The sequence below is a fragment of the Nyctereutes procyonoides genome, unplaced genomic scaffold (genome assembly GCF_905146905.1).
Source record: "Nyctereutes procyonoides isolate TBG_1078 unplaced genomic scaffold, NYPRO_anot_genome, whole genome shotgun sequence".
Classification (NCBI taxonomy): Eukaryota; Metazoa; Chordata; class Mammalia; order Carnivora; family Canidae; genus Nyctereutes; species Nyctereutes procyonoides.
In genome coordinates, this window is record NW_026575049.1 from 21,492,420 (window position 1) to 21,614,100 (window position 121,681).

Here is a 121,681-nt window from a genome sequence, read left to right on the forward strand (position 1 = left end):
GGATGTTTGTGTCATTTGCACCTTTTGACTGTTGTAAATAATGCTGCTCTGAACATTTGTGTACAAAGTTTTGTGGGGACATGTTTTTAATTCTCTTGGGTATATAACCAGGAATGGAATTGCTGGGTCATACAGTCACTCTGCTCCACAGATTCCTGCTGCCTCACTTCTCTGCCTCTGAGCTCTTCCTCAGCTCAGTGAGATTAGTGTACTACTCTGATTGGGGTCCCCCTTTCTGCCAATGATAGTGATGCCCTCAGGAAGAAGTGCTGGGCATTGGACAGCTCACCTTGTTCCCCTTCTCCCAGAGATCACAGTCCTGCCCTGTCTGTCGTCAATGTCTAAAAACGGTTGTTCTGTTTATTCTGTCCAGTTTTCTGTTATTTATAGCAGGAGGGATAGTCCAGTCCTAGTTACTTCATCAAGGCTGGATGTAAAAGACCAATAGACTTTAAAAATACCTATATCCTATAACTTCATTATCTAAAGTTCTAGGGAGATCAAATCTGAATGGTGGTTTCTACTGATGTCTACCTGTGGCAGCTTGTTTGCTTGCATGTTTTGTATGTTTGTGTGAGCTTGTCTTTGGTTGAATTTAATCTGAGAGAATCCTAAAGAGTCTAAGTTGGGACTGCTTTTGCCCAGCGATTATGTTAGCCTCTAGTAGGTTCTGTGGAGGCAAAATTAATCTGAGAACACTGAGATTTAATTTTTCTGCTGGGGATTTCTCTCACCTCTTTGGAAAACATGGAAACTCTGGGGCCATGTAAAAGTGAGCAACTGGGTGTGGATTCTCAAGGACCAGTATCATCAACATCACCACTGTCATGTCATCATCCTCATCCCCATCATCATCAGCATCACCATCAATCACCATCACCACCAGCAACATCACCATCGCCATCATCATCACTATCCCAGAGCCATGGCGGAGACTCATTGATTTCTAACAGTTTCTGCCTATCTCTCTAATTTAGAGCGTAATCCAAAGTCCCAGATTAATGCATAGGTCTCAGTTTTTGATAACCCCCTTTTATGAGGGCCTCTTATTATTTTTCTCCTAATTTTTAATCCCCCAAACTCTGGATTCCTATTATCAGCCTTGGCCACCAGCACCGCCCCAGCCTCTATTTCTTATTAATGTTCCTGTTCTGGTTTCTGTTCACTGTTCTTATGTGTGTGTATAACTTCCACGGTTTCATTTACTACCTTGTGAGCTCAGCAATGCATATAAAGTGCTTGTTATGATTAATCCGGGACCCAGTTGAGTGGTAGAGGACAAATATTTTAGGATATTCATTCTGCTGTATAGATCATTCCCCTTGGAAGTAGAAATCCCTCACTTCAGTGACTTCATCTGTGGAAAATGGGGACGACAATCTTGGTTTGTAAGGATTCTTGCAAAGAACCAAGACGTGTGGAAGGAATGCACTTAGCATAGTGCTTGGCACCAGTAGAGCATGCGTGCAGCATCCTTCATGATACAGGAGGTGAGGAAAAAGTACTAACTGCAACACAATGCACCATTGACTCCTTTAACAAACATATTGCTCACGCAGGCCGTAGCTGTATATTGTATGGGTTTGGACAAATGAATGATGACCTGTTTAAATGCCCTAAAAATCCTCTATGTCACATAGAGGATATGTCACATATCCTTCATTCCTTCCTCCCCCCAACTCCTGGCAACCACTGATCGTTTTACTGTCTCCATAGTTTTATTTTATCCAGCAGGTCATAGAATTAGAATCGCTCATTATGTAGGCTTTTCAGATTGGCTTCTATCACCTAGTAATATGCATTTAAATTTCCTCCAAGTCTTTTTGAGGCTTGATAGCTCATTTCTGTTTATCACTGATAATATCCATTGTCTGGATTCCATTGTCTGGACATCTTGGCTATGTGCAAGTTTTTGCGAGTATGAAGAAAGCTGCTATAAACATTGGTGGGCAGATTTGTGTGTGAACATCAGTTTTCACTTTTTTGGTGTTAAGTTCAAATAACTTTGGAATCCTCTTATTTTTTTCTATGCTGTTTTAACGTGTCTTTCTACCTTAAAGATTTATTTACTTATTTTAGAGAGTGAGCATGAGCAGGGGTAGATACAGAGGGAGAAAGAGAGAGAGAGAATCCTCAGGCCACCTCCCCACTCATTGTGGACCTGATATGGGGCTCAATCTCACCACCCTGAGATCACAACCTGAGTTGAAACCAAGAGTCACCCAGGTGCCCCTTAGTGTGTCTTTTGTAAGCGGCATATAAGTAGAATTTTGAAAGCCTATCTATGAAGAGATAAGGAAGCAGATATAGCAAAATATTAATTGGAGAATCTAGGTAGAGGTGTATGCATCATACCCTACAATTCTACCCATTTTTCTGTGTTTGAAAATTTGTATAGTAAAATCTTGAGACAAAATTAAACAAAACAAACCCAGCTACTCTGGAGAGTGTGCGTGTGCAGGTAAGATTGCAAGGGGCCATTCAGAGGAGAGTCAGAGAGACCCCACGCCTGGACCCTGACTCTGCCTTCCAGCCAGCGCTAAGGTGTAAGCTCCCTTCTATTTTCTCTTGGCTGGAGGGTGATCACGACAACCAGCTGTATAAGGGCTGTGGCACCAGCCTGCCCAATGCCTGGCCTGGGTGGATCCTTCAGTGGCTGGGTTCCTTTACCCATGCCTGAGAACCACCTGGAATGTGTTGTGCTTCTGGTCACCAGCAGAGGGCTCCCGTAAAGCAAGCCGGTGCCCAAAGTTTCCAAGCCTGTCCTTCCTCCTAGAACATTTGTTATAATGATGCAAAATTCAGAGTTAAAGCATGCCTTTCACGCTGTAGATATCATTGGTTAAGGTCACTGGGGTAGGCCTTAATCCAATATGGCTGGTATCCTTATAAAAAGGGGGAAATTTGGACACAGAAGCATGCATATGGATAATGTCATGCAGAGATGGAGGCATAGGTCAGGGTGATGCATCTACAAGCCAAGGAACCCTAAAGGTCCCCAGCAAACCCTTGGAAGCTGCAGAGCCCTCAGAAGAAGCCCACCAACACCTTGATCTCTGTCCTCCAGACTGTGAAGAAGTATAAATGTCTGTGGCTTAAGCCCACCAGTCTGTAGTCCTTTGTTATGGCAGCTCCGGGAAACTAATGCGCCCCTAACCTGCCCCCCAAAGGGAGTATACTGTCCCTGTTGATCACTTAGGGGTACCCACTCCATTGGGATGGTCAGCAGCAGTGGCAAGGGGGTGAATCACAGGACACGCACTTGATTTGGATGGATGTGGATGTCTCCTCCCCCTGCAGAGGACCAGAAGTCAAAATGAGTCTGCCCAGCTGCCTAACGGGGCCAGAAAGTCCAGAACATGCTCATCTGCACCAGGCACTAGTGAGATCCAGCATCCATTAGGTGCTAATAAATGGGCTTGCATGCTCCCCACTCCCCAGCATAAGATCACAATTGGTATCTCAGCTGCAGCACCTGCAGGAGCCCCCACCCCCCAACCCGCCCCACTTCACCCTGTGGGTGGCACCATTACTAGGCTAACTCTGGGTTTGAACTAGGTCCCAGTTTACCATTCATTCAGATGCTTTGCCATTCTGGGAGGCTGCGTGAGGCTGGATTGGCCGGGAGACGGTGATATGCACCTTCAAAGTCAGCCTGTCCTCTGGCAGCCCCGCTGCTGCTGAAGCCACCTTTCAGAAACATGCACACTGGACCCTGTTACTTGCTGGCCCACAGCTCCTCGGGAGCTTTCCTGGCTAGAGCCCACAGGATCCTCCCCTTCCACTTCAGCCCATGTGGTCCCCCAGGCCATCTGCACACTGTGCTCCAACAAATAATGTTCAACTGGACGGTCCAGCCCCAAGTGACCCAGCCAGGAAACCCTGCCAACCCTCAGGCTCTGTTAACATCAGCCGGTGAAGGGTTTGGAGCCTAAGCAGAATGAGAGTCGCCTTTAGACCAAGAGGGGGATGAGCCAACCAGCTTATGTTGGCATACCTAGTTCTCTCTTGGCTAATTGGTAAAGGGCCACCAAGAGCTGCCATATGTCACTGGTTCTGTGCACATGGTCCCCCAAGAAACCTACATGGAGAAGGAAGAGTCAACTGGGTAGGATGCACTCATCCTGGGCCTGGGAGCTAGAGACCCCATTCCTGCCAGACACAGTATTCCTGCCCAGTATAAAGTGCCTCCTTCCACCTCCCCTCTGGCAAATTCCAAGTCCACTCTTCAAATCTGCTGGAGGTCCCCCAACAACTATTCTTCTACTCTTTACACCATTCTGGAATCACTGCCCGGTCACATGGTTGGCCAGCTCAGTTTCCCAGCCTCCTGTGTCGCAGGATGTGGTTACGTGACCCATCTCTGGCCAACAGGATGTGAACGGAGGTGAAACGTACACTTTCTATGGCTCGTCCTGGAGGGTAAGGAGCATGCCATGGTCCCCTCTGTCCCCCTTTCCCCTCCTACCTGCTGGCCTAGTGACATGGTGGTGGCACCTGGAAGCAGCATCCCTGGACCACAAGATGGGAGATGCCAGAGTAGGGAGGGAGCAGCACTTGGCTTGGTCTTCTGAGAGCAAGAGGGAAGCGGCTTTGCTGAGGCCACACTTGCTTTGGGTCTCTGTCACTGGAGCCAGGAGAGTGAGGCCTGCGTTTGAGAGCTGGACTGCCTGGGCTCAACCCCAGGCCCATCACCGCCATCAGCATGACCTTGGGCGAGTCACTTAACATCCCTAAATCTCAGGCTCCTCTCCAGGAGCACGTGAGTAATAACGATACCCACCACCGGCTGCCGCGAGGGTGAAATTGTTCTAAATGCCTTGCACATAGTGAGCACCCATGTTAGCTTTGACAGCAGCTGGAACTAGGGTCTCAATGAGATGCGAGCCCCCTCAAATGCCCCTCTCTGGGATGGTCCTTTGCAGGGTCACATCTGCTCCATCCCTGTGGCCACAGCACCCACAGCTGCTCCGGGAACATTCTCTGAGCAGGAACTGCACAGAAACTAACGCTCCTTGCACACATACAAGCATGGGGTTCCGTACCTGTTGACCCAAGGGAGAAAAGCAAGAGGGTTTCTCTGAAACAAGGAATGTATTTCTCTCTCTTTTTTTTTAATAAATGAGACTCTTCACGGCCATTGCATTTTATGCATAAACAATTCAGAAGAGAAGGACGCTGTCTCTTTCGTTACCGACTTCTTGTATTAAATTGCGCGAAATAGTCTTCAGTGGGTTCATTTGTACAAATTTCCTCCATATATTTTTTCCTGAAAATAAAACGAGGGAAAAAAATCCGCAAATACCTTGTTTCCTAAATATCCTACCTTTTGTTTTGTTTTGTTTTAAGATTGTATTTATTTATTTGAGAGAGAGGGAGACAGAGCACGAGCAGGGGAGAAGGACAGAGGGAGAGGGAGAAGCAGACTCCTTGCTGAGCAGGACGCCTGCAAGAGCGCTCCATCCCGGGACCTTGAGATCATGACCTGAGCCGCAGGCAAACACTTAACCCACTGAGCCACCCAAGTGCCTCCTAAATATCCTACTTTTTGTTTTTATTTTACTTTTTAAAAAGATTTTATTTATTTATTCATGAGAGACACAGAGAGAGAGGCAGAGAGACAGGTAGAGGGAAAAGCAGGCTCCCTGTGGGAAGCCCGATGTGGGACTCGATCCCAGAACTCCAGGATGACACCCTGACCTGAAGGCAAACACTCCACCACTGAGCCACCTGGGTGCCCCAATATCCTCCCACTTAGAAAAAAATTATATATATATATGTATATATGTATACATATATACATACATGAGTATGGCTGTAAAGACATTTGTTCATCCCATCTGACTCCCCTCAGGTCATCTCTACTGCTCCCTTGGGGCCCCCAACAGAAGGGACCCAGTAACGGTGGACCCACTGGCAAACATACGAGTGGTTCTCTGCCAAGTTCAAGCACAGAGCTCGACGAACAGATTAATGAGTAATGTTTTTTGACGAACAAGTTCACATATGGCTCTGCATTTGACGTTTTCTGTAGCGGGAACTCTGAACTACTCTTGGGGTCCGACCATGACGGAGAGACTCCAGCTTGCCCCTGGCAGCCCGGGAGGTCCCTCCCTGCACCAGGCAGCTGGCACCATCCTCCCACTCCCCCAGGCCCACCCAGGGGCCTCCCCTGGGGCTCCCAGTGCCCTGTGTACTCCATCACCAGCACCCAAGTCTGAGCTGCTGGGGTGGGGGGAGGGTGCTAGTGCCCGCATGAGCACCTCCCAGGGAACTGGTTTCCAACCACTTAACCCCTGGCCTGTGGCTCTCAGGCCTCTCCCCTTCCTGTTTGAATCCTATAGCAGGAGGCTGTGCTGGGCCCAAGCCGCTGCTGCTGGGGGGCCTCCAGGGGGATCCACAACTCAGGTCTGGAGCCTCAGGGTGGGCCTGCACAGCCTGCCTCGACCCTCCCCACCACTCAGTCAGATCTCCATTCGGACAACCCTCCATCCCACCTGCTCCCCCGACCCGGCCACCCCTCCCCATGGCCCTTGGCCCAGGCCCTCACTGCAAACGCTGCTCCTTGGCCAGGCTGAGGTTGTTGTAGTCCAGGGCCCTGCGGAGGTCACGCTGCTGGCGCCGCTGCTGCCGCTCCAGGAGGAGGGCGGCTCGAGCCATCTGCACCCACCGGTGGTCCCAGTCCATGTTTCGCTGCCGCTCTTCTTCTTGAAGCCTCTGGAGGGAGGACAGGTGACTTGCCACCCCCCATCCCCAGACCCGGAAGAGAGCCTGCGACCATCCAGGAGAATCGGCCTCTTATTTTACAGCTGGGGAAACTAAGGCTCGGAGTTGGGGGGCGGGCAGGCAGGTGAGCATTGTCATGCAGGAAATCAGCAGAGACCGCCCCTGCCTGCCACCAGTCCAGGTGGCCCAGGGGCTTCCCACACTTGTAGGGGCCAGCCGGCCCTCTGAGGTGTGCAGGGACAGCAGCTGCCAGCCCAGGCCTCCATAGGAGGGCCTCCCACCCAGGATGTTGCCGGCGGGCCATGCTGCCGAACGCTGGGATCACCTGGTCGCTTCTAGAAGGCACGGAAGTGGCACCCCCACCTGACAATGGACTCATGAGCTTGGGGGGAATTTCTGCATCTCAGCTCATTCCTCATCACCTTCCAGATCCCTCTATAAAAACCACTGAGCCTTAGAAGAGGAAACTGGAGTAAGGCAGAGGGAAGGGGCCACTCTCCCAAATGTGAGTAGTTTTATCAGCCATCCTGCCTATGGATCACTGCTTCTACAGGAAAAGGAAGCAAAAGCGGGTGCTGCCGGGTCTGAAGACAAGCACACCTCCTTCCCTTCCACAGGCTTCCACCCACCAGATGAGCAGGGCTTGAGTGTCCAGTGGCCCCGTAGACCTGGGGCCGCCAGCCACCATGTGCAGACAGGCAGAGGCCCTGGCCCCCCTCCCAGGGATGGAGACGAGGCTGGCACCTGGTCTTGCCACCTACTGGGCCAGTCATTTTGCCTGTCCAAACCTCAGTTTCCTTACCTGTAAAATGAGGCTGCTCACAGCCGCCTCCAGTCATGACACAAGATGCTTCAGTCAAGAATACAGAATGGCGGGGGGGCATGCTCGCCCTGGACTCAGAGATGGATGGCCTAACTAGTCTGCATGACCTCAGCTCTCCAAACCGTCTACACAGGTGATAAAGGTGGCAAGAGGGACGGGCACCAGGGAGCACGCAAGGGTGCGGGGAGGGGGAGTATTTGCGAATGGTGAGACCTAATGTAGGCGTTTTTTCCCTTTGTGTTTTTCTGTCTTGATTTTCTGCAAAGATCGAAAATCAGATAAAAATGCCACTTTGGGGACAGATGGTTGACCTTCCTTGCCAGACATTTGGGCTGACTTGCAGGAGAGAAGGGCAAAGCAGGGCCCTGCAAGGGTGACCAACATTCCCTGCATCTGAAACCTACCTCAGGGCTCTTCTTGGGCTGCTCCCCGACCTTACCCCCTGGCGGCCCCCCATCCTGGCTCCCAGGCCCCCCGCTGCCTCTCACCCAGGTGCCATCTTCCCTCCCGCACAGGTGACCCTCTGGGCCTGGAGCAGAGCGGGCAGGAGAGCCGTCCCATCCGCTCCTCACTTCCTGAGCTGGGCTGCTGCCCCTCGCCCTGGACTTGCCAGTCTGGAAGCTCACACTGGCCACAGCACCTGCCACCGCACCCCAGGTCCTCTTCTGCTGACCCTGGGGCAGTGCCCCCCATCCCATAGGCCTGAGAACTTTCCTTTTCCTGGCTTGTCAGTGATTCCCCTTCCTCTCCAAGGACCTAGGGCCAACCTGTCAGCTATCACCCTCTGGGCACAGCCTACTGGTGACCCTCAAACTCCAATGGGCATTGAACCCCCAGGGAGCTTTCCCAGCCACAGACTATGGGCCCTACTCCAGGGTTTCTGATTCAGGGGGCCTGGGGTGGAGCCTGAGAATCTGCATGTCTCCCAAGTTCCAAGGCAATGCCAATGTTGCTGGTCCAGAGACCCCACTTTGAGAACTCTTGCCCCCACTTTGTCACTACCAAGAAGGCCAGGCTCCCTGGTATCACCTTCAAGTGCCCCAACCCCCACCACCTTTCTGACCTGCCTCTTCCACTGGGTCCCCACACAGGGCCCTCCCATCCACTGACCACACACTTTCTACTCTCCTGGCGCTCCTGCGTCTTCGTCCACCCCCCACCCCCGCCCCAGTTCAGCCCAGCATCCATGGCTGACACCTGGCCCAGCAGACACCCTAAGCACCCTTGAAACTCTCACTTGGACAGACTTGCCAGGGGCCCAGGGGCCCCTCACAGCTGAGCGTGGCCGGGACAGCCCCTGACAGTGCTCACTAGGGAGACTTTAAGGTCGTGCCCTTCCATCTCTAGGGCCCCCCACCCCTAACTCTGCCAGGCCATCCTGCCCTCTTCCCCAGGCCATCCCATTCCAGCTCTCCGAGGTGACCATCGGCACCTGGTTCTCTGTCCTAAAATCCCTAACCAGACCCCCCACCCTCAGCTGCTATCTTCCTAGTTCCCCAGGAAATTGGGTCTCCGGAAGAGAAGCCCCGCAGGCTGCTCCCACGGCCAAGGACAGTCAGCCTGACTCCCACCCACCCCAAGCCTCACTAATGCCCCGGTGCCTCATGCTCCTGCCAACCAGGACACAGCTCCAGCAAGTCCTCACTGGCATCAGTTTCCCCGTCTCTGCTGTCATCCTCATGGAATGACAAGTATGCTGTTATTTCTACAGTCAGAGAAACCAAATGACTTGACTCCGGGTCCCCAGCAGCTACCACCCCGTTTCCCTGCACCCATTACAACAAAACCTAGATAGTGTTACCTGCCTGCCTGTGACCCCTCTGTCGCCCCCACCCCTCCTCCAAGGATGCTCCAGGTTGAGTCCCCAGGACCACCACCTGGACCCAGCATTCAGGCAGCAGCAGAGCGGCAGGGTCTGACTCGGGGGCTCCCTGGCTGGGCCCCTCCTCCCTCACTGGCTGCCCTTTCGCTCTTCACAGACCATGGCAGGGGTGGGGGCTGTCCCAGGACTCAGTCCTTGGATCCCTTTGCTAGTCCATCTTGACTCGCTCCCTGCATGACCTCAGCCAGTTTCACTGCTTTAAACGCTGCCTGCGTGGTCGTGTCCCTATGCCTGTGTCTCCTGCCTACACCTTGTTCTGAACTCCAGCTGCTGGCTCTACTTGGGGGTTGTGGCAGAAAATATTATGTCCCTCCCAGTAGCCATTTTTCTTTCTTCCTTAATGAAACAATTGCCAACACCTTTCCACCCCTGGAATAAACCCTGCATTTCCCAATCTTTACAGTTTGGGGCAACTCTGTGACTGAATGTTCTCTAACAGAATTTAAGTGGGAGTGTCCTGTGAAACTTCTGAGAAGTGTCCTTGGAGTGTCCTTCCTCATTCCTTCTTCCTGCTAGATGAAATATGCATGTGAGGGCTGGAGCTCAAGCAGCCGTCTTGCACTAGGAGGTGGGAGCCAGTTACCAAGATGTTCAGGTACAAAATCCTAACAGACATAGATGCCTAATGGACATTGCATTACACATACCATATCCAAAGTTGCACTTGTGACTTCCACTCCACCTACCAACCTGTGCTTTCCACTATCTTCCTATCTCAGTAAATGCCAACTTCATCCTTCTCAATGCTCAGGCCACAAGGCCTGGAGTAATCCTTAACTCCTCTGGGTCTCATATGCCACACCCAACCCTTCAGCCTGCCTGAATCCCGTTCACCCTGCCTGGTGGTCCTTCCCCAGGCATCTGCATGGCTCGTTCCCTCCTCCTCTTCAGGTCTTTGAAACCATGTCACTTCCCAGTCCCCTGGTGACTCCCCTCAAACCCTGTACCCTCCATTTCCCTGGCCCGGCCTTACTTCTACCCAAGCACTGTCACACATGTGTGGGATTATTTGGCTTTTACCCCCCAGCCCCACCCAGAACATAAATTCCTTGAGGGCTTCTTCTAGGGACAAGGGCAGCGCAGCTATAACTAGATGCTGGAGGAAGACAGCAGGTGGCACAGGGCTATGTCTGGGGGCTCTGTGAGGGGGGATGAGGGGCAAGTACCAGCTTCTCCTGGATTTGCTGCTTCTGAACCAGGCGGATCTGCTCCAGTTGCTCCTGGGTCATGCCCTTCCAGCGGTCTGGCACCACGCGGTGGGGCCCGAAGGAGCTGTCTGCCTGCTGTGGGTTCTCTGAGAGCAGGTCCCCGTGCAGCAGGTTGGAGATCTCAGCCACGTTGTCTTCTTGTTCCTGTTTTTTCTCTTGAATTTTCCTTTCCAGTGATTCGGTGGCCTGCACAGGGGGAGACATTAAGGAAGATGCCCCAAGTGACCCCATGGGGATCGAGGCACAGATGGGCGAATCTCACTGGGGGCCCTTGAAGGAGGAGTTTGCTAAAGTACACCTGGGACAGGTAGGAGGGGGAAGTATACTCATCAGACATGGATGTGCGGAGGCCCTTGGATCCTGGCTGCCTGGATGACAACAGGCACATGGGCTGGGCCGAGGGATTCCCTACCTGTTGCTTGTGTAAGAGCTGCAGCTGTTTGCACTGATTTGCCGAAGCAGGGAGCTGTCTCCCCGGGTTAGGACGCCATCTCTCCCTGGTGTGGCTTCCCTCACCTCAGGGCAGGGCTCCGGGCCCCTCCTGGTGGCCCTGGTCACCCTTGGACGGCTGCAGGCCACAGAGTGCACCCAACAGAGTGATTGACAACAGTGGTGACTTCTTTCTTTCTTTCTTTCTTTTTTAAGATTTATTTATTTGAGAGAGGGGGAGGCAGAGGGAGAGAGAGAATCTCAAATGGACTTGCCACCTGCCCTGAGCATAAAGCCTGATGTAAGGTTTGATCCCAGGACCCTGAGATCATGACCTGAGCCGAAATCGAGAGTCCGACGCTCAACTGGCTGAACCCCCAGGTGCCCCAACGGTGGGGACTGAGATTTGGGAGGTGTTTCCCACCCACCCCAGCATGCATTAACTCACTCTGACTGGCGCAGGTGAGTGTCCTCATTATCCCCACTCTACAGATGACAGAACTGAGGCATGTGGCTGGCTTTCCCAAGGAGGCAGACAAGGGCCTGGTCTTGTCCCTGCAGAGGTGGGCTCCGGGGCCTGCCACCGACCCTGACTCCACCATACACGTCTAACAAAAAGAGCAGCCCCCCCACCGCCCCCCGCCTCGAGGAAGACTCTCCTGTGTGCGTCTCCTCTGCCGAACTGGACTGACCTGCTGGGAATTTGTCCTTGAGGACAGCTGTCTAGACTTTTGTCTAATTAACAAAAGGGATGGAAAACAGGGAATGGCCAGGCGAGGAGGAGTCTGGGAGGAGTTCCTACAGAGTTTAGAGGGGGTATCAGGAGCCACCAGGAGTCTGCTCTAATCATCCCCATAGTAATTGCTCCCATTAATGAGCCCCTGTGGACCTGTTCTTGGTAAGGACCAGCGCTCTGAGAGGTGACAGAGAGGAAGGGAAACCGAGACAAGGTGTCAGAGCAGTGCTGGGTGGCATCCTTTTAGGTAGATGTCATGGTCCTCAGTATTTGAGAAGAGCCTGGGGTTTAGAGGGTCTATTGAGACCCTCACCCCCACCAAGGCTCACATGACTAGTTTTGTTGAATTCACTCCCTGATTCAGAGCTCTGGAGCAGGGACTGGGTGTCATTCATCCCTGTACCCGGGCAGCCCTGGCAGGGCTCTGTGCAGGTGTGGCGTGAGCAGGTGAGGGGCTGAATGTGGGCAGGGGAGGCTGGGGTGCCCGGGGGAGCGGCCATGGCTGTAGCCATGGGTGTGTCCTCCCCCATAGAGCCTGGGACACACCTGGCTCTTGTTGAATTCTTTCACAGCTACACAAACCGCCTTTCTGGTGGCGCTCTCCAGATTCTGTAGATGCTTGGCTGTTTCATCAAACTGCAGCCTTGTCTTCAAGTACAGGTCCTCTGAAAAGGAAGCAAAATGCAGTGAAATCTTGCAGGCTCCCCACTCCAGCTCCTTCCCAGGGGAGCAGAGCACCCTGTGGCATGTCCATTCATACAGACAAAACCTGCAGGCCCTACCCCAGCTCCTTCCCAGGCATGCAGAGCACCTCTTCTTATCCTGCCCTCTTCCACAGAGCAGGGCTGCTCATGGCTGCGGGGACACTCAGTGAAGGGATTCAGGTAAAGCTCTGGGGTGCAGGTACTGGCTGTTAGCTCCACTACCTGGGGATTGGTGATGTGGGCTGTGGTCCTGGGCTGGGGCGCTGGCAGTGGAGGGGCTCTGAGCAATCATCCTCACAATGGGCAAGGGAGCTCTGCAAGGGGGACCAGAGGGGGCTCCCTAGAGGACGGGTGTCAGAGTGGGGGGAGATATTCATGCAGTCACAGTAGGACTATGGAGGAGGAGCATCCAAACAGCAAAAGCTAAAGATTTAGCGTCAGACAAGAGCAGACCCCTGTCCCCACCCAGACATTTTCTTTTATTTTTTTTTATTTTTTTATTTATGATAGTCAGAGAGAGAGAGAGAGAGAGAGAGAGGCAGAGACACAGGCAGAGGAAGAAGCAGGCTCCATGGGAGCCCAAAGTGGGACTCGATCCCAGGTCCCCAGGATCACAACCTGGGCCAAAGGCGGCGCTAAACCGCTGAGCCACCCAGGCTGCCCTACCCGACCTCTCTGAGCCTACAGCCCTCTTCTGGGAGGCAGAACAGCTCCTACGTCGCAGGGTTGTTACACTTTTTTTTAAAGTCACCAATCACAAGGTTCTCCTTATGGTCTTATGCCCCGTGATGTCCTTGTTATCTCCAAACACAAGGATCAAGGGGTGAGTTCATGGCCTTTGCTGCTTTCAGCTCCATCTCCCCCACCTCCTATGTTTATACCTTCCAGGTGACACAGTGCCACAAGGAGAACCACACGGACTGCGCCCTTTGTGGGCACGGTGTGTGCAGCGGTGGCGAAGACATCACGGCTTTTCTTGACTTCGTGGAACTTACTGTCTGGAGATGAGCAACATCATAAACAAGTGAACCCCGAAATACATCTATGAATGCATGTGGAGATAGTGCTCGAGAGGGGAAGGGTCCCAGGGGAGGAAGTGCTGGGAGTACCCACCTCCAGTGGAGGTGGGTGGGGGAGTCAGACGCTTCTCCAGGAGGAAGTGACCTTGAAGCTGAGGCAGAAGGACAAGAAGTTGGGTGGGGAGCAGGTGCAAAGGCTCTGATGGGATCTGCCAGGATCCAGAAGTGAAAGGAAGCCAAATGGCTGGAAGGTAGTGAGTGAGTGGGGTAGGGGACAGAGCTGGCCCGGAGTAGGGGGCTGCTGAGCAGCGGCCCAGCACGCAGGGCCCCACAGGCTACAGAGGATTTTGCACTTAATTCCATACAGAATGGGAAGCCACTGGAGGGCTTTAAGCTGGGATGGGGTGAGGGTGACATTGTCCAACTTGACGTTGATTAAAAAGTAGCATTCTGGAGGCGCCTGGGTGGCTCAGTGGCTGAGCATCTGCCTTTGGCTCAGTCGTGATCCTGGGGTCATGGGATCGAGTCCCACATCGGGCTCCCCATAGGGAGCCTGCTTCTCCCTCTGCCTGTGTCTCTGCTTCTCTCTCTGTGTCTTTCATGAATAAATAAAATCTTAAAAAAAAAAGTACTCTGACTGCTATGTTGGGAATAGAGTGGAGAGGACAAGAAAGAAAATGAAGGACAATGAGAAAGCCCTTGGCGTGGTCCCTCAGGTGGCTTGGATCACTGTGGTGATGGCAGAAATGGACAATTCAAAATATACACAGGCGGTGGAAGGACAGGGGTTGAAGACGGCCTGGAGACAAGGGTGGCTCAAGGAGGACTCCTGGGTCTGTGGCCTGACAAGGGACGGAGGCGTCATTCACTGAGGGGAGGAGGGTGGAGGGAGGAGCAGAGCTGGAGAGAAATTCAGGGTTACTTTCTAGAATGTTCTGAGGTGCCTGGGGAGATGTCCAGGGGGCGGTTCAAGGACCAAGTTCAAGGCTGAGACAAAGGCTCTCATCCAGAGATGGAAATGTGGAGCACCTGGGAAGTGGGTGCAATGTTTTTAAAGGCCTATGAATTCATTCTTCAACAGCTACCTATGTGCCAAGAACTAAAGATAGAGCAGTGAATAAAACAGACAAATCTCCTGCTTTCACTGAGCTTGGTATAGGATATTGGGGACAGGAATGACAAATACATGATCGTATAGTATGTCAGTGATCACTGCTATGGAGACGTGGATAAGAGAGTGTGGGGATGTGGGAGGGTACAGGGTGCAATTTAAAAGAGTGGTCAGGAGAGACCTCTCTGATAAGATGACATTTCAGCTAAGGCCTGAAGAAGGATCAGGGGCAGGCTTTGCCAATGTAGAGGGAAATGTTTTCAGGCAGAGGAAACAATAGGTGCAAAGGCCCTGAGGCAGAAGTGAGCTGGACACTCTTAACTTTCTGAGGAAGCCAGGGTGGCAAGGGTGGAATGAATGAAAGGAAGTGTGGTAGGAGATCAGTGCAGGCTGTGAAAACCTTATGGGTCCTAAAAATGAATCTGGCTTTTATTCTGAGTGAAAAGAGAAGCTATTGGAAGATTTTGAGCAAAAGACCTAGTTTCATTTTTAGCAGGATCATCCTGGTCGCTGGGTCAAGAGGAGATTTCAGAGGGGCAAGGCCTGAAGCAGGGAGACCCCTTAGAGGCTGTTGCAATAATCCCACTGAGATGTGTTGATAGTTTATTTCAGAACGGTTGTGGTGGGTGTGGAGGGAGGTAGTTGCAATTCGAGATGATTTGCTGCTGGGCCAGATGTGGCATTTGAGAGAAAGGAAGGAATCAAGATGCCTTGGGGTTGGGACTTGCACAACTAGAACAGTGGAGTTCCTATTGACAGAGGTGGAAGGTCAGCTTTGGGGGAAGGTCAGTCAGTGTGTCTGGTATTGACTTTGATACATTTACTAGACATCCAAGAGCACAGAGATGTCCGGAAGTGACTGGATGGATGAGTCCGGATTCAGGGAATGGTCCAGGCTGGAGATGTAAATCTGGGGAAGGATGGTCTGTGGGTGGTATTTAAATCCATAAGACTAGCTGAGATCGCCAAGGGAATGAGTGTAGTTGAGAGAGGAGAGGGGCAGAGGGCCCTGGTCAGCAACAACATCCAGAGGTTTGGCAAGTAGGAGAAACCAGGAAATGGCCTGGGGAGGAGCACTGGGATGACGATGTATCCAGGAAACCAGTTGGGGGAAGTAGTCCCAGGAAGAGGAGGAGGTGATCCACGATGGCACAGGCTGCAGGTGAAGGAGAGGTCTGAAAATGGAGCTTGGTTGGGGCAGCATGGAGGACCTGGTGATGGTGGCCAGGCAGGTTCAGGGCAGGGTGAGGGCAGATGTCTGGTGGGGGTGGGCTCAAAAGCGACAGGAGATAGCCATCTGGGGAGACCTCACCCCCAGAGAGCAGAGTGAGAAGAGAAGAGGGGAGGGGAGGCTGGGAGGAGGGTGGTGAGCTGCCTCTGAGGGGGCCAGCTGAATCCTGAGCACCGAGCACAAGCTCAGAGCAGGGTTCCTGGGTGACTGCTTTGTGGCTGAAGACATTTATACCCTGGGATGCAGACCCCTGCTCCTCATGGCCAACGCAGCACATCTATAGGACTTAAAAGACAAAATGAAGCTGGGGAGAAGACCAGGGGGCCAATTCCTCCTCCTTGCTTCATTACCTGCACATCTCTGGTGGGCACGGGCATCCTCCCATTCCCTTTGCTGTTGCAAGGACCACTCTCGGTTTTGTTCCTCCTGGAATTTCTTCCTCTCCCGGAAATTTAAATCCTCTCCCATGAATTTCTGCATTCCCGATATGGTATTCCGAATATCATTATCTGACTGTCTTGCTGGAAGATCTTTCTTAAGGGCTAGGGGGTCAGATAGGTCAAATTCACGGCGCGTTTCTGGCCTCTGGAAGCTCTGCTGGAAGTCATTGATGGCTTTACAGAGGCTTCTCTTATCTCTCCTTTCCCGGCCTTCCAATATGCATGTGATTTTGTCATTATGCCTCATTTCAGCAGCTAGAAGAAATATAGCATACCCGTAAGATTAGGTTCAGAGAAAAAATAAATTTGAATCCACTTTAAAAAATAATTTTTGGTGATTCTAAAAATCACATAAGCCTCTATAGAGGTAACACAATCATCAAATAATTAGTATTCTGAATATATAAAGAGTACCTACAAATTGGTGTTAAGAACCAAACAGGGGAGCTTGGGAGCTGGGGCTGATCTCAGGAGCCTGAGATCTTGACCTGAGCCAAAATCAAGAGTCAGTCGCTTAACAACTGAGCCACCCAGGCACCCCATCACTGATTAATTTTAAAAATATGTTGAATAATGGGAATCCCTGGGTGGCTCAGCAGTTTAGCGCCTGCCTTTGGCCCAGGGCATGATCCTGGAGACCTAGACGGAGTCCCACTTCGGGCTCCCTGCATGGAGCCTGCTTCTCCCTCTACCTGTGTCTTTGCCTCTCTCTCTCTCTCTCTCTCTCTCTCTCTCTCTCTCTGTCTTCCATGAATGAATAAATAAATTTAAAAAATGTTGAATAAAAAAAGTTGCAAAAATATTCATTCAATACATTTACGTAAAATTTAGGTGAAGTTTTAAAATACACACACAAAATTTTATATCATCATGAATATATACATAAACTGTATAGTATTATAAGAAACACGTATGGAAATGATACACCTGTCAAGGAGGAAGAGGGAAGATGAGGTGGGCGAGAGCTCTATCTATAGCTATATATACGCACACATACATATGTAGTGCTTATCTATATTTATGTATGCATATAGAGCATTTATATGTTTTTATATATACATTATAGCATTTATATATCTATAGCTATAGATATACATACATATATAGCATTTAATTCTCAAAAAGAATACTTAAAATAAGATCTCTAAAGCCTATTTGGAAAAATATTAACATCTAATCTGCAAGTAGTTATGTATGTGCCTGTCATATTGTTCTTGTCAGTTTGAATAATTTTTAAATTAACATAAAAAAAGCTGAACTGTTCAGAAACTAGAGAAGAAAATAAAAGTTCACTTGTATTCTATCATTTCAACATCACCACTGCTTACATTTTGATAGATTTTCTGTCTGTGTTTTTCTAAGCTTATTTTTTAAAGTATATTTTAACATTTAGGGGTGCCTGGGTGACTCAGTGGTTAAGTGTCTGCCTCTTAATTTCAGCTCCGGTCATGATCTCTGGGTCATGAGATCAAGCCCCCAGTAGGGCTCCATACTGGGTGCAGAGTCGGATTGAGAGTTCCCCCCTCTGCTCCTCCCCCCACACTCACTCTTGCTCTCTCCTCTTCTCTCTCAAATGAATAAATCTTTTTTAAAAATATCCTTATGGTACTTAAAAAAAAATAAGCTAGACTTGTTGTACCTGCTGTGGGAAAATGAATTCTATTTGAGATTTTTATCTCAGAGCTACCACACTACCATATCTAGCTCTGAATGCATGCAGGAGTGTGAGCTGAGAGTGTGCACATGTCATCTAGTGCAAGCAGCTGTCCCCAGGAGAAGGTCTGGAACCTTGGGGCACAGAATGATGTGTGGGTAGGGTTTCTCATAATCAGTTTTTAAAGAAAACTGATGCAAATGTACATTTACCCTTAAAATATATTTCCTGCCATCTACATAGAATTCAATAGCTGTTTTCCTTTGAAGAGAGAAAGAATCAGCACGTTAATTGAATACAATCAACGGTGAAATTTTAAAAGGAGGAGGAGTGTGAAAATGATGAGTTTTACATCTTTGAAGACATGAGAACTGGAGTCTAGAGGTACCCGGCCCTAAACTGCTAGATATTCTCACCAAAAGTTTCATGTCTAGCTTTCTCTGTTGCTTCTTTTATCTTCTGGTCTCGAACCTGAATATCCCAGGCTTCTGTGTCTCCCTGGAAATGGAAAACAAGGGGAGACCAGTTACAGCCAGATAATTTTAGTCAGTTGATAACAATCCCACTTACCTTTTTAAAAGCCTTGTTCCACTGTTAACTAGTTGTCTTAGGTGCACATCAGGTCTTTTCATACCTGGATGCTTTTGCTTATAGTTGGTTCTTCCTCCTGTCCCCAGAGCTTCCTTCTCCCCTTCTCTTCGTTAATAGGTGTCCTCAGAACAGGCTTAGGCAACACCTCCTCTGGGAAGCCCTCTCTGATTTCCTCCCCCAGACCCAGTCTGTTCTTCCCTGCCTCACAGCATTGATTCCATTGCATAGTAATGTGACCGTTTTAATGCCTGCCTCTCTTCTCCTTCCTGGGCCATGAACTCTGCAAGGTCAGGCAGGAATTGCCATGTTCCTCATTTTGTGCCCCCCCCCCCAAAAGCCTGCCACAAAACAAATAAATAGACTGGAAGGAGCCCCTGGCAAGTGTAGAAAATCTGGCTCAGGGAAAGGAGATGTGCTCAGGTCTCCGTTGAGCCAGTGGGTGCAGGTGAGCCCCCTCCCTGCTGCAGGACTCCATTTTCCTGCTGAGCAGGTGAGGGGATGCAGTATCTGGTGTGCCCTGCAGGTGAGAGGGTGCAGTGTCTGGTGTGCCCTGCAGGTGAAGGGGTGCAGCGTCTGGTGTGCCCTGCAGGTGAGGGGGTGCAGTGTCTGGTGTGCCCTGCAGGTGAGGGGGTGCAGTGTCTGCTGTGCCCTGCAGGTGAGAGGGTGCAGCGTCTGGTGTACTGAGGTGAGGGGATGCAGTATCTGGTGTGCCTTGCAGGTGAGAGGGTGCAGTGTCTGGTGTGCTGAGGTGAGGGAATGCAGTATCTGGTGTGCCCTGCAGGTCAGAGGGTGCAGTGTCTGGTGTGCTGAGGTGAGGGAATGCAGTATCTGGTGTGCCCTGCAGGTCAGAGGGTGCAGTGTCTGGTGTGCTGAGGTGAGGGGATGCAGTATCTGGTGTGCCTTGCAGGTGAGAGGGTGCAGTGTCTGGTGTGCTGAGGTGAGGGGATGCAGTATCTGGTGTGCCTTGCAGGTGAGAGGGTGCAGTGTCTGGTGTGCTGAGGTGAGGGGATGCAGTATCTGGTGTGCCCTGCAGGTCAGAGGGTGCAGTGTCTGGTGTGCCCTGCAGGTGAGGGGGTGCAGCATCTGGTGTGCCCTGCAGGTCAGAGGGTGCAGTGTCTGGTGTACCCCACAGGTGAGGAGGCGCAGCGTCTGGTGTGCCCTGCAGGTGAAGGGGTGCAGTCTGGTGTGCCCTGCAGGTGAGAGAGTGCAGTCCCTGGTGTGCCCTGCAGGTGAAGGGGCTCCCGCCCCCTCTCCCCCCACCACGAGGTCAGCAGCCCATTCAAGGAACCCGTCTTCCCCGGGAGAGCCGTCAGCCTTTGCAGCTGTGCCTGCATCCGCGGTTTCCCCGCCCGCGCGGTTCGCCTCCGCTCCCGCCGCTCGCCGCCCGCCGCCCGCCGCCCTCGCCACCCCCCGCCCCGCACATGCCCTCCCGGCCCGCGGGCCTCACCCCCCCGATCCGGTTCCTGGCGTTGAAGACCCGTTTCTGCCTGCACAGCTCGTTGTGCCTCCTTTTACCCAGAGCCAAGTCCTGCCCCAGGTCCCTGGGCTGCGCTAGCTCCATGACTGGAATCGCGAAGAAATTCTACGGGTTTTTCAAGGCCTGCGAGGTGAAAAGGGAAAAAGACAACGAAAATAAAAGTAGCTGTAGCCTGGGAGAGGCTGGCTCCGCTGCAACACGCGCCCCCTTCGCGAGCTTTTCAGTTCGGCTCTCCGCCACCTCGCGCCGGGCGCGGAGGCCGGTTTCCTGGGAGACGTAAACAACCTGGTTGCTTAGGAACGGCGCGGCGCCCGCTGGGGGTGGGGGTGTCGCGCTCTCTCCTCTCGCGAGACGCCGCGAGGCCCTTCCCGCGCTTTTCCTGCGGGCGTGCGGGGAGGACGCTTGAGGCGCGGAAGGCGCAGCCATGGGCCATCTGGAGGTGCTGCTTGTGGAGAACTTTAAGTCGTGGCGGGGCCACCAGGTCATCGGCCCCTTCAGGAGGTTCACCTGCATCATCGGCCCCAATGGCTCCGGTAACTGGGACCCTGAAGCCTCTGCCCGCCCCGCTCGTCCAGGCCGCATTTGGCCCAAGGGGACGGAGGGCGGCCTCGGGTGCGGGACTCGGGCGTTGGCCACCCGCGGACCTCCGCCACCGCGCCGCCCCGGGACCCCGGACCGCGACCCCGACCCTGGACCTCGGACCGCGACCCTGACCCCGGACCCCGACCAAGTGCCCCACCCCAGCGCCTGGGCCCGACTCCGGACCCGACCCTCTCCTCAGAACCCCGACCCCGACCCTCTCCTCAGGACCCGGGACCCTCTCCTCAGGACCCTGGACCCCGACCCTCTCCTCAGGACCCGGGACCCTCTCCTCAGGACCCTGGACCCCGACCCTCTCCTCAGGACCCGGGACCCTCTCCTCAGGACCCCGACCCTCTCCTCAGGACCCGGGACCCTCTCCTCAGGACCCCGACCCCGACCCTCTCCTCAGGACCCCGACCCTCTCCTCAGAACCCGGGATCCTCTCCTCAGAACCCGGGCCCCTCTCCTCAGGACCCCGACCCCGACCCTCTCCTCAGGACCCGGGCCCCTCTCCTCAGGACCCCGACCCCGACCCTCTCCTCAGGACCCCGACCCTCTCCTCAGAACCCGGGATCCTCTCCTCAGAACCCGGGCCCCTCTCCTCAGGACCCCGACCCCGACCCTCTCCTCAGGACCCGGGATCCTCTCCTCAGGACCCCGGACCCCGACTCTCTCCTCAGGACCCGGGATCCTCTCCTCAGAACCCGGGCCCCTCTCCTCAGGACCCCGACCCCGACCCTCTCCTCAGGACCCGGGATCCTCTCCTCAGGACCCCGGACCCCGACTCTCTCCTCAGGACCCGGGACCCTCTCCTCAGGACCCCGACCCCGACCCTCTCCTCAGGACCCCGACCCTCTCCTCAGAACCCGGGATCCTCTCCTCAGGACCCCGGACCCCGACCCTCTCCTCAGAACCCGGGCCCCTCTCCTCAGGACCCCGACCCCGACCCTCTCCTCAGGACCCGGGACCCTCTCCTCAGGACCCCGGACCCCGACCCTCTCCTCAGGACCCCGACCCTCTCCTCAGGACCCCAGACCCCGACCCTCTCCTCAGGACCCGGGACCCTCTCCTCAGGACCCCGGACCCCGACCCTCTCCTCAGGACCCGGGACCCTCTCCTCAGGACCCCGACCCCGACCCTCTCCTCAGGACCCTGACCCTCTCCTCAGAACCCGGGATCCTCTCCTCAGGACCCCGGACCCCGACCCTCTCCTCAGAACCCGGGCCCCTCTCCTCAGGACCCCGACCCCGACCCTCTCCTCAGGACCCGGGATCCTCTCCTCAGGACCCCGGACCCCGACTCTCTCCTCAGAACCCGGGCCCCTCTCCTCAGGACCCCGACCCTCTCCTCAGGACCCCAGACCCCGACCCTCTCCTCAGGACCCCAGACCCCGACCCTCTCCTCAGGACCTGGGACCCTCTCCTCAGGACCCCGACCCTCTCCTCAGGACCCCGGACCCCGACCCTCTCCTCAGAACCCGGGACCCTCTCCTCAGGACCCCGACCCCGACCCTCTCCTCAGGACCCCGACCCTCTCCTCAGGACCCGGGATCCTCTCCTCAGGACCCCGGACCCCGACCCTCTCCTCAGAACCCGGGACCCTCTCCTCAGGACCCCGACCCCGACCCTCTCCTCAGAACCCGGGACCCTCTCCTCAGGACCCCGACCCTCTCCTCAGGACCCTGACCCTCTCCTCAGGACCCCAGACCCGGACCCTCTCCTCAGGACCCAGGACCTTCTCCTCGGGTCCCTGGACCCCGACCGCGTGCCCCACCCCCAGCTCCCAGCCCTCTGCCGCCGGGACCCTGGACCCTGGACCCGGACCCTCTCCTCAGGACCCCGACCCCGACCCTCTCCTCAGAACCCGTGACCCTCTCCTCAGGACCCCAGACCCTCTCCTCAGGACCCCAGACCCGGACCCTCTCCTCAGGACCACATGCCTCACCCCCAGCTCCCTGCCCTCTGCTGTCCAGGACTCAGACCCCAATTCTCTCCTCGGGACCCTGACCCTCATGCTCTGCCCTCACCTCCCATCCTATGCGCCACCCGGACCACCGACCCCAGCCTTCTCCTCAGGACCCCAACCCTGTCCTCAGACCCCCGCCTTCCAGTGCCCAGACCCCAGACCCTCCAGTGCTTAGACCCCAGACTCCAACTCTCTCCTCAGGACTCTGGCCCTCCAGTGCTCGGACCCCAAACCCTGACCCTTGTGCTCCCTCCCAGCTCCCCGTCCTCTGCCGCTGGGACCCCAACCCTCTGCCTCCTACCCCTGGCCTTCTGCAGCCCTTACCCTAGGACCCCGACCCTCACCCTCGACCCTCTAGCACCTGGAGCCTGACTCTCCACTCTGCCTCCACTGCCAGGTGCCCATCCTTGTCCTCCACCGCCCGGATCAAGAGCCCAGCCCTCACCCTCAGGCACTGCTGGTCCGGTGTCCTTGCCGCCAGGTGCCCACCCCTGCCCTCTGCCCAGCCCCGAAGCCCCCACCTTTACCATCTGGCCACCTTCACCTGACCCTTCACCTCCACCATCTGGCCCCTAGCCCTCCAGCACCAGGGCCCAGACCAGACCCTTTTTTTTTTTTTTCCAGACCAGACCCTTGCTGTCAGTCCCCAGCCCTCCAGGGACCAGTGCTCCCAGCCTGGTGTCCACCATGGCCTCTGCAGCTGGGCGGTGACCCCTCTCCTCCACACTCATCCCCAGGCTTGCCCGGGACCCTCCTCTCCTTTGCCCTAACTCCCAGTGCTTTGCAGGTTTCTTCTCCAGCCCTGAGCTCTAGTCACCTCTTGTCCTGAGCACAGTTGACATCATTATACAGCAGGTTCAGGATTCCAGATTCAGTGACATTTCACCACATGTTTAGCTTGGCTTCTCACACAGCACAAAGTGAAGCACAAGGCAAGTCACAAAAAAACAAGATAGAGAAGGAGGTAGGAAGTTAACCAACCCATCCTGAAGTCAGTCTGTGGGTGCCAGGCAGGGTGAGTGCTGGGCACTTACTGCTTCTTATGTTCAAACAGTGAAGGATCTCATGAGATCAGGCTGCAGAGCCTTCCTCCACTGCCTTTTTGAAGTGGTCAGGCCTGGAGGGGCCAATGTCTGAGGAATCTGACACTTTGCTGCAAAAGATCTCTTTTTAAAGGGATTTAATTAGTCTTGGGCCTTTGCAAACCCTTCTCCTCTGTTTCTTCTGGTCTTCAGTTCTGAGTGTGTCGTCAGCTGGGTGCTGGTCCAGGTGACATCTGTCTTAGCTGCAGTGCCCTTACCCACTACCTCATTGCTTGACACAGGCCCCTGCTTGACATGAGTGACTGTCTTGCTTGAGATACCTCTCCTTTCCACCCCCTTCCTTTTCTCCTCCAAAGATTAAGTTAGAGAGAGCTGAAGGAAATAATTGGTTTTAAGGAGGCTGAACAACTGTTTGGATTTAAGGAACCTTTTACACGGGAATATTGTAATAAAAACAGTGTTCATGGAGCTTTTACCAAGTTCCTGGCATCCCTGTTCCAATGCTCATAAATGGGTATTATCCCACTTTATGGTTTAGGAAACTGAGGTTCAGAGGGACCAGATGACTCTCCAAGGTTGCCCAGAAAGTGGCAGGACCTGGACTTGAGTTTGGGCCTGGCCAGGCTCCCCACTGCACTGCAGTAAGAATCTGTAGATGTAATAACCCCAGCAGGTGGAAGGCCTAAAACGATAATTTGAGAATTTTCCTGACTTGAGTCTTCCTTTTGGCTCTCTCTGGCCAGATGTCCTTGATTCTGTTATCAAAAAGACATTGAGAAGGTAAGGGTAAGAATACAAGAGTATTTATAATAATCTCCACTCATTTATCAGGTTACTAGGCCCACCATCAGTTGATTTTTACCTTTTAACGTGATTATGTGAAGGGTTGCTCAATTATATTTTGTACTTCCAACAGTGTAATACTTTGAATGGGTATTTGGGTAAAATCTTATACTACAAGCAGCCTAAATTACTTGCCCACTGCCAGTCAAGATCCAGATAACATGGTGTTTTGAACCTTTTTAAACTAGTGCCAAACATAAGTTTCAAGATAGTCTTATCTTCTTTTTTTTTAAGATTTTATTTATTTATTCATAGACACAGAGAGAGAGAGACAGAGACACAGGCAGAGGGAGAAGCAGGCCCCATGCAGGGAGCCCCATGTGGGACCCAATCCCAGGTCCCCAGGATCACACCCCAGGCCGCAGGCGGCACCAAACCGCTGCGGCGCCAAACTGCTGCGCCACCAGGGCTGCCCAGTCTTATCTTCTTAATTCAGCAATACATATTGTGATTCACAACACATCTTGAGGTTATTGTGAAAATGCCTTTATAACCTCCTCTTGTCCCTCTTGCCCTGGAAGCTCCACTTCCCTCCTGAGAATCACTGGTAACCCAGAGACTGCTTAGAACCATGTAAAGCCAGTTGTGGATTATTTCAGCATTACCTTAATATCATCTCTCCACAACAAAAAGTTCTGGTCTACTTATTGCTGATTTTTATATGGGCTATTCACATTCTCCTTCTATATCATAGCCAAAACTCAGTATAATACTAATCCATGACTAATTTAATGGATGGTATTCATCTATATTTATTTGAACACTTGTAATAAATCATCTTTCTAAAAATCTTACAGAATTGCTGGCACATTTAAGTAGATTTTATTAGACCAATTGATAATTTTCTGTTATACTCATTTTCTCTTAAACTTCAATTTAGTTAGTTGGTCATATGTTTTGTAATAATTTCCTATTGCTACCACCTGTCTGAATTTGACATGTTCTCATTTCTTTTTAGTAAATCTAATGTTGGGTTTTTTTTTTTTTTGTGGGTAAGGGAAAATTTTCATGTTTAGTCTTAACCTTGATGTTTTCCACTAAAGTTTAGCAAATATTTTTGCATATATATAGTATCGGAAGTAGAAGAAGATAAGTATAATAAGAAGGCTTCTGCTCCCAAGGCATAGGGCATATAAGAAAATGGCACATTTCTTAAAATAGAAGGCCCAATAACCCTTGAAGGTTTATGGACCTTCAAGAAGAAAATACTAGATCTGATTTGGGGAGGTATGGACAGGAAGAGGTAAAGATTAGGAAAGGTTTTCTAGGGGAGTTAGCATTTGAGCTGGCCCAAAGAGTAAAGAGTATTTTTCCAGAAATTTGTGAGTCTATTTGTGGGACTGCTAGTAGCCCAAATTGGCAAAAATGTAGTGCATATGTAAGGGAGCAGTGGTGTATAATGTTGGAATCCTATGGTGTAAGTCTTTGCCAGAGTGATATATTTAACCTTATAGGGGGAAAAATGGTAGACTTTGAAGCATATTTATCAGGGAAATTCCACAGTGTGCCTGAGTCTAAGGCTATCCTCTCCACTTGTGATTTACATCCTGCCCGCTCCTCTGTTCTTTGCTTCTGTGATTATCTTTCTATTTTGGATTGTATCTTCCTCCCTTATTGGATAATTTTCATTGACATTAATACATGCCTTATTATCACTCCTATGACATAGATATGACATTAATACATGCCTTATTATTCACTCTTATGACATAGATGTGACATAGATAGATAGCTATATGAAAAGAAAGCATAGTACAATGTTAATTGCGGGATTTAGTGATAAATATATGGGTGTTTACTATGAAATTCTTTCAACTTTCTTGTATGTTTGAAAATTTTGTAATGAAATGCTTGGGGAAAAAGCCCTTGAATTTCACTTTCTCTGTAGGCTGTTGCTCCATTTTATCAGTACAGTGAAACTCTGAACCATCCTCAGTGCTCAGTTTTCAGTCCCACGCTCCACTGAAATGACACTTATCTAGGTCACCGTTGAACTACATCTTGTAAGAGTCGGTGGCCAATTTCCTATCCTCACTCTGTTTGACATCTCAGTGGTATTTCATTCATTTAAAAATAATGTGCAAGCTATATGCCTATTCACTGTTCTCATCAGTAAACAAACAGATTAAAAACCCCTGCCCATATAGAACTTGCATTCCAGTGCAGAGAGACAACAAAATATCAAAAATTTTATAGAATGTTAAAGTGTTAAATATCAAGGAGAAAAATAGAAACGGGAGGGGAATCAAATGCTGGGGGTATTTTTAAAGAAGTTGGTCAGAGGAAGGTCTTGCTGTCTAGGGGGCATGATAGGTCATATTTTGTCTCTCCCTTGAGCCTCTTTGCTCTTCTGATTTTGTGTACCAACTAGATTTTCTCCTGTCAGCAAGCCCTCAGAAATTGGCTGCTTCTCCCCTGGGTTTCTTAAGCACTAGAGTCCTCCCACCTCCTGGAAATATGTCCTCAGTCTGTGTGTCTTCCCTGTGTTCTTTTCCCAAGTGATCTTATTCAGTCCCATAGCTTCAAATATATCCTTATGCTAGTCACTTTCAAAATTATATACCTAGCCTATAATATTCAGCATTTTTTGCCATTTCTAATAAGCATGTGAAATAGTATGATCAGGGGTGCCTGGCTGGCTTAGTCTAATTCAAGCCCCATGTTGGGCATAGAGATTACTTAAAAATAAAATCTTTAAAAAAAATCTTTAAAGAATACTGTAATCAGAAAGAGTAGTAAATTTCCTCTCCCCTACTTCCCCCAAACTTGTTACTTCCTAGATCTTACCTGCTCAGTAAGGGGCGCTATTTACTGGTTCATTCAGACCAGAAACCCAGAGTAATGCTATATTCCTTCTTTTACACCCCACTTCCTTCATCTAATCTTCTGTAAAGCCTAATAACTCTACCTCCAAAATACATCCTGAATCCAATTGTTTCTTACCACTTTGCACTGCTATCACCCAGTCAAAGCTACTAGAGCTCTCCTTTGGACTATTGCTATAACTTCCTAACCTGTCCCTCCGCTTTCTTTCTTGTCTCTCTACAATTCACTCTCACAGCAGCCAGAGTGAGCAGTTAAAAAACAAACTAAAAAAGTCAACCTATAAGTCCGAGCACTGCTCCACTTAAAACTCTCCATTAGCTTTTCCCTACACTTGGAGTAAAATCCAGTATTTCTTACCATAATCCACAAAGCCCTTTATGATCTGGCCCTGTGTATTTCTCTTCTCTAATATTTTCTTCCCTTATGTTTACTATGCTCCAGTCAGAATTGCCTGCCTGTCTGTCTTGTCTATCTATCTGACTTTCTTTCCTTCTTTTTGCCTTCCTTACATAGACCAGTCTTACTTCCATTACAGGGTCTTAGCATTTGCTGTTCCTTGGATTTGATTGATTGATTGATTGATTTATGAGAGACACAGAGAAAGAGGCAGAGACATAGGCAGAGGGAGAAGCAGACTCCATGTAGGAAGCCCAACTTGGGACTCGATCCCAGGACCCTGGGACCATGCCCTGAGCTGAAGGCAGACGCTCACTTGCTGAGCCACTCAGGCGTCCCTGTTCCTTGGACTTTAGAATGCTTTTCTCCCAGAGTTTTGTATGGCTGCCAACTAAATGAATTCTCCTTCGTCCTTATAAATTCTCCCTGTCACACCTAGAATGTTACCAATCCAGGCCAGTTCTACTGCCTTAATAACCTTGTCCTCTTCCCTCTATTGCCACTACTATCACTGTTTCAGGCTCTCATCATTTCTTCCTTGGATTAATGTAGTAATCTTTTACCTGAGTTCCCAGCCTTTGGTCTCACCCCACTTTAATCGATATGCCACACTGCTACCTCAGTAGTCTTCATCTATTCCCACAAGAAAGAAGATCCATCTTATTTTTTTGATAGGCATTTGAAAAAATTCAATACCAAATAGGTTGATGGACTCAAATTAAACATTTTTGGTTAGACTCCATCATAGATGATGTTGTGTACTTCACAGTTTATTAAATCACATAATATCTATTTGTTTTACCTAGTGGTAGGGTGGTGACAGTGATCAATCACTCCATTGTATAATTAGTTTTTCCCTTCTAACTAGTATAGTAGTTAGTGTTACTTTGACATTAGACAAATGTTCCTTATCAACCATTTACCAAAATTTAAAAAAAATTATTTTTAAATTTTAAATCCAGTATAGTTAACATACAGCGTTATATTAGTTTCAGGTATACAAAACAGTGATTCAGCAATTCTATACATTATTCAGTGCTCATCATGATAAGTGTTTTCTTTAATCCTTATCACCTATTTAACACTTCCCCCCACCATCTCTCTGGTCACCATCAGTTCGTTCTCTATACTTAAGAGTCTGTTTCTTTTTTCTTTTTTTTTTAAATATTTCTTGGTTTGTCTATCTCTTTTTTCCTTTGTTTTGTTTCTCAAATTCCACATGAGTGAAATCATGGTATTTCTCTTTCTCTGACTTACTTTACTTAGCATTATACTGTCTAGCTCCATCCATGTTGTTGCAAATGGCAAGATTTCATTCTCTCTTATGACTAATACTGCACTGTATTTACATACCCCATCTTCTTTATCCATTCACCTATTGATGGACACTTGGGCTGCCTCCATATCTTGGCTATTGTAAATAATGCTGCATGTGTCTTTTTGAATTAGTGTTTTGTATTCTTTGGGTAAATATCCAGTAGTGTCATTACTGGATCATAAGCTAGTTCTATTTTTAACTTTTTGAGAAACCTCCATACTGTCCACCAAGAGTGCATAAGGGTTCCTTTTTCTCCAAGTCCTTGCCAACACTGTTGTTTCTTGTGTTTTTTTATTTTAGCCATTGTGGCAGGTCTGGGGTATTATCTCATTATAGTTTGATTTGCATTTCTCTGATGATGAGTGACGTGGGGCATCTTTTTGTGTGTCTGTTGGCCATCCGTATGTCTTTAGAGAAATACCAGTTCATGTTGCCTGCCCATTTTTAAATTGCATTATTTGTTTTTTTGGGTATTGAGTTGTATAACTTCTTTTTAAAAATATTTTATTTATTTATTCATGAGAGACAGAGAGAAAGGCAGAGACACAGGCAGAGGGAGAAGCAGGCTCCATGCAGGGAGCCAGACCTGGGACTTGATCCCCTCTCTCCAGGATCTGGCCCTGGGCTGAAGGGGGCGCTAAGCCACTGAGCCACCCAGGCTACCCGAGTTGAGTTGTATAACTTCTTTATGTATTTTAGATGTTGATCTTTATTGCCTATGTCATTTGCAAGTATCTTCTCCCATTCAGTAGGTTGTCTTTTAGTTTTGTTGATTTTCTTTGCCGTGCAGAAGCTTTTTATTTTGATGGATTCCCAATAGTTTATTTTTGCTTTTATTTCCTTTGCTTTATGAACCTATCTAGGAAAATATTGCTACAACCAATGTCAGACAAATTACTGTATGTGCTACCCAGATGGTATTAATGCCAGATAATAATCTTGACTGAATCAGAATTTCATAAAGGTTTGCAAAACTGAGTTTTTAATGGGCCATGCTTTTCTATGTTCATTGAATGGTAGTCCCCTGTTTTTAAAAAAGTTTTTTTTATTGACTGGGATTATTAGAAACCTAACATAGAGTTCACATTAGAAAAACAGGGTAAATGCTTGTCCTCTTTTCATTTTAAGATTTTATTTATTTGAGAGAGAGATAGCAAGAGAGAGCATGAGTTGGGGGGAGGGACAGAGGGAGAGGGAGAGAAGTAGGCTCCCCACAGAGCAGGGAACCCAAAGTGGTGCTTGATCTCAGGACCCTGGGATCATGACCTGAGCTGAAGGCAGTCACTTAATCAACTGAGCCACCCAGGCAACCCAAATGCTTGTACTTTTAAATTAGTATTTACAGAGATAAAAGTTTTATATTAAAATGTAAAATTAAAATTTTACCACAAATGGTAAAAATGAGTTTTTCTCTTTTTTTGTTACTGTCATTTTGAACTCATGAATTTTCATTGATATAGTGTATTTTAATACATCAAAATCATTCATCTTTTTGATGCTCACCTTGTCATTTCTTTAGTCAATAGGAGCTCTTTCAAGCCTCTTCCTGTGCCCTTTAGTCATGACCTCATTAATTGAAATCTTCCTGCTTTCTGACATAAGATGTCCCAGTTTCCAGGCTATTCTTCAGTTTTCCGAGCCTCAGACTTGGAATTAGCCATTTCTCCAAGTATTTCTGGTTTCTTTTTGAAGGGAAGTTATTAAAGACCACCACAATCTGGGAACAAGGGATACTTTGTACACTTGGTCAGTGGATTTGGGTAATAGCAGGTCTAGGCCATTTCAGTGGCTGAGGCTAGAAAATGTATAAGGTGCTTTTACAGATTTGTTCTTTTGTTTATAGCAGTTTTATTGAGATATAATTTACATACTATCAAGTTCATCTTTTAAAGAATACAAGTCAGTGATGTTCATTATATTCACAGAGTTGTGTAGCTGTCATCACTATCTAATCCTAAAACCTTTTCATCACCCCAAAAAGAAGCCCTGTATGCATTAGCAATCCCTCTCCATTATCTCCTTTTGATTCAGGCCCTGGCAACCACTAATCTACTTTCTGTTTCTATGGATTTTCCTATTCTGAACACTTTATGTAAATGAAACTATGCAGTACGTGGCCTCTGTGTCTGGCTTCCTTCACTTAGCATAATAGGTTCCTCTGTGTTATAGTATGTGTTAGTACTTAATTTCTCTTTATTGTGGAATAATATCTCATTGCAAGATAAACCACATTGTATTTATTCACCAGTTGAAGGACATTTGGGTTGTTGCCACTTTGTGGTGGTTTTGAATTCTGCTCTCAACATTTGTGTACAAATCTTTGTGTAGGCAAGTTTTTATATCTCTTCGGTGTCTACCTTAGGAGTGGAACTGCTGGGTGGCATAATAACTCTGTGCCTAGCATTTGAGGAACTGCCAGACTGTTTTCCAAAGTAAGTGCACTATTTTAGCATTCCCACTGGCAATGAATGAAGGTTCAGATTTCTCCACATTGTCAGTAGTTGTTACTTTTTTTGTTTTGACATCCTAGTCAATGTAAATTGTATCTCATTCTGGTTTTGATATGTATTTCCCTAGTGACTAATATGATTTTGAGCATCTTTCCATGTTATAGTAATTTTTAAAAATCAAATTCATGGGACACCTTAGTGGCACAGTTGGTTAAGCCACTGACTCTTGGTTTCTGCCCAGGTCATGATCTCAGGATTGTGTGATTGAGCCCCCATTTGGGCTCTGCACTTAGTGTGGAGTCGGCTTTAGAGTCTCTCCTCCTCCCTATTCCTGCTTGTGTGGGCACAGGCACTCGCTCTCTCTCTCTCTCTCTCTAAAATAAATAAGTCTTTAAAAAAATAAAATACAAAACAAATTGAATTCATGTTGATGTTTCCATTCAGTTTTTTTAAGATGTATTTATTTATTTGTGAGATAGAGCAGGGGGAGGGGCAAAGGGAGAGGAAGATTCTCAGGGAGACTCTCTGCTAAGCATGGAGTCCCTTGCAGGGCTGGATCTCACAACTCTGAGAGCATGATCTGAGCCAAAATCAAGAGTTGGTCCCATAACTGACTTAGCCAAACACCCCTCCATTCAGTTTTGTTTTTTATTTTTTTTAAGATTTTATTTATTCATGAGAGACACAGAGAGGCAGAGACACAGGCAGAAGGAGAAGCAGGCTCCCTGCAGGGAGCCCAATGTGGGACTCCATCCCAGGACCTGGGATCATGCTCTGAGCCGAAGGCAGATGCTCAACCACTGAGCCACCCAGGCGTCCCCCTCCATTCAGTGTTAACACAATTATGTTTTTACTGTTTCCTGATTCTTGTCATTGCAGATGTTTTTTCTTACTCTGAAAATCTTAGTTCCTAACATTACTAATATAATTACATATTTGCTTTAATGTGCAATATAAAGAAAACTTTTAAAACTACCAATAACATTCCAAATGTTATTAGTATATTATTATATAGTATTTTATTATATTATAATATATATAGCTCTATAGTATATTATTTAGTATAAAGATATCAAAGGATATTTAGAATCTTTTCTATTTCTTTTTGGTCTTTAAAATACATCCTATGAAGAATGTAGTCAGAATTTTGTGATCTGAAGTCCCTTGAAATGCACCATTTTCATGACTATCACCAATTTAATACTCAGTTAAGTTTATTTGTTTCTGATTGTTTTCATTTATTCAAAATTTTAGTGTTTTGTTTTCATTTACTTAAAATTTTAGTGTTTTTCTAAAAAGGGCAAGATGTATATGTATTTCAAAGGTCAAAGCTATAGACAGGTATACATGGAGAAATCTTGCTTCTGCCATGTTCCCTCTATCAGTCAGGGTCCCAACAGGAAACAGGTGGCACATTCAAATGAGGACAATTTGTGGAAGGATTATTTACAAAGGGACTAATTACAAAGGTGTGGGAGGCTATAAAGGAATTCCCAGGACCAGAGGAGTTTCAGGGTTAGCACAATGGATCTGTCACTACCAAGGTCCAGAGAGGAAGGAACTCAAAAGGAAATTTAAGAGTGGTGACCTGTCAAAGGACACAGCTAGTCGGAAGCCACATCACAGAGAGGGAAGTAGGGGAATAAATACCTGACCCCACTCTTTTCTTTCCCTCCTGCCAGAGCTCCCCATTGGCCAAATCCAACCAGAAGCCAAAAGATATGAGAGCCTATTGATACAGGGCAGAAAGCAGGGTGGAAAATGGACCAGGAGAGGCAAACAGATATCCAAGTCAGTTTCTGTGTGCTACTCTCCACTTTGTATAGGTGACCTTTCATTTCTTGATTATCTTTCAGTGTTCCTTTTTGCAAATGCAAGCAAATAAGTATGTATTGCTACTTCTAACCACCCAGTTCTCTTTACTTCTAAATTTGTTTTTTACTGTATATGCTGTTATGCACTGTTTTTTTTTCATTGACTACATCTTCTATTCACTTTTTGCTGTATAATTCTCCATTGTGGGGCTGTTATATAGTTATTTCAGGTATTCCTTTAATTTTTAAACACTTGAGTTGTTTCCATTCTTTTTCTGTTAGAAACAACCTATAATTAATTGGATAATTGCGTATTTGCCATTGTGTAGTTGTATATCAGGGAGATATATTTCTAGAAGTGAATTACTGGCTCAAAAGAGGAATGGGGGATGCCTGGGTGGCTCAGTGGTTGAGTGTCTGTCTTTGGCTGAGGGCATGATTCCGGAGTCCCAGGATCAAGTCTCACAATCACGTTCCTTGCATGGAGCCTGCTTCTCCTTTCTCTGCCTGTGTCTCTGCCTCTCTGTGTGTGTGTCTCTCATGAGTGAATAAATAAAATCTTTAAATAAAAAAAAGATGAGTGGATTTAAATAAAGGGTTAGTATCCAAAATATATAAAGAAGTTATACAGCTCAACACCCCAAAGGCAAATAATCCAATTAAAAAATGGACAGACAACATGAACAGATATTTCTCCAAAGACGACATCCAGATGGCCATCAGACACATGAAAAGATGACCCACATCAAGGAATGTAAATTAAAACTACAATGAGGTTATCACCTCACATCTGTTGCCATGGTTAAGATCAAAAACACAAGAAATAACAGTGTTGGTGAGGATGTGGAGAAAAAGGAACCCTTGTAAAAAAAAAAAAAAAAACCCTTGTGCACTGTTGGTGGGAATGCAAACTGGTGTAGCCACTATGGAAAACAGCATGGAGGTTCCCCAAAAAGTTAAAACTAGCCTATTATCCAGTAATCACATTCCTGGGTATTTGCCCAAAGAATGCAAAAATACTAATTCAAAAGGACACATGCAACATTATTTACAATAGCTAAGATATAGAAGCAGCCTAAATGTCCATCAATAGGTGAATGGTTGAAGAAGATAGGGTATGTATATACAGTGCAGTATTAGTCCTAAGAAAGAATGAAATCTTGCCATTTGCAACAACATGGATGGAGCTAGAGTATAATGCTAAGCAAAGTAAGTCAGAGAAAGATAAATACCATGTGATTTCACTCATGTGAAATTTAACAAAGCAAATAAATGAAGAAAAAAAGGAGACAAACCAAGAAACAGATTCTTATCTATGGAGAATAAACAGATGGTTACCAGAGGAGAGGGGATAGGGGACTGAAGAAACAGGTAATGGGATGAAGAGTACACTGACCATCAGAGCACGGAGTAATATATGAAGTGTTGAATCACTGTATTGTATACCTGAAACTAAGATATGTTAACTCTACTGAAATTCAAATGAAAAGTAAAGATGAACAGATTTATAATTTGGTTAGCTATTTCCAAATTCCCCCTCCAGAGCAGTTTTATCATTTTGGACTCCCAGCAGCAATGTATGAGAGGGTCTGTTTCCCTCCTGCTTCATTAAAAGAATATATTTTCAAATTTTGGATTTTTGCCAGTCTGATAGTTGACATATGCTAGTCAATACAGTTGTAATTTACATTTCCCCTATTATGATGGAACTCAAGTATGCTTTCATATGTGTAACAGCCTTTTCATTTTCTTTTTCTCCAAATTGCCTTTTCATGTCCTTTGCTCATTTTTCTGGTGGGTTACTATCCAAGAAATTGATAAAAACCTATCTGAAAAAGTCACTGCTCTTCCTAAAGTCCTCCAGTGGCTTCACGTAATCTTCAGCATGAAGTTCAATTTTTCTCTTACCATTTCCAACCTGGTAAACTCTGTTCCACCTATATAAAATTATCTGCCATTTCTTACTGGAGTGGTACCATGCTCTCTCACTCCTCTGTACCTATGACTAAGCTGTTCTCTTTTCCTGGAATAGTATTATTACCTTCAGAATCCCCCTCCCGAAACTTCTAATTACTGGAATCATCTGCTAAAGTCTACTCAGAGCCTCCAGTAGTCTGTGACTCTCTTAAGTACTTGAATGTGTGTTTTTATTTTAGAACTTGTTATAGTGGATTATAATTTTCTGCTTTTTGTAAGAAGAGTACAGATTTTAGATCCAGATACTTATCTCCAAAACAAATGATTTGTTTGACCTTGTGTCTCTACTTTTTAATTTATGAAATGCAAATTAAAACCTACCTCATAGAGGTAGTTGGTTTTGCAATGACTGAATAAAATAATGGATATGGAATCTCTGGCACAAAATGGAATTCAATGAAAATTTATCATATCCCCACAGTAAACACCTGGGGAGAGAATCCTACCTATTGTTTGTAGTTTTAGTATTTTGCAGAGTGCCTGGTGTTCAGTAAATGTCTGCAGAATGAATGCGTGGATTTAAGGAAGTGAGAGCACAGAGTTTGAGAAGTATAGGGAGGGCTTGAATGAGCAGAAGCCTGGGAAAGGAGGAAATGGAATGGATAGACAGAATTGGAATGCAGAGGGACTCAGCAGCCTGTTAGGTAAGAAAGCAAATGAATGGAAAGATTGAGGTTTTTGAGATGGGATAGCAATAGTGTAATTTTTACATCTTTGAGTATTTGGTCCATCTTCATCAAGTGATGATAGTCTAAAAGATAATTCTTCTGGAATTATTATTTTCTTGGTGTTGGTTTTGAATTATTTACAGCAGAGGTCCCCAGTCTTGACTTGGTTCATTCATTCATTCATGTTTTTCAGCAGATGGGTCTTAAGCTGACACTAATTAGCAGGTCGGCTCTTAATAAATGTTTCCTGACTGTTCTAACTGAAGTCGAGTCTCCAGGTTATCCTCGATTTCATCACCCATCTTCCTTCTTCATGACACTTACTGTGATATATAATTGTCTTATTTATGTTGTGTCTCTCTTAATGGAGTATAATCTTCATTAGACAGGGGTGCTTTTTGTCTTTTTCTTTTACCATGTCCTCATGACCTCACACATGATAGCTGTTCAGAAGATATTAATGGAATAAATGGATCTGGGCAAGCAAGTGTTTATTTTAGGCAGATGTTAAATAAGGATTGACCAAAACCAGTTTCCGTTTAGTTCTGTTACAGTCAGACTTAATTCAGTTCAATGAATGTTCACTTTGTCCTATATTTGCTCTGTCTTATAATAGCTTTCAATCTGCAGATTATCAGTTGACCCAAAAAGCCATGTTTCATACCCATTAGTTCACTGAGATTTAGATAAATAAATTTATAGCATTTTAACCACTTCTGGTTCTTTTTAGAAAGATTGTAAACTAAAATTAAGCCATATTTTTAGTGGCTGACAGTATTTTTTCTTTGTATTACCTTCCACCCATTCTGCTATTGGAAATTTAAGTTGCTTGTGGATATGAGGGAAGAAATGTGAAAAAGAAAGAAAGAAATAGAGATGGTAGTAGCTGAAATGACACAACACTTTGGAAATTGGCTTGGAGCTATCCATGGGCTCATGACTGGGTAATAATTTGCCATGTGGATTGGGAATCCCCAGGCTACCTCTGATTTCAGTGATTCACTAAGAGGATTCATGGGACTCAGGTATAGTTGTACTTAGAACTGTTCTGTGTTACAGTGAAAGGAACAAAGCAAACTCAGTGAGAGGGAAGGCATAGGGAGCCAACTGAAGAAACCTGCACAGGGTTCTTAGAATCCTTCTGCAGTGGAGTCACATAGAACAGGCAACTCCTCTAGCAACAAGTTAAGGCAGTACATGTGAAATGTTGTCTATCGGAGAACCTTATTAAAGACTGTGCAAGGTTTTTATTGGGGATTGGCCACCTAGGTACTCTCTGCCTAGCACATAACAAAATTCTAGACTCCTAGAAAGAAGACAGGTGTCCAGCATAAATCATGTTGTTTTAAACAAATAATTTAGGCACAGTGAGACATTCTTATCAGAGTGGTAGAAACTCTCCTAAAATAGAAATACAAGCCCCCTGCTTGCCAATCCTGTAAGCAGGCCTTTCAAAGGAAACCAGGCGTGTGGCATCTGGGGGTTTAGTTGGTGAAGCGTCTGCCTTTGGCTCAAGTCATGATCACAGTGTCCTGGGATCGAGTCCCACATCAGGTTCCCCACGGGGAGCCTGCTTCTCCCTCTGCCTGTGTCTCTGCCTCTCTCTCACTCTGTGTCTCTCACAAATAAATAAAATCTTTAAAAATAAAAAAATATCTTTAAAAAAAGAAAGGAGAGCAGGCTCAGGCCTGCTACATAACTTTTCTGTACCAACTCCTACAAATCATAAATATTCTAGTAACCTTATTCTATCCTTGGGAATATCTTGGATGTATTTTTTTAAATATGTGATAGTTAATATTCATAAAATGGGATGACTGAAATTCAGAGATGATTTGCCATATAATATTTAGTAATGAAAGAGAGCTCAGGCTTAGATCCCCTTATTTAGATCTTATAAATTTGGGCACTTAATACTCTACCATAGCTTTCTACTGTAGAAGAAACCAGTGGTCTATGAAAAATTGTTCAGTCACATGCATTTTAATGTAGACAAGACAGTACTGTTGAGATGTATATTGCCTATGTTTCACTTCCACTGATGGCCTGGTTTCTTTGGCTCAGGGAAAGGTTTTTTATTATTAAGAAGGAATAACTTTTTCCTCTCTCTTCTTTCCCAGGAAAATCTAATGTAATGGATGCACTTAGTTTTGTAATGGGAGAGAAAACAGCTAATTTAAGAGTCAAAAATATTCAAGAACTCATTCATGGAGCACATATTGGAAGACCGGTCTCCTCTTCTGCAAGTGTGAAAATTGTGTATGTGGAGGAAAGTGGAGAAGAGAAAACATTTACAAGGATTATTCGAGGTATTTTTTTGGTAGATAATTGCTTATGAGTCATTTGATTTTTCATAAGTTAATTCAGGTCATCTGTTTTTTCTTTTTTTGAAGAGTATGATTTGTTATTCCACTGGCATAGTAAACTAGAGATTTGTGGTTTTTTTCCCTCTTAGATGGCAAATCTCAGAGGCAGGTAATAGAACCTGTTTGATTCTCCACTAAGAGTCTTGTTTAAGCAGATGGATTTGTTCACATTTCCTTGCTGTCAAATAGCATTTTTCTACCTGGTTATTGGGTTAAAATGAAGGAGGTTCTGTATGTATGTCTGTTTTTTTTAATGATGAATTTATTATATGTATATTTTTGGTTTGTATAGAAAGTTTTTCTACCACCAGATAGCAACTCGAATGACATATTTTAATTTGTATTTTGTGATTTATTCAGGAAACAGAGATTTCATGATAAACCCCTGTTTCCCAAATAAGCCAGATTGAGAGTTGTGATGTGTATCTTTTCTGTACGCTAAGAGTTCACAGAGCCTCCATAAAATAGTCATGTTTTTGTTTTGTTTTTGGCATTTTGTCCTGGTGCCCTAGAACATTGTCTTAATGTTTTAATGTATAAATACTGTCTTATTAACTTTCCCTGAATTCAGCCACCAATAATTCTGGAAATACTTATTATTGTGTATTTATACCTTAGTATGTAACTTAAGTTTTTCACCGCATTACCACATAGGTATCTTTATCAGTAAGTTTTCTCACTTCCTTTGGGTTTTTATTCAGAAGTCTCTGTTACAGTAAAGATTCCCTAGCTTACTCTGTTTATCGAATAAATCATCATAAATTTATGTTTTCCCATCTTTATTGAGGTATCAGTTGCAAGTATCTAGGGGCTCCTGGGTGGCCAGTCAGAAGAGGATGTGACTCTTGATCTCGGGGTCATGGGTTTGAGCCCTGCTTTGGGCCTCAAGCTTACTTAAAAAGAAATAGTTAATTTTAAAAATTCCATATACTTAAGGTATACATCTATGTTTTAATATACATTGTGAAGTAAGCACCGCAATCAAGTTACTTAACATATATATCACCAAACATGGTTACTGTTTTCTTTGCATGTGCGTGTGTGTGTGTGTGTGTGTGTGTGTTTGTGGTGAGAAGACCTAAGATCCACCCTCATCACAAATTTGAAGTATATAAGTATTGTTAGCTGTAGTCACATTGCTATACATTAGATCTCCAGAACTTGCCATCTTGCATAACTGAAACTTAGTAACCCTGGACCACATCTCTCCATTTTTTTTCTCCCCCTGGTTGTTGGCATCCACCATTCTATTCTCTGCTTCTGTGAATTTAACTATTTTAGATTCTGCATATAGGTGAGATCATGCAGCATTTCTGGACACTCTGTTCTGTTCCATTGTTCTCTGTGTCTGTTTTTATGCCAGTGCCATGCTGTTTTGATTACTGTGGCTTTGTAATATATTTTAAAAGAAGAAGTGCAGTGCCTCGGCTTTGTTCTTGTTCCTAAACCACCTGCCTTTGTTTGCTTGCGGTGCTATAACAAATAGCTTATAAACACTAAAAATTTATTTCTCACTGTTCTGGATGTGGAAATTTCAGGATCAGGATGCCAGGATGGTCAGATGAGGGTCTATCTAATGGGTTGCAGACATCTCATTATGTTCTCACATTGGTGGAAGGAATTAGGGAGCTCTGTGGGGTGTCTTTTATAAGCCCACCAATCTCATTCCCAAGGGCACCACAGTCATGATTTAGTCACTTCCCAAAGGCCCCACCTCCTAGTACCATCACTTTTGGGAGTTAAGATTTCTACGTATGAAGTTAGAGGGTTCAGAAACATCTAGACCATAACACTATCCTATTTAAAATTGTAATGCCTGTTCCCCATACACAGAGACTTCCATATCCCCTTCCCAGTTCTTTTTACTCCTTAGCACTTAACACTTTCTTACATGATATTTATTGTTCTTACATATCTCATTTTGTCTGTCCTTGTTGTGGCTTATAAACTCCTTGAGATCCAGACTTTTATCTGTTTTGTTCACTGCTATAGAATACTCCTTGGCTTATAGTGGACATTCAATATTTGTTAACTGATTAAACACATTTATTAATAACACATATGTTATAGCATAACTGACCGCTTTGATCAGAAAAATAATTTTACTAAACTTTGAATGGTTGTTGTTACATGTTACACTTCCAATAACAACTTTTATTCTTTTATTTTAGGGGGATGCTCAGAATTTCATTTTGATGATAATCCAGTGAGTCGTTCTGCTTACATAGCTGAGTTGGAAAAGATAGGCATAATAGTTAAAGCACGGAACTGTCTAGTGTTTCAGGTAAGGAGCTGTGCTAGTTTATTTGGCTTGTGATTTTGAAAATGCATCCATATATTTTATATGTTGATGTGCTTTACTGTTTTTTAAAGGGAACCGTAGAGTCTATTTCAATGAAAAAACCCAAAGAAAGAACCCAGTTTTTTGAGGAAATCAGCACTTCAGGAGAGCTTATAGGAGAGTATGAGGAAAAGAAAAGAAAATTACAGAAAGCTGAAGAGGATGCACAGTTTAATTTTAATAAGAAAAAAAATGTAGCTGCAGAACGCAAACATGCAAAATTAGAGAAAGAAGAGGTAAGGTCATGAAGATAGAAATAATAAATTGGGTACAAAGACTATTAGCATTTCTAGGTATTGGCTTGGGGTTACTAACAAGATTTTAAAAATAATGTATGACAAAGCCCACCATTCATTAAAGATAAAATTTTTGATGTAGTTTCCACTGGTTTTTTTTTTTTTTGGTTTTTCCTGAATAGACCGTACAACCCCAACCACAAAAATGTCTGATTTTCCTGACTAAAAATAAGCATGAAGGGTTTGTATCTTATATGACAGAGCCTTTCAACTTTTGGGTCTTGTCCCCTTATACTCTTAAAAATTTGTAAGTTCCCCAGGGTGTTTCTGTTAATGTGGGTCATATCTATTAATATTTATAATATTTGAAATTAAAACTGAGAATTTTAAAAAATATCTTTTAAGTCAATGTAAAAAAAAACAATAAGTGTTATATGTTAACATAAATGACATAATTTTATAAAAAATAACTGCATTTTCTAAAACTAATTCGAAAGGTGACATTGTCTTACATATTTATAATCTCTTTAATATATGGCTTAATGGAAGACAGATGAATTCTCTTATTTCCTTCTATAATAAAGCTTATTTATGTTGAGGCCTAGCAGCTTTACCCATCATCAGTACAGGTGTCAACACAATGAAAAAGCAAATGAAGTCTTACTTATTATGAAAAGAGTTTTGACCTCTGGAGCTCTCTAAAAGGTACCAGGAACTTCTAGGAGGCCATAGACACACTTTGCAAATACTGTTGTTCTGTGGTATTTTCTTGGTACCCTTCACAATACCTGGTCTAGTGCCTTATTTATGGTTGATAACTGCACTTACAGTGATCTTTGTCAAATGCAAATCAGATTCTGTCTTTCTCTTGCATAAAATGTCTATCAGTATAGTGCTTCCCTCTAGTCTGCATCCCAACCTCAGATCTGGCCCCTTACCCACTTCTAAATTAGTTTCCTCTACTCTCCCACCACACTAATCTTTACTGTTTATTGGACATACTTTGCTTGTTTCTAGCTCAGAGCTTTTCCTGTTTCCCCTGCCTAGATAGCCATGTGCCTGACATTTGGATGGTCAATTCTCTTTATTCAAGTTGTTGTTAAAAAAAAGATACTTTCTCCGGTGGGCATTTGCTATCTAACCCCAATCTAAGTTGGCACCCCCCCCCCCGGTACTATTGCATTACCCTATTGTTTCTTTTGTAACATATATTACTGTATGAAATTGTCTTATTTTATTTGCGTATTTATTCTCTGTTTCCCCCTTCCCCACCGTTAGAACAACTAGCTTATAAGCTGATACGAGCAGGGACTGTTTCCATCTTCTCTACTACATTACCAGCAAGAAGAGCCTGGCACATAGTAGACAATCATTAATATTTGAAGAAATAAATGAAAGGTGTATATGTTTCTCATTGTGATGTTTCTCTGTTTTTCTTATTTTTACATGTGTGTATATGTCCTTCGTTTTGTTAGTTTAGAGAGGTGGTGTCAATGAAAGACTATGATATTCATAATATACTGAAACAGTTTACAGAAATGTAGAATTGCAGAACTTTAAACTTTATGAGGACAGTCATTGAATTTCCTATTTTTTACAATGAATGTCATGGCAAATGGTTGTTTAGTTGTTACTTGGAATACATCATTAATTAGGAGCTTTCCCTTCAAGGAAGCCCATTATTCCTTTATTAATAGTACAAATGCTAAGGAAATTCTTCAATTTTACATCTATTTTAGAATTTTTAAAAAAGATTTTATTTATTCATGAGAGACACACAGAGAGAGAGGCAGAAGCCATAGGCAGAGAGAAGTAGGCTCCGTGCAGGAAGCCTGATGTGGGACTCGATCCTGGGACTCTGGGATCATGCCCTGAGCCAAAGGCAGATGCTCAACCACTGAGCCACCCAAGCGTCCCTATTTTAGAATTTTAATATTCTTGTCTATTAACAGAAAAAAATTTAAATTTCTTATAGCAGGAATTTTACCTGGAATTCTTGAATTTAAAATTGCTAGGGAGAGGGGCACCTGGGTGGCTCAGTGGTTGAGCATCTGGCCTTCAGCTCAGGGCATGATCTCCGGTCCGAGGATAGAGTCCCACATCGTGCTCCCTGCAGGGAGCCTGCTTCTCCCTCTGCCTATGTCTCTGCCTCTCTCTGTGTGTCTCATGAATAAATAAATAAAATCTTTTTTAAAAAACTAAAATTGATAGGAAGAGGTGCCTGTGTGGCTTAGTTGGTTGAGCATCTGACTCTTGATTTCAGCTCAGGTCATGATCTCAGGGTGGAGCGATTTAGCCCCTCCTCAGGCTCCTGCTCAGCAGGGAATCTGCTCTCTTCCTCTCCTTCTGCCCCTTCCCTTGCTCATGCACACCTGGGTGTCCATGCACTCTCTTTCAAATACATAAATCTTAAAAAAATAAAGTTGCTAAGGATATTACAAGTCTTATAACTTCCTTCAATTTACATATTAGGAAACCATATCCTATGGTTTCCTATCACTTAGTATATGAAAACAAAATCATTTACTGGTGTACCAGTTTATTATATAAGTGTATCCAGAAACTTTCTGCAAATAATGCTACTTTTGACAATACTATTTCTTGATGACATAAGTAATTTATTTCATAAATTTAATAACTTGTGAATAATAAATGATAGATGAATAAGAAATAATTTCATTCCTTAGAGATCATTTGTTGGTACTATTGCTGAGTTTATGAAAGGTCACCTTAAATATACTCACTTTTAACTCTTGTTGAATTATACTGCTTTATAGGCAGAACGTTATCAGAGTCTGCTTGAAGAACTGAAAATGAATAAGATACAATTACAGCTTTTCCAGCTATATCATAATGAGAAGAAAATTCATTTCCTGAACACTGAGTTAGAGCATGTGAGTAGGAACTTGAGTGTCACAAAGGAGTCTCTTTCTCGTCATGAAAACACAGTGAAAGCCAAGAAGAAGGAACATGGAATGCTAACCAGACAACTACAACAAACAGAAAAAGAATTAAAGTAAGTTTTTACAAGTAGATGTTAATAAATAGATGGATTTTATGTACATTGATAGAAAAAGTAAAAATATAAATGACACTTTGAAAGTTGATTTTTTTTAAAAAACCTTTTTACTTTGGAATACTTCTAGATACACAGAAAAATTACAAAGATAGTAAGAGTTCCTGTATTCCCCACACTTGATTTCTGCTACTTTACACATTAATAATATGATACATTTGTCAGAATTCATGAACCAGTGTTGAGACACTTCTATTAAGTAAGGACCATACTTTACTTATATTTTCTGATTTTTCCTCAGTGTCCTGTTTCTGATCAAGAACACCAACTTAAATTTAGTAAGCTGCCTAGAATTATTTTTAAATGTATGATTTGATCAAAATAACTTCCTTCCTTTATATAGTATAGATTTAATTTACTTTAAAGCAAACTTTATTTTCTTTTTAGATCTCTTGAAGCACTTTTAAATCAGAAAAGGCCTCAATACATTAAAGCCAAAGAAAATACTTCTCACCACCTCAAGAAATTAGACGTGGCTAAGAAATCAATAAAGGACAGTGAGAAACAGTGTTCTAAACAGGAAGATGACATAAAAGCCCTGGAGACAGAGCTGGTTGATTTAGATGGTGCATGGAGAAGTTTTGAGAAGCAGGTTGAGGAAGAAATCTTACACAAGGGGCGAGACATTGAACTAGAAGCCAGTCAGGTGAACAAGTCAATGAATGAGAACATTGTCATTTCTATTATTTCATCTTCTTAGAAACAATTTAAAGAATGTCCTCTGATATTTTAAGAGATTATTTTCAAACAATCCTCATCTAAATTATGGGGGTTGAAAATAGCCTATATATAGAATCTAAATTTAATCTTTAGGCTAAGCTATTTTTACTTTATAAGATTAGATGGTATTACAACCTTATGAATTAATTAAAGTCCTAGAAAATACTTCAACAAGACTACATGGTAATATTTTGTAATAAAAATTAGATAATTAATAATATTCCTATGTTTTAGTAATCATTTTTCCTTATAAATATTATAAAAACTAAAAATAAGATATACATGGCTTTGAAGAAACATAACCACTTAATTGGCAGGAGGGAAGTTGATTGTTTGAAGTAGTATAAATGTGGTGGTGAATTAATATCCAATTTGGTATGTAAAAAATTTAATTATAAATTGGTAGTAGATATCCAAAAATTTGTAATCAGAGTTTTCACAATTCTCTCAACTGAATTTTTTGTTACTTATCTTTCATTAATTTTATGATAATCTTACATCACAATCCTAAAATAACTATAACTATATAAATATGCAATTTTATCTGAAATCCTCTTGCTTTTGGACTATTAATCCCCTTTCTCTTCTAAGAATTTCTTACAGAAATGTTATAAAGCTAGGTTTGAATACCTTACTTATCTGAGCAGTTTTGAATAAGAAGAGTTTCATTTTCTGTTCACATTATCTTACCTGAGAAGATGACCAACTATCCCTCTAATTTATGTAAAACTTTTGATAAGATTAATTATCTGCTAGTAAATGGTATCTTAAAATTTCCCTCTCACGCTTCTTCTGTGAGTTAGTAATATTTAGATGCTCCTTCTACAGCTGGATCGTTACAAAGGACTTAAGGAACAAGTAAGAAAGAAAGTGGCTATAATGACCCAACAGCTGGAAAAGCTGCACTGGGAACAGAAGGCGGACAAAGAGAGACTGGCATTTGAAAGGCGGAGGCATGGAGAAATTCAGGTACCTTGGTTTGTGCAGTCATGACTGGGAATTATTTTCAATGCAAGTATATTCTCTTTTCATATCAACTTTTCGATATATAAATGGGTTTACACTAAACATAACAATCAATTTAAAAAGTGCTGAACTCCCTGTTTTGTTGCTTAGAATCATCCAGGTACTCTTTCATTGTGGTCTAAGGTGGAAGTAGACAGTGCCTTCATTCGTGTTAATATTTTCTACACATCTTTGTAGTGATAAGTATGGGCAGACCATACAGGTTTTGTTCTTACATCTATTTTAGTCCAGTAAGGTGAGAAGGAGGACAGAAAAAGAGAGAAAACAAACAACTGTCGTAATAGAGGTGAGTGCAAAGTCCTGTGGAAACATTAAGGACATGGTCCAGGAGGAGCTTCATGCCCTCTCTACATGGGAAGTGACCAGCAAGACAGCATGATTGTATTCTGCCCTTAAGTAAGGCAGACATGGCTTCCTGCCAGTCTTTGCCAGTCTTGCTCTGTCACTGACTGGTGTAATCTTGAGAAATAACTAAACTATTTAACTTCTCTGAGCTTTGATTTCTTCATGTGTATGATGAGGACAGATGTGTCTACCTCATAGACCTGGGGAGGTTGAACAAGGTGAAAGGAAGTGCGATGATATATGAAGTAGTTGGTCTTTCCCTCTGTGCCTCTTGACCTCCTTTTCCAAAGACTGAGCATTGGCCTGTAAAATTATTACTGTGGCAATTCAACAGTAATAACAACTCGTGATACTCTATGGAGTCAGTGGGCCATGCTGAGAACAGGACCATTTCTGATAAGAACCATAAAGGGGAAGTGGTTCTGAATTATACATACATTTGATTTATAAGTGGATTGGAATTTAGAGGAAAAATGTTTATTGATTACTTTGCTAGGCACTTTGCATTCATTAGCTCCTGCATGTTTCACTATTCTGAAGAATAGGTATTTACTGTAGGGTACAGATGAAGAAGCTGAGGATTGACATTTCAAAATGAAATGTGTCTCTGGAAACGGGTTTGACATTCTCCAGAGGTAACAGCAGTAATATTATAATGTAGTGCTTTTTTGTGCAGACCATGTATATTCCATGTTTACAGCCCTGCCTTGAACCCAATTTACTTAATCCTCAAACAACTCTGTAAAGTAGATATTAGTACTGTTATGTTCTCATCCTGGTTTTTCCTGTTTTCTGCATTCTCTGCCTTGGTGATCTATATTCTCATAGCTTTAAATATCATCTGCTGATGACTCCCAAATTTGTATCTCTTGCTCACAACCTCATATATCCAGCTGCTTTGTCAGCATCTCCATTCTGGATGTTAAATAGACATTTCAAACTTAAATCCCAAGCTGAACTTCTGATCTTCACACTCAAATGCCTCCCGCATATTGATCTTTCTCATTTTATGTGATGACAATTCAATCTTACTGGTTGCTTAGACCAGAAAATTTAGAAACCATTTTTGACTCTGAAGAAATTCGGCTGGCTCCACCTTCAAAGTATACCAAAAATTGTATCACCTCTGTCCACTTCTGCTGGCCCAAGTCACCATCTTTTTGTTTGTTTGTCTATTTAGGCCACCGGAAGTAGCCTGTTAGTTTCCCATTTCCACTCTTCTTCTCCACAACAGTCTTAGCACAGCACCAGAGAAATGGTTTTAATATCTAAGTCAGATCATGAAACTTGCTCTTTTGTAAGTCCTCCCGTGGCTCACCATCCCACATAAAGTTTAAGTCTGTGCCCTTCGAAGACCTGCCTGATTTGTTCACCTCTCCCATAGCAATTTACCTTTCAAATATGTTTTGCTGTCTTCCCTCTTATTCCCTTTACTGGCCTCTGGAACACAGCAGACATATTTCTGCCTTTGGGCCTTTGCACTGGTTATTCCTCTACTTGAAACATACTTTCCCTACATTTCTTCATTTTTGACTCCCTCACTTCCTGCAAGTCTTTGTTCAATGCCCCCCTCTCAGTGAGGCCTACCCTGATGGCCCTGTTTAAAATTACAGTCCCCACTGCACTTCTGTTCCCCTCACCCCGCTCTGTTTCTCCCATAACATTTGTCCTAGTACATTATTTATTTATTTTTAAATATTTTACTTATTTATTCATTAGAGACACACACAGAGAGAGAGAGAGGCAAAGACACAGAAGAGGGAGAAGCAGGCTCCATGCAGGGAGCCTGATGTGGGACTCGATCCTGGGACTCCAGGATCATGCCCTGGGCCAAAGGCAGGTGCCAAACTGCTGAGCCACCCAAGGATCCCCTAGTACATGATTTAATTTGCATATTATATTTGTCTACCTTCCTCCTCTAGAATGTGAACTTCACAAAAGCAGGGATGTCTGTTTTGTTGACTGATACATCCCAAGTGCCTGGAATAGTTCCTTATCTAGAGCAGATACTAAATATTTGTTGAACTGATGAATTTTGCAGATGAAGGAATCAAGGCACAAGATGGTTAACTTGACTGAACTAGTAAGTGGAGGAGCTGGGATTTGGTTCCAAACACTGTCTCCAGAGTAAACTTTTTCAACCCTACACTGTACTGCCTCTCAGTTTAGTCATGTTGTGAGTTTGCAGATGAAAATACTAATAAGTAGGAAGGTGAACTATTTGATAATCATGAGTAGCAGAGATGACATTTTGTAGAAGGACTTCTTTGAATGAAAGATAAGTGAGATAATAGAATTTCAGTATGGGGACTTTCATTTTGAAATGTGTGAGTCCTAGAGAAAAGGAACCATGTGTTGGTTATTGTTATAACTCTGGTACAGTAAGTGTTCATTCAGTGAATTTGTATTACAAATGAATAAAATGACATAGCTCTCTTTATAGAATGTTTTTGTTCTTTTTCACATGAAAATTGGCATTCTCTTTCCCGGTGTTATACACTAAAAAACTATTATATTTTTTTACTTTGGTACATACACTCCTGGTTTTAGATCACTTAGTAATGGAATAAGGAAGGTTAATCTTGCTGTGGTGCACAGGGTGAATAGGGGAAAGGTTAGAGGTGAAACCAGTTGAAGGTTAGCACAACACTTGTACTTAGTTAGTGATAAAGTGAATGGAGCAAGGCTTCTGTAAAGGCTTAGTCCCAAAACCCATTGTTGCCTTCCAGCTTTCTATGTAATTGTAACACCAAGTCACTGTCCTGGAATTGCTGTGCATTTGTCTGCCTCCTCCCACCAGCCCTCTGCCCTTGAGAACAGAGACTCTGTGCTGTTCTTTTTTTTTTTTTTTTTTTTAAGATTTGTTCATTTATTTGAGAGAGAGCATGCACATGAGTGGGGGCAGGGGCAGAGGAAGAGGGAGAGAGAGAGTCACAACCAAATTCCTGCTGAGCCCGATAAGGGGCTCAATCCCAGGACCCACAAGATCATGACCTGAGCTGAAATCATGGGTCAGATGCTCAACTGACTGAGCCACTCACGCACCCCTTCTGTTCATTATCATATCTCTAGTTCCTAGTACATGGTAGCTAGGGAGTAAATATTGAATGAATTGGTTTGAGGGACACATGAAATATGTGAGACCTTTGAAAACCAGCTCTTAGAGCTGGAAGTTACCACAGAGACGTAGTAAATGGCTAAGCCAGAATTTGAACCTTAGGCTTGTAAGCATAAAGCTCTATCCCTTACTGCCTTTTCAGAGTTAAACCTTGTTCTTAGAGTGTTTTCATAAAGTTATATTTGACATACTTCAAATTTAGCACACCTTACAATTCTATAGTAATTTCTAGGGGTATAGTGAAAAAATAGTCAATTGTATTTGTTTGGAGTTGCTAGTACTGATTTTAAGTTTCTTTTTTTCCTATTTTAGGAAAATCTAAAACAAATAAAAGAACAGATAGAAGATCATAAAAAACGAATAGAGAAGTTGGAGGAGTATACAAAAACATGCATGTGGGTATAAGAGGAGTTCTTGTGGCTTTCTTATATCTCAGGGATCCTGGTATATTTGTGGGATGTTCATGAAATGAAGGCTTCCAGTGATTGTATCCTAATGGTCTCAGTCCTCCAGTTTTTTCCATTTCATCAAAGATAATTAAAAATTATAATCATATAAGTAAATACAGTATTTAAGTTTTGAAAATATGAACTTTTAAATGATGAAATTTTGGTATTGATATTTTATAATAAAAGTTAGGTCACGAAAGCTAATGTGACCTAAGTATCCTGCCACTGGGACTTCTGTTTTTCATTGGTGTTTACTTATTACTAAGCCACAATGATTACTCTGGTTATAACAGTCTATCCTTACTTTCTCAGTATTCAGAAGTATGTATCTTCTGAATCAACAAAGAATGATCAAAATCTCTTTGTCCATGTCTAGTGCTAGGCTCATTTTATTGTATTTTTCATCATTTAAAATTGATAAGCACTATTCCATTCCCCTGCGATGTCAGACCACAGAGTATTATATCTTGTAATTAAATTTTGTTTTTTCTTTTTGCTATGTAATTTATTGTTGTTATTATGTAGGGATTGCTTGAAAGAGAAAAAACAGCAAGAGGAAACCCTAGTGGGTGAAATTGAAAACACAAAATCAAGAATGTCTGAAGTTAACGAGGAATTGAATCTTATTAGAAGCGAATTGCAGAATGCCGGAATTGATAGCCATGAGGGAACTCGTCAGCAAAAGAGAGCAGAGGTTCTGGAGCACCTTAAAAGGCTTTACCCAGATTCTGTGGTAATGAGAAATGAATAGTTAATTGAAACAAAAAGGCTAATCTTTCTTATTTGGGATTAAAAATGTTACCATCATTAGGAAGTAGAATTATTTCAGAAATCTTTTACATTTGTGTTTGATAATTTATATTTAAAACATAGTAGTAAATAATTACAACAAATTTTTTTTTAAATTCCAATACAATAGTGTCTATAGATAAGTAATTATGGGAGAGAATCATTGACATGAACATATTACCCAGAAAGTCCAAATTATGACCAGTATCACCAAAGGACATGGGTGCCATCAAATAGTCTGGCCACCCCACCCCGGGTGGATAGCCTCAAACCACATGTTCTTTGTAGTTTGAATTTAAAAAATATATATTTTCAGTAGACATCATTGGCATGCTTTTGAAACAGTGAACTTTTATTCTGTAAGTCTGTGTATCCACTTTGCTAATGTATTTCATTAGCTCAAATATAGCAATATCTAACCTATTAGGGTATCAACTTCACAGAATTATTTCCTCTGGCATTAGGGTTATGGCATCTGATTTTCTTGTCACTAGCTCCAGTGTACACTGTGTAGTCCTTATTTTATGAGGGCCTACCTCCAGCTTTTGATACTGTTAACCACTTGAACTGTTCTGAAACTGCTCTTCTAGATCGTGATAAAAGAGGAAGGCTCGGTCACAGAATCCTTCCCCCAGTACCAAAGAAAATAGCAGAACTCATTTAAAAATGAGTTTAACAACCAAAAAATAAAAGAGGCTATTATATCTAATGCCAGAACTTCAGAAAATGGTGACAGTCCGTAATTAAAAAAAAAAAAGATTAAACGATAACATTCCTTGTTCTTAACTCTGCAGAAGGAAAACTAACAAATCGATTACTTCCTGAGAGTTCTCACTTAATATCCCTTAACCTAGCAAGGAATAAACACATATGTATTTGCTACCTTTTGGTTAAAAAACTGGTAGATCAGGGAGCATGAACCTCTGATCTTCTTAGATGGAAGGGAAGGCCAATTCAAAGCCCTCTCCCAGAAATGGGATTTCTCTCCCACTCCCCCAAAGAAGAAACTTGGTAAGGGATATTAATTAAAAACTCAAAGAGTAAAACTCAGGTGTTCAGACAAAAGATAACACACAGCCTCAACTCAGGTCTCACTTGCTGTCCTCCATGCCCTTAGATAATAGGAAATAGATCAGAAAATACTGAGAAGCTAGAACAGAAAATACTTAGTCTGTCACCTGTTGCTCAGAGGAGATAACTGTCTCAGTTCTAGGTGAGGCAATCAAAACAGTTATCCACCTCAGCAACTTCAAAGTTGGAATAGAGTTGCCCACCTTAAACATAACAAGGGGAAAAGATTCAATATGGCAGCTATAGGTCCATATGACTATAAAAAGAAAGGGTGATTTTAAAAAGCATTTAATAAATAAATAAATTAATTAATTAGAAGCATTTAGAAGTCAAAGAGCCTAGTCTGGAAGAAGGTTATAGAACAAAATCCCCCCCCTAAGTAATTTGTGCTATGGGCAATTTAATAAGAGCTTGAATTCCTAAAACCAGATTCACATATGAACTAATACAAGATAAAAAGTAAAACAGAACTGTGAAAACAAATCAAGAACAAGCAATATTACTGAACTAATAAGAAATTGCAAGTAGCAAGGAATGGGTTACATAGGTGAAAATCAAATTACTGACCTAGAAGTAAGATTTGAGTTAATTACAGGTGAATGGAGAAGGAAAAAACAAAGAGCAGGATAATAAATATTAATTACAATGATGGGCTATGATAAAAAAATGGTATTCCTGAAGTAGAAGTTATCATGCAAAAAAAGAAAGATGTAAAATTGAATCTTCAAGTATTCTAGGGAACATTGATACAGAACGGTTGACGTTCTGACATTTTGTAGCAAAGGTGTTGATGTTGCGTCTACTTCTTGGCCATTCTTGAGACTTCAGGTAACACTTCTTCACAGGAAGATTCCCCTAACTTCTCAGGTCAGCCTGGTCCCTGTTACACACTCTCAGAGCACTCTCTGCTTTATCATAGTGTGTATTATTGCTCTATTTTGTACATGCTTGTAATTATTATTTGTATCTTTCTTCCCTACTAGACTAAAAGCTTTGTGAAGTCAGAGTGTCTGTTTTTTTTCTATAATGTTCACACAATGTCTAGCTGAGTACCTGCATGTAGTAGGTACTTCATTGATTCTTATTTAATAACTAAGATAGTGGATGAATGCTATTTAATTACCATAGCCTTATATTTTAATACCTTGGTAAGGCAGTCCCTCCTCACTACTCTTCTCTTAGGTGAAATGTGACACCCAAATTGATACTTCATGATGAAACCTATGTCCATTTGAATGAGATTTGTTCAAATATGTTCATAATTTTATGAAATTCATTTTTTGTCTAATCTTTGTTATATTAAGAAACAGTGAATTATATGTTCCTTAGTAACGTGTTTGTTTTTCTCCTCTTTTGAAACCTGCTAAGTTTGGAAGACTACTTGACCTCTGTCATCCTATTCATAAAAAATACCAGCTGGCTGTTACTAAACTCTTTGGCCGGTACATGGTTGCCATTGTTGTAACCTCTGAAAAGGTAGCAAAAGATTGTATTCGATTTCTGAAGGAAGAAAGAGCTGAACCAGAGACATTCCTTGCTCTAGATTACCTTGATGTAAGAAATCTGTAATGCTTATTAGTGCTTAATAGTGATAAAATCTTGTCTTTTAAAGTATGTCTTTATTACCTAAAACTATGGTAGTAATTGAAAAAAAGTCATAACTTGGATGCCTGTTAGTCACTCAATCAGCAGTTGTTAACGTATTAGTAGGCAAAGAATAAGGATTCTTTTTTTTTAAGTTTTTTTTTCTTTTAATTTATTTGAGAGAGCAGAGTGAGAGAGAGAGCTCTGGCAGTGGTAAGGGCAGAGGAGAGGAAGAAGCAAGTTCCCTGTTGAGCAGGGCTCCATCCCAGGACCCCAGGATCATGACCTAAGTCAGAGGTAGATGCTTAACTGACTGAGCCACCCAGGTGCCTCAGGAATAAAAATTCTTGATTTAATATCATTTCTTCCTAATTTAGTTTTGCCGTAATTCTACCTTGATGACCTAGAGGATATTACTCTAGTGGTACACCAACCTACCAGCAATTTATTTTGTTCTATAGCAAACTATAGAACAGTTAAAACATATGGCCTGTCCATGAAATGCCAACCCTGGGTTTCGACTGTTAATTATGCAATCACCCCTTGGTGGAGCAGACAAAATTTGGGACCTTAAGATATGCATGGAGAGGCCTTAGAGTATCCAGAGTAAATTCCTGCAGCAGGAATTTTGCCATTATCACAAGTGATGTCCTTTACTGGTTTTTTATTGCCTACTATAGAAAATGCTCCCCTTGGTCCAGCTTTCAAGACTCTGAACTGCAGGCGACGTGAGCAGTGGTTAGAGCAAACATGCACTGCCCTGCATTTGACTGTCAGCCCTGCTTGTCATTAGTTCTCATTGGTTTCTTCTCATAAAAATGAGGTCATGCCTGCTGTTCTTCAGTAATCATTGCAAACATCTTTTTTAAAAAAATCTATTTACAAACCCAGCTTAAAAATTAAAAGTCATGTCAAAGAGGGTCTGAAGGCTTTCTGGTCATTTAAGCCTAACATGATTTTCTGAGTTCCATGACGTGCTATTCTTTTGACACATATGTAAATAGGTATTATTTCCCACTAGATTTTCTGATTTTAAGAGTATGGAACACTTCTCATGCATGGCTTTGTCCCAGCTGGTCAGTGGCAGAATTGAATCTGGAAATTATGTTTTCTGGTTTTTGCTGAAGTGTGTTTTCTTTAAATATTACACGAGCCACTGTTGGGATATAATTCATCAGATTCTGGTCAAAATTTTACTATGTATAAGTACATTCTGTAGTTTTTTTTTTTTACTATTATGTATGCTTTTTGGGGATGTACTGTTTGGTTTTTATTTTAGAGTATCTAATATATCAAATATTTTTTAACCTTTTAGATCAAGCCAATCAATGAAAGATTAAGGGAAATTAAAGGCTGTAAAATGGTGATTGATGTCATAAAGACTCAGGTTCCTCAGCTGAAGAAAGTAATTCAATTTGTGTGTGGAAATGGCCTTGTCTGTGAGACTGTGGAAGAAGCAAGGCATATTGCATTCGGTGGACCTGAGAGACGGAAAGTAAGAGGCTTAGATCATACTTTGGGGTAACTCCTCTAGACTGCATCTTGTTTTCATTATTTCAAAATTTTAATCTGCTTTGTCTTATTTGTATCAAGTGTATTTCAGGGACTTTAACCTTCTTACTATTATTCCACTTCTAGAATTTTTGCTGTTTTAGGATGTGTAGAACATTTGAATAGATGTCACATTTTCACAGAAATCATCCAATGTCTTGAATTTGTGCTCTTGGTTTTCCATGGACTTGATTATCTTTCTATAGGTTTGATATCATGTTTTAGAATTTTTAAAATTCAAATAGTGCAAGTTAAATCACAAAATGGTATTTTGGCTAGATTATGAACTACATACAGTATTTATAAACTATATTAGATAAGCTTATCTTATATAGTTTGCAGCAGCTTATCTTATATATAGCAGCAGTTCTGCTAGCTATAGTTTGGTCATCAAGATTTTTATGGTAACTCAATTTTAAAATATTTTTAAAAATTTATATAGCAAAAATTTAAAATATGGAGTCTGTTTGAATACATGTGATTATTCCATCCCTTCTCCTTAACCGGAGAAACAGTTATTTGCTTCCTTTCCCATAGACTGGATGATTGTTACTCAAAAAAGTGAATAGAAAGATCTATTTATGCTTTGCCCTTTTAATATGATGTAGCAAAAAGCAGATTCAGAAAAATGTCGTTAACTAGCTAGTAATTTATGAAAAGATAATTTTTCCAAAAATTACACACATTGAATAAGAGAATAAAATGCAGGGAATAGTAAGCTGAAAAAACAGTACCATTTGGAATAGAATATGGTTGAATCTAAACTTCATACCTTATATCGGAATACGTTTTTGATGGCTTCAAAACAAATGTAGGAAATGAAACTGTAAGTATGCTGAGAGAAAGCATGGGAAATTTATTCTTAATGTCAGAAATGGTGAGACCATTTCAGTATGACAAAAGTTATAAAAGATGAGTTACATTCACATGAACCTAAAAAAAATTCTGCATGGCAAAAACACCGTAAGCAAAAGCAAAAAAACATGGAGAATGTTTACAGCTCACAGTAAAGAGCAAATTTTCCTGCAAATCAGTGAGGTCCAAAGTAGAAAAATGGACAAAGGATATGAATAAAGTTATTTTCATAAAAGGAAATATAATTGTTCTTAAATATGAAAGCTCATCGTCACTTAAAATATAGGAAATGACCATTAAAATTACGCTGAAATACCTTTTTTGCTTGTTTCCACTACATTTATTACTAATATAAAAAAATGTTAAAAAGAAAAAAATTCATTCTCAGTTCTCCAACGGCTCTCATCCTTCCCTCTTGCCCACACAACTCCTGATCCATTTCCTCGGGGCCAGTGCAAAACCAAACCTGTTCACTGCTGTTTTCATAGAAAACGACCATTGCCAGGGATGTAGGGAAGAAGGTTAGACAAGGGCGACAGTACCGTCCAGGTTCCACCCCAGGGTAGGCCAGGTGGAGATTCACAGAATTCAGATGAAAGGACAGTGTCTGTGGCATCATTGTGACTTCCCAACACTAGAGTAAGTTTTTCTGCCAAAATGAGTGAAATACTATTTTCACCTGTCAGGTTGATCAACATTAAAAAGTTTGTTGGGCAGCCCAGGTGGCTCAGCGGTTTAGTGCCTCCTGCAGCCCAAGGCATGATCCTAGAGACCCGGGATCAAGTCCCATGTCAGGTTCCCTGCATAGAACCTGCTTCTCCCTCTGCCTGTGTCTCTGCCTCTCTGTGTGTGTCTCTTGTGAATAAATAAAATCTTTAAAAAAAAAGGATTGCTAACACTTTATGAGGAAAGAAGCCCTACCATTTACTACTGTGAGAGTATGAATTTGTACCAGCTCCATGTAGGACAGTTCTTCCAGTTATAGTTTTTGGGAACTTCACATACAGATAAACTCACATGTAAATGAAATGATATATGTATGTACGAAATTTATTTATTGAACCATTTTGTGTAACAGGAAAAATTGGAAACAATCCAGACAAGCCTAGTTCAATAATATAGTGCTTTCATTGAATGGAATACTATGCAATCCTAAATAAGAATAAATTTCTTTATATACAAGAATGAGGCAGTCTCCAAGATCTATTCAATTTTTTAGAAAGTAATATGCAGACTAGTGTAAGTATGCTACCATCTGTGTAAAAACAATGGGGAAATAAGAGATGATATCTGTATCAAACATTTGGCAAATGTTTATGCAAAAACATTTCTGGAAGCATCTATAAGAAATCCACACCTTTGATTACCTCTTGGGAAGGCACATGGGTGGTAACAGCCAGGGGAGTTTTTCACTGTACAGTCTTGTATTTTTTGGACTTTGAATATGTGACTGTCTCATCCATTCAGAAACAAAATGTTAAAGTATATTATTTTTTAGACCAATGAAAGGCAACTTCAAAATTATGTATAATCTACATAATACAAAAATTATAGGAGAATTATAGTTAGCAGTTTGTAACACTGAAACACTATTTCTTGAGACAGTTGAAGTTGATTCAGTGGAATGATTGATAATCCTGCAGAAAACATTTTTAGTGGCAAAGAATTTTTTTCTACCCCATACCATACTCTCTCAAACTTTTATTTAATGTAATTTTAAAAATTCCTCCACTCCTTATTTAAATGAAATCCCAGTTGCATCAGCCAGGTTATTTTTCAGGAATGTAACCCTCAATATGGGGATAGGATTACTGCCCTGGCCAACTAATGTAAGCTGTAAGTTAAGGAAATTGCAGGCTGGAAATAAAAATTATAGTCCTTCTGGAATAAGAATTTGACTGCAAGTCAAATGAAAATAGGTTATCCAAGATTATATTTACCTTTAGAAGAAATGAGTTGTTTTAATAAACACAGGAACTATTAAAACCCCTAAGATCCATAATTCTACAAATTGTTACTATGTTTTTGGCATTGAAGGAGATATATATAACATGGTGGTTAAGAACATGGCCATTGATATTTGACCAACTTGGACGTGAGTCCCTGCGTATGGCCTTAGGCAAGTTACCTAATATCTTTTAGCCCCTATCTATAAAATGGAAATAATATCTACATCATAGGCTTGTGAACATAGAATCAAATAGCATATATGCACTACATCGGGCACAGTATATACAATAGTAAATGGTTGCAGTAACAACAGCAACAGCCAGGCAAGCAATAAAGTAAAAATAACCTCAGAAAATCATTGTTTGTACCCCCTGCTCAGAGAGGAGAAGTTGATTTTTACCTGAATACAGTGGCTGGGAAGAGGGTACTGTCATGGCAATCCTATGCACAGTGTGGCAGATTGTTCGTAATGAGTTCTTGATACATTTCTCTCAAGTCAGTCCCACTGAGGTTCTTCTTCAGCATTATATTTGATTTTTATATATCAGAAATAGAAGTTAATAAGTGTGCAGTTTAGAAATTTTGGAAAATAGAGTTCAAAAAGGGAAATGAAAACCATCCCTAACTTGTCTCCTAGAATAGAATTGAAAGAGAAGATATTCGGACACATGTATATATATTCAAAAACTCTTCATTGTTTACCTGAAATTCACATTTAACTGGGAATTCCATATTTCTGTTTGCTAAATCTGGCAGCCAGACCCTGGAAGTGTCTAGTGTGTACCACGGTGTCTATGCCATATAGTTAGAAATCAGCTTTATCCCTTACCTTTTCTAAGTTTTGTTTTTACATAGTTGGGTCTTTACTATGAAACCAAGTATGGATTTACTTAACCTTTCTTCACTTTTCTTGGTGGTACCACTTCTGTATTTTAATTTTAATCTGGGATTTATTTTGATTTGCATTAGTAGGTGTAGCTGTTAGCTTTCCTCCTAAATAGTTAATTCCCTGTCCTAATATCATATATTGAATAATCTTTCTTAATCTACCAGCTTAACTGAATTCTTTTTTTTTTAAGATTTTATTTATTTATTCATGAGAGACACAGAGAGAAAGAGAGAGGCAGAGACACAGGCATAGGGAGAAGCAGGCTCCATGCAGGGAGCCTGATGTGGGACTCGATCCTGGAATTCCAGGATCACACCCTGGGCCGAAGGCAGGTGCTAAACTGCTAAGCCACTCAGGGATCCCAGCTTAATTGAATTTAATGATTTCTCATTATAATAGTCTGGATTATTATACTTGGTTCTTTTTTCACCTAGTATAATTTCTTATCTCTACTGTTTGTAGTTATCTTACTGCATATTTATGTTTATTATAATTTATAAAATCTAGTTTCTTTCAGAAAATAAGATATATGTTGTAAGTAAAATATAAGCCCACAAGCACTGTAAAATCAGTATGTCTAAATTTATGTTCTTTCTAAATCTTGATCTCCTGTATTTAATTTTTGGTACAACTCTTCTAGCCAAATGAAGTTCTGGTTTTTCCTCGGGGATTTCCATGTAATTTCTGTAATCCCCAGAGGATTATAATTGCCTGATTATATGTCCTAAACATTTCTCAGATCTTTTTCCGTTTCTTCGTCCTAGCTATTATTGGCTGATTTCTTACCATCACTTCTGGCTCACTTGAACCAATCCATTTTCCAAATAGTTGCCAGAGTGGTCTGTCTGTTAAAAGCACCTGTCTGACCACCTCTCAGTGCTGTCACACTGTTCAGTGCTAGTCCGCCTCCGTGCTCTCCATAAACCCATCAGTCCTCAATTGTACTCAATCCCCATTCTTCCTAGGATGCCACACAAAGGGCTCCACAGTCTGCCCTGCCTGCTAGCCTCACCTCCAACTGATTCCTTAACTCTCACTTTACTTGCTAGGAATTCCAAACTCTTTGTTCCCTCTTTCTCCATCCCACCTCTGTGACACATGCATACACACAATCTGTTTATGTGTCTGTGCCTCACAGCCAGTGACCTGCTACTACCCTTTTCCTGGTTATCTCCTACCTGTCTGTTTTGGAGACTGCAGTTGCCTCTGTATCCCCTGTCTCCTTTGTCCTTGCTAACAGAAACCTGATCTTACTGTGTTAACTAGGAGGGGCCCCTGCAAGTAAATGGCAGTCATCAGTAGATATGCCAGGAAAGTTTTTTTTTTTCCAGGAAAGTTTCTTAATAAAACCCTTTTACCTTCTATCTTAAAACATAGACACAATAGCTAGAGCTGTAGGATTCTCCTGGACTACAAAATGACTTTGAAAACTGTCATATAAGAGAATACACACGCATCACTAGTGACACATAGTCACATAGTAAAGTAAGCTTTATGGAGAACTTAAAAACCTGTGTGGATCTTTACCTTTCATTCAATAGGGGTGTGGTTTGGCCAGTCAAAAATAGCGTGAGCTAAAAGTATTCCAGGAGAGGGATGCTGTCTCCATAACACTTTATTTTTTGTGGAGATGTTGGAAGGATCAGTGAAGTGTGTAACAGTAGGCTTCCTGGTCAGGGAAACTGCCTTCCCAACCAGAGAGAGCTTCCCATCAGGAGCTCAGTTTCCATTGCCTCTGCTGTTGCTGTCCAGTATAGATCTAGTGTTTGTCCAAAGAGCCATTTCAGACCCAGTGACCAAACTCACTGCCAAACTAACAACTGGGTGGGAAGAGGGCCCCTAAGGCCTTCCAAAAAATAAAAAGGCTGTCTCCCTTGAAGAGTAATCCAAATACTAAGGATGATAGAGCAATATTATATCAGGAGTCTGGGTTTGTTAATTATGGAGCCACATACAAACCCTTTAATGTGTACCTTTGTAATTGTGAGAGAGAAATAAACTGAATTTTCTGCTAAATATAGCTACCTAGCTTCTAACTAGTTCTTCTGATATGATACAGTGAAAACCTTCCCCTCTTCAGGAAGCCTTTTATGGAGTGGCTGGGTGGGGACCCCCCCAGGTGGGGACCCCCCCCCAATTTTATGCTTCCAGATTTCTCTGAATATGACCCTGGCTTTTCATCACTTTATGTTATGTTACAATGATATGTTTCTTTTCTCACTAGCATGATTGACTGAGGGCAGTACCATTTGTCACTCCCATTGGTCTCTCTAGTCCCCAGTATAGAATGCCTCAAACACAGTAGCACGTGGGGAGGGTTTGTCTGAATGAAGGAATGAATGAAACTCCTATTTGTTGGCTTTTTTTTTTCTTCCTAAACTCATGTTGCATGGTTTTAGTCTTCCAAACGTGATCCTCTCCTGCTTTCACAAAATAATTACAAAACATTAAGAATCATGTATCCTATAAAGCATATATGTAATCACAGGACTATAAACTTGAAGCTATTTTATACCTTTGACTCCATTTAAATTTTTTTCTTGATCACAGTTTCGTATGCATCTTGGAGAAGGTGCTATGTTTGCTGTCCTAAAGTTGCTAAGGCTGTTTTCATAATATGCCATTGACATGTGATAACAAATCTTCAAAATACAGGATTATATAATGCAAACTTTTTGATACTAAGTACGATACCCTTGGTGTTTGCTTCTCAATATTGAATATGTTTGGAACTAATATACTATTTATTTTTAACCTTTTTAACTGCTGCTGGTTTGTTGTCTAGAATTGCTTTGGGCCTTAGCAAAACAGAATGTTGTATATGTGGTTTGTTTATTAGCTAGTGTCCCTCTTTAAGTGAGGTATTTTATTAGTGAATTTCAGTAAGTACTCATCTATAAACTCTCAGGTGTAAAAATTCTCATTTTATATCCTATTTTTATCTTCCTTATGTGCATTTCTCCAGGATAAAATGTTTTTAATTTTACAGACAGTAGCTCTTGATGGAACATTATTTTTAAAATCTGGAGTGATCTCTGGAGGGTCAAGCGACTTAAAATACAAGGCTAGATGCTGGGATGAGAAGGAGATAAAAAACTTAAGAGACAGAAGAGCCCAGCTGATCCAAGAATTAAAGGTAAGCCCATGCTGTAAAAGTTGTGGAATACTAAGTAGAATAATTGTGTTTTTAAACTAATTTTTGTGGTAATAAAAGTACCATGTTTATAGTTTAAAAAACTTTAAGTAAAGCAAAACAGAATAAAGTAAAAGATAAAAACCTTTCTCTTACCTATCCTCATAGCTCAGTGATATTTACTAAACATCGTTTGATATATAGCCTCTAGGAATTTTTTCTGTATATGCAAGCATATGTATTATTTTTCCTGTTTTTTTTATGATGGGATTTTGCTACAAATAGTGTTTACAAGAAGCTTTTTCATTTAACATTTTCATCTTAGCTTACAGAGAACCACTTATTTGTAATGAATCCTGCCTGGTATTTCATTGTAAAAGTTGTTTACTTAACAGTCTCCAATAATGGACATTTTGGGTTTTGCTGAACAATGGACATTTTGGGTTACAAATGAGGCAGCATTAAACATTCTATAGAGAAGGAGAATAACACAGTACCTAGGAGTATGAGTTGTGTAGCCACACTGCTGGACTTTAAATCCTGGCTAACTTACTTACTAGCCACTTACTAACACTATGACCTTGGGCAAGTTACCTAAACTCTTTGTACTTTAATTTTCCCACCTATAAAATGAGTATAATAAAAGTACCTTCCTTTTAGGGTTATTTTAAGGGTTAAATCACGTAATCCAGTTTAAAAAAAAACGTGACTGGCATGTGTGAGTACTATATAAATGTTGTTATTATTTAAAATATCTTTATTTGTATAAATATATCTAAGATGAATTCCTATATGTGGAATTTCTGAGTCTAAGGCTATACATATTTAAACTATTAATAGGTGTTGCTAAGTTCCCATCAAAAGAACATCTGGGGATCCCTGGGTGGCGCAGCGGTTTGGCGCCTGCCTTTGGCCCAGGGCGCAATCTTGGAGACCCGGGATCGAATCCTGCGTTGGGCTCCCGGTGCATGGAGCCTGCTTCTCCCTCTGCCTGCGTCTCTGCCTCTCTCTCTATGTCTATCATAAATAAATAAAAATAAATTAAAAAAAACAACAACAAAAGAACACCTGTAGTAGAGTGTGTATGCCGCTGAATTGCAACATGAGATATTAGCAGATATTTCCATCTTTACCAGTCTGATTGGTAATATATATATGATATTTATATATATTTATATTTATATATATATAATCTAATTGTTTGAGTATGCCTTTCTTAAATTATATCTGAGATTGAGCATTTCCCCTTGTTTTATTGGTTCTTGGTAATTTTTTCTTCAAACTGTTTATCTCCTGTGTACATTTTTCTATTAGGCGCTTACTATTTTGCTACCTACTCTTAAGAATTATTTGTATAGGGATCCCTGGGTGGCGCAGCGGTTTGGCGCATGCCTTTGGCCCAGGGCGCGATCCTGGAGACCCGGGATCGAATCCCACGTCGGGCTCCCGGTGCATGGAGCCTGCTTCTCCCTCTGCCTATGTCTCTGCCTCTCTCTCTCTCACTGTGTGACTATCATAAATAAATAAAAATTAAAAAAAAATTTAAAAAAAAAAAAAAAAGAATTATTTGTATAATGAGTAAATTTGTTCTTAATCATATATGTTGTAAATAATATTCTGTTTGACTTTTAGTTGTGTTAATTGAGGTATAATTTATATACACCACCTACTTTAAGTGTGTGATTCAGTAAGTTTGGACAAATGTGTGTAGTCATTTAATCACCCCCACAATCACAGAACATTTCCATCCTGCCCTGGTTTCTTTGTAGTCAGCCTCCTCCCTGGACCCTGGACTGAGAGTAGGGATAACAATAATGCCTCTTCCATAGCACTGTTGAAAGAGTTAAGTAGGTTAATAATGTAAACTTGATAGAACACTGGTAAGTGCTCAATAAATGTGAGCTATTATTTAGAATATCCATGAAACACTTTAAAAAACTGATCATATGCTTGTTCATAATGGAAACCTCAGTGGCTTTTTAAAAGGTCATCTTGATTATAATTTAATGAAGTTAGAAGTAATGACTAAAAAGTTTTTGTGTGCATAGAAATTAAGAAATGGACTTGTAGATAGCTTGGGGATCAAAGAAGTAACCAAAAGGCAAATTATAAAATGTCCTGAAAGTGGTAAATGGAAAGTCTTTGAGACACATAAAAGCATCAAGAGGAAATACCTTCAAGAGGAAATACCTTCATTATTAAAGAAGAAAGATGAGATATAAGGGTATTTATTACTTAAGAATCTCTTGCTCACTCTCTCAAATAAAATCTTTAAAAAATAAGTAAATAAATTCCAGATAGATTAAAAACCTGAATGTAAAAAAAAATTAAACGAGGATAAGAGTCATTATATATGTTTTTTGAAGTTTAAAATGAAGACTAGTTTCTGTACTATCAAAGATCTCTTCACAAGTTGACATGAAAAGGACTTTATGATAGAACATCTGGGGAAAGGATAAGATTAGACAGTTTGCAGGAAGAAGTCCGTTGGCTAATACACATGAAAAATTGCTCAATACAGAGTATAGTACTCAGGAGAATACATACTAAATTCATTGTACTCCACACCTGTCAATAAGGCTTGGAAAAATATGTAAATGCTGGAGGAGATGTAAAGAAACATGTACTCCTACACTATAGAAACATGACTTAATACAGCCATTGGGAAGCAGTGGGTAGCAGCTATTAGACGCATGAATACCTTTGACCCATTGATCTCACCCTGGGGCACCTACTGCATGGAAATGAAAACACATAAGCCTGTTGTTGCAGCCCTGTTAGTAATAGCAGAGACTGGACAAAGCAAAGGCCCATCATTAAGAGAACAGTTGAATAATTTTGGTACACTTACACACTGGAATAATATACAGCCATTGAAGGAATCAATTTAGAGCTTTATCAGCTGACTTTTATGAGTAACTGAATGAGTAAAACAGGAGGCAGAAAAGCACATTCAACCGGATTCTAAATTTGTAAAATAAGAGTGAAAAAAAAACACATATAGGTGACTATGGACGCATGTATTCATGGAAAGACTAGGAGTAAAAATACAGAAGAACATACATATACCAGGGAGTTATTTTGATTGAGTAATAAGGTGGGCGAAGGAGGAAGGAATGGACTCAAAGGAAGGCTAATCCCATTTATGTCACTTGTGTGCTTTGGATGGAACGCACCCTTCGCATTCCTCATTTTTCACTCCTGTTTCCTACTAGGAAGCATGGTAGTCTTTGGGGATGCTCTAGGGCATTGTGATCCCTCCAGATGACTTGTGTACTTAATTATCAGTCTCTTATCAGAAGGGGGAATTATGACATGTGAAAGTACCTTTCCGTTGTAAAATGTTCTATTTCTCTCCCTTTTTAGGATTTAATGAAGATACTTCGCAAGGAAGCAGATTTGAAACAAATACAAACTCTAGTACAAGGAACTCATACACGACTCAAATATTCTCAGAGTGAACTAGAGATGATTAAAAAGAAACAACTTGCTGCTTTTTACCGGGTAATATGGGCTTATAGAAAACTTGGTGGAGATGAGAAGCAGGACCGAGAATTTGAGGAATTACATTTATATAGCATCATGTAGTTTTTACACTTTAACTCATGATTAAGGTTATATTCTAGTTTATTTTTGTGGTTGTTAATCTTGACATATAGCTTTACCTGCATTTACCTTGTCTCACGGATTCCCTTTTTATTCTAAAAGATATCTTCACTTTTTTTTTTGCTTCACTGTATAAAGGTAAAATAATTATGCTAAAAAGAAATCTTTCTCTTTTGTAATTAGGAACAATCTCAACTACAAAGTGAACTACTAAATATTGAGTCTCAATGTACTATGTTGAGTGAAGGAATCAAAGAACGGCAACAAAGAATTGAAGAATTTCAAGAAAAGATAGATAAGGTCATGAGTGATGTATTTATTACTGGTTGACATGTAAAATATAGTTCTAGCCCAGATACCAAATTTGGGACTTCTTGAATATATGCTAAAGCAGTTTGATAAATGCTTGATTTTATTTGTTTGCCAGATGAGTTTCTTTGTGTCTTTGGAGAACCATTGTTGCCCCTCTTAAGAGATAATGACCAGTGCATAGTTATTCTCTTCTGTTCTCCAGCATCTCCTTGCCCATTGTAAAAATTACAGCACCTTTCATCTCCCACTGTTCTTAACAACAGAAAGAAAGAACTTTTCAGGTTATCTTTTAAAGGTACTTATTCTCTCAGTAATTATTTCTTGAACATTTATTATATGTACCAGGCACAGTGCTTGGCTCTGAGGCAACAAAGATTTGGTCATCTAACCTCTGCTGATAAAATGACAGCAACTTTATGGCTTAATCTATTCTGCTGTTGATCCTAATCCTTAGAAAGTTGTCTGTCCCACCATCACTTAATAATTTCCAGCCATTGCTTTAGTTCTACCTTATATCACAGGATTTGAAACCACACTTCTGTTGTTCCTTAATTATCTCTTTTCCAGCTTAAGTACCCCTATTGCTTTAATCATGTACATTTCCCATGGATTTAAGAGTAGCTCTGGCAACCATTTTCTGGGTGCTCTGTTGTTTGTCAATGCTCAGAACAAAGTATAATGTCAAAATACTGTCCGACCTGTACAGAGTACTGTGGGACTCAACACATAGAACTATAACTTTCCATAATTTTGATTATCTAGTTATGTAAATTGTAACCTACCACTGCCATCAATCATATCCCATTTATATTTAATTTATATTCAACTAAAATCTGAAAGTTTTTAACATATCCTGCTGTTTAAAACAGGCCTTTCTTATCCTATAATTGTATATAAATGCAGGGCTTTAAAAATATTGAAGTTAGATGTTGTTTTGTTGGATTTGGCTCATTCTAGTTCTTCCAAATCTTTCTGAGTCTTAATTCTATGCTCTAGTCCTCTTGGTTTCTATTGCCTGAGACTCTATAATATTACTCATATCTAAAGAATATTTTATTTATTTATGTAGAATGTTATATTATGGTGTGGCTAATGTAAAGGAAATAGTTCTAATTTTGTTCCCAATACTTCAAAAAGCCAAAACAGTTATTAAGGCCAGTAATGAGCTTTCTTATTTAGATTTTAGAGTAAGAAAGTTGAAAATAGATGGGTGTAGTTTGAGTAATTAAGAAAAAAAAAGCACTGGTTCCTCAGAGTACAATAATGCTTTTCAGACTAGTTTTTGACCTTGTAATACAGGGAATTCTTGGTAGGAGGAATTTAGGTTTAAGCATTGTATACTTTCTTAAAATTATTAAACCAGTTGTTTTGAAATAATTTAAAAGGTTGAAGATGAGATTTTCCAACACTTTTGTGAAGAAATTGGTGTAGAAAATATTCGTGAGTTTGAGAAGAAACATGTTAAACAGCAACAAGAAATTGATCAGAAAAGGTATTTCTATTAGAAGATGTTAGTAAGCAACTTACACATATATAAATGTAACTATTATTTCTTTTTTTTTTTTAAAGATTTATCTGTTTTAGAGGGAGAGAGTAGAGGGGAGGGGCAGAAGGAAAAAATCTTTAAGCAGATTCCCTGCTGAGTGCAGCAGAACCCAGTGTGTGGCTTGATCTCATGACCCATGAGATCATAACCTGAGCCAAAATCAAGAGTCCAACACTTAATTGACCGAGTCACCCAGGCACCCCTGTAGTTTTTATTTTTTAATTTAAGGAAATCATATCTGGGTGAGTCTTAATTTCAGTTCATCAAGAAATAGCTAGTAAATATTGATATTCTTATAAAGAGATATAATTCTTTTATTCCATAATTTTTAAAGAGAGAAAGCATAAATATACAAAATAAGAGAATGGGGACATAATTACACATATAGTAGTTATTTTTTTAAAAGTCAAACATAATTTATTACTCTTTAAATATCTCTGTGAATAAAATTGATAATCTTCAAGAAAAAACATATTCTTAAAATAGAAAAATCTAAGGAGGCCAATTACCATAGGAAAAGAAAGTAAAAAAGCTTCCTACTCAGCATTCCCTTCCCAGATTCACCAGGCACATATGGTTTCACAAATGAATCATCCCAGCAAACTTCAAAGGCACAAGTAACTTCAACATTTAAACAAATGTTTGATATTTAAGCTGCTTCATAGTATAGAAGAGGAAGAGAAACACCTTTTTATGAAATGAACCTAATATTTAATAGTATTGATGCAAAAATCCAAAAAAGGCATGTACACATAGAATAAGAAACTCTAAATTATTCCCTCCTATAAATAACCAAATAAAGTAAGGTTACGCAGGAACCAGCAGTGCAATAACACAGCAAAACAATACATTGTTATCTAGGGTAGACTTCATTCCAGAAATAAAAGGGTGGTTCAATATCAGGAATTATTGCTGTAATTTGCCATATTAATGATCAAAGAAGAAAAATGCGAACAACTCTCGAGAAGATGAAGAAGTTACTTGACAGAATTCAGCATCCATTCTTGATTTGAAGTTTTAAAAATGTGAGTAGATATCTGTGATATGAGAAAATACACCTTATCCTAAATCAGCATCATGTTTTCATTAGAGCAACACTGGAAAACACTAGAAGTGTTCCTAGCAAAGTTAGAACTGAGAAGAATATTCTGTATCACCACTGTTACCTAATACTCTTCTAGAAATCCTAGTCCATAGAGTTAGACAAGAAATATAAATAAGATATAAACAAACATTTACAAAGGAGGAAATAAAACTTCTACTATTTGCAGGCTATATGATATATATCTAGAAATTTCTAGGAAACAAATTAGAAACAAACTTCTAGCAAACTGTTAGAAATAAAAAAGAATTCAGTAATGTGGCTGGAATCAAACATTAATATGAAAACTTTAAAAATTAATATAAAAGTTTAAAAATTTGTAGACTTCCTTTATTAAAAACTACCAGGGAGACAATATGTAGGAAGAAAATGTCTCAATTATGTAAGAGATGAAAAAGGTAAAATACTTAATACTTAAGAAGACATTTACTAAATTATATAAAGAAACTTTCAGGGGTGCCCAGCATGCAATACTTGATCTTGGGATCGTGAGTTCAAGCCTCACGTTGAGGGTAAAGTTTACCTAAAAAAATTTTAATAAAAAAAGAAACTTTTAAACAGAACAGAGAAATAATAACCTTGAATTTAAAAATGCATATTTTTTCATGGGAAGACTCAATATTATAAAGAAGTTGATTCTCCCTAATTTAATCTCTAATTTACATATATCCCAATACATATATGGACAAAGTTTTTTTTACTAGATAAGCTAATTCTAGAGTTCACGTTCAGAACTAGCTAAGAAAAATCTGAAAAAGGTAGTGAGAAAGGACTAGAACCTCAGATTTTAAAACTGTATAAAGTTGTATTAATTAAAATCTTGAGATTTGTTCACAAATGGAGTCCAGAAATATACTCAGATCTATAAGAGAAATTAGAGTTAACATAAAGCTGGCATTTTATATCAGTGGAGAAAAAAAATATACTTTTCAGTAAATGTTAGGATACATCTATTTGCAACCTGGAAAAAAACCTATTTGGATCCTTGTCTCATTCCTTAGACTCAGATTAATGCCAGCTGAATCAAATATTTCAATAAATTAAGGTATAAAAATACTGGAGTGAGTCATAAGAGAATTTTTAAAAGTAATCTCAGATCAGGGAAGGTCTTTGAGTATGACATAAATGCTGGAAGCCATAAAAGAAAAGATAAAATGCAAATGTATAGAAATAACATGTTTTGCATGGCAACGGCACCATGAAGAAAATCGAGACAAATGACGTTCTGGGGGAAAATACACATACACATGTGTTTAGAGATCGTTAAGAGTGGTTGCCTCTGAGGAGACTGAGAGGTTGGGATAGGGGTATTTTACTTTTTGTGGGTTTTTACATCTCTTTAACTTTGTACACATCCATGTATTATCTATTTGAATATAATTGCATTGGCATTATAACTATAAATTCTTAATTTGAGATTAAGTGAGATTAATTATTAATTAATTAATTTGAGATTATCAGTGATGATGACAAGGTTATGTTATAGTTCAGAGGACAGTCCCTTTTGCCCAAGATAGTCATTTTATATTTAAAAGGAGTCAAAGTTATGCAGAAATAGGAACAAAGCATTTATGACTGCAGATTATTTAAGATCTAGACTTTACTTCTACTCATCAAGATGGTTGGTGTATTTTGTAATAAGCACTTCTCTTATTTTGGTTTTATTGATACATAATTGGCATACATCACTGTTTAAGATGTACAGCATAATGCTTTGACTTACATGTATCGTAAAATGATTACTGTATAAGTTTAGTTAACACTTATCATCTCATATAGATACAAAAAACAAATCTAATTTTTATTTTTACCTGTGTTTTTACTTTTTACTTTATTCCCAATATAGTTAACATACAGTGTTATATTAATTTCAGGTATACAATATAGTGATTGAGCAGTTCATATGTTATGCCATGCTCATTAAGATAACTATACTCTTAATCCCCTTTACCTATTTCACACTTCCCCCCAACTCACCTCCCCTGTGGTAACTATTTGTTCTCTATAGTTAAGAGTCTGTTTTTTGGTTGGTCTCTCTTTTTTTTCCTCCTTTGTTCATTTGTTTTGTTTCTTTAATTCCATAGAGGAGTGAAATCATATGGTATTTGTCTTTCTCTGACTGATTTATTGTACTTAGCCTCATACTCTCTAGCTTCATGCATGTTGTTGCAAATGGTAAGATTTCATCCTTTTTATGGCTTAATAATAATCCCATTATATATATACTGGAATATACATATATCACATCTTCCTTATCCATTCATCAAATTTTTAAAAGATTTTATTTATTTATTCATGAGTGACAGAGAGAGAGAGAGGCAGAGACACAGGCAGAGAGAGAAGCAGGCTCCATGCAGGGAGCCCGATGTGGGACGCGTTCCCGGGACTCCAGGATCACGCCCTGGGCGGAAGGCAGGCGCTCAACCGCTGAGCCACCCAGGCGTCCCTATCCATTCATCAATTGATGGACACTTGGGCTGCTTCCATAGTTTGGCTATTTGTTGATAATGCTGCTGTAAACATAGGGGTGCATGTATCCCTTTGAATTACTGTTTTCATATTCTTGGGGTAAATACCCAGTAGTAGTGTGATTGCTGGATTGTAGGGTAGTTCTATTTTTAACTTTTTGAGGAACCTCTATTCTATTTTCCACAGTGGCTGCACCAGTTTGTATTCCTACCAAAAGTTCATGAGAGTTCCCCATTCTCTGCATCTTCACCAACATCTTTTGTTTCTTATGTTTTGATTTTAGCTATTCTGACAGGTGTGAGGTAATATCTCAATGTGACTTGTATTTTCCTGATGCTGAGTGATGCTGAGCATCTTTTCAATGTCTGTTAGCCATCTATGTGTCTTCTTTGGAGAAATATCTGTTCATGTCTTCTGCCTATTTTTTATTTTATTTTTTAAGATTATTTGAGAGAGAGAGCATAAGTGAGGGTAGGGGAGCAGAGGGAAAGGGAGCAGACTCCCCACTTAGCAGGGAGCCCAATATGGGGCTCCATCCCAGGATCTGAGATCATGACCTGAGCTGAAGGCAGATGCTTGACCCACTGAGCCACCCAGGTGACCCTGCCCATTTTTAATTGGATTGTTTGATTTGGGGGTGTTGAGCTGTATAGGTTTTTTTATATATTTTAGATACTACTCTATTAGATATGTCATTTGCAAATAACTTCTTCCATCTAGTAAGTCATCTTTTAGTTTTGTTGATTGTTTCCTTTGATGTGCAGGTTTTTATTTTGATGTAATCCCGATTAGTTTATTTTTGCTTTTCTTCCCCTTGCCTCAGGGGACCTATCTAGGAAAAAAAAGTTGCTATAACCAATGTCAGAGACATTACCACCTGTCCTGAATTCTATGATTTTTATGGTTTCAGGTCTCATTTTGGTCCTTAATTCATTTTGAGTTTCTTCTTTGTGTATGGTGAAAGAAAGTGGTCTGGTTTTTTTCTTTTGCACATAGCTGTCCAGTTTTCCCAACACGATTTGTTGAAGAGTCTGTCTTTTTCCCATTGTGTATTCTTGCCTCCCTTTTTTTTATTTATTTATGATAGTCACACAGAGAGAGAGAGAGAGGCAGAGACACAGGCAGAGGGAGAAGCAGGCTCCATGCACCGGGAGCCCGACGTGGGATTCGATCCCGGGTCTCCAGGATCGCGCCCTGGGCCAAAGGCAGGCACCAAACCGCTGCGCCACCCAGGGGTCCCTATTCTTGCCTGCCTTGTTGAAGATTTATTGTGGGTTTATTTCTTGTATTTCTGTCCTATTCTACTGATCTATGTGTCTATTTTTGTGCCAGCACCATACAGTTTTAATTACTACAGTTTTGTAGTATAACCTGAAATCTGGAATTATGATACTTCCAGTTTTGCTCTGCTTTTTCAGGATGGCTTTGGCTTGTAGGGGTCTTTTGTGGTTCCGTACAAATTTCAGGATTGTTTGTCCTAGTTCTGTGAAAAATGCTATTGGTATTTTAATGCTATTGCCTATTAATAGGCAATATGTATGCCTCTACATTAAATCTGTAGATTCCTTTGGGTAGTATAGGCATTTTAACAATATTTGTTCTAACCCATGAGCATGGAATGTCTTTCCATTTCTTTGTGTCTTTGATTTCTTTCACCAGTGTTTTATAATTTTCAGAATACAGATCTTTCACCCATTTGGTTAAGCTTATTCCTAGGTATTTTATTATTTTTGATATAATTACAAATGGGATCATTCTCTTAATTTCTCTTTCTGCTGCTTCATTGTTAGTACATAGAAATGCAATGGATTTCTGTAGATTGATTTTGTGCCCTGGGACCTTACTGAATTCATTTATCAGCTCTAGCAGTTTTTTGGAGGGTACTTCAGAATTTTTTATATATAGTATCATGTCATCTGCAAGTAGTGAAAGTTTTAATTCTTCATTACCAATTTGGAAGCCTTTTATGTCTCTTTCTCTTCTGATTGCTGTAGCTAGCACCTTCAGTATTATGTTGAATAAAAGTGGCGAGAGTGGACATCCTTGTCTTATTCCTGACCTTAGGGGGAAAGCTCTCAGTTTTCCCCCCCTCAGTAGTATAATCTTAGCGGTGAGTTTTTCTTTTTATTTATCTAAAGAAGGGGGTCGGGGTGGAGGGGCAGAGAGAGAAGGAGACAGAGAATCTCAGGCAGGCTTTGTGCTTAGCACAGACCCTGATGTGGGGTTCAAGATCATGACCCTGAGATCACAGCCCTAAGATCACTACCTAAGCCAAAGTCAAGAGCTGGTTGTTTAACTGACTGAGCCACTCAGGAGTCCCAACTGTGGGTTTTTCATATAATCAAGTATAATTTTTAAGTACAAAAGTAGTATGTGGGTCTTGGAGAACATAGAAAAAACATTTTTTAAAATCAAATCATTTTCCCATTGTCCAGAAATAAAAGCTATCACTATTTTGGCCCGTTTCCTTTAATTTTATTCTAATTTTCTCATGGTCCATTCATTCATTCAACACCTATTTACTATAAGCCTTCTATGAGCCAGATACCCTTCTAGCCACTGAGACTACAAACAGTGGACAAGGAAGGTCAAGCCTCAAGCCCTTGCCTATTCTATGTCCTTTGCATTTCCATGTACATTTTAGGACCAGCTTTTCAATTACTTTTAAAAGTCTACTGGGGTTTTGATTGAGTCTATGTTGAATCTATAAATCAATTTGGGAAGACTTGACATAGAAAAAATACTAACGCACAAACATGGTGTCTGTCTTCACTTACGTAAATCTTCCTTAATTTCTCTCATTAGTGTTCTTTAGCATTCAGTGTACAGGTCTTATATTTTGTTGAGTTTATTCTGATTACCTTATATCTTTATGCTATTATAAATAGAATTGCTTTTAATTATCAATTTCAAATAGATTATGGGTAGTATATTGAAATAAGATTGGTGTGATTTTTTTTAAAGATTTAATTAATTAATTAATTTATTTATTTATTTATTTATTTAGAGAGGATGGTGTGGGGGGCAGAGGGAGAGAATCTCAAGCAGACTCCATGCTGAGTGAGCATAGAGCCCAACTCAGGGCTCAATTTCAGCACCCTGAGATCATGACCTGAACTGAAATCAAGAGTCAGGTACACAACCAACGGAGCCTACCAGGTGCTCCTAAATAAGATTGGTTCTTATAAATTGACCTTGTATCCAGCAATTTTGCTGTACTTACTAGTTGCAGGAGCTCTTTTGTAGATTCCTTAGGATTTTTTTTACATAGGTAATTGTATTTCAGTGAAAAGAATTTTATTTATTCTTTTCCAATTAGTGCACCTTTTATTTCTTTTTTTGTGTTATTGCACTAACCAGGACCTCTGGTACAATGTTGAATAAATAAATGTGGTAAGAGCAAACATCCTGCCTTACTCCCAGTCTTAGAGGTACAGCATTCAGTCTTTCATGGTTAAGCATAGTTTTAACTTTAGGATCCCCTTTAGCAGGTTGAGATAGTTCCTTTTTATTTCTAGTTTGCTGAAATTTTTATGAATAAATAATAAATTTTGTCAAATACTTTTTCTGCCATTTTTTTGAGTGATTGCATGGTTGGGGTTTTTGTTGATGTTTATTAATATGGTAAATTATATTGATTGATGTTAAGCCAACTTTATAACCCAGGATAAACTCCACTCAGTCATATTACATTATTCTTTTCAAAAATTTTTGGATTTGATTTGCTAAAATGTCATTAAGGATATTTGCATTTATGTTCATGACTGTACTCATATATAGTTTTCTTCTCTTGCAATATCTTTATCATGTATTAGGGTATTAGGGTAATGCCACACTCAAAATGAGTCGAGAACTGTTGTCTCTTCTTGTGTTTTCTGGAAGGGATTTTGTGGAATAGGTTACTTCTCTCATAAATATATGGTAAGATTTGCCAGTGAAGCCACTGGAGCCACCCACCTTTGTGGGGAGGTTTTTAGTTACAAATTGAGTTCTCTTTATAGATATAAGGCTATTCAACAATATCTTTTTTTCTTGAGTGAGTTTTGGTAATTTGTATCTTTCAAGGAATTACGTATTTCATCCAGGTTGTCAAATTTATTAACATAAAGTTATTAATATTTGCATTCTATCCTTTTTAATGTCTATAGGATCTGTACTGGCGTCCTTTCTTTTGTTTCTGATTTTCTTCTTGATGCCTAGCTAGTGTCTTCTTTTCTTGATGCCTAGCTAGAGGTATATTAATTTTATTAATTATTGATCCTTTCTAAGAATAGCTCTTGGCTTCATTGGTTTTCTCTGTGGTTTGTCTGTTTCTGTGTTGTTGATTTCTGTTCTTACCTTTATTATTTTCTTCTATTTATTTTGGGTTAATTCTTTTAAACTGTATATATTTTTAAACTGTATATTTCTTTGGAAGTACTGCTTACATTACATTCCACTACTTCTGGTGTGCCATATTTTCATTTTCATTCCATTCAAAATATTTTCTAATATCTCTTGTGATTTCTTTCAATGGCCCATGGGACATTTAGAAGTGTGTTATTTAACAGATACCTGCTGTTGGTTGGAGTGTTCTTTGAGTGTCAGTTAAATCCAATCAGTTGGTGTCACTCAGGTCCTCTCTGTACTTAGTGGTCCTTCTCTGCCTAGTTCAGCAAATACTGAGAGTAGTATTGAGCTTTCCAAATACTTTTTGGACCTGTCAGTTTCTTCTTCCAGTTTTGTGAGTTTGTACTTCATGTCTTTTATAGCCTTGTGATTCAGTCCATATGTAATTTGGGATCAGTGTCTTTTTGCTGAATTATCCCTTTATCACTGTGCAATGTCCCTCTCTATCTCTGTCATGGTCTTTTTTCTGAAGTCTACTTGAACTTTGATAGATTTTCTTTGTAAAGAATTATGCCTATTACTGTTTATTGAGTTTCCCACAAAAATCCAACTGGAATTCTGATTGAGATTGCATCGGATTTATAGATTTGGGGAGAACATCTTCAAAATATCAAGTCCTCTCACCTAAGAATATGTCTCTTCATTTATTCTAATCATCTATATCCTTTATTAGAATTTTAAAGGTTTTTTTTCCATAGAGAACTTGTGTGATCTTAAATTACTTCCTAGATATTTTATAGATTTTTTTCTCTTATGAGTAGTATTTATTTTTATAATATTTTTCTAATTGGCTTTTACTAGTGTAGAAAAATGCTATCAAATTTTAGATTTACATATTATGAGTTTGCTAAAACCTCTTATTCCTTCCAGTAATTTATCCATTATGTATTCTGGGATGAGTTTGACATCTGATTGGAGAGGTGGAGTAGGCAGTTGAATGTATAAGTTAGGAGTTTGTGGGAGAGGTCCTGCCTGGAGGTATAAGTTCTGGGATTGTTTGTATGCCTAGGTAAGATCACCAGGAACCATCAAAGGAGCAGCCAGTGAGGAAACAGGAAAGCTAGAATAGTTCAGTGTTCCAGAGCCAACTGAAGAAATGTTTCCCTCATACATAGTCTGCATGTCTGCCTCCTGCAGCAGGAATAAATCCTTTACGGGCTTATTCTTAACCCCTCCTGCAGGCACTGTGTTCAGTGTGTGTCACGCCCACTCGACCACTTTCTCATGGGGTAGCCTTGGGCAAGAAACTTAACTCAGTGCCTTGTCTGTTTATCCTCCTCATAAACAGGGATAGTGGTATTACCCACTCAGAGAGTCCTGCAACTGAAGTGATTTAATTCATGTAAAAGCAGGTGTGACAGTCTGATACACAGTGGCCTCTCATCCAGTATCACTCTTTGTTTTTATCATTACTGTTCTTATTGTGGTCTTTGTATCAGCAGTATCTAGCACAGTCTCTGATAACAGTTAGTGCTTGAAAATCTGTTAGCAGGGTATGTGAGGAGAGAGGATGGAAAGGATGAGCTACCATTGGTCTTGGAGTTCTTTATGAGGAGTTTGTGAAGCTTACAAAGTAGGAAGGCGCTTGAGGTAGGAACATGCTCTTCAGTTCCCAGGTTTAGAGTTTGTGGATAATGAGCTGCTTGGAAAGACTGACTAAACGAGAATGAGCACATCAATTGTAACTTAAAGAGGAGGGAGGGAAGCCACAGATAACACAAGATGGAAGAAACATACATCTATATGCAACATATGGACTGTGATCCAAACAAACCAGTTTTGTTTTGTTTTGTTTTTTATTAATGAGACTCAGGAAATCTGGCAATGAGAGCCATCTAATATTAAGGAATTTTCGTCATTTGTATCTATAGTAACTTGTAGTTTGTGTTAATGGCCACTTCACATCCAGAGATACAGACTAAAACATTTATGGATGAAGTTACATGACGTCTGAAATGTGCTTCAGACACCTGTGCTGGAGCAGAGTGATGAGTACAGCTATATATGGGACAGGATTGACTGTGAACTGAATTCATTATAGTATTCCGTCTACTTTTGTATTTTCTTGAAATTTTCCATAATAACAAAAGTAAAGAATTAAAGGATTCTTTGCCACTTGTAACACTTGACTCTATTATACTAGGTTAGAATTTGAGAAACAAAAAACTCGGCTTAATGTTCAACTTGAATATAGTCGCAATCAGCTGAAGAAGAGACTGAGTAAGATCAACACATTAAAAGAAACCATCCAGAAAGGCAGAGAGGAGATTGAGGACCTAAAGCAGGTAACTTGTAACAGGGGGCTGAGGTGACATCACTGAAATGACGACATCCTCCATTGAGTAAATGTGTGTTGAGCTCCTGGTGACAGAAAGGGTGGTGGGCAGATTTGGGAAATACTGGAAGTCAAATCAGCAATTCATGAATTATTAGATGTTGAAGTGGGAGAGGAGGGCTAGCAGGGATGCCACTGATGACTTCGAGTTCGAGTTTGGGTGATTGGTGGACAGAGAAGCAAGTCAAAGGGAGAACATTCTGGGCCTGTGGAGCTTGAGTTGCCTGTGTTGACACCTAGGCAGCGATCTCTGGCAGGTGAAGAGCACGCAATAGCTGGAGGAGTCCAGACTAGTCTATGGGAGTGAATTGAAACTGTATGTGAGTGGTTGAGACTCCCAGGCAGAGCAGTGGACAATGAAGAGCAGTGAGGCAAGAGTGGAACTCTGGAAGGAGTAGTCACAGAGGTTATGAAGATAGACCCAGAAGAGGTGGCATCACAGAAACCCCACCACTCCAGGAAGGAGGAAGTGAGGATGGTTATTGACAACTAAGAGGTCATAGTAGCAAGAACATTTTCATGGGACAATGGGAACAGAAGTCACATGGCAGCAGGCTGTGGAATTAATCCAAGTGAAGGACAAAAGCAGGTAGTCATTACCAATTTCCAAAGTATAGAACAAGAGTGGGTCACATTCTGAGATAGAGGTTCAAGCAGAACACAGATTTTAAGGGTTAATCCCAGAATCACTGTGCTAGTTTCCTGACAATAAGATGATCTGTTGACCTTATTATTGTAAAAGATGGTGAGTCTACAATGCAAATCATCTTCATTCAGGTTGAAGAAGACTGTCTGCAAATTGTGAATGAACTCATGGCAAAGCGGCAGCAGCTTAAGGACATATTTGTCACTCAGAATGCCAACGCTGAGAAGGTTCAAGCTCAGATTGAAGAAAAACGGAAGAAATTTTTGGCCATTGACAAGTAATTAAGCTTATTACTTTGCAGGACCATAACCAGAGTTTTAGAGAAGTTTACTACCAATTTTGAAATTTATTGTAGGAAGTTTTATTATTTGAATATATACCCTTGGTGCTTTTGGTCCCTCATCACACCTTTCAAGTGTTTTCCCTTGGGGGAAAACCAAAGAGGTGGTTAGCTGTTTAGAATGAATAGTTCTCTTTGGCAGATGAAAACATGGACCTGTATGAAGAGCCCCTTACCCTAAACCCCTCTGACACTGTCATACAGGGCCCCTCCTTAGCCCACTGTGCGACAAAGCCTGACGGGACAAGGGTGGGATTTGGAGCCAGCCTGCATCACTGTGTACCCCAGCTTTGCTACATACATACCATGCCTTCATTTCCTCGTCTAGTAAATAGTAACATGGGGATACTAATAGTGCCTAACTCCCAGAAGAGTTGTAAGGATTAAGTGAGACACTGTTCATATGACACTTAGTAGCTAGCATGTGTTAAGCACGTGTGTCTGTCATGATGGGGATGGTGACCCTGGGAATCACCTGGCCCGTTGTACCACAGTGACCTCTACTTTCCTGTATAATTGACGCAACTGTATGCAATCACATGAAATGTGCTCTGATTTAGTTGACTCTTGGCATTTCACGGTTTTTCTGTTAGAAGACTTTCAACAGTTCAAGATAGAGTCAGAAAGTTCTTTGTCTAAGATTTTTTAGTGAAATTAAAGTTAATTTACTCTTGAGTTTTTTTCACACCTGTATTTAAACAGAACTCCATCTCTGTTCATCATTGTATTCTTGAAAACCATATAATTCTTAATTTGTTTTTTTAGTCCTGTTTCTAGGTCTTTAAAATCCTACATTGTTTTAACTGGTAAAACCCCCAAGCCCTCATTTAAGATAGAAGGCATTACATTGATAGTGGCTATAGTAAAAAAAAAAAAGTTCAGACCATTAGATATGTAATGACTTAATTGGTAAAATATTCCTCTTATTAAAAGATTGTTTCTTTCATTTTGAGGCTCTAAAGTGTAGAGCTTATATTGAGGGAGAAGTGCAGCTTGAAAAATTATACATATACATATTTTAAAGTAGGAAACAAAGCTAGCATGATTTTGTTTAAGATTTTATTTATTCATGAGAGACACAGAGAGAGGCAGAGACATAGAGGGAGAAGCAGGCTCCCTGCGGGTAGCCCAATGTGGGACTCCATCCCAGGACCCCAGGATCACGACCTGAGCTGAAGGCAGACGCTCAACCACTGAGCCACCCAGGTACTCCTAAAGCTGGCCTGATTAAAGTAATTATGTTTATTATTTTAAAATGCTCCCTTGGGTTAACTAACTACATTCATCCTTTCTCAAGAGTGTTAAAGTTTATATTACAAACATCAATGAGGTAATTCCAGATCTTATAGCACTCATAGGAAAAAAAAATCTTTTTTCCATGTAAGTTTATTTATAACACATTCATTTTTCTTCTTTGGTGCAACTTTACATAAGGAGTAAAATATCACTTTTCATATCGTGCATTTACAGGGAAGTGGGAAAATGGCAAAAAGAAGTTGTAATCATTCAAACTTCTTTGGAACAGAAACGGCTAGAGAAGCATAATCTACTGCTTGATTGCAAAGTTCAAGATATTGAAATAATCCTTTTGTTGGGATCACTGGATGACATCATTGAAGTCGAGGTATTTGGCCACAGGATTTCAAACTAAGTGCAGTTGTGTGGAACTTCATGTGATGCCCTTTGGCTGCTTGGTGAAGCCCCAGCTCTGTGGACACTTCCTCTGGTCCTAAAGCCCCATCAGCAGTGGAGAAGGCATCTCCTTCTAAGGGAAAGAGGGCAGCATGATCATCATTGCAGAGGGCTGGGCATTTTGTGCAGTTGTCTCATGTGTGTTTTTAATCCACATCCTTTTAACTCCACAAGATGGGCTGGAGTTTGTTTCCTACACATTAGATACCGGAGAGGAGTCAGAGAACTCAAGCTGTTGGTGTCAGTGACCTTTAGGGGTGATGTTAGGGAAGCTGCTGCTGTGTGCTTTGTAAAGAGCATCTTCCCCTTAGCTCATCCACAAGCTGGTGACAGTAATTGTTTGCCCTGCCTCTTGGGTCATCTCTGGCTCTTTCCAGAGCTTCTTAGTGAGCCTCTTCCCTGGGGTCTCCCTTCCACATCCTCTTCCCCTCTCTGTTCTGCCCCAGCAGTCTCTGTTCCATCCCTCCTCCACTCCAGAAGTGCCCTGAGTCCTTTGGAGTCTTCAGAGTGAAACATCTATAAAAAACACTTCTTCTCTTGCTAACATTGACCAGTTCTCATAACCTTATACTCAAAAAGTCTTTGTCTTTTTTCTCAATTGTAGCAGAGAGCCCATTCCAGACAGGAGGTAAGGAAAGGAGAAAACCCTTTCTTGCCCACAAGTGACATAAACCCAACTCAGATGGCTTTAAAGGGGGTAAAGGGATACGGCTAGGTAGGGAGGCAGGATAGTGATGGGGTGGTTCATGCCTGACTCAGTCCAGGAATTTGAACACTGTCAAGAACTCTTTCTGGCTCACAATATATTTGCTTTATTCTCTCAAATCGGCTGTCCCCACAAGGCTGCAGTTATAATCACTAGCTCTGACCAGAGGGGAAAAGAGAACTCTCCCCTGCTCTCTCTTAGGAAAATCCTGGGGAAAAATTCTGGCGCATTTTGGGTTGTGGGTCCACTTTTGTAAGTGCAGAGAAGGGAGGGGTCTATTAACAGCAGAAATGGATGGGAGCAGGAAAACAATAGTTATACTATAGAAGGAAATAGAATATCTGTTTAAAAGGCAATGTAATCTTAGAAGAGGTTACAGAGGAGAGGAGGAAGCAATTTTAATCACTGACCTCGAAGTGAATGTTACTGGTCAAGTATTCGCACTGCCGCTTTGCTCCTATGGCTTTCCATTAGCGAACCTTCAGAATTGTTCTCCAGCATGCCCCTGTGAATGTGAAATGACTTCTTGATTGTTGAAAGAATGTCATACTCATGGTGGGCTACTTCAGAGCAGGTATGAAAGACCTTAAGCTGGACTAATACTGAATCATCATCTAAGGAGAAAAAGTGATAGTTCTGCTCTACTTTGTGGTGGTCAGGCTACACTGGAATATTGCCTTTACTTTTTAAAGCATAATGTTTCTTAAGAGTAAAGTGTTCAGGATAGTGAAGAGACCCAGAAGTCATGTGCTGGGAAGAGAAGGCCCATCGGGGAATACAGTCATTCTCCTCCATTAGAAGACAATCTATCACAGAGGGATTACCGTTTGTTCTTTCTGGTCCCAAGGGGGATACAGGGTTGGGAAGTAGAGGCCACAGAGACAGATTTCTTCTCCTAGGGAACTTTGGTCTAGGAAGATGGAGAGCCTTTAGTGGTGAATCCCCTGACTGGAATTCTGTAAGCACATCCAGTAGTAGCTATGTAACAGGAATTCTGTGCAAGGTGTTCTCTATAAAGCCTCAAATAGAAAAGGCATGAGGTCTAAATTCTTTCTCTCCAAAGGGCTAAACAAGGCTCACTGGGTAGAAATAATTACAATAGTCGTTACAAGAGTAATTGTCTTACCACAATTGGTAAGTGGAAGCTAGGATGAGGTGTTCAGACAGAGGGTACGTTACCGAGACCTGCCAGGGTTCTTACAGAAGATTCTTCTGTTGTGGGAGAGACTATACTGGATCACTAGCTCTTAATTCATACTGTACACATGGAAGTACCTAGGGATCTTGTCAGAGCATCATGGCCTGGTAGACCCCAGTAAGGAGTGAGGTGAGAATCAACTGGAGGCCTTGGCAGATGGATGGGGAGAGATCACATTTCATATTACAAAGAAAGGGCTTTGTCTGTGTTTCAGTTGGGAACTGAAGCAGAAAGTACCCAGGCGACAGTTGACATCTATGAGAAAGAAGAAGCCATTGAGATAGACTATAGCTCTCTAAGAGATGATTTGAAGGTAAGTGAAAGATTGGTGTTAGCCCTAACTTACTGTTATTTAAATATACTATGGAATAGTGTTTAGGACATTGAGCATAAGATTAGGGGGGAAAGTAGATTTCCTGATGGTTTTTGAAGAAATAGTGTAAGTAGGTAGCTTTTTAAAAATGTTTAGATTGGCATTTCTTACTGTGTATTCAGCAGAATATTAGTATCATGAAATTTCTCTCCAAAGAAGAAGAGCTGTGGTCAGCCAGTTTTTTGAAGGGCTGTCTCCTTGGAGATTCACAATGATTATTAGTCTCTGCGAAGTCCTGCAAGACACAGAAGGAGCCACCATACTCCAGCATCCTGGCTGTGGCCTGTCAGCATCCCAGTGTGGCCCCTGCAGTAGAAGACACAGCCTTCAAAATTGTGGGGGCACACCTGGGATCCACTTTCAAGTGCTCTCTAACTGAGCAGCTCCGGCTCTGTTGCACAGGCATCCCTGTAAGCTATACCATTATGCTACGTTTCTTTGTGTTTTGACTCCATCCTGAGGCTGCCTCTCGTTGAGGCCAAATGACTAGCCATTCTTGACTTTCCAGCCACACAACCACAACCTTCAGAGAAGAGACAGGCTAGGCTGCCTTTTGTCGTGGTGTGGAACTCTAGGAATTGGGCCTACATCACAGTGGCCTGAATTAGGCCATGTGTTCCTTCCTGACCAATCGCTCTGGGGGGGGGGGTGGACTAGCCCCCAGCTACAGGGGACACATGAGGGAGAAATGGTTAAACACGGGCTCCGTGAGAAAGGAGGGAGTGGAGAGTGGGGGCCAAATAGCGATATCCACATATTTTAATTTTGCATGTTCTTCATATATGTTGTGAGATTTGTTGGACTCTTAGATTGTATTTGTGCTGCTTTTACACAAAGAAAAGCTTTTGTCTTTTGTCTTTTCTGTAGTCTGTTTAGTGCTTTTGTCTTAGAAAATCCTTCCCACCTTATTTACCAAGTAAATATTTATAAATATTCTTCTGTTCATGGCTTTGCTTTTATTACCTATTTGATTCATCTGAAATTTATTTTGGCATATGGTATAAGAATCTGTTTTTTAAAAATTACCTAAGTTAGCCAGTTTACCCAACATTTTTCAAATAATTCTCAATGACTTAAAATGTCACCTTTATCATGTATAAATTAAAGATCCTGGGAGGCAAGAAGGCTTCCCAAGAAGGTCACGCATGCCTATACCTCTTTTTCCCTTCCCTCCTCACTCAAACTCTATTCATTGTTCTGGTTTCAGCTTAAGTGTTCCCCCCTCCAGATGGGTTGAATCCCTTTCTCCGTACCTCACAGCACCTATGCTTGTGAGGGTTTTCACGCTGTTGTAAATGCCAGCGTGTATGTCTGACTTCCCTGTGAGCTAAGGTCAGGCCAAAACAGTTTTCATCACTGAATCCTCTGTGTCTAATACATAGTAAACAATTACAGTTTTTTCATGACTGAGTAAATGAAGATGGTATATGAATTGTTGCTTTTTGCCAGACTAGGAAATATGGAAGGGAAGTATGTTCTGAGAGCAGTATCTGTAACACTAGAGCCATGGAAGAGCCCAGGTGGCTCAGGAAGCTGGGATAGGGCAGCCTGACCGTATTTCAGACTCAGGGCTTTGTGGGAGGGAAGGAGTAGGTGTGGAGGAAGGAAGGTAGGGGCCAATCCTGAAGGGCCCTGTTCCTGATTACTCAGCAGTTTGGAAAGACAGGGTAATCATTGCAATTCTCTGCCCAATAATAGGCTCTAGAGTCTGATAAAGAAATAGAGGCCCACCTTAAACTCCTACTGCAACAAGTAGCATCCCAGGAAGATGTCCTGTTGAAGACGGCAGCCCCCAACCTGAGAGCCCTGGAAAACCTAAAAACCATCAGAGACAAGTTTCAGGAGTCCACAGATGGTGAGCCTGAGCTGTAGCTGCCAGGAGGCCGTATTCTTGAGTGCAACGGGTTTTGATTTCTGTAACAATTATCAGCAATCCCTGCCCCCCATGATTGTAGCTTTATTTATCTGTATCATATATTTTCTTCTGTTGTCTTATATTAATGTGCATTTTTAATACTGAGTTAATAATTGCTTCCCTTTTGAAAGTGTTCTGCTTTAACTTAAGAACAGGTGTACTGGTTTATTTTTTTAAAAGATTTGAGAAAGAGAGAACATGCACCCCCTCACACAGGGCTCAATCTCATGACCCTGAGATCACAATCTAAGTAGAAGAGGAGCATCTAAGAGTCGGATGCTCAACTGACTGAGCCACCCAGGCGCCCCAGGTGTACTGGTTATTTTAGAACAGATATGTTTTTTTATATCAACATAATGGTCATTATTAGGTACTTTCAGAATTTTTCATTATTATGTTAAAATTAGCTCTACTGGAAAAAGGGCTCATCAATTTTAAGAGCCATGTTCTTGGAATCAATAATAATTGAAGTATTTTTAAAGATAGATTTTACTCAAGACAATCAAATTCAAAATCCAGTTTTTAAAATATTCTATGCTTTAAAGTTGAAATAAGAGGAGCCAGCCCCTCAGTGGTCTGCAAAATAAAGAACAATGATTCTCTTTTAGCTTTTGAGGCCAGCAAAAAGGAAGCCAGGATGTGTAGGCAAGAGTTTGAACAGGTGAAAAAAAGGAGATATGACCTTTTCAGCCAGTGTTTTGAGCACGTTTCAATCTCTATTGATGAAATCTACAAGAAGCTCTGCAGAAACGTCAGTGCCCAGGTACATATTTTTCACCCCCAAAAGTTAACTGAGAACTTGGTTTTGGTGGTAGTTTTTTTCTGGTGGGAAATAAATGTCCATCACATTATCTGAATGAGCCACTTCCGGAGCAAAATCCATTCCAGAAGATTGGTTACCGTGGTGACTGTGACCCACTCACTCCCACTGGCTGGCCTGGACAAGGCAGAGACTCTCTGGTCCCATCTCTTCATCTGAAAAATGAGGGGGTTAGGTCATTTAGTTTCCAGGATCTCTTCAGTTTTGGAGTTCTGCTGTCTAGTGCTAATTTGATTTTATGGAACAGTCAGTGGTTTCTGTAGTGAAGGTGCATGTAATGTAGGGGGTCTTGGGGAATGGCTGACCTGGGGTCAGGAGGGGGAAAGAACCAAAGCAGGACTGTGTGTCAACAGTCTCTTTGCTATCACCCTTGCCCATTCTGGAGCCAATACCCATAGCAGATCCTGTTGCACTGGATGTGAAGTCAAGATGTAGACCAGGTCTTCATCTGCTCTTACCTTTCTTGTGGTGTTCTTTTATGGCCGAAAGTTGATCCTGGATCAGATATTTAGAATTTTAGCCAAAATTAATTTACTTATTTTCAGCAAAGTAAAACTAAAATTAACCCACAAACTCCTTGAAGCAGGATTCATCTGTTGCCACAGTACCTGGCCCACAGTGGGTATTCAGTAAGTGGCCAGTGAATGGGCTGAGTGTGCTGAATAAAGGCTGTTATGTCAGACTGTGGCATGTGCTGCCAAGGTGTGGCAGGCCTCTGGAGAGGCCTGATCTTTTGTGTGTGTTACCATGTTCCCCCTCTATTACGCACCCAGACAGCCCTGTTTCCTGTGGCTACCTGTAGAGCTGCATATTTGCAGGCATTGGTATTTTGCCATCACAATGGAGGGAAACCTAACCAATAGAATATTTGGCATTTAAACTCGGTTGCAATTTCCAAAGTTGAAATTTACTCCTTTTCTGATTTTGTAAATAAATAACCTGTGTTTCAGGCATTTCTTAGCCCAGAGAACCCAGAAGAGCCTTACCTAGAGGGAATTAGCTATAACTGTGTGGCTCCAGGCAAAAGGTTCATGCCAATGGACAATCTGTCAGGGGGAGAAAAGTGTGTGGCAGCATTAGCCCTCCTGTTTGCTGTGCACAGGTAAGGTCACAGTGAGCTATCTGATTTTGCATCAGGGCAGAAACCAAACAGACCTCCCCACAGAAGATCTGTTTCCGCATATGTGAAACAAGACTCTTTTCTTCAGCCAGACAATATTCAGGTTCTGTTTTAGGCCTATAATAATTTAGACTGCAAATCTAACACACAAAACACACAACTCAGTCTTTGGCAGACTTTCATTTAATTTCTGTAATTACCAGCTACTATAGTATTCCAGCTTTACAGAAGAAAAAGAAATACTGGAATAGCCAGATGTGACATCAGGATTGCCAATAAACAGTCAACAACAAACCCAAACAGAACAAAAACTCCTGACCTGTATATTATTTTCCTAGTGCCTGTTCAGAGAGCTGTTTATGGAAAGCATGTTAAATGAAGCATTTCTTCTGAAAAAATGTTTAACCTCCTTTCCACTAGTGGTGGTGGTGGTTTGTGAAGTCAGTCAGTAAAATTGTTAGCTAAAATTAGGACAACTGATTTTCAACATGCAAATCCTGAGATGAAGACGTAGGTGCACATGATGCTGCCTCTCTGCTTTCATGACCAGGAGGATTATCTTGAGTTCTCCAACTACTTTTAACTGTTCCCAGGGGTAAAAAAGGAAGCCATTACAGGAGAGGAACAGACAGTTCCTCTGTCTGTGGACTCTGGGAATCAAACCATGAGCCTGTGCTGAGCAAGTCCTAGCAGGACAGGACTAGTATCAGGTGTCACTGCCATCCATTTATTCAACAGCTTTCAATATCTACTGTGTGGAAGTGGTGGTGTAGCTTTGGAGAGACAGCAGCGAACAAAACAAAATACCTGCCTCAAAGAGACTTTATTTCCATTGGGGAAGACAGATGAGCAGGTATATTAGTAAACTCATTCTGTAACGTAGAGACTATCAGGAAATGACAGATAACTACAGAGAACAAAATAGGGAATGGAGATCGTAAGTAGCTGGGAAGGGTTTGCAATATTAAAGAGTCACCTGGGAAGAAGGCCTGTTTGAGCAAAGATTTGAAAGAATGAAGGGAGCACGTCATGCAGATAGCTAAGGGAAGAATGTTCTAGACATGAGGAACAGCAAGTACAAAGTCTGGAAGCCAGAGAGAGCCTGGCATCTGTAGTGAATAGCCTCTATGCAACAGTGGCAGGCACAGGGCTAGAAAACTACTGTAGCAATCACGGTGGGAGAGGAGGGTGGGCTGGACCAGGGCAAGAGCAGAAGCTGAGCAGACAAGGTGTGGAGTGTGAAGGGAGAGGCAGGTGAGGAGTGGGATTTTGGATGAGCTTGAGCTATTTATTAGACCTCCACATGGAGTTTTCGAGTAAGCTGCTGGACATGGGAGCCACCAACATAGACCATATTCAAACCCTGAGAGGAGAAGAAATCACCAAGGGAGCTAATTAGTAACTGCACCTCAACGGCAGTGCACTGAGAGAAGTTGGTGGAAGAGATGGAAGGAGCAGTGGGTCAGGTTGGGGGAATAGATGGTCATCCTTGACATCAGAGCCAAAGGCCGGGGGAGGGGAGCCCCAGATGCCACCTGCATCAGTTATGGGAGACACGGACTGAGCCTTGCACATTTGACTTAGCATCATAGGGGTCATTGGTGACTGAGGCGAAGCATCCAAGGTGATGTAGCTTACTTACTCTGAATACTGTTAATCCTCTCCAGGTCTCTTGTAAAACAAATAGAAAGCTGCAACTTGAGTGTAATTTCTTTTCTAGTTTTCGGCCTGCTCCATTCTTTGTTTTAGATGAAGTAGATGCAGCCCTGGACAACACAAACATTGGCAAGGTAAGTTTCTTTCTGCTTTTAATTTTCCAGTAGAATGTTTACAATTTGAGGATCATATTCTGGTCAGAAAGACAGTTTATCCTGAACACCCACAGTTTGATAACTGGTGATTAAAAATCAAATCTGAGTTAAATATCTAAAAATTAGGGGCAATAGTTTTCATTCGAGGTTTAAGGGACCCTCAATGAATTCTTATGGAATCAAAACGGAATCAAGTTTTACTGAGTCAGTACCATTGCTAGTGGTAAACTTCTCCCCAAATCTAGATCCTGGGACTTAGAGGGTTACCAGTAGGCCCTGTGGCAAATAGGACCAAATCAGTTGTTTAATAAAGTCCAAAAATAGACATTTCTAAACAAAATTCCAAAGGAATTAAAGTTCAAACTTCTGCCCACCCCCCTTCATTTACTGAAACTTACCTGATCGTTGCACTCCTACATGATCCTATTTTCAGTATTTGAGACAATGAGGGAACTAAGGAAACAGCTGGACTCTTGGAGTTCAAGTTAAGGTCAGCCTTCAAGATGAAAGCATCGATATACAAACCCCCTGAAAGGACCGACACTGAAGCCACGCATCTCCACTGTGACTTTCTGACACGAGAATGGAGTCAGCCGTGAAAGCATGACCAAAGGACAGTATGAGTCAGCTGCAGAGGGAAGCCACAGCTCTGGCCCACAGACTCTGTATCATGGTCCCATTGCCATGCCAGCGCTGTCTGTTTTGGAGCTGGATGGATCAGACTCCTGATTCTGATCCCAGGCAGTGTAAACTGGCATGCTGCAGTATACCTTAGTCTTGTGAGCTTGGCTAAGGAGTCCATCTCCCAGTGGTCTTCAGGGTTCAGGTGCCACCGCAGCTGGGTCTGAGTCTCTGAACCTGACCTGCCGGGTTTAGTCTACAGAGCCTGCCATGAGCTGCCTAAGAGGCAGGGAGTGTCAGGGGCTGGGGCTGAGGGGCCTTCCAGCGGGGAACCAGGCGTGTCTTCCTCCAGCACTTCCCGATGGGTACTCCAGCCCGGATTTCTCCAGGCCCCTGCTTTCTGCACATCACCATGTGCATAAGGACAGCATGTCTGCTCCACAGTCACAAAATTTAGAAAACTGATCCCCAGACTCTTGAACCTTGTAGAGGACAACAAAGAGCCACCTTCTGTGACCTGCCGGACTTCAAGGTAATAGGTGGAGGAAAACATGGGGACAACAGAAAATCTGTCTCTTGAATGCCAGCCAGTGTGCATCAGCTGATTGGACTCCACGGCCTGACTCATTTGGAGAAACCTCCCCTGAAGAGGGGATTCTGGCACTTTGAACCCAGGTTGTATATATTTTTGTGGACTGCTTTTCTCTTAAAGTGTCCGGGTCTTCTAGCAAAATTTAGATATATCACTGTCGCCTCCAGAGACTTAAGACTCTCCTGGTGACACCCATCCGAGGTATTAAAAACCTTTTAGCTTTGTCTCCCCTTGAGATTTACTCTCCTGTAAATGCTCACCACTGCCCTGAGTGTGACACGTAGGACGAGCAATTTGGAAGTTGCTCCCACTCCCTCCCAGGGTCAGGGTGCCCCCACTTACCGTAGGTAACTCTCCAAGCCAGATGCATCCCTCTGCTTCGTCTCCCACTCCTGTCAGCACCCCACGACTTTTAGCCCTGCATCCTGGTGGCTACCATTGCTTCCAACGGTAGATGGAGTTCCTTCTGCTGTGGGTCTGCTGCTCAGCCCAAAGCAGTTTCCCCTCCATGGCGCACGTCAGCTAGGGACTACTCCCATGCGGCGCGGCCACACCTGATGCCATGCCTGCTGCCAGAGCTGCGTCCTTAGCGCCGCAGCATTGTCTGGAACGATGCAAATGAAGAGCGCTTCAAGCCCCTCGGAGACACGCAGAGTGTCAGCAGATACCTTGTGAAACTGTAGCTCAGTTCATCTCCATCTTTTTCTGGGTTCTGAGTAGAGGCTGCTCAGCAAGACCCATTTCTATCCAGAGCTTGTTTTGTTCAGATTCTCATGCCTTGAACTCGAGCTTCCTGAAGGAGCCACGGAGTTCAGCTCTAACCAAATAATTATGCTATGGATCATGATTACCATTTTTGGCCACAATTGCCACAAAATGGCAATTACCATAATTGCCATTTTTTCATCTTCTGGCTTTGAGTTAGCAAAACAGGAAGTTGGAAGTTTAAATACCAGTCTGTTCTTGCCCTCACGTAGTGTATGAGCGACAGTTTTTATCTTGTTATGAAAGCTGATTGCATTTTTCACTTGATAGTATCTTAAGTAAAAGCTCTGTTCTTAAAAAAAATTCTTAAAAGTTTTAGAGGATAGATTTAATAAGATTTACAATTTTTTACTAACCTATTATTTTGGAATCTGAGTTCTTTCCATTTCTGCAGTTATCATGGATTTACTGAATTACCAGAAAGCCCAGTGCCTCGTTACCTACAAGGGGCAGACCCAGGGACAGGCAGTCACCATCCCGGGGCCAGCAATGAGGCCTTTCCCTGCTGGTGAAATGTGGGCTTTTCATTTCCCCCAGGTCTCAAGTTACATCAAAGAGCAGACTCAAGAGCAGTTTCAGATGATAATCATTTCCCTAAAAGAGGAGTTCTATTCCAAAGCTGATGCGCTGATAGGCGTCTATCCAGAGGTGAGGACCAGCGACGGGGAGAGAAGTCACTTGGTTGACTCCTGACACCTAATCATAAGTACCAGTAGAATGGAGATACAGTTTGATTTCTTCAGTTAACTAATATAGACTTAAATGATTTTTTAAACAGAATAAGATTTTAAGACCTCATTATTTTTCTATGGCAGTACACAGAAATTTTTAAGATATGTTTTAAGTGAAAAAGCAAATCAAAAATTGCAGAACAGTAGGATAGTTTTGTTAAGGTACTTGCTAACATATACCACTAACTATGAATATTATATATTTTTGTAATGTTAGAATGCTTTAGGCAAAACAAACGCATGTGGGTAGCACTAAAGGACCTATTTACCTTTGAAAAAGGACCAGAGGAAAAAAAGAAATTGAATTCTAAGTTACGTCTGATCAAACACTCCTTTCTTAACCTGTTCATGACACTTACCTGAGCTAACGGAATAGAGCAACTAATTCAGATCATTCAGTTTTGGACAGTTAGGCTTTACTTCCTGAGTTTTCGTTTAAACTAAGATAAAAATAAATAAATAAATAAACTAAGATAAAAATTAACTTCCCACTCCTGTTAGGGAAAGATGTTAGGGGGCCACTGGAAATTGTCATACCAGTGTAGAAGAGTAAAAAATACCTTTTTCCTCTACCCATGCTAGGTTCTCTAGCTGGGGCTCTGTAAATCAGAATGGCAAAAGGCAGCTTACCAACACATACACCACACATGCACACCGCAGACACACCTGGTGAAGAGTAACCCCAAGAGCTGCTGGCTAGGACTTGGGCTTCGACACCATTCCAGGCTAAACAAGCAGAAAAGGGGTTCAGGGCTTCTGGATCAGGGAGTCAGGGGAGGGAGAAATGAACAGAAGTGTGGTGAGCACAGGTCCTTCAGTGAAGCCTGTGATGCATGAGGATGTGGGCGCCTTCTCCATGGCGACTGCAGGGCAGAGCAGAGCAAGCACCTTCTCCTGCTGCAGCGCACATGTCCTTTGCCAATGGGACACCTGTGCCTGCTGTCAGAACCTGTCCTGTGTTGTTGGCCTCAGCAGGCCTTCGCTCAAAGCCGAACCTTCCACCAGGGACCACACAGATGTGAGGTTGATGTAACTGGACACAAGTGGCCCCTGTTTTAAGTGTGGATCCAGGTTCCCTAGTGACCCAAGATATTTGAGGACACCGTCCCTAAGCAGAGAGCTGACTTTTGGCTGTCTCCTCTCTTTTCAGCATGATGACTGCATGTTCAGCAGAGTTTTGACCCTGGATCTTTCCCAGTATCCAGACACCGAAGACCGAGAAAACAGCAAAAGAAACCACGAGTCACGTTAAGACCTCACATGACTCTGAGCCAACAGGACAGTCAGGCAGGTCAGGATCACCCCTTAGTCCTTGCTCTTGAACAACAAAGTGCGGAAGCAGTTGCGTGGCCAGGCGCTGGAGCTGGCTTCTGTCCCAGTTTGGGCCCCTTCCCCATAGGTCGTTTCCCCAGAGTTAGTGTGGCAGGTACAATTTTGTACCATAGTCTTAACTGCCATTTTGAAAGTCAGAAAAATGTTGAATTCTGCATTTTTTTCATTCAGGTCTTTCTTGCCTTGTACGTTCAATCTTTAAGGAAAATTCTTGGGTCTCAAGTATACTACTTATACGGCATTGAACCCAGATTTTATGGGAAGTTATTTCAGAGGAACTGATGTCAATATTGAAAATATCAATAAAGAATATTCTAATTTCAAATGTCTCCAATCTATAATTTTACAGACAAAAAAAAATTTTAGGGTGAAACTGAGTTATGTCTGCTTCAATGAAATCAAGATTTCTCTATGTGTAATTTCTGTTAAGGAAGTATCGAAGAACATAAGCTTTCCCAAGTAACAACTGACTTCTCCACTTACATATATTTTATGGGGAGGAAAGAAAGTTGCAGTGTTTTCAATAATACTTCATTTCTATTTTCAAAATGGAGTAAAATTTCGTACCTAACAGAGATTCCTGGGTAGCTCAATGATTGAGCGTCTGCTTCAGCTCAGGGCATGATCCTGGGTCTGGGGATCGAGTCCCACAGCAGGCTCCCTGTGAGGAGCCTACTTCTCCCTCTACCTGTGTCTCTGCCTCTCTCTCTCTCTCTCTCATAGATAAAATCTTTAAAAAAAAAAATTTTGTACCTGACAGAGTAGCTCCCTCACTGCAATCTACCGAAAGTCACCCCTTGACACAAGAGTTTGTAAGCATATAAACATTTAAAAAAATTAAAGCAACAAAATATGGAATAAAAAAATTCTAAGGTGCTGAGGGTCTTCCATTGAAGACAGGACTGGGGAGGGCTGGGGATGCCGGGGTGGCTCAGTGTTTAAGAGCCTGCCTTCAGGTCAGGGTGTGATCCTGGAGTCCCAGAATCGAGTCCCATATCGGGCTCCTGGCAGGGAGCCTGCTTCTCCCTCTGCCTGTGTCTCTGCCTCTCTCTGTGTCTCTCATGAATAAATAAATAAAACCTTAAAAAAAAAAAAAGGTCTAGACCCAAGTGCTAACTGGGGAGCAGCCTCCTGAAGAAGTAATGCAATCACTTGTGAATACCACTCACTGCACGTAAACAAAGTGCACTCCACACCCAAGAAGTAGACTGAAGTCACAGAGATGCTTCCTGCCCTCACCCAGCCAATCTCTATCAACTAGTCAGCAGAAGCCACTCTACTTGTTCCCTTTTTAAGAAAACACCAGAATAACTTATAAATCACAGACTTTCTCTGCCTTGGAAACCATCAACATCACGCTGAAATGTCCCTGGAGTGCCACATGAGCTCAGGGCAGTCAGTCCCTTATCGCTGCCTGGGCCATTCTCACTCAGTGATGCCTCAAAGTACAGTCTGTTTTGTTAGAGCACAATGCACCCCGATTCCTGCAAACCACCAGATGATGGGGAATGTGCGGGCAGGGTGCTACTACAGGGCCATCCTGTAATCACCCTGAGCCAGTGTTTCTCAGTGATGAAATTATACACAAATGAGTGATGCTCGAATTTTTTCGAACAGATCAATCATGTTGGAATGCATTTGCATCTTAATATAAGCATTAGCAGAACTGACTACATATACCCATTCATTACAGCAAGAAGCCCTCAGACCCTTCAGCATGGCACTCAGCGCTCATCTTGAGCTACTTCTATGTCTCCAGTCTCATCCTGTTCCACATCACTTTTCATGCTTGTCTGCCCTGCGTCTAACCAACTTTCAGATGCAAACATTCATCGCTGATTGCACTTTGTAAACGTGTCTTTAAAAAACCAACAAATTGGGATCCCTGGGTGGCGCAGCAGTTTGGCGCCTGCCTTTGGCCCAGGGCGCGATCCTGGAGACCCGGGATCGAATCCCACGTCGGGCTCCCGGTGCATGGAGCCTGCTTCTCCCTCTGCCTGTGTCTCTGCCTCTCTCTCTCTCTCTGTGTGTGACTATCATAAATAAATAAAAAATTAATAAAAAATTTAAAAAAAAAAAAAAAAAAACCAACAAATTCAAATACTTGCTTTTTAAAAAATTCACACACATTCAAGTAGTCATTTGACCTCACAACTGAGAGCTCAGGGCAAACATTCTCATTAACTACATCACACCAAGCTTTGTCATAACTGAAGTTGAGCACACAAAGTTGAAGTTAACATTTTATTGAGGACCAGAGTAACATAAAAGATTTTTCATGCTTCAAAAAGAAAGTCTTAAGTGGGTCTCTGGCTTCTCTCTCGAACACAACACATCCCGACCAACTTTGTGTTTCCTATTCTTAACTTTATACCTGGGAGAGCTCCAGCGCCATCAATGGGGAGTGTCATGAGATTTGGCAAGAAACATCACGTCAAAAATAACAGCCCCTGCAAGGAGAGCAAGCCGGGTCCGAAAGCACTGCCCCCAGTCCAGCGCTTTCGGCCCCGGCTGACCCTGACGGCTCACACTGCCACAGGCCCTCTACAAGCTCTGCTGGCCTCGCTGCATGCAAACCCCAAGTGGGCCACAGGAAGAGACTTTTAAGAGACAAGAACAGAAAGGTTGGCCCTTACCCCATGGAATAAAAACTCGGAAAGCTTGAAATTTGTAACTAAAATTTGCAAACTTGGTCTTGTGCTCCACATGTAGCTTGGCAGCTGTGAGCCAGCGTGCGGACTCGCCCAGCACTGAGCTGCCCTCTGGGGCCCCTCCACCGCCGTCAGGCCTGCTGTGCTCTGGGGCAGCTCTGGAGCCGAAGTCACTAAAATTAGGTAATTCCAAAGAAGCCCATGAGCTGCTCTTTCTTTTTCAAAACATACCATTCTCAGCAGCAGATGCCATGCCTCAAAGGAGCACCTGCACACACTTTACTATTTAACAATGCAACAAAAACTTTTAAGTTTTTTTTCTACAGTAACAGAGGTTTCCACATAAAAATTAGAAAATTTTAAGTGTCTAGTTTTTTTTTTTTTTCCTCTTTGGCAACTACTGTTGCTTAGACAGTCCTCACCCTCCCCTTTTCATTGACAAAGGGAGTGTGTCGAGCAGGAGCCAGGAGGCCCAGGATCTCCCTCCCCGCTGCTAGTGGTCCCTGAGGTAGGTGTCCGCCAGGCCTCACGGGAACCCTGACGTTCGTGCTTCCCCTTCCGAACAGTCAAACCACACAGTGGAACTTGCACCCAGCCTCCGAGGCCACACAGCCACATGGCTCTTCCAGGGTGTGGGATGGTTTCAAAGTGAGAGATCCCACGTGGAATTCTTGAACATTCCTCAGCGTTCAGGTTATGGCACTGTGGTTACAGAAGGCTGGTTTTCACATTGCAGGTTTTATTGGTCCTAAACATTTCAAGACCCTCCAGCATCATCTGTTTCAACAAAATGAAAGGAATACAGAAATGTTAAACTCAGCTTAAAGGAGTATTTGCAAGAGGATCTCCATTTCAGACACTGTCGAGTTTATTTTCCATGCTACACACTTTCAAAGTGATTCCATAATGTTAACAGTAGCCCTTGTTGAGAAATGGCTTTGTGACCTGTACACAACAGCAGGGAATCTGCACCCGTAGATGTGGGTGCCCTTTTCCTTCTGAGAGGACAGGGAGTAGGTGGCTGTTACCAGGCTGGGACAATTTCAACCTTCAGATGATAGCCCACTGGATAGCCAAGGAGTGTCCACAGCGGGATGGCTGTGCAGGTGACAGCCGGCCCACAGGGACAGCCAGAGCGTGGAACACAAACCCAGAGAGCTCTCTCTAGGGAGACACGACTGCCCAGAGCAGGGGTGCTGGCATCCAGGGGATCCTGGGGGCCCCACTGGCTCAACTGCCGCTCTCCCCCAAAGCCCCAGCCAGTGAGCCCTCTGCCCCACGTGGGCCGCCCCACATGGGCCACACCATCCGGAGGCGGCCCTGGAGGGGGAGCCGCACGAAGAGCAGCACCACTACGGGCGGAGCATCTCCAGGTCTGCCTTCCTGATTATCACAAGTGACCAAGGAGCCCAGACAGGACAAAAACAAGAGGCAGGAAAAGAGCCTAGTGGAAAAAACCACCTGTCCTGGAAGAAACGAGTCAAAGTGCTCATTTCATTTCTTTCATTTTTATTTGGTTACAGATGTCCCTACTGGCTGAATTCAGTCTAAATATTTGCCGAAAGACTTCAAAGAATTGTATTCCAAATGCTGAAGTAGCATTCTCCCCCTACAGGTCTGTGTGCTGAGGACCTGCTGCAGCGGTGGCTCAGTGTCCTTCAAGAAGGCTCACAGACACACCTCCAGCCTCCACAGCCTCTGTCTCCTGCCACCAGTCCTGCTCGGGCACGACCCTGCGCAGCCGCTTTTAAAAATTGCTTTTGTGGGGATCCCTGGGTGGCGCAGCGGTTTGGCGCCTGCCTTTGGCCCAGGGCGCGATCCTGGAGACCCAGGATTGAATCCCACATCAGGCTCCCAGTGCATGGAGCCTGCTTCTCCCTCTGCCTATGTCTCTGCCTCTCTCTCTCTCTCTCTGTGACTATCATAAATAAATAAAAATTAAAAAAAAAAAATTTTAAAAAAATTGCTTTTGTTATTTGCTTCATTAGGGATCTTTCTATCAATAACAGACTATTTCAACAGCACATGTTCCTTGTGATGTAGAAGGAAAATGCAGCATCGCAGCATTCCTCATACATACCCACTGAGGATTAATTTAAATGTTGAGTAACAGGTACCTGACACTCAATATGCTTTGTAGTCTGAGAATCTCAGTGGGTTCTTAGAGAAGTGTTTAAGAGCATTTTGCTTAAGTTTTCTTAAAGTAGTAAAAAATTAATACCGTTATCTGAAAATCCTCAATCCCAATGTTTTTAGGAATGGAATAGAGTCAGATAACGTGGGAATCTCTAGAGATTTGAAAACATATCACTGTCATGGGAGAAAAAAAAAGATTCTATGAAAGGGAATAAATCAGAAAACAAGAGCTCCCAGAAATTAACATTAAAACTCTCAAAAATTTAACCAGAGGCTAGAACACAATTTTGAGAACCGCCCAGAAAGTTTTTGAAAAAATAAAGACTGAAAAATGACAGGAAGACAAGAGAATAAACCAGAAATCAATCAACCGTAAATCAATCCATGAGGTCCAACCAGGACCATGAAATCAAGGAACAAGGAACAGAGTCGAAAGAAAGTATCAAGGAAACCAGAGTTATCCCAGGACTGGAGACGCAGGGAAAAAAATCAGCAGGGACATAGAAAAGATTTCCACCTAAACACACCTGAACATGAGGAAAAAGCTTCCAGAAAGGAAAGCAACAGGTTACCCACAGGTCATGGAGACCTGGGTTGGCAACAAACCCTCTTCAACAGAAAACCCGACCCGACCTGTAAGACAGTAGAGTCCCTAGGAAAAGGAAGCAGCAGAAGTCCACGCACCAGCCACGCGTGAAGGGTAAGGACCATGAGGGGCCCAGACGCCTGGGCCTCGGGGAGCTGCCCCCCCCCCCCACGCGGAGTGGGACAGCCTGAGGGGTCATGGCAGGTTGGCCGGGGACAGGAGGGGAGACCCAGGCAGCAGCCTAGGAGGCCAGGGGCGGGGTGGGGGGGGCAGCTGCGCAAGACTCTGCACACAGCCCGGGGCGGAGCAGCAGGCCAGGGTCTCAGGAAGGGGGTAGGCAGTATGACGGACAGAACGAGACATTAGAAACACCGCAAAACGTGATTTTTTTGAACAAGGCAAAAAGAAATCTAGAAACTCCTCAAAAACTAAAAAGCAACAGCAGTAACTCCAATATGCAACAAGCGAAAAAATGCATTTTCCCTTGATACTGAGAACGTCCTGCAATTGGAACCAATCCCATTAACGCTGCACACAAGACAGAGAACCAAGAAAAAAAATATTTGCCTTCTTTTAACAAAAGTGCTTTTGTTTTCCAACTTTGAGACCCAACCTATGGGCCGACCAGAGGGCTCGTGTGGGCTCGGGCCATGACCACACCCAGCGCAGCCCGCAGAGGAGACACGGCGTGGGGGTGAGGCGGCTGCGGGGGCTCGACAGGCAGGGCCCAGTGCGGATGCAGGAGTCCCACTCATGACGTGGGCAGCAAAGAGGAGGTGCTCTGGATCCCCGCAGAGGGGACCCCCACATAGAGGACCCCCGGGAGGATGGGCAGGCCGTGAGCAGCACCAGAGCCCCTGTCCCGGAGGCCATGGACCGGACCCACTTACATAATCCGTTTAGTAAATCTCAGTCGGTGACAGGGGAACAAGAAACAGGATTTGAAGTGGTTTTTTTGAAGACGGAGGGGGGACCTAAGTCAGGACAGTGGTCAACCCCAGATGCCAGGGGTGGGGGACAGGCTCCCAACAACACTGCTTGGTGAACTGGACACAATCCGGTGGCAGATGCGCTCTGTGAAATTTGAGGGCTGACCCAAGACTGTGCACCTTGTGTGTGTGTACTTGTTGCATCACACGCCTCCCCAGACACCCAGACAGGCTTCAGGCTGATGCCAGGCACCACCCCCGTCACCCCCTCCAGGCCCTCCCGACCAAGCACAGGTGAGGAGAGCACCGCACCCGCGGCCAACCCACAGCAGGCCCCACCGCAGGGAAAGCACCATACCGGCGTCGGACTGCCTGGGCCGTTTTGAGACTTCCATTCCATTCTCTTCCAGCTTCCTCTTAGCGCAGTCCTGACAAGCATTCCCTGAAAGGTGAAAACCTTTACTTACCAGCTGATCTCTTCTAGAATCCACCCTTCAAGGACCAGTTTATAAATCTGACTGCACTGAAGCACTGGCCAACAAGCCCTGCCAGGTGCCACAGATGATGCTTTGTCCAAAAGAGAAGGATGGACCCAGGAGTCACATCTAAGTGACAAAGTGACTCTAATAGAGGTGTCCTTCTGCAGGGAAAGGAGGCAGAAATGGAATGCAGAGCACGACGCTTTCAGGGGTCTCTACGCTGAAGCCCATCCACCACACGCAGGGCACCCGCACCAGACCCGCCAAGGGTGCGGGGCCGGTGCACAGAGGCCCCTCTCCCCCACCGCCTGACCGAAGCGCACAGCCTGCCACCAAGTCCGCTGGGAAGACACTGGCCGCTCCCGAGCTCGGTCCTATCTTGCGAATTTGTCAACAGCCAGAGTTGAGCCTAGCCGCAAGGACCTTCTCCTTTCCAGCAAGCAGCACACAGAAAAACTTGATGTGAAAAGGTCAGAACTTTTGCAGTAAACATCTCAGAAGGGGCTGGGACAACGCTACTACGCCTTAGACCCCATGGTAAAATAGGACTCTCATTCCAATTGCCCTGCATCTCTCGCTTGCGGGACAGTATCGTCAGGTGCCAGCAAGTGACCCCAGTTTACGCTGCCCCTGCCAAAGGGACGTGAGTTTAATCTCTCTACTGTCACGGGGACCATAGAGGCACGGCCGGCCAACAATCTCTGGCGGGGCTGTCTGAATACAGGCTAGGTATTTACTGCGAGAAACTTTCATGATTCTACGGTGGCAGGAAGATAATGGAACGTGTAGGCAAAAAAAACAGGCTGGTAAAAATCAAGATCTGCTTTACCCAACAGTGTGGTGCTGTCCACTCGGTCAGCATCTGGAGAAGAAAGGAAAACAGTCAGCAGAACCCAGACTTCACGTGCTCGTCCTCCTCGGGCCAGTGGCGGGGACGGCAGACAGGCCTACTCAGGCGGCGCCACAGCAACTGGGAACCTGAATACCAGCTCTAGGGAGCCGGGGGACCACGGCCAGCAGGCGGCCCTCCTCTCCTCCACCCAGTGTCACTGTGAGGACCGAGGGAGGGGTGGCATGGGCTGGCCTGGCCCACAGGGAGAAAGGGTCCGGGACCCACCATCACTATCATGACCATCATTGCTGGGACACCACCCTCTCCAGTCAAGAGAGGTACTTCAAAAACCTACATACAGGGACCCCTGGGTGGCTCAGCAGTTCAGCACCTGCCTTCGGCTCAGGGCGTGATCCTGGAGACCCAGGATCGAGTCCCGCATCGGGCTCCCTGCATGGAGCCTGCTTCTCCCTCTGCCTGTGTCTCTCTCATGAATAAATAAATAAAATCTTAAAAAACAAAACAAAAACCTAAGTACAACATCCTTGAAGGACCCGATCACCAATTATAAGTCCAAAAGATCTTTTGGCCCCAACAGCTTGTCAAATCCTCTCAGCTGCCTGGGCTCGGGAATGGGGCCTCCGCCGGGTTAGGAAAGCACCCAGAGGCACCCCCCGAGGCCCGAGCTCATGTGGGTGTCTGTGAGGCCCTGGTCCTCCGGGGAGCCATGCATGCAGAGGCAGGAGAGGCTGTGGGTCATGCAGGGTAACCTCTGGTCCTCTCCAGGGCTGGGCCCGTGGTCTACTTTGGGACACACTGGATTCCAGTCCCAGCTCCAAACTCTCTGGGTGCTCCTGGACAAGTGATTCATCTCTTTGAGTTGGTCCTGCATCTGTCAAATCATCTAGTTTCTGGCCATGGATACTGTCACTGAAAATGAAGGTCAAGAATGTAAAACGCAGAGTTTTACGAGTGAGCATCTGTCCCTGCTTCTCCTCCGCCAAGGAAATGGGCTAACGCCCTAACTCTACTTTCCTTCACGGACATGCAACTTAAACTGGTCCACATGCTAATTACTCGCAATTCTCACTAGGACTAGCGGGGAGAGACAGAGCCGCTGGACCACGTGTGCCTCCGGTCACCTGTGACCCTGGCCCCCAATTCCCCTGCCCAGGGGGTGGGGAGCGGGGCTACGTTCTCGCTGTAGTTAAATCCAGCCAGTCCAGACCTTTCCAAGTTTGCCATCATCCATGTTTTAGGACCCCAAACTCAAAGCCATTAACCACCTTATGTTGGGATGACCAATTTAAGACCGGCTCCATTATCGAGGTCATTCCTGACAGGTCCCCAGCAGCTGGGCCAAGGAGACTTATGTGTTGCACGCACCGCAACGGGATAAAGATGGTATTTGCAAAAAAGTGTAAAAGTCTTCATGAGATCATTCTGTACCTCTGCAGTTTTAACTTGTAAAATGCAGTGAGGAAACAGGGTAACTGAGGCTCTGCGCTTCCCAGGGTTTTGGCGTCTCCACTGTGGAGCTGGCGGGGTGTGCCGTCGACTGGCTAAGGATACCAGAAGCGTGGCAAACACTGACTGCCATCGAACAGCTTTAAACGCTCAAGTCCTGTGCGGAGATCACCATCACACTGACTACCTTGACCTTCGATTTCACACACGCATCTTTTTAAAGGTAACTGGAGGGCTGGGGAGCTTAGTGGTATGAAAACTCCATCCCCATTTTATTTTCTGTGTGTAAATTGTATCGCAAAAAAAAAAGGAAAAACTGAAAAGAACTCCATTAATGTCGTGCCTGGAAAAAGCAAGAAAGAAATCCCCTACCTGGACTGCGCTGCCTGCAGATCTGAGTGGCAAGGTCCTGCACGTAGCCAGGAAAGTAGTCAAAACAGTCCCCGTAGGACACGACTTTAATCCCATGCAAAAGCATGTCCGCTTGATGCTTAAAGAAATGGTCTTCATTCTCCTTGAGCACAAGCATGTAGTGCTCCAGCTCCACCTTGTTCGGCACCGAGTACAGGAAGAGAGCCTGGAAGATCTGGTCCCGGAGGGTCTCCCCGCAGCCCACAAACAGGAAGGACTTGGTGCGGTACAGGTTCTGGAGGACTTCCTGTGGAAAAGCCAACGAAGAGCCACGGATGCTCACCTGAAAAGTGGTGCGACCCTAGGCCCGAGTGCCGGCTGCATGTCTACGCCTTCAGAACGCTGCTCGGCAATGGGCCCCTCCCACCAGCTACACCAGGGACAGAGCAAGAGGCAGCACACACTCTGCAAGTCAACCCAGCGCAGCACTCAGCAAACAGAGGCCCAAGCTGAGCGGACATCCCTGCTCAGCACTCGTGGGAGCCCCTTCCTCTCCAAGCCAGGGTAATGGGTACAGCCCCCATCAATGTCCAGTGTCATTGTGCCTCAAAGTAAGGAAAGCCTAATGCCCACCCACCCACCCACCCAGCCATCCTGTGGTGCAGCCTAGCAACTCAAATCTTCGGGGATTATGTACAATTTTAAATTCTTATAACATGAAATAAAGACATTCCATTTGTTTCTGTTCAGAACTGTGCACATCCAACACTCGGGAATTAATGTGTCTGCATGTAAATAAAAAAAAAAAAAAAATTAAAAATATTAAAAAAAAAAAAAAAAAAGGGATCCCTGGGTGGCGCAGCGGTTTGGCGCCTGCCTTTGGCCCAGGGCACGATCCTGGAGACCCGGGATCGAATCCCACGTCGGGCTCCCGGTGCATGGAGCCTGCTTCTCCCTCTGCCTGTGTCTCTGCCTCTCTCTCTCATTCTGTGTGACTATCATAAATAAATAAAAAAAAATAAAAAAAAAATTAAAAATATTAAAAAAAAAAAAAAATAATGTGTCTGCATGGATCACAGATGGGAACCAGGGACCGCTGTCAGGAGAACAGGGGTTTTGGGAATGAAGGCAAAAGAGCTGAGGAAGGAGGGGACCCATGACAGTGATCCAAGGGAACAGGCAAAAGGGGCCGGCAAAGATTCAGGGGGTCACTCAGGCACGCAGCAGAGAGTCAGCACTTCAGACATCTGACACCCTAATGAGAGGGCCAGGGTCCACCCAGCCATTCTCACAGCCTCCCACAAGCGTCCCTGACCCCCGGAGGGGCACCAGTCCAGTCACCCATCAGGCCACGCCTGTGCCGTGGGCCACAAGCCGGGTCAGCCAAAGGACAGGAGTGCCTGACCCCAAGATCAGCAGGGACTCAGTGAAGGTACAGTGGTTTCTAAATGCACTAATAAAAAACTTCATAGAAAGCTGAAAAGCAGTTTTTCCACACTTCATTTTGTCCAGGATATCAAAACAGCTTCACAGAGAATGAAGTTGTAAAATGAGGTTTTGAAAGCAAGAGAGAAAGACTGCCAAGTGGAGAAAGGAAAGGAGGTGCCTGAAGGAACACACACAAGGGTAGTGGGGGGTGGTGGCCCGAGAGTCCACACAGATGGTGCAGGGTCCACGGGCCACGCTGGAGGCTCACGGGCATCGCAGAGCACTCAGGACTCACCGCGTGAGTCCGCCAGCCCCTGGAGATCCAGCTGAGAACAGGGCCAGCTGTGTGCCCCGCAGGGCGGGCATGCCTGGAGGCCGGGAGTTACCTGCACTGCCACCAAGGGGACACCACCAAAGCCTAAGGAAAGGGGGCCGTACCATGACTTCTGGGTCTTGTGTAACATCTTTATATCCCGATGGATCCAGGACCATCCCACAGGGATCCGTGTACAAGCCATGAATATGAAGAACTCCATACTTGATGTGCCCTCTTGCCCACTGAAGGACCTGTCAGAAATCAAGCCAAGACAAAGGGGAAAACCGGGTATTATTCAAAACAGAAGAGAAAAATACCTAAATTGGATTTGTGGTTTTTTTCAAACCTCTTTGGAAAGAATGACAGAGATACTTCACGTCATAGTGCTACCTACATACAAAGCCTAAGAGTGATCAGCTGTTGGCGCTGGTGACTCCTGTCACATCAAAGAGGACTGCAGGGGGCAGCCCAGGTGGCTCAGCAGTTTAGCGCTGCCTTCAGCCCAGGGTGTGATCCTGGAGACCCGGGATCGAGTCCCACGTCGGGCTCCCTGCATGGAGCCTGCTTCTCCCTCTGCCTGTGTCTCTGCCTCTCTCTCTGTGTCTCTCATGAGTAAATAAATAAATAAAATCTTTAAAAAAAAAAAAAAAGGGGGACTGCAGGACAGCCACAGACAGCTGCGAAGAAGCCACCTCCAGCACCCAAGACCAAAACACACGGTCAAGGCTGGTGACTTTAGGAGACTAAGGGGACTTCTAAGTGACACATTGCATTTTAATTACCGCTGTGTATATTAAAATGCAGTTGTGTTTACACCCAGAAAAAAACATACGAATAAAATAAATTAGCAAATAGCTCTATATTGATTTCATTTCAAGATCTAGAATAGAGGTCTTTAAAAAGAGTCACATCAGGGCAGCCCAGGTGACTCAGCGGTTTAGCGCCACCTTCAGCCCAGGGCCTGATCCTGGAGACCCGGGATCGAGTCCCACGTCGGGCTCCCTGCATGGAGCCAGCTTCTCCCTCTGCCTGTGTCTCTGCCTCTCTCTGTCTCTCATGAGTAAATAAATAAATAAAATCTTAAAAAAAAAAAAAAAAGAGGCACATCAGACACCGAATTTTATCCTCATGCCAGGGGCACCTTCACGGTGGGCAGGTGGTCCCCACGGTGCCAGAAAACTGGACAAACCCCAACGGCTCTACTGGTGCAACCCAGACAGATGAGCCAGTGGGCACTTCAGCCTCAAGCCCTCAGCATTTCCAGAGATGCTCTTTACAACAGCAAGCAAGCCTCACAGAGGGGACTAGTGTCACTAACAGCTCAGAAGAGGGTGGGACCCGTGACCGCACCAGCACAGTCCTAGTAGGCTGTCCCTTGGACACACGTGGCCGCCCACCAGACTTGTGCCAAGCTCTGCAGGAAAGAAAGCAGCTCCGGGGTCTGAACTGGCTGCAGCTGCACACTCACTCTGGGCCTCAAGGGGGCATAATCTCTAGGCCTTAGGTTCCTGCGTGGAGGGCAGGCCTGGCCGAGACCACTCTCAGGATGCAGACACATGGGGTGGGGGCAGTATCAGTAAGGACATAAAATCTTTAAGCAAATATGCAACAGATATAAACATGTCACAAAAGCAATAGTCAATAACACGAAACCATGATCCACCTTAGCAAGGCAAAACCAAAATGTTAAATTTTCACCTATTTTCACCTCAGCAGGGGAAATGTGTTTTGTTTTCTGGTAACACGGTGTGTTCACAAGACGTGGGAGGTGGATACCCTCCCACATAGCTGGTGGGAGGATGAACTCGCTATCTTTCTGGACAGCCAGCTGGTGATTCCTATCATCTAAAATACTCCTGCCCTCTGACCCCACAACTCTTCTAGGAATCTACCCTAAAGAACAGACATGGAAACATAAGGATTTTTACTGCAGCATTACTTACAATTGTGGAAATATGCTAACGATAATAGAGAAAGATTAACGGTTATGTTTCAATGATTAAACTGCTATTTAAAAGCACGCTTTGAAACACAGCTTAAGGACAGCAAAATACTCAAAGTATAATATTAAGGGAAAAAACCAAGATAAAAACGTTCCATATGGCATACTCCCAGTTTGTTAATGAAGGGACAGGACCACCCGAACCACGGCGCCAGGACCAGGGGCGACCTTGCTCGTGACTCTTACGGCCCCTACTTCCCACGAGGACTGTGATGAATCCACACAAGAAGCCCTTGCGGACATGCAGGACAGAACACACAACAAAACCAGAGCAGGCAGCGAGACGGGAAGGGCATCACCCCGTGGGAAACCTGGGCCGCCTCTGAGGCAGCGCAGATCCCCAGCCAGCTCGCACCACCTCCTCCATGGCTGCCTCCCGCCCTGGAACCCGCAGGCCGCACCTTCGTCTTGTCCTTCAGGTCCAGAGACTCCATGGGCTTGCTCTGCTGCTGCCCGAAGATCTCCAGCAGGTTGTCATAGTTGGTGGTCAGCACCATGGTGCCCCTCTCCATCAGGCTGAGGATGGACTGCAGCACCAGCGGGTTCTGGATGTGCTGCTCCAGGTTGTCAAAAATCTCCATCAGGCAGTCCTGGAAGAAGTTGGGCTTGGTGTCGCCTGTACGCTAGGAAGAGGTGGAACAGGAGTTACAAACATCGTCTCTCATCAACCCCTGAGCAGCTAAGCAGCGATACTCTGGGCGCCAGCGTTAAAAGAAGGAAACCCCTGACTCGTACGAGTTTACTGAAACCCTAGAGGGAGACAGATCCTGCACAAATACGTAAGTGATTCGTCAACAGTGGCAAATGTTATGGGAAAGTAAGAGAAAGGGGACCAGGTGCTGCTGGGGGCAAAGGGACAAGTGGAAGGGAGGGCCTCTGCGAAGGGGCGTTTGAGCAGAGCTGAGGAAATGAGGGGCCTCTGGAGAGCGTGTCCCAGGCAGAAGAAGGAGCAGGTGCAAAGGCACTGAGGTAGCAACAGCACAGGTAGATCCAAGGGTGTGCAAGGGGCCCCTGTCGCAGGGCGAGAGCATGGCTAAGGTCAGCAGGTGAGGTGACCCAGAACCAGATCACGTGAGGCTCTGATGACCACAGAGCGTAGGAAAGACTTCAGATTCCCCCCGAGAGTGCTGCAGGGGTACTGGTTTGTCTTTCTTGCTGGTAGAGGAAACAGTGTGTCTTAATGGCATCTGCAGTTAGGTGCAAGGCAGTGGGGTTGACAGCGAGTGTGGAGGGATTTGATGACTGGAGAGCGAAAGCCGGCCCCTGGATGGAGCAGCCGCGGTCTCAGAGGTCACTCGTGGCCTGCACGAGAGCTGCTTCAGTGGAGCGGTGGGGCCAAGCCTGGCTGGGGTGGGCTCAGGAGGAGACGTAAGCAACTGGCAGCAGCAAATACGCAGAGTGCTTCTGAACAGCTCTGCAGTGAAGGGGAGCAGAGGCCTGGGGCAGTGGCTAGTACCTGGGGGGCAGGAGGTGTCGTGCACGCCAGTAAGACCGAACCTCCCCCAGGCATTCCCTGAGCACCAGCTGCGGGATCAGCAGGGCCAGGACTTTGCCACCAGCTGAGGGATCACCACCAAATCCCTCAGCCTGCCCTCGGGACCGTCTATCAGAAGTCACCCCCACACACACCCACTGTACCATCTAGCTCTGTGGATGTCACAGGCCACAAGACCCTCCTGTGAGCACTCGTGGCTCCCAGCCAGCACTTTTCTGACAGTTGTTATCTCCCCAATCCCGGAAACCCTTCCTCTGTTCCCAGTGGGTCCATCGTCAGTAAACCCCCACATCATCCTCCTTCTGCCACTGAAAGCTGGCCCTGGCCGTCCCTGAGGCCCTCACACTCGCTGGGCCTGGGCAGATGGGGAAATGGCTCGCCGTCAGGTCACAGTGTCTGCTGGTTTATTCATCCACTGAGATGACCCGTTTTGCATCGCGGCCTTTCCTCCACTGGCCTTATCCCATCTCTGCCAACCAGCCTACCATCACATCCCAAACCTGACACTATTAGGAGCAGGACCCTTTCAGAACTTCTGGCCCAGGCTCCCACTGTCTGACCCTGCAGCCCCGACTCCCAGGGCAGCACACCACCAGCTTGGTTACCAGGTACCCCGAGTCTCCCCCTCTGCCGACCTAACTCCTCCCATTCAGCAGCTTACACTCCCGATTTTTAGAATTTTTATCACCGCAACTACCTCCTTGAATAAGCTTTCAACCTTGCTGACCCCTTCCTGTGCTTTGCTGGATTTCCTGGCAACTCTGATACGACCCCTCCTCCCCCCACCGCATTCCCACACCCGTTCTCAGCTGCTCAGCATGGTGGGGGGGACACAGTCGTTCCGATTGGCCTCACTTTAAATCCTTATGAAGCTTTACAAAATACACACGTGAAGAGTAGTCAAGTCTCCACGAAGGTGGGCGCTCTAAGTGGGTTAAATGAGCGTCCGCCTCGCTGGCCTCTCTCCACAAGAACGACCTCACCTAACGGTGCCCCTGGCGCTGCCCAGCACTCCTACACCTCTGTCCACACACGCAGCACCCTCCTCCTAGGACAGGCCTCAGCAACCCTGTCCATAAAGGACCAGAGAGCCACTGTTTTAGAACGTGGGCCTCACAGTCTCTGCCACAACTACTCAACTGCCCCATGCACAATATGCAAATGATCCGTGTGGCTGTGGACCAGTAACTTCATTTACAAAACGGGCGGCGGGCCAGGTTTGGCCGGGACTGCAACTGGCCAGCCCTGGCCCAGATCCAAGTGGCCCAGTATTAATAGAACACCCCACGAAAACAAAGATACATCCACGAAAACAAAAGAAACAAAAGCAAAAATGAACTATTGGGACTTCATCAAGATAAGAAGCTTTTGCACAGCAAAGGATACAGTCAACAAAACTCAAAGACAACCTACAGAATGGGAGAAGATATTTGCAAATAACATATCAGATAAAGGGCTAGTTTCCAAAATCTATAAAGAACTTATTAAACTCAACACCAAAGAAACAAACAATCCAATCATGAAATGGGCAAAAGACATGAAGAGAAATCTCACAGAGGAAGACATAGACATGGCCAACATGCACATGAGAAAATGCTCTGCATCACTTGCCATCAGGGAAATACAAATCAAAACCACAATGAGATACCACCTCACACCAGTGAGAATGGGGAAAATTAACAAGGCAGGAAACAACAAATGTTGGAGAGGATGCGGAGAAAAGGGAACCCTCTTACACTGTTGGTGGGAATGTGAACTGGTGCAGCCACTCTGGAAAACTGTGTGGAGGTTCCTCAAAGAATTAAAAATAAACCTGCCCTACGACCCAGCAATTGCACTGTTAGGGATTTACCCCGAAGATTCAGATGCAATGAAACGCCGGGGCACCTGCACCCCGATGTTTCTAGCAGCCATGTCCACAATAGCCAAACTGTGGAAGGAGCCTCGGTGCCCATCGAAAGATGAATGGATAAAGAAGATGTGGTTTATGTATACAATGGAATATTACTCAGCCATTAGAAACAACAAATACCCACCATTTGCTTCAACGTGGATGGAACTGGAGGGTATTATGCTGAGTGAAGTAAGTCAATCGGAGAAGGACAAACAGTGTATGTTCTCACTTATTTGGGGAATATGAATAATAGTGAAGGGGAATATAAGGGAAGGGAGAATAAATGTGTGGGAGATATCAGAAAGGGACACAGAACATAAAGACTTCTAACTCTGGGAAATGAACTAGGGGTGGTGGAAGGGGAGGAGGGCGGGGGGTGGGGGTGAATGGGTGACGGGCACGGAGGGGGACACTTGACGGGATGAGCACTGGGTGTTATTCTGTATGTTGGTAAATTGAACACCAATAAAAATTAATTTATAAAAAAAAAAGAACACCCCCCTGTGGGATAGCTGCCCCACTGAAAACCCTTCCCAGGCTCTGGAAAGCCGGGCAGGGCCATGTGTAACCTGGCAGTGGGAGATGTGGCTCCCTGTCAGGCCCTTGAGGGGAGGAGGCAGGAGCTCACCTCATTTCCCCCCAGCTGGATGGTGAAGACGGCAGAGCAGCAGGACAGGGCCTGGGCCCCCAACACTGGCACGCCACCTGCTCTACCGGGCTGCTGGCCCAGATTTTTATGTGAGAAATAAAAACGTGATCATCTGTAAGCCAAGCTGGGGTGTCTACAGCAGCTAAACGCTTCCAGTCTCCCCAGGGACCCCAAAGACACCTTTTCATGCTTTCTGTGCAACACCTCCAATGCTTTCCCCCACCCCAACCCTCAGAGGATGGCTGTGCTTTAATACATACTCGAGTAGCGAGAAGAAACCTGCCGCGAGTCTCTACCACATTATGTAGCTTCCAGCGTCTACACCAGTCCACACGGCTAACCCGGCCAAGCAGCGGCTGATGGCAGACCCCACGCCTGCACCAGTGCCTGATTCGAGGGCATCCCTCGGCAATGGCCCACTGTTCCACCCTTCCTCTCTACTAGACCACTTCCACCTGCCGACGAAGCCACTCTACCTTTTCCTATCTTCAAAAGTTGGCAGGAACCACTTGTCATCTGAAGATACACGGCTGGCCCACTTAAACCAAAATACACCTCAAGGATACCCCTCCGCGGAGTACAAAATCCTAAGGTTTGTCCCTAGTACAGCATGACGACATCCCAGAGCCTATCCCAGACGCCCCACATGGATTCGGGCCCAAGCTAGCACACACTCCTTGAGGAGCCCCACCGTGCGCCTGGCATCACCACTGCTGTGAGAGGTGCTATGCTAGTGGACCAGAAGCTTCTGGCCCAGCAGCCTCACTCTGCCGAGAACTAAACATGACATAGGCTTAAAGAAGTGTCCACGTTAGGGTCCCAGGTCGGGAGCACGTGGTCCCAACCCGGCCACAGGTTCAGAGAACCACGCTACCCCGCGGAAACCCGAAGTGCCTGTCTGAAAAAGACTTACAGGTGACATCTTCCGGATCAGATCATGGGCGACCACCAGCAGGTCCCGGTCCTTCGTCACTTTCCTGCGGAACTCTGCGACGTCCCCCGGGTGAAGCACCTCCAGCTGCTCAGCAGCCTCGATGACCGCCTCGATGCAGCTCCTCCACGAGCAGAGGGCTGGGATTCCCGGCGCCACCGCAGCACTGACACCCGTCCCAATGACCAGCAGCAGCTCCTGGGGCTGCTTCCGGATGAGGCTTTTCAGAAACTTTCTACTTAAAGCAACAGAAAGAACAGAAGTCAATGTGGAAAGTACTGCACCCACGGAGGAAAATGGTGTCTAGGAATATCTACGAATTGTGAGGTCAGACGGACCACAGGCCCCCTGCCCCCACTCACACCACCGGAAGACAGAGCCTGCACGTTATTCTTTTTTGTGTATTTATTTTACACGTCCTATCCTCATTCCTGGGACCCGGGGACAGTTGTGTCTTATTCATCTTGAGTCCCCCATGGTGTGAAGCACATATTTAAGTGATATATATGTGAACAAAAAGCTAGCAGTTTTAATTCCTTTGAAGCTGCCAAGAGCCTGTAAATACTAACCACGATGACAAAAACGATCCCTGCTTGCAGTGCCAGGTAAGAAACTTCCCGGCCAGAGCTGGCTTTCTGCCTCTTACGCACCCCAGCCCCTCCCAAGCTAACACTTCCTCATCTAGCATCACTTTGAACAAGCACGACTCGTGCTTCACTGGGGGTCAAAGAGTGCTCTCCAGTGAAGCATGGCACCCCAGTCCCCGAGGTGACCCTGGGATCACTCGTTGCTTGGTTTGGAGACCAGGTTACAGTCGTTTCCTTATGCAAAGAAGAAACTGCCTTCTGGAACGTTTCTTACATCGCAGTGAAGGCTGGCCGCACAGCCCCCAGACGTTCCCTCCTGACACAAGGTTCCGCTTCCACATTTGCTTCTGCAGGTGGCAGGTTAAATATAAATGACACCTCAGGAGACGTGTGACAGAGGCTATCTACCTGCGTGAAGATGTGGCTGACTTTATTTACCTTGACTTTTGTTCACTTCTGTTTGTTGTCTTTTCCACTGGATCCATCTGTAAATCCTAAAGAGAAACATTAGAAGTGACTTCCGTTTCCCAGATAGAAGTTCTTTTATTAGTACATGGAAGAGAGTTCAAGCTGGAATTAAAATCAAAGGTCCTGGATCCTTATTTAAATTAGAATGCCTAAAAAATGTCATAGACAAAACACATACTTCCCTAATGTTTCCTAAACCACGGTTCCCACCACCCAGGCCAGGCAAAGCCTCCTATTCAGATTCCCCGTAGCTCTAAGCCAGACAGAAAAGGAATGAAAGTTCACGCACACCCACCTAGACGGTGCAGTGGGCTCAGGGGTGGGTGTCCCCTTGCCGCCCCCTTTATGACTCTGCTTCCAGTTGACATGGACACAAATGACTTATCACAGAAGGAAGAAGGGCAAGTGGCCCAACAGAGGAGAGCCAGGAAGCGGTTTCTTAGGGGGGAGGCACAGGCATGCTCTGCAGGGGGCAGGGCCCTAGTGCAAGGGAGCCCAGCCCCCTCAGCAAATCTTCCCAGGCCCCAGCCCCCTCGGCCGTGTTGAAAGCCAGTCCAAAAAAATTATCTAAATAAAAGGTCAATTCTTAGCTTTACATAAAACAAGAACCTTAAACCAGCTAGGTCTCTATTGCCGTACTACCTCCATGTTCTACAAATTTTGCAGAATCACTTTACCCCAATTCCAGAATATTTACTGTAAACAAGGAAACAGAAAAATAAAGTTTAAAAAGCCCATAAACCACTACCTCAGCACGAACTGCTGTGAACAGGTGTATATTGCCTTCTAGATGTTTTACATTTTCCTCTCATTGGAGTCCAAAAGCCATAGCCTACTGTTTTCCATGCATTATAATCAAAGCATCTTCCTGACAACCATCTTTGTGCGCAAAGATTTTTTATCTATTTTGGAATTATTTAGGAGAGATTTTTTGAGAAGTAGAATTGCTGAGTTAAGGAATATAAACACTGTAAAATACTTGAGCACATACTGGCAAACTACCTCTCAGAAAAGCGAGTCAGCAGAATATGTGAGTGCCTGCTTCACCAGATCCTAACCAGCCCTGACGGAAATCCGCCTTTTTACGTGTGTAGTCTTGTCTTTTTTAATCTCAATTAGAACCAGGTCACCAAAAATAATTTCCCAGGGTAAGTAAACAGGCTTAATCTCCCTGTAAGGATCATTAGATTTTAGAGCTAAATGGGATCCTCAGAGTATCCCCTGACAATGCACACACAATGTAGGCGCCTGGATGCCTCCTCCCACCCCACCGTGCCCTACCCTACCCTACCCTACCCCGCCTCGCCCCACCCCACCCCGGGGAAAGGGTTCAGATTCCTTCAAACTCCCAATGGTGTCTGTGACCTTTCCCCAAATGTTAAGAAATCGTAGTACACAGGCAAGAAAAATGCTGCTAACAGATGCCTGTCATCTGTCCAGGGAGAGGCTGGCAAAGTCAGGGCTGGTTCTCCGCCTTCACTCCATCCTCCTTCCACTACAAAGTTACTATCAGGGGATCCCTGGGTGGCTCAGCAGTTTAGCGCCTGCCTTCAGCCCAGGGCATGATCCTGGGGTCCCGGGATCGAGTCCCTGGGGTCCTGGGATCGAGTTCCACATCAGGCTTCCTGTATGGAGCCTGCTTCTCTCCTTCTGCCTGTGTCTCTGCCTCTCTCTTTCTGTGTCTATCATGAATAAATAAATAAAATCTTTTTAAGAAAAAAAGTTACTATCAGAGCCATCAAAGTCAAATCTTTTTTTTTTTTTAACCTACTAGATATTTTCTAAGGAAAGTAACATACTGGGGCTTTCCACTCTATTTGGACACCCTGGATCCCAGCCCTGAGATTTCAATGGCTGACCTAACTGTTCACCAATCCTGTTTTAACATCTATAAAATATGAAATGTGGCTAACTGACCAAGTTTTGAAAGCTTGAGAATCTCTCATATGAAAGGAGCTCTGGAGGCTCAATTTGCTGAGTCAAACAGCTCAGGCTCTGACCTGCCAATGAGGCAGCTTTCTTAACCTCCCACTTCAGGATGGAAGTTGAGACTCATTCCTACTCGATCCTATTGGACAAGTTAGTAGGAGATGCTTATCAGTTGACTAATCCAATGGCCTCCCGCCCCTGCCTCCCAAAATAACGCACATCCCTTTGACATAGTTACTCCTGGGAAGAAGCCTCTTATCTTAGCCTCCTCTACATAACATCTTAGGAGTAATCTTTAAGCAGTCACTGGTCAACCAAAAGACTTAAGAAATGCCCCAATCTCTTTCCATGGTAAAGACCTTTACAAATCTACCTGTAGTTCTTTCAATTCTTGTGCAACCGCTTGTACCCGCACAAACTGGAAACCCAAACACTGCATTTACACATCTGCAAAACAGTATGGACAATTCAAACTTCGGTGGACAAGATTTAACTCCCAAATTACGTGATTTCAAAGTTTTCCAAGGGAATTCATCCCTGTAAATACTGAACACTTACACACAACAGATCCCAGCTCGCCCTCCAAAGCAGTCTGCTGCTGGTCCAGATGCTCAAACCTCCTTCTCTGTCTGAGCCTGATCAAAGTCAGGAGCTGGCCCCTCAGCGCCTCAACCGAATCCCAAGCTCCAGCTTCAACAGGCAGATAGATGTGCCTCTAGACTTCCACACCACTGTGCATCTTTAAGAAGCAAAGTAGCCAACAGGGAAGTCCCCAATTATATGAAGACTCCACACAAGCACTGTGATGAGCTGCACAGCTGCCCATATTTAGACATCGACGGCTCATTCTAACGCTGCAGGCTGGAGATACGACCTCACTTCCTGTTCTTTCGGCAGAGTACTCATCAGGGCCAAATCTCACCAGAATCTGGAGAGTACCCCCAAATCTCCTTCTTCTTACACCAAGGGCCAAGTAGGAGATTTCCAAAGCAACTAGTGCCAGATCCTAGAAGTTCCGGCAGGATGGCAAGCCCCAGCTGGTCTGCTCCCATGCTCAACACCACTCTTCTAAACCAATCGGATTCCAGACAGCAGCAACAAAAGCCTTTGAGAAGCTGCATCTTTTGGTTTCCTTGGTGACCACGCCGTCACCAGAGTTTGTAGGCCCAAAGCCAAGTCATCATAGCAACCTATTTTTTTTTTTTTTTCAAGGACCTATCAGCATTTCCTAAAAGCAAACTCTGGCCCAACACAGATCTGTAGAAGCAGTTCCTGTCCTTTTCATCTAAAGCCAGGAATAAAAGTCTTCACAGGATGTCTTCTGCTTAAAATCTGAGATCATAAGTATTTTATGAACTAGCTTCAGAGTAGCCAGAGACTGCCAGCATCCAGCACAAAATAAATGTTCACCACATTGGGTCCAATGCAAGAGAATCAACTATGAACATGGCCCTTGTTATTTACAACTAGCAAGACAAAGTCCCCTCCCAACTCCCTAACCCCACTGTGCCAGATGGTTCATGACCTTCCGCTGCCATCATCCTTCCTGACCATGCCTACGTAGAGGCCCCACACTTCTAACTCTGGACCTCATTGTGTGACTTCTCCAGCCAACAGGAGATGGGAGGGCAGGCAAGCAAGCATTTCGTAAGAGCTTTGACTCTGGAGCCAGCCCTCTTGGAACTCGGGCCTGCAATGCACAGTCTAGCCTCCTGGGAGGCTGAGGCACACCATCCAACTATCCAGCACCCGTCCACCCAACACATCAAAGGCTACCTGGAGCTATTTGGTGCCGGCCAATCAGCCAGATCACGAGAGATTGCAGTGAGGCCAGCTGAAGACCTGCTGGAGCAGGCTCGGACGCCAATCTGCAGAACCGACCTTTGTTGGAATTACCTCACTGTTCTCCACTGCTAGGAAGGGCGCAGGTATGGAAAAGGCAAAAGGGTCAAGAGAAGGAAAAAAGAATGGATCAAGGAGTGTTCCAATCATAGTTTTGAGGGGGAGGGATAAAATGTCAAGAATAGTCTTTGTGAAATTAGCATAACAAAAAACTTATTGAAACAAATTATTTTCTATTATAAACTACACTTTCCCTTTACAAGCACAAACCACAAATGAGAATCTGTGGGGTCCTCAAAAGTATCCTTAGGAAAACCTCTTCACTTCTCTCTATAAATGAATGATAGGCGTTTGGCACAGCATAAGAGCAGAGAGATGAGAGCTCTCAGTGAAGAGGGATGTACACTCAAAATATATTCCTCTCACACAGCAGGGAAAGGGAAGATGCAAGTATCTGTCAAGGTTTCCTAAAGCTGGCTTCTCCCCTCACCTGTAGCCGACCCACAGTCATGGAATGAGGTGCTCCCTGGACATGTGGAAATACATGACTGGCAGCAGGGCAAGGCCTGGGTATTAGGTACTAGCCACAGTCAGGCCCTGCCGCTGTTACAAAGTAACCCAGGCTGAGAAATCATGTATAAACGTGCTGCTAGCAAAGACAGAGACTCGGAAATGGAGTTGACCCTTGAAAAATGGGGAGGAGGGACGGGGTAGAGGCACCCTGCATGCTTGAAAAGCTGCGTCTAACTTTTGACTCCCCAAAACTATAATAATAGAAAGAGCCACAAAGTTTACAGAGAGATGAACCATTCACGAGATTAGTGCACACGGCATTTCAGGCAGATACGGGCAGTTCTTGAACTCGCCACAAGAGCAACAGGAAGCAGCCACCTAATAAGGACAGTACAGTATCCCTGCAGTGCATTCGATGCAGTTACAGTTGATACTGCATCTCTATTTACATTCTCTTGACCAAGAATGAAGTCATAAGTCTGTAAGTTTTGATGAATTTTGACTTCTCTTATAATAGATTTGTGTATCTTTTATGGTGGTAAATGACAAAATAGACTAGTATCTACAACTATTTTATGCATTCATGACATATCTGTCTCTGAATTTTTTTAGTTCAAGGCTTTGCGGCTTGTCTGTTTTTTTCAAACTGTCACACATCTCAAAAGGAATTTCCAATGTATTTACTGAAAACAAACTGCGTGTAAGTGGACCCACACATTCAAACCTGTGTTGTTCAAGGGTCAACTGTATTAGTATTAAGTGTAATCTGCTGTGGTTCCTAAGGACTGGAAAATCCTAAGAGGAGGCCAAAACCTAGCCATTGTACTCTGGCTACACCAAGGCAAGCCTGGAAGCCATAAAGCAAGCGCTTCCCAGTGCGTCTCCACCTATGGGCACACTACAGCAGCTACCAAAGCTCTTGACGCAAACACTGGTATTTAATACTGTCCTCTCCTTTTACTCTGATGTCATTCCCACAAACTGCCTTTTTCACAGCAACCTGGCTCCGCATGCAGACGTGGGGGTGGTGGACGCAAAAGCAGAAATCACTGGGTAACAAAAGTTTTCAAGTACATCTGACGGCCATACTTCTAACCACAAATGAATCATCTGGGAGTGATAAATGTGCTTCTGGTGACTTTGATTAGCATGACTAAGTTCGCCTGATGTGGAAACAAGGTGCGAATGGACAGCAAGCTTCCAGAACTACAAGAGGCTTAGCCCTGAGACCACAGCAACCCCAATATGGGGGCAGCCCTGGAGCCGCTACAGAGAAAACACAAGATCTGGACTTAAGAAAATGCCACCACTTCAGGAGCAGGGGCCATCTCTCTGTGAACCTGTGTTTCCAAACGTGTCAGCTGGGAATTCCACCTCCCATACCACTCACTGTTGCACAAACTTCAGTTGAGTCAACGACCAAAAAGGTTCTTGATCGGCTGTAAAGCGTTGATCACCATAAACCACCGCGGCAGCAGATGGCTGCCCTCAGCATCAGGGGGCTCCCAGCTCAAGGCTCTGGTTTCCAAGGCGGCAAGCACAACCACACACTCACTTAGCCACAGTTCTGGTCAAACTTCCTCCCAGCCATTACTAACAAGGGGTCTTTACAATGAATGGTTCTTCTTCATTTTACAGAAAACACAGAACCTTGATTTGAACACCTGACACTAAACCAATCTTTTTTTAAAAGTGGTCAAAATAAATTACAACAGAAAAAAATGCGTCTTGTTAGCAGTTATAATGCATTCATTTGTTTGCATTTTTAACAGTTATAATGCCTCTAGCGTTGCCTGGGCATATACCCCAAAGGAAGACAAGAAAACCCACCACTCATAAAAACGTGAACGTCACAGTTTGGTTCAAACGGCAACATTCGTTAGTGACATTTTCCGTACCCTTACTAGATTCAGGGGAAAGTACTTCACGTGCATCATCTCACTTCATCCCATCAGTAACCCAGCGAAGTGCTCACTACTATGGCCCCCCATCGGGCGAGGCCAACGGTAAACCTTTCCCAGAGACCGGTCACCATGGTGAATACAGTCCTGTGCATTTTCTCCTGACTTGAGCCCAGCTCAGGATGGCAAACATACCTGATGTTTTATCGTGAACCCTGGCAACCTCTGAAGTGTTTGCTGTTTTAGTTTGTCAGTCAGATGAGACGCGTCAAATTAACTCAAATAGACACGTTACTTAATGATAAGCCAATAACGGTAAGATACACCACCACAAAGGCCAAAAGCAGGCTGAACCACCGGCGTTGAGCCATCCCAAGAAAAATAAGAGATGTTCTAGAAAGTAAACCTCTAATGAGATGTGACACTACAGAATTCTAGAGCTGGGGGGATCCAAAAGGTTATAGGATGCCAGATGCCCTAATTTTAGAGAAGTGAAAATGAAGACTCTGGGAGGTAGTGACTTAGTTCCTCCTCCCCACCCCAACCCCCCCGCCGAGGACTAAGGGGCAAGCTAGAAAATTGCTCCTGCCTCATGGCCCCTGACCTTGCATCCTGGAGCATTACCTGCTCCCCCATGGGAGCAAAGCTTCATCTCAAGTACTCACTGCATCTAAGGCACCTTTTGTACCACCAGCTCCTCACAGGTAACAAGCCACGGTGTCTAGCTGACCTGCAGTTTCACCTGCTTTCTTAGCTCACTTTCCAGAAATGCTAAGAGCAACGGCCGCCGTGATGAAGGTCTAAGAGGCAGCAGGAAGAAGCTGCAGGCAAAAGCAGCAGCTCCCAACAGTTTTCTGTTTGGTCTAGGCTGGCTCACCACCCCACAGTTCACACAGACTTTGGCCTGGACAGACCAGACCCGGAGCACTGGGCAGAAACCAGGGCCGCCTCAAAAGGACTTCTGTCTCCGGGCAAGGAGAGGCTCCAGGCTCCTGGCAGGGAGGAAACAGGGTCCGTGGAAAGAGGAGTTCCACACCCCACGCTGGTTGTACTACTTAACATGGGGATAGGTTACTTACTCTGGATCTCTATTTCCTTTATCTGTAAAAAAGGAATCCTATGTCATGTCTCCTAGGGTTGCTGGAAACATTAAAGGTAACACTTCAAAGAACACAGACTAGAACAGTATGCTTCCCACTACACCCTGGATGTGACTGGCTGCCCTTCCTGGATTTAATTAGTTAAAATTAAATAAATCTACAAATCCAGTTTTTCAGTCCCACCAGCCTTATTTTAAGCGCCTGCTAGGTACACGGGGCTAGTGCCTTGCAGAGCACGGATGCAGAACATTTTCACCACCACGTGAAATTCCAGGCCACAGACTGTGTCCTCCTGAGAGCCACCCTGCCTCCAGTCCCACACAGTCTCCAGAGCACAGGACCCATCGAACTTGCCTCTCCTTCATGGACTTCCCATCTCCTCAGGGCTCCTAAGTCCAAAGTCCAAACTCCAAACCCTGTATCCTATTCCATCTCCAAGAACCTGCTTCTTCACACTGCCTCCTCTCCCACCCCATGCCATGTGTGCATCTCCTGTGTGGATGCTGGGCTCCCACCCCGATGCAGTGACCCCGAAGCCCCAGAGACCACCCACCTTTTGGGGAAAAGGACAAAACCTCTCCTACTGGGACTACTAAGTTCCAAAGTCCATTTCCAGGCAGGAAAGTGTAGGCTAAGACAGGAAAGAGCTGAACGCCAGTCTCTGGGGTCTAGCCTTGAGAGGCCCAGCCAAGGTCTCCACTGCCCCCACCCTGGTCCGGGACCCCTCGATCTTTCACCTCGCTTCCTCCCGCTGCAACAGCCAGTGATTGCTATAAACACAAAAACCATTCCACTCCCCTAAACCCCTCAGCGGGCCCCGACTCCGTGCCTGCATCCTGATCCCCCCTGCCCACCCTCTTCTTTACCCACTCTGCATCCCAAACCCTGCACTCTGCCAAACTTCCTGATTTCCCCATTCTGGTCTCCCTGGAATCTCCCTCAGTCTTCCCCACTGACCAACTCCTGCCTTCCTTCAGCCCTGAGCCCCGTCACTGTCTCCTCGGACGATAGGAGCAGCTGCAATTCAGGAAAGGAGCAAGGGCATGAGTCTCAGGGAACAAAGCTGGATTCACCCCACTTACAAATCCTGCCCTGACGACCTTTCTGTTAAGGCGGCAGTTCATCTGCAGCCGGCCCCTGGGATGGCTCTCGGCTCCAGCCACCCCTGCTTCCAAAATCCGCTGTGCTTGGTGGCAACACCGCTCTGCGTTTTCACACACCGTCCCCTTCCCAGGACTGGGGCAAACTTCTCAACCTCAACCTTCAAGATCAGCGCACCTGTTAGCCGTGGGCCTCCCTCCCCTCTTGAGGGACCTCTCCCCAACACCACTTCCTGAGAATCAGGCTCCCACCCCAGCTGGGCTCAAGGCCTACGCGGTGATCATCACCCTGAGGAACCACCTGCTTGCTTCACGGTCCTCCCCCAGGTGACCCTGCCCACTTGCGGCCCTGAGAGCAAGGACTCTGGCATCTCTGGCTCCGGCGCCAATTCCTGGAAACTACTGGGCATTCAAAAAAAAAAAAAAAAAAATATATATATATATATATATATATGTGCATATATATGTTAATTCCACAAATGAAAAAATTAAGCCAAGGAGACAACCTCGGAGCCCCATCTGCTCCAACTCCCCACCTGCGCGGCTGCCCCTCCTCCGCGAGGTCAGATGGCTTCTCTAGACTCTTCTGCGGGGCCACAGGAGTCTCGGCAACAGCATTAAAAGTTAATCACTGTGGCTGCTCCGGCCTCAAAGCAGCAGTGCACACAAATGGAAACGTGGGCGCCGAGGTCACGGGCCCGGCGGGGCTGCAAGGGGTCGTCAGCTGACCCAGCAGCCGCCCCGACTCCACCGTAGCATGGGGGGGCACCGGACGCGGAGCCCGTGACAGGTGGCAGAGGAGGCGCGGGCCCGGGTCGCGGGAGGGCGCCGAGGGCCTGCGCGCCGGCGGTGACCCGGGCGTGCTCAGGGGGCCCCGGGAGGCCTCGGGGGCCCTCGGGGGGGTCCCGGCGTCCGGAGGGAATCCTGAGGCTCTGCGGCCCCGGGGTCCTGGGAGCGGCGGGGGTCGGGGAGGCCAGGGGCTGCCAAGGGCCTCGGGGCGGGGGGCCCGTAACGGCGTGGAGGGGTCTCGGGGACCGCGGGGGCTCTGGGCCCCCCCCGCCCCCCCCCGGGCCCCTCACCTGCGGGCGCCTCACCTGCGGGCCCGGCTCCCGCCGCCGCCTCCCGCTCAGCGGTGCACCGCGCTCCGGGGCTCTGGGCGGCCGCGCGCTCCCCGGCTGGGCGGGGCCGGCGGCGGCGAGGGCTGCGCGCGCAGCCCGGGGGCGGGGCGGGGGCGGGGACCCGGGCGGGAGCCGCCGCCTCCGGGTGAGCGGCCGCCGCGCCGCCGCCAAGCCTTCCCCGCCCGCCGCCGCCGCCGCGCCGAGGTCCCGCCCGAGCCCAACGGCCCCGCGGACACAAGCCCCGCCCCGTGGCCCCGCCCCCGGCGCTCCGGCGCAGACGCGGCGGGGGGACGCGCCGAGCGCTCGCGCCTTCGAACCCGCGGGTCTGCGCGTCCTCGCTGCTCGCGTCGGGAAAATGGGCGCAGGCGCACTCTGCGGGGACCCGGGGAGCGACTCCGTGTGCCCGGAAGCGCCCGACGCTGCCGGTGCCTGTGCGTGTGCGCGCGCCTCCCGCGGTCCGGCCTCCCGCCGCGCCCGGACCCCGGAACCCCGCTCCGCACCCGGACCCCCGGGGAATCCCTCCGCACCCGGACCCCCCCCCGCACCCGGACCCCCGGAACCCCGCTCCGCACCCGGACCCCGGGGAATCCCTCCGCACCCGGACCCCCCCCCCGCACCCGGACCCCGGAACCCCGCTCCGCACCCGGACCCCCGGGGAATCCCTCCGCACCCGAACCCCCCCCCCGCACCCGGACCCCGGAACCCCCCCGCACCCGGACCCCGGAACCCCCCTCCGCACCCGGACCCCGGAACCCCCCCCGCACCCGGACCCCGGAACCCCCCTCCGCACCCGGACCCCGGAACCCCCCCGCACCCGGACCCCGGAACCCCCCTCCGGACCCCGGAACCCCGCTCCGCACCCGGACCCCGGAACCCCCCTCCGCACCCGGACCCCGGGGAATCCCTCCGGACCCCAGGACCCCCCCCCGCACCCGGACCCCGGAACCCCGCTCCGCACCCGGACCCCGGACCCCCGCTCCGCACCCGGACCCCAGGACCCCCCCCCGCACCCGGACCCCGGAACCCCGCTCCGCACCCGGACCCCAGGACCCCCCCCCGCACCCGGACCCTGGGGAATCCCTCCGCACCCGGACCCGGGACGCCCCCCCTTCCGCGCCCCAGATTCGCGCTGCGGCCCAGGGCG

The 121,681-nt window shown here is 44.2% G+C and overlaps 3 protein-coding genes across 12 annotated transcripts; 1 reads left to right on the forward strand and 2 right to left on the reverse strand.

The window, feature by feature from the left end:
* Window positions 1-5,190: 5,190 nt before the first annotated feature.
* RIBC2 (RIB43A domain with coiled-coils 2) lies at window positions 5,191-20,115 on the reverse strand. The gene is made up of 7 exons (XM_055329075.1): window positions 20,002-20,115; window positions 18,380-18,461; window positions 16,220-16,564; window positions 12,351-12,469; window positions 10,598-10,825; window positions 6,551-6,717; window positions 5,191-5,269 (listed from the first exon to the last, which is right to left on the reverse strand). Exons 1-7 carry the CDS (start codon window positions 20,113-20,115, stop codon window positions 5,191-5,193), a joined length of 1,134 nt encoding a protein of 377 aa, XP_055185050.1.
* A 340-nt stretch (window positions 20,116-20,455) lies between these two features.
* Window positions 20,456-91,791, forward strand: SMC1B (structural maintenance of chromosomes 1B). Of its 2 annotated transcripts, XM_055329031.1 has the most exons (25): window positions 20,456-20,564; window positions 38,034-38,222; window positions 40,451-40,563; window positions 40,653-40,856; window positions 43,634-43,872; window positions 44,320-44,578; window positions 45,481-45,621; window positions 49,454-49,536; window positions 50,116-50,323; window positions 52,819-53,004; window positions 54,350-54,529; window positions 61,269-61,415; window positions 64,779-64,916; window positions 65,202-65,318; window positions 66,716-66,822; window positions 76,980-77,121; window positions 77,949-78,094; window positions 79,628-79,781; window positions 81,968-82,066; window positions 83,825-83,981; window positions 84,650-84,804; window positions 85,812-85,963; window positions 87,702-87,771; window positions 90,308-90,418; window positions 91,652-91,791. In XM_055329031.1, the coding sequence occupies exons 1-25, from the start codon at window positions 20,456-20,458 to the stop codon at window positions 91,751-91,753; spliced, it is 3,708 nt and encodes a 1,235-aa protein (XP_055185006.1). In that variant the 3' UTR covers window positions 91,754-91,791. The 2 variants fall into 2 exon arrangements, with proteins under 2 accessions (XP_055185006.1, XP_055185007.1); XM_055329032.1 differs by lacking the exons at window positions 85,812-85,963; window positions 87,702-87,771.
* Window positions 91,792-94,063: 2,272 nt separating this feature from the next.
* On the reverse strand, window positions 94,064-120,591 carry FAM118A (family with sequence similarity 118 member A). 9 transcript variants are annotated; one of them, XM_055329070.1, is made up of 9 exons: window positions 120,514-120,591; window positions 111,005-111,060; window positions 109,962-110,214; window positions 105,412-105,633; window positions 103,131-103,259; window positions 101,286-101,571; window positions 99,444-99,476; window positions 98,494-98,577; window positions 94,064-95,261 (listed from the first exon to the last, which is right to left on the reverse strand). In XM_055329070.1, the coding sequence occupies exons 2-9, from the start codon at window positions 111,049-111,051 to the stop codon at window positions 95,242-95,244; spliced, it is 1,074 nt and encodes a 357-aa protein (XP_055185045.1). In that variant the 5' UTR covers window positions 111,052-111,060; window positions 120,514-120,591; the 3' UTR covers window positions 94,064-95,241. The 9 variants fall into 9 exon arrangements, with proteins under 9 accessions (XP_055185045.1, XP_055185041.1, XP_055185047.1 ...); XM_055329066.1 differs by having other exon boundaries at window positions 109,962-110,217; XM_055329072.1 differs by having other exon boundaries at window positions 120,499-120,590.
* Between the last annotated feature and the right edge of the window lie 1,090 nt (window positions 120,592-121,681).

Coding starts and splice junctions, on each gene's coding strand:
- RIBC2 (XM_055329075.1), bottom strand. CDS start 20,115: ATGGAGCTAGCGCAGCCCAGGGACCTGGGGCAGGACTTGGCTCTGGGT. Junction 10,826..12,350: donor AAGAATTCAACAAGAGCCAG/GTGTGTCCCAGG, acceptor CCCCCTGTGCAG/GCCACCGAATCACTGGAAAG. Junction 5,270..6,550: donor GCCAAGGAGCAGCGTTTGCA/GTGAGGGCCTGG, acceptor TTTTATTTTCAG/GAAAAAATATATGGAGGAAA.
- SMC1B (XM_055329031.1), top strand. CDS start 20,456: ATGGGCCATCTGGAGGTGCTGCTTGTGGAGAACTTTAAGTCGTGGCGG. Junction 64,917..65,201: donor AACTTGCTGCTTTTTACCGG/GTAATATGGGCT, acceptor TTTTGTAATTAG/GAACAATCTCAACTACAAAG. Junction 66,823..76,979: donor CAAGAAATTGATCAGAAAAG/GTATTTCTATTA, acceptor CTATTATACTAG/GTTAGAATTTGAGAAACAAA.
- FAM118A (XM_055329066.1), bottom strand. CDS start 111,051: ATGGATCCAGTGGAAAAGACAACAAACAGAAGTGAACAAAAGTCAAG. Junction 98,578..99,443: donor GGACAGCACCACACTGTTGG/GTAAAGCAGATC, acceptor TTCACCTTTCAG/GGAATGCTTGTCAGGACTGC. Junction 95,262..98,493: donor GCCCAGGCAGTCCGACGCCG/GTATGGTGCTTT, acceptor TTGTTGAAACAG/ATGATGCTGGAGGGTCTTGA.